This window comes from Akebia trifoliata, chromosome 10, assembly GCF_017979445.1.
Source record: "Akebia trifoliata isolate Shusen 1 chromosome 10, ASM1797944v1, whole genome shotgun sequence".
Lineage (NCBI taxonomy): Eukaryota > Viridiplantae > Streptophyta > Magnoliopsida > Ranunculales > Lardizabalaceae > Akebia > Akebia trifoliata.
In genome coordinates this window covers 18892593-19036771 of record NC_141384.1, presented here as the reverse complement: position 1 = coordinate 19036771, position 144179 = coordinate 18892593, and the positions used below count along the sequence as shown (strand labels likewise).

Here is a 144179-nt window from a genome sequence, read left to right as displayed (position 1 = left end):
TAACTCAGCTTTAGGCTAAGCTAGCCTATTTTAGCCAATTTCATAGGGAGGCTAGAGAGGAGAGGAGGCTAATATAGCCCAAATTTCCAAAGCCAACCTAGACTTGGAGGCCTCCAAAAGGAAGTTGACAGATCTCTAGGCTGTTCTCCAACTAGAACTATCCAGCTACAAAGAGAGAGTACAAAAGAGAAAGACAGAACTAACAGATCTTCGAGAGCAAATGCAGCAATAAGAGCTTGAGCTAGGCTCCATGAGAGTAAGTGTTGAATCAACTAGGGTAGCTTAGGCTAAAGGGGATGAGGCTCAGACCAAGAGATTGTTGGGGCAACTGTAGGCCCTATACTCTCGATTGGAAAAGGAAGCTTCTACTAAAGCCTACCACAAAAGCTTTATGGCTGCTCGGCTTCAGTATGAAGAAGAGGAGGAAGAGGGAGATGATGGGGACGATATGTATGATGCTCCTCTTGTTTCTCTTGTCAGGAACATGTCTTGGACTAGACATTTTGGGCGACCCCCACCTTTTCAACTAGATAAGGAGGGAAACCCTACTACTATCCTAGAGCGAGTCCTCGATTAGCTAATAGAGGCTAGTCTTACCTTAGAATTGGATCCTGTCCAGATGATTGATCTGCCTGCTCAAGCTAGTGATCTGTCCCCTACTCTACCTTCTGATCTAGCTTCCGTCCTTATTATTGATGTGAATCAAGATGAAGAGATTGACCTTCCAAACCTTCTTGTTGAGGCTGATCCTCCTATTCCTGTTACTCAGATTTTACCTTCTGCCAACTAGCTTTCCGCCCCTGAATGAAGATCTGCTATTTTTTTTTGTTTACTGCTTCTTATACTATCCTATCTTTGGGATCTATCTCTTGTACTTTATCCTTTTATTATTAATGAAAAGACATTTTGCTTTTGCACAACTGTTGCTTTGGTTGAATTTTTACCTCTTCTTATTGTTTACACTGCCTACACAATCTACTAGCTTGCTTTCTAACTTAGCATAAATTTCAACATTACGTTTTGCTCAAGAAATCTAGCAAGTCTGCTCTTTCGCGTCATTTGCCTTTCTTAAGCTAGCTTAAGCCAACTACTCATCTGCCTTTAATGCGAACTCTATCTGTATTATTTGTACTTGCGCAATCCACAGCTGACCTATTGCACTGCTCATTCTGTTTATTTTTACTACCTTAGCTCAACTATTGGGCTGCACTGCTAATTCTGCTCATACTTATTACTTCTGCTCAACTGTTGCGCAACTCATTTTACTTATATTTACTACCTTTTCCCCCCAGGTTCTACCTTAAGTAAGTTTTACTTTGGTGGAACCTTCTAGTGGAGGACTGGACCAAGCTTTTGGGGTGGGGGAGTATCATTGAGTTATTGTCCTTGAAGAAGGCTCTAACTTTGCTTTATCTCTCTGCTCCCACAACGATTACTCGTGCCAAAGTAGGGCTCCAACTAGCTTCTTCTCCACCCATTAAGGTAGAAAAGACCAACGTAGGCCCGGATCCAGGTGGGATCCATCTTCAATACTCCTTAACTCTTGATACAGTAGGGCCCCGACCAACTTTTTACTCTACCAATTAAAGTAGAGAAGACACACGAAGTTCCGGATCTAGGCGGGAGCCACATTATTACTATTGTTACTCTTATCAAAGTTGGGCCTTGAGCAGCTTCTTACTGTACTAATTAAGGCAGAGAAGATCCACGTAGGCCCAAATATAGGTGGGATTCAATTTAAGTGTTTGTCAAACTCGTGACTGAGTAGGACCCCGACCAGCTTCTAAGTTTGCCAATTAAGGCAGAGAAGACCCACGTAGATCTAGATCCATGTGGGATCCATATCAGTGCTACTGTTACTTAGGGCTGTCAACGGATAGCTATCCGATCGGATACTGCTATATCCGAATTCGAATCCGAAAAAAAAAATACTATCCGAATTCGAATTCGAATCCGATCGGATATCCCTAACAAACATTCGAATTCGAATTCGAAAACTATATCGGATATCCGATAATATCCGATCCGATCCGATCGGAGTTTGCACAGTCGAAATCCATAGATTTCATCTGAAAACTCCGGCGGGTTCAGATCATAGAGAGAGAGAGAGAGAATATATATACCTGGATGCTCGTCGGCCGGATTAGACATGTCGGAGTTCGCATATTTGAAGTGAAACCCATATATTTCCTTCAAAAAATCACTTCGATTGATTAGATCGGAGGAGAGAGAGAGAGAGAGAGAGAGAGAGAATACCTGAGGCTCGCCGGCCGGAGAAAACCGTAGTCACGGAGTTCGATCGAAATGGAAACCCACTGTTAACGTCCTCTGTTATTTGGGTTGAAGGTGGGTTCGTTTGAGAAGATAAAGATTTGAAAATAGGTTTTGTTGTATGACACGAATATTTAACACCATATATTTGCATATATAATGTTTTGTTGTACAACAGAAATACATAATATATGTATTATTTTCGGAGCGGATATTATCGAATCGGATATCGCAATATCCGAATTCGTATCCGAAACTCATTCGAATGTAAAAATGGCATCCGAATCCGAATCCGATATCCGAAAATTTCGGATAATATCCGATTTTTCGAATTCGAATTCGAATTCGAATTCGGATTTCGGCTATCCATTGACACCCTTACTGTTACTCGTATCAGAGTTGGGCCTCGACCAACTTCTTACTCTGTTAGTTAAGGTAGAGATGACCCAAGTAGGCCCAGATCCAGGTGGGATCCCTCTCTAATGCTAATTCCTACGCATAAGTTAATAGTGATAAAAAATTATTATTTATTGATAATACCTTTTCAGGTTACATGCATTCCACAATCCAGGTGACTCTTGACCGAACATCGTTATCAAGTAATAAACTCCCTTCTGGCCTGTCCTTGCTACTCTATATGACCCTTCCCAATTAGCGCCCAACGTGCCACTATTTTGCTCTTTTGTACTCTGGAATACCCTATCGAGTACTAAATCTCCTTCACTAAACTGCCTATGGCAAACTTTCTTGTTGAAGTATCTTTGCAACTTCTTTTGATAATGTTCTAGCCTTACTAACGCTACCTCTCGCTTTTTTTTTCCAGCAAATCTAGTTCCGCGATCATTTGCTAGTTGTTCTGGTCAATCTGCACTATTCTAGATCTTACTATAGGAAAACTATTTTGTATAGGGATTACTACTCCATACTATAGCCATAGTGAACGATGACATCCTTGTAGAGGTTCTAACAGTCGTCCTGTAGGCCCATAACACGCCATGTAAAACTATTGTCCACCTTTCCTTTGCTTCTTCCAACCTCTTCTTTAGAGTATCTATTAGCACCTTATTGGTAGCTTTAGCTTGTCCGTTACCCTGCGGGTATTGCGACGTAGAAAATAAATTTATTACTCCATGCTCATTGTAAAAATCTCTGACTTCCTCTCCTGTAAACTACCTTCCATTGTTTGAGACTATAATGCATGGCAGATCAAATTTATAGATTATGTTCTCTCATAGGAACTTATAGACCTCTTACTGTCGTATTCTGGCTAAAGGGGGTGCATCTGTCCACTTGGGGAAGTAATCTGTTGTTACTAGTAGGAAAGTCAAATTTCCTAGTGCCCTAGGCAACGGACCTACTAGATAGATCCTCCATTATGCAAATGGCTACGGGCTAACAAGGAAATTCAGCTGCACTGTTGGTTGCCAAATTATCTTTTCGTGTGTTTGGCAACTATCGTAGTGTTTGACTTGTAGTGCTGCATCTTTCTGCAAATAGGGCCAGAAATACCCTTAATAAAGTACTTTGTGGGTCAATGACCTCGTTCCAGAGTGATTTCCACAGTCCCCCTCATGGATTTCGCTCAACACATCCTTTGCCTCCCTTGGTGCTAAGCATCGCAAAAGTGACCCACCAACTGATTTCTTGTACAATATCCCATCTAGGACAGTATACTTCTTTGCTCTGTTCCTGACTTGTCTGGCCTCCTTGGGATTACTGGGCAGTTGCCCTTGCAGTAGGAAGGTTAGGATCGGGCCCATCCATCCTTGATCCCCTATTGTTGCTACCATGCTGACCAGTTATGGCTCGTCTATTACCAGGTTTTCTTTGTAGCCTAATGGTAGTTCTCTCTTATATTGCCCTGTCAGTATCGAGGCTATGTAGGCTAGGGCATCCGCATACCTGTTGTCTGTCCGCGGTATATGCTCTATTTTGATATCTCTAGCTCGAAGCATGGTAGACTTGATTTTCGTCAGATAGAGCTACATTTTGAGATCTCGTGCTTCAAACGTCCCGTTGACGTGATTGATTACTAACTGTGAGTCACTATAGATTGTAGCTTTAATTACCCCCAGCCCTGCCAAAGTATTAAGGCTTAGCAATATCGCCTCATATTCTGCTTCATTGTTTAACGCCTTGATCCATCTTCTCCTGGATCCATCTAGAGTAATCACACCACTTATATTCTCGACCCTTCCAATTTCGATGATCCATTTACATAAACCTTCCACCCTAGATGGTTGTGTGTTCCCTGCCCTTTTTAGCATGCTCCAACTCTTATATTGATAGATCTGCCTTTTCTTCTATCGAGAAATCTTCTAAGATATCTATTATTGCTTGGCCTTGTAATGAGACTCTAGGCTTTAACTCGAGCCCAAACTCTACGAGTTGTACATCCCACTTTGCCATTTTACTCGATCCTTCCATCTTCCCTAGTACAGAATTCAAGGGATACTCTGTAATGACATGTACTCGGTGTGCCTAGACATATGGTCTTAGCCGTAATGTTGTGGAGACTAGAACTAACCCATATTCTCGAGTCTGGAGTAACGTGTCTCTACATCAGTGAAAGTCTTGCTCAAAAAGTAAATGGGATGCTCTACTGTTGCTCCAGTCCTAACCAGGACTGAACTAAGTGCGTGTTCTAGAATGGCTAAGTACAACCCTAATTCCTTTCCTCCCTCTAGCTTGGAGAGGACAAGTGGTCTACCCAGGTATTCCTTCAGTTTTGCGAAGGTTTGCTCACACTCCTCTGTCCTCTCGAACTGGGTATTTTTTTCGTAGTAATTGGTACAACCATCTGCATTTATCCAAGGACTTGAAGATGAACCAATTAAGGGCTACTACTTTCTCAACTAACTTCTGAAATTACTTCTGTATTTTTTGGAGGACATCTCTAACAACGTACTGTTCTGGTTTGGGTTGGCATCTATGCCCTTTTTCGTGACCAAGTAGCCTAAGAACTTCCCCAATGTTAACGTGAAAGTCTATTTCTCCGGATTAAGCTTCATCCCAACTTTTCTTACTTGAGAAAATACTTCTTCTAGATCAGCAACGTGATCTTCCTTCCTCTTACTCTTTACCAGCAGATCATCAATGTAGACTTCCGTAGTCTTGCCTAACAGATCCCTGAAGAGTTCTGTTACTAGCCTCTGATAAGTAGCCCTCGTGTTCTTCAATCCAAAAGGCATAAATTTATAGTAATAGAGCCCTTGCTCGGTGATGAAGGTTGTTGTAGACACCCCATTTTTGCATACACCTAATTAATCAACTTGTCAACCCGATTGCGACGGTTCCCAATGATGGATAAATATTCTAATGTTTTTATTTGTTACTAAATATATTTCAAAAATTCAGATGAGGTATCTCAAGCAAGTAAAACTTTAGAAACCACACTACGATAGGAAAATATGACCCAAAAACGTAGAAATCATCATTTTCGGACAAAAAGAAGTTTTACGAGAAAAATCATTAAAAAATGATCAAATTACCAAAATACCCCTAATATCAAAACATCCTTAGAGCCTACAGTACGCTTAGGAAAACCCTTTCAAACACATAAAACAACAAATTAAAATCAAATAAAATATTTTGCTAATTTTCACCAAATTTGATAAAATTACGAAAATGCCCCTCTTAGGGTTCACAATCATTTCATGCGAAAAAATTCATAAGTGACACAAACCGATAATCCCATCGAATTTCTTGTAAAAAATTGATTCCAAAACATAAAAAAATGACGTCTCAACACAAAAATCCTCTTTAGGGACAAAACGGTAATTTTCTAATTTTAACAATTTAAAATTTTAAAATTAATAATTTAAACATTAATTAATGTAAAGTGAAATCGTAATTAAAATTAAATTTTTTTAAACCAATCAATCAAACTCTCAAGCAAAATTGTTGATGGTTGCCCCCTGATATTTATTAAAAGAGCCTTCCATCTAGGGGCCTAAAGAATTAAAATATAATTAATGGGGGGTTCTCCAAAAATTAAAAATATATTCTTTCATTGTACGTAAGAATTAAAATCCTAATCTAAAGAAACCTAGTCAATCAAATAAGACTTAAGTCAAAACCCTAATTAAAATCCTAATCCAAAGAAACCTAACTAATCAAATAAGACTTAAGTCAAAACCCTAATTCACCTTATCTCAAAAAAACCTAATTAAACACCAACTCTTCCAAAAAATCTATAAATAAGAGCCTCCACAACCCAATCTCGCAGGGAAAAAGAAAATCCTAGGAAAAGAAGGTCAAAAAGACTCTCTAGCTTTCCCCAAACCCTAATTTTGAAGCCCTAACCCCTTACCTATCATCCAAACCCGAGTTTTTGTTGAAAAAACTCCCAGAAACCTTCCAAAAACCCTTCAGAAAATATAGAAAACACTCAAATTTAGAAAAAAGATACTTCAACTTGGAGATCAGAAACAAATCCAGTAACGGAGGATTAGTAAGGAAACTCAAACAATGACACTCTTCGCCAGTACTGAGTGAACCGTTGTAATCCGCTAGGTAATTTTTTTAATTTCTTTTTTATTAATTTTTAGGTTTATTTTGCATTGTAATGTTATTTGGAAAAAAGTAAAGTGGTGTTTGCCTGGCGAGGTTGCTGCCTAACACCTTTCACCTCTGTAACTTGATCCCCGAACTTGTTATCCGTGTAGATCAGTATCTTATCCATTTTAGAGTCATTATTTTCGATTCTTAGACCAAAATAACTAGGTGGCGACTCCAATCCATCCCAAAAAAGAGTGGATCCGTAACACGTTGATCGAGGGTGCTTTCAGTGGCGACTCCGCTAGGGACTTTTGAGGATCAAACTTGAAAAATCCCAATTTTTAGTGCATTGCCAAATAGACCTAGTTTTTATTTTATTTATTATTTATTTGTTTATTTATTATTTTTTTTAGAGTTTATTGTTTTTGTTCTTTAGGCATCATTTGATTGGATTTTGAATATGATATTATTTTCTATGGTTCAATTGAGGGTCACTTGGGATGACCTTAAATAATTCAAGAGGTTAGTTTCATTGTGGATGTAATGATGTTGAATTGATATTAAAAGTTTGGATATTCCTTTTCTTGAACGTGTTTTTTGTGGTCCCAATCAAAGGGTTGGAGACACTCCAACATAATATAACATTTTTCAAAAGAAAATAACGAGGCAAAATAAAATGATATTGTTGGGCATGCAACTAATGAGATACGGGGTAATGTTAGGTTCTTCTTTAAAAAAAAAACAAGAAAAAAAGGAGTTTTTTTAGGTGTGTTGTTGGCAATAGCAACCAATTGTGATGTTAGGTTTTTTTTTTAAAAGGCAAAAAAAAAAATTTTTAAAAGAGTGTTTTTTTAGGTTTGCTGTTGGCAACAGCAACAAATTGTGATGTTAGTTTTTTTTTTTTTTTTTAAATTGCAAAAAAAAAAATCAAAATAAAAAAAATAGAGTTTTTTTTTTAAGGCGTGTTGTTGGTAACAGCAACAAATACATTGGTTTTAGGGATGTGTGTCGTTAGTAAAAGGCTTTTTTTAATTCTCAAACCCTTATTACCTTAATCCAACCTCTTCTATCTATTCCAATAGAAACTGGGGAAATTTTGATTGGTTTGGAACCCCCAAAACTTGAAGAGAATTTTCAATTCCTTTTGATGTCAAGGTAGAGTTTGGACTCGTTTGCTCTTCCTAAAGCTTACTCAGTCTTGAATGTTTTAATGAAAATCGATTTTTTCCTTCATCTGTCGAAGAAAGTTCTAGGGTTTTTTTAAATCATTAGAAAACTCACAAATTCGAAGCAAGCTGGTGTGATCTTGTCTGAAGAGAGAGAGAGTGAGAGAAAGAGAGAATTTAAAGATGTTTCAGATTAGTTCATCTTCGCACCTTAGAGAATCTCGAGCATCATTTTTCATTGTAATCTGTTCAGCCTTTGTCTTTGTTTTATCTATTGCGTTTTCTCTATTTTGTTCGATTGAGTCATGGAAATCCCAAGGCTTTTTTATTTGAAATCCATGATCCGTGTTTCGATTTGAGTTTATTTTTCTCGATTGTTTTCCTTCGTCGATCTGAACTTGTTGGAGTTTTTCTACGTTTTCGGAACGTTTGTTGATGGTTTGGAGTTTTTAGGATCTAGGTTTCATCGATTGTGTAGTTTTGAACCTTGTAGATGCCATTTGTGAAACTTGATCCATCTGATAAAGATGTAGAGCCGTTCGTTGAGGTTGATTCGATGTAATGATACGACTATTATAAAGATCTGCTTGGTGCCGGGGCAATAAGGAAGGCTTATCGTGTTTTTGATCAAGAAGAAGGGTGAGAAGTGGTTTGGAATCAAGTTCGGTTAGGGGAATTACATGGGTGATAAAGAGAACGATAAAGATGGGGATGAAATAGAGAAAAAAATGATTTTTCTATGGCCACACCAATTTGTACTAAGCATTACATGAGTTGTGCGTTACAACAACAACATAAAAAAAAAATGTTTTTTTAGTCATGAGCATTGTCGATAGTAACATAATTTTTATGTAAATTTAAAAAAAAAAAGGAAAATCATTTGTTTAAAAAAAATTGTTTAGTTTGTTAACAATAGGTTTTTTTTAGTTTCTTTTCTTTTTATGAAAATTTTCTTTTAAAAAAAAATTTCTTTTCTTTGAAATCAATTAGTTTTAAAAAAAAAAACAGAAAAAAAAAAGAAAAAATCATCACTCCTTATCTCAACAATTATTCTCAATTCCAAATTCTTTGAGATTCTCGATTTGTTTAGGGTCACCCAAAGTGATCTTTGATTAGACCATGAAAATAAGATAAAAAATTATTTTGGTTCATGCTATGCCTGTTTCAATGTTGGATCTGATATTCTGTGATTACCCATCTACTATGCCATGATCTTAATAGATATTTGGATGTGCTTACTTTGATCTTAATGTTGATGTGATGGGATTTGTATTGTTTTGATTAATATATGTGATATCCTTGCTTGTATGGTTTGATCTGGCCTATGAGCCCCAGTTATCTGAAAATGCCCTGGGCACACTCCACCTTATTTTGCACATATTACTATCAAGTTTATTTTGCTGCATTGTACGCTTGCATGTCCCTTCTAGCCAATGTGATACTAGTGCGTGGCCTGGTCTCTTCGGAGGTGCGACATCATTCATGAAAACCACAACTCCAATCACGTACCTTAGGGTATATAAAACTAGGGCATCAGTACCATTTGATCAGGTGACTCTGAAAGGTATATCTATGTACCCATGCTAGAGCAACCTGAGCCTTTGTCTTATTGTAACTGTAAAATCACATGTCCCGATCGCCAACCTGTACCTATACGGTATATCAAAATTAATCTAAGTTCACCAACTGCACTTTTGGTTAAAATCAGTGCCTAAGCGAGATCCTAACCCGATGTACTACGGTACAAGGAGGATAGACTAAGTCTATTCTAGACGAGAGGTGACTTAAGAGTGCCACTGCTTAGCATCGTGCGCCACCTCTCAACTAGAAATTAAACTGGTTACTTTTGACTTCAGAGATTTGAGTTGGAGTCTTAGATTATCACCTATACGGTATATCAAACCAAGTCATCACGTACCGTCTGATTGAGCATGCTCGAAAGGTAAATAGGTACACTTGGGCAAGGGTTGCTAGATAAATTGCATTGCACATAGTAAACCTAGAGTCTACGAGCCTTCCTATAAGTCACGACCCGAACTAACTATAGGTGTTCCTGGGTTGCTTTATTCAATCTAATCAATAGGTAAGTGGGTGGATCGGTTTAGACCGTTCAAATTAAACCCTCAATATCGATCCGATCCAATGTATGAAATGTAAATCAATTGGCCCAATCAACAAATAGATCAAACTGATCAACACCAAACCAATTGGACCAATTGGTTTTACTTTCAAAGATTCAGACTATTTTATACCAAAAAGATTCGATCTTAGGGTCAAATTAATTTGTCTAATCGAAGGTTCTTTCTCTATTAGGGGTAGACCCATGACTAACCTTTTTTTCATCTTCTTGGTCACTATAGACTTATAGTGCATTTGGATTCGATATTTTCCACCGGACTTGGGCTAATTTATATCAAATTTTTAATCATGTGATTAATAGTCAAACCTTCAGAATCGATGGTTAATCTTAGGTGCTTTTAAACGTTCTAAACCGTCATCTGTGTTACTTCGGGACCATCAAAAGAGTTGTCTAGTCAAAGTACCAATGTCAAGTCTAAGTAGTCTACCCTTTTATCATAATATTATATCCATCCACCAAGGAGGACCTCCCCACTTTATAAATAAAGCGTCCTTGAGTTTTCATTTAGTTTCAATTCATTTTTCGTCAGTCTTTAAAGTCAATTGGTTATTTCAGTTATGTCAATCTTTCTTTAATTTTTAATTTTAGTTGAGTTTGTCAGTTTATGTTTTTTTATTTCTAAAAAATAAAGAAGCTTTTGATTATCATGCGTGCAATAATGACGTGAACTTAAAATTTGACATGAAAAATGCCTCAAAGCTCATTAATCAAATTTGATAAATATTTGAGTTAAATAGTACACTTAAAATGTGCAAGTGGGTACTACATTATCCTCAAAGGAACATGAGAGAATAATAAACTTACTTGATAAGTTCAACAACGTTCATACATGGTCTCATGATGATAGATTGCATCAAGGCATAAGGTCAACGGTGACCTACAAAGTCAAAGATTATTGGTCAAAAATGATGTAGTTGAAACCATCGACAATGGTGATAAGATACACAAGAAGGGATCCATTATGTTTTTCACTCGAGAAAGAGAGAGAGAGCGTTCTCATTCGCAAAAGAATAAGAAATTTTTGGAAGGTCTGAAAGTGTTTAACGAGTCAATGTCAAATACAAAGAACTCAATCACACTCAATTTCATATAAGAAGATTGAAGAATACTCATTCTCAAAAGAAAGTCTTATTCGACAGAGCAATCGAGACATTTAGTATTTCACCAAAGGAGATTTTTTTTGGTCGAACCATTTTCCTGTCTTACCAAGAAAAAGATTACCTTCTTTAGCCTCTCGCAGCCTCTAAAAAAATCAATAACCTCTTCTTTCTAAACCACACCAACCAACCTCGGTAGGGAAGTCTAGTATGAACTACGTTTTGACCTGATCCCAAAAGAGAAAATAAATATTTGGGGTACGTACGCAACTTGAAAAATTACTTCAGGTCCGGTCACAAAAAAAAATGTATTCTCTTAAGAAAAGTATCATCCAAAAGGAAATTTCCCAATTAAAAGGTTCGAAAGAAAAGAATGCCAAACTAGGGGCAGTGAAAGAAATAGTCAAAAAAATTGACAGAAAAGAAAAAAAATTACCAAACTAGGGGTATTAGAAAAAAAGTGAACCAAAAGAATTGATAGAAAAAAGAGAATATCAGACTAAGGGCATTTTGGGAAGTCGAACCTTATACCTTTTCTTTCTAAACCATGTCCTAAGCCCACCTATTAATTCTTCCTGAATGCTAATTGACTCGATTAAGGTGCAGGGAACTAAGAAGTTGAAAAAAGAAGCCCGCTAGGTTGAAAACCTGAAAATGCACCTAGACAAAAATTAGGGTACACAAAAAAGAAAAAATCCTACTGAGAAGAAAAAATCAAAAGGAAGTTGTCAAGTTGGTTATTCAAGATCATCGAGAAAAGTAAAGAAACCCGTTAAGTCAAAAATCCAAAAAAGGTAATTTAGATAAAAGTTAGGGCATAACCATAAAAAAAGAAGGCCTACTAGGTTGAAAATCTGAAAAGACGACCTAGGAAAAAATCAATGCATCATCAGTAAAAGAAAAACAAAGCCCACTAGATTGAAAATCTTAAGAGGCGATCTAGAAAAAAATTAGAGCATCATCAAATAGGGGAAAAGGTCTTATCAAGAAGAAAAATTCAGAATGAAGCTTGTGCAAAAACTAGGAAATGCAGAACCATTCATGCCACAACATTCGACGAAAATAATTTGAAGTCGAATAATCTCAGAAGTCATCTTCAACATTGTAAGATCTTTTAGAGTATGTTTACTTGTCCAAGTATTCGCTAAAAGGAAATGTAGAACCATCGACCACTTTGAAAAAAAGATCTTCTATTTTAATAATCATCAAGATTTTAAGTTCAGCTTAAGCATTTCTCAAAAGAAATTGATCAAATTCCTTATTGTACATATGATAATCTTAAGAGTCTTGAATTTAAAGGAATGCCGATTCTTTTGTCTGTCATATATCAGAGTCCATAGTTGTCCGTTCATATTTTTTAGGTGCAATCCATTTCATCAATTTCATAGTCAGGTTCCAGTTAGAAGCTAACCTTGAAACTAGGGACATTTTTTAGAATAACTATGATTCTGAAGTTTTCATTATTAATCATATGATCAAAAAAAAAATCTTATTCAAAAGTTTAAAATACTGGCGAAGCCCAGTGATAATTATGAATACAGATGCATAATAAGCCAATAAAGGCCCGATCTTTCAAAATTTGAGCTCAATAATACCGAGTCTTTAACTAATTTTAGCTTGAGAAGCATGGCTCCAATAAGCTTTAGCCGAGAAACGAGACTCTGACTTTTTTGAATCATAGAATGAGTAGGTTTTTTGAAGTGCCTACAAAACTTAGTCCGAGAAGCGTGACTCCAATAAGTTCGAGTTCGAGAAACGAGACTCCGACTTTTTTGAATCATAAAATGAGTAGGTTTTTTTGAAATGCCTACAAACCTTAGCTAGAGTTCGAGAAATGAGATTCCAGCTTTGTTTGAATCATAGAATGAATTAACAGGATTGTTTAAGTTCTTGTAAACCTAAGCTAAAGTCCGAGAAATGAGACTCCAGCTTTGTTTGAATCATAGAATAAATTAACAGGATTGTTTAAGTTCCTGTAAACCTTAGCCAGAGTCCAAAAAATTAGACTCCAACTTTGTTTGAATCATAGAATGAATTAACGGGATTGTTTAAGTTCCTGTAAATCTCAGTCCAAGTCCAAGAAACGATACTCCAACTTGAATAGGATTTTTTAAGTTCCTACAAACCTTAGCTTGAGAAGCGTGGCTCCAATAAGCTCGAGTCTGATAGATGAGACTCAAATTTTTTCGAACTCTAAAAAAGAATTTCGATAGGATCCTACATCACCTATCTCGTTATTCAAACTTACCATAGTTCAATATTGTGTGGTTGTCTTCATTGCGTATGTGCATTTCAATTTGAATCATCATCGTCAGCGAGAAAATATCTCTAGGACCTGACATTTGTGGTTATCGAGGAGAGTTTATTCTCAATAATCTGATATAATACTCAATAGGCATCACCCATTGCACACACGTACACTTTTGATTAGTCAGGAAGAATTTTCTAAAATTCAAGGATCTGACATTGTCAGTGAGAGTTCAGGCTCGAGGACCTGACATACCTTTAGTTCAAGGAGAGTTTTACCCTCAAAGATCTGAATGTCCCGACGAATTACTAAATCAGGCTACAAAATGAACTGTCACTAGCTTTGGCATTTAGATATCGCACTATCTATCGAAATAGATTTGCTATCTAGTTTGCTTTAACCCTCTGTCAAAGAAGGGCATCTGTAGACATCCCATTTTTGCATACACCTGATTAATCAACTCGTCAACCTGATTTGTGACAATTCCCAATAATGGATGAATATTCCAATGTTTTTATTTGTTACTAGATATGTTTCAGAAATTCAGATGAGTTATCTTATGCAAACAAAACTTTAGAAACCACGCTATGGTAGGAAAATATGACCCAAAAACGTAGAAATCATCATTTTCAGACAAAAAGAAACTTTACGAGAAAAATCACTAAAAAATGATCAAATTACTAAAATACCCCTAATATCAAAACATTCTTAGAGCTTACAGTACGCTTAGGAAAACCCTTTCAAACACATAAAATAACAAATTGAAACCAAATAAATTATTTTACCAATTTTCACTAAATTTGATAAAATTACGAAAATATCCCTCATAGGGTTCACAATAATTTCATGCGAAAAAATTCATAAGTGACACAAATCGATAATCCCATCGAATTTCTTACGAAAAATCGATTCCAAAACATTCCAAAATATCGAAAAACGACGTCTCAATACAAAAGTCCTCTTTGGGGGCAAAATGATAATTTTCTAATTTTAGCGATTTAAAATTCTAAAATCAATAATTAAAATATTAATTACTATAAAAGGAAATCCTAATTAAAATTGAAAATTTTTAAACCAATCAATCAAGCTCTCAGGCAAAATTGTTGATGGTTGCCCCTTGACATTTATTAAAAGACCCCTCCATCTAGGGGCCTAAAGAATTAAAATATAATTAAGGGGGACTCTCCAAAAATCAAAAATATATTCTTTAATTGTACGTAAAAATTAAAATCCTAATCTAAATAAACCTAGTAAATCAAAAAAGACTTAAGTCAAAATCTTAATCTAAAGAAACCTAGTCAATCAAATAAGACTTAAGTTAAAATCCTAATTCACCTTATCTAAAAGAAATCTAATAAAATACCAACTCTTTCGAAAAATCTATAAATAGGAGCCTCCAAAATCCAATCTCACGGGAAAAAAGAAAACCCTAAGAAAAGAAGGTCAAAAAGGCTTCCTAGCCTTCCCCAAACCCTGATTTTGAAGTCCTAACTCCCTACCTATCATCCAAACCCTAGTTTTTGTTCAAAAAACTCCCAGAAACCTTTCATAAATCCTTCAGAAAATATAGAAAATACTCAGATCTAGAAGAAATATACTTCAACTTGGAGATTAGAAACAGATCCAGTGACAGAGGAATAGCAAGGAAACTCATATAAGGACACTCTCCGACAGTATTGAGGGAACCGTCGTAATCCGCTAGGTAATTATTTTTATTTTTTTAATTAATTTTTAGGTTTATTTTACAATATAATGTTATTTGGGAAAAAGTAGATACCGGTGTTTGTCAGGCGGGGTTGGTGCCTAACACCTTCCAACCCTGTAACCTGAGCCCCAGACCTATTATCCGTGTAGATCAGTATCGTATCCATTTTAGAGTCAATATTTTTTATTCCTAGACCATAATAACTAGGTGGTGACTCCAATCCATCATGAAAAAGAGTGGATCCGTAACCCGCAGATCGAGGGCGCTTTCAGTTGTTTTCTCTTGATTTGCAGGGTTATGCTGGATCTGATTGTAGCCAGAATAGCCTCCATGAAGGACAACCTCTCGTGTCTTGACGTCGAATCTACCAGTTGGTCTATACTCGACATAGGAAAAATATCATTTGGGTAGGCCTTGTTCAGGTTCATAAAGTCAATACAAACTCTAACATTGTCATTCTTCTTAGGCACTACCACAATATTTTTTATCTAGTCAAGGAACTGTACTTCCCTGATGAACCCAACTTTGATCAGTTTACTCACCTCTTCATTTACTGCTTCTCTGAACCATAATGCTAATCTCCTTGGCTTCTATTCTACTAGCTTAAAAAATTGATTCCATGTTCAAGTAGTGGCAAATTACTTCTGGACTGATCCTTGGCATCTCTTCTATGGACCAGGAAAAAATATCTTGATTCCTTCTCAGGTAATCCATCAGCTCTTTCAACTTGTTTGATGCCAGTTCCACTCTTACTCCAATCTGTATTCCTTCTCCAACATCAACCATCTAGACATGGGAGTTCGCCAAGCTCATCCCTATTATAATTGTTATTTCTAGACTTTGACCTCGGAAGTTCCCTCTCTGTTTAGCACACATACTTGGGCTGCTCCTTGATCTCCTTGTATGTCCCATATCCCTTGCTGTGTTGGGAATCACAAGACCTGATAATACTTAGAAATGGGACAACTCTCATCTCATGCATCCACCATCTACTCAGGATGGCATTGTATAGAGTACTCGCTTTGACAACCATAAACCTGGTCATCAAGGTAATTAGTCCTACCTATACGGGAAAAACAATCTTTCCCAAGGCTAATTTTTCTTTCTGTCAAACCCAATCAACGATGTTCTTGCTGAGGTGAGTAGGTTTTTGCTAAGGCCCATTTTCAAAAAAGTCGAAGCATACAGGATGTCGATAGAGCTATCACCATCAATCGATACCCTCTGTAGAGTAAAGATGCCCACTTGGAGGGTTACCACAAGTGCATCGTAATAAGGTCTCACTACCACCTCCAGGTTCTTCTCTATGAAAGCCACAGTTTATTCTTTGTAAGGCTCTATCTGCTCTGTAGGCCTACTCTTTGTTGTGTAGATGTAAGCCAGATTATCTACGCTACATCTATTGATCCTCTCGTCAATCTTGTTCTGGCCTGACCTTCTACTTCCCTGTCTGAGAACAATATATATTACTACTACCCTCTCATCTTACCCTTCAACAGGTGGTTAGTTAGGCCTGTGGTTCCTATCTTGGGGTGGATTCTCCCTCTGTCTTTTGGGCAAGTCTCTTAATCTGGTATGCTCTGCCAGCCTCTATGGGAACCTTCTCAAGACCTGGTATCTATTGGTGGTATGCGCCCACACCTTGTGGTACTCGCAGTACTTTTCGTCTTGATTTATTTGGTCTCGAGGAATGGGAGTTGGCCACTCAAAATAAGGTTCATTTGCAATGAGTAGCAAAATCTTACTAGGAGGCATGGCAAAATACGTTCCTTCCCTCCTTCACTCTCTGTCTTGCTCGAACGATCTCTTTCTACTCTTTTGCTGTGGCTGATGTTGCTTATTGGGCTTTACCATAGTGTATATAACTTTCTCTTCCTGATTGAATTCCGGGGGTCATCTTCTAAGTGAATGTACTTTTTCGCTCTTTCGAACAATTCGTTCAACATTTCTGGTCTCTTCTTCACAAGATACCTATATAGTCCTAAGCCAGATGGCAAGGAGTTCCTAAATGCCACTACGGTCGTTCTCTCATCACAACTTTTTAGGGACATAGCTTCTTCCATGAATCTCCTTGTAAATTATCTAAGGCTCTCCCCAAACTGCATCCTCATACTGAGTAACGTATCAACGTTTCTGTTAATCTTCTTGTTGCCAATGTAACATGTTACAAAGACGGTGCAAAGTTCCTCAAAAGAAGCTATGCATTCAAAGTGCAACTTGTGGAACCATGTTAACGCATTCCCCTACAAGCTCAAAAGGAACAATCTATACATTAGTCCTTCCTTTCCTTCCCACAAAGCCAGCATTTTTCGGAAGTTAAAAAGGTGTTCTACCGGGTTTTTCGTTCTTACGTAAGGAGTAAAGTGTGATGGCATAAATTTCTTAAGAATTTCCTCCGCCATAAAGGGAGACTTCTGAATCTTCCTAACAGCTTGTGCCGCCACTATGCCTATATCAGCACTCTTCATCATTTTCTTCTCATTTTTGATCATCTCTCTGATCTCTTATCGAGTCAAACCCATTACAGGCTCTACTCGAGTGGTTGCAGTAGCAACTTCTATCTCACCTTCTCATGTAGGGATCAACAGCGATGCACTTTCTTCCATGTTTGAAGCGTAATCATCTTTAGTAGAAGGTTGAGAATATCTCGGTGGGGGAATCTGTTGATTGTTGGTTATCTAGATGCTTTCTTAGATTCTGATTTTGCTCAACTAAATCACCCATTCTTTTTCGTATATCTTCTTTCTACTTACTCATGGCTTCTAACATTACCAAGAGCTGAACATCTGCACCTGGTGCCACTGGTGGGGGTGTATTGACTTCGGTAGTTCTTGTGGATCTTACCATTATTTTGATTGAAATCAATATGTTACTGGTGTTCCCATGGACGGTGCCATTTCTGTGCAGTCAGAATTCGGTGGACGGCTCTTATGGACCCTCCCACATTGTTCTAAAGTTGCTCCGATCACCTCCTTCCTGGTAGTGGTGTGGTACCTGCCAAAATCACTCTGATGTTCAAGTTAGAGAAGTAGAGGAATAGTCTAAAGTACTAGTTAGACTTCCAATCCCTCCAAAAGATCATCTTCTCAGTGCTTATTGTGCTACTTATAGATCCTGGCTATGAATCAGGATTTCCCCCTTTTCGGACGACAATCCTGGGATAACCCCTGATTCTGTGGATTTACTTACCGAACGAGGATCTTCTAGATTGATCGTACTATGCTGTAGAGATCTTCTCTTAGATTTCTGGGATTGACGTGCACATATAAGGCTTATAGTTATTCTACGACCAAGTCTACCCTGCTTGGTTGATCAGGTTTCACATAACATTGTGCTTCCCTTCTAGCCAGGCTAGGGAGATCTCTGCTTTGATCTGTCATATTTAAAAGGCAGCACTCGTACGTTGACATGCACCTAGTACCACTTAATCGGTTTGGACATGTGTATGGCTTAGATAACTGTGCGATTATTTCCCTCTACAGTTCTATTTTAATTTTTAGTTCCTCTTTTAAAAGAAAATTGAATCGAGTCGTTGAGTTAATGTGATAATAAAAAAAGATTTTTCGAACCAACTTAACGATTTTTAGAGAGAAGAGATATTTAAAGTTTTTTTTAGTTGATTCAATGATTTCATGTGTATGGTATACTTAAATTGAATGTTGTTTTCCACTACAAAAACGACGTGCTTTTATGGCGGAACGTTAACGGCATTTCTTGAAATTCCTTGTTAATTATAGATAAACAACGACGTTTAATATTAAACTGTCAGTAATCCTTCCATTAATTTTTTTTTAAATTTATTAATTATTAAAATGCACCTAACGACGGTTTGTAAATGCTAGTAACATCATAAAAATAATGAGTTTTTTAAAAGTCGTCGTTAATCGACTAGACTAATTTTTAAATAAAAGAAGAGATTTAATGGTAGTTTGGTTGTGTCTATAATACCCATGAAACAACGGCATTTTACGTTAAACCGTCAGTTATACATTCCATGGATAATACCATAAAAATAATGGCATTTTTTAAAAATCATTGTTAATGGACTAAACTAATTTTTAAATAAATAAAAGATATTTAATGGCGGTTTTATAGGGCCAATAATACCTATGAAACAATGGCATTTTACGTTAAACCATCGATAATAATTCTGTCAATAATTTTTAAATTTATTAATTATTAAAATGCAACTAATAGCGATTTGTAAATGCTGGTAATACCATAAAAATAATGGTATTTTTTAAAAATTGCCGTTAATAGACTAGACTAATTTTAAAATACATAAAAGAGATTTAACGGCGGTTTTATTATGCCAATAATACCCATGAAACAATGAAATTTTACGTTAAACCGACGGTAATACTTCTGTCAATAATTTTTAAATTTATTAATTATTAAAATGCAACTAACAACGATTTGTAAATGCTGGTAATACCATAAAAATAGCAATTTTTTTTAATAATCATCGTTAATGGACTAGACTAATTTTTAAATACATAAAAGAGATTTAACGATGATTTCATTGTGTTGATAATACCCATGAAACAACGAAATTTTCTCAATTACTACCGATAATGTAATTCGTCATTTTTTAAACGGCAAAATTTTCCCTCTCATTATTTTCCTCTCTTTCACGTACTTTGTCTTGTTTCCAAACCTTTCTCTCCCTCTACATGATCTCATCTCCACTTCTTTCCTTTTTCATCTCTTATCTCTTTCACTCTTTCCTTTTTTATTTCAGAAAAAAAAAACCCAAATACCTATTTGGTCTTTAGATAGTTATCCAATGAAAGCTAAGTAGCACCATTGAAGGAAGATGTCAACTGTAACTTAAAAACAGTATGTATGCCTATGGTAATTCCTCAAAAATATATCTCATTTTTTAGTATCTCAGTTCTTATAATCTTGATTTTGATAATGATTTATTTGATTTGATTATTTTCTTGTGATTATGCATATGGGTTGTTGAATATGTAGTATATTTATAAATAATATGTGGATTGATTTGAAATTGGGTTTCTTAGGTATTTGTTTTGATTGATTGAATGAATTCGGTCCATTTTTCTTTTAGGTGTTTATTAAGGGTTTGTTTATTTTTTTCCTTAAATCCTTTTTGGGTATCTTTGATTGAATTCCTACTTTTTGCCTTCTTATGAAGTTTGATCATCTCTTATTTGAAAGAAACCCTAGAAAATGTGAATTCTGAGTTGTTACCGAAGAAGAAATTATCATTTAAGAACAAATCCGTAAAGAAAGATGAGAAAAATGTAGTTAATGAACCTAAGATTAAGCCTTGTAATGAAATCTTAGTTGAAAAATCTAGTGTTCTAGTAAGGGATTCTCCCAGGTTTAGGAACAAGGAGGGAGTTATTTTGTTTAAGCATTTTAACGATTCAAAAGAGGGAGATTTCACTCTTTCAGATCTCGACTTTTGCGAAGTGCGTCTAATGGGTAGCTCAAGAGCGGTTTTTATCTGTTGGTTGAGGAATTGTTGAGTTTTTGTGGGATATTTTGGGTTCGATTCTTACAATAAAAACCTTATGTATTAAAGGCGTATGATACCAAATAGAGAAATTATTGGAAGGATAATGATATGACTTAGGTTGTCATTAGATAGGTGCACAAATCTAATTTTACTTGTATCTATCCTTGTAATCCTTCTCACTAGTTTTAGAAACTCCCTTCACAGACATAACAGTACACAAAGGCGTGCTTGGCATACATGAGGTCAAACAAATGGTGGGTCTCATTTGGGATATCTATAAGAGGTTTGAAGTTGCATAAGTAATCTTAAGTATTCATGAGGTACTAAAAGAATGCTTCAAGTCACATATTCATTCCATAATCAAAAGTTCATTTATCTATCTTAAGTTCAAAGTACAAATCTCAATCATCAATTAATTATAATAACGTAAACATATTTTTTACCATGATCAAAATTAGGTATTTTTAGTCATTATGCTGAAAATATGTAAGCCTTGATAAACGAAAAGTATGTATGCTGTTGAGTTTGGATTTTCAAATATATCACCTATATATGCCTAACTTTTGTTCATAGTTAAATTATAAAATTGGTTACTTAGTCACCTAAAGTTTGTACTTGTTGTGGAATTGAAAAACAATATGTAAGGTACCCTCTTATTCCTTATTCTCATTTGGAGTTTGAGCTTCCATGTTGAAGTAATAAAGACTTCCAACATGAGTTATTTTGTTAGCACTCAAAAGTTCTTTTTGTTTTTTAGCAAGTCTTCTTTTAAAGTTCCTTTGTTTAATTTTATTATTATAGCTAAAAGGTTGCAAAGTAGTTTGATTCTTACCAGTGTTCTCTTATTTGAATGCTCATATGTAAAAATCATTTTGAAGTAAATACTCCTGAAAAAAGGAAGCTACTTCAAGGTAAAAGATCTGCTCGGGTCCTATTATATGAAGATTTTCTGAATTTCTTTTGGTTTCTTAGATGGCTTTCGGGAAAAACCATGAACTATTAATCACTAATTTCTCTGTTTCTTTTGGGTATCTATGCTCATTACTAGGCTTAAAGATCATTGATCTCGGTTATTCAAAATCTTATCTTGATATATGGGTTCTTGTTATGTTGCCTTGAAACCAAGTACCACATATATAGTTTTCAGTGTATAAAATGCCATTACCTCCAAGCAAATGAAATACAATTTATTGAAGACTTGATTGCCGATAAAAAACAATAATTTCTACTAATAATTCACCATATAAGTACCATCAGAATTTCAATCAATATATTTAAAAGTATGTCACAGATGTACACAACATGGTGTTATAAACTAGATTTTTTTGTGGGGGTGGGGGTGTGAGTATGGGTGTGTATTTGTGTATGTGTGTGTGTGTGTGTGTGTGTGTGTGTGTGTGTGTGTGTGTGTGTGTGTGTCTTGGGGGCCAAACAAGTAAGAAGGCAATAATAGTTACTAGATGAAGACACATTTTGAACTCAGATTGCAGTATCAACACATACCCCCACCCCCCCTTACTTGTAGCAAGTTGACACCTTATAGGAACACATCTGTTTGTGATGCACATAAATCATAATTTTCTTACCTAAGATTGCATCCAAGTAAAAAAATGTAACAAATCAAATCAATACTGAAGTATAGATGTGGAAACCAAATAATAATTATGATCTTGGTATACATGAATTTAGTTGCCACAATGTAGGGTGCATGACAGAACTTGATTCCCAACTTCTTTTTGTGGTAAATAAAATGCTTTATTAAGAAAGAGAGAACCAGAACTTGACTCCCAACTCATATAAAAGCTAATGGATCCAAATCACATTAGTTGCAATGCCAACATATAATGATACTTGGCTTCATCACTTTGGTAAGTAAGCATTCTTTCTATTTCCTATTTCATTTTCTTTAGTGGGTATCCTCCTCAACCCCTGCCTTGTTTGTTTACCTTGTAATGCTGACGCTTATTTCACATATAACGGCGGTTGGAAAATGCCAGTGAAGACCCTTTATTTTCTAGTGTTCATAAAAATGGCTAACAAGTCGACACTTGAATTTTGCGTGTTATACAACCTGATTTCTAACAATATATTCTATGAATAAATTCATCAATTTGGTGTATTTATTCACGAATCAATCCATTAATTTTTTTTCGCCACGCAGAATTTATGATGTAGGTATAAAATATTTTATGTGCAAATTAGAAGAATTTATGTGATGAAATTCTAATTCGGGAAATTGCAGTTAAGACTTTTTTGGTCTATTTAGCATAAAATAATGATGACCGTTGTCCAATTCGACATAAAATGATGATAAGGGTTGACCATTGACCTTAGTTTCTTTTAGTTAACTTTGAACCTAGATTGACTTTAATCTTCACCTATTGACCTTAGGATATCTTGGATTGCAGTAGAGACCGATTGCCTCGGTAGGGCGGGTTCGATGCCTAACATCTTACAAAACCCGTAATTCAACACCTTGACCTATTTTCTTAATTGTGAACATGACCAATTCAATATCAGAGTTATTTTATGGTTCCTAGACCTAAACTAGGTTGTGACTCTCTATTCCTAGAAAATCCTCCCAATTCCCAATCATATTTTGTATGAAAAAGGTTGTCGAGGCACTTTCAGTGGCAACTCCACTAGGGATTTTAGGGTCAAACTTAATCTGGTCCAAGATTTTCCTAGGTTGACCGTTGAGTCACACTAATTGACTCAAGTAGACTTTTAGACTAGACTAGATTTTGTCCTTTCTTTTGTGGGTTTGTGATTGGATATTTGATGTTTGAGCATATGTGAATATAATTGAATTATGTGGATGTGGTTGATTATTCTCGAAAAACGTCCCGGGCACACCCGGTCCTTTTCACACACTCACAAATATGCATATTTAAGTTTGCATCATTACATATCTCCATAAACCTCATAGCTGGATCTAAGTCAACCTGATCCTACAAGACATGGGGGACGCACATGAACACTACAACTTTAGTCCAGTACTTTCGGATATATCAAATTAGAGAATCACATACTATTTGAATAGGTACAATTAGGAGGTATATCGGTATTTCAGGCTGAAGTGAAATAAATTTTCCTAACCTAGTCTTAATCATGTAGTGAGCCTAGAAACTTGGACGTAGGTGTGGTTCCATTAAGTCACAACCCGAATTGACTATGGGTGCTTTTAAGTTGTTCTATTCATTCCAACCAAAAGGTAGGTGGGTGGATCGGTCCACATTGCTTAAACTGAACCCATAATATAGGTCCAATCCAATAGACCTAATTGATGAGACATACTGGTCAACACAACTTAAGCCAGTTAGCCCAATTGGTAAATAGATCTTATGGATCAACATATAGACTAAACAGACTAATTTGCTTAAAAGTATGAAGTGATGTTGTAGACATCTCATTTTGCATTCGCCTAATCTGACAACTTGTCACCTAGTTGTTGTGGATTCCTAGTGACAAGCATTGAATATACAGAGAACTTGAAAGTTTATAAGACCATCTCCTTAGTTTCTCCAATCTTTTCTCAATTCTCATGATTTCTCTCTCTTCTTTCCTTGGAACGCTTGACATAAAAGTACACACGCTTAGGATTACTGCACCTTACATCTGATTTAGCAAGGACATATGCTTAGATTCGTTATGCATTTCAATAACTTAAAGACCTCACAATGCTAAGAAAACATGACCTCAAGACTTGGAAATAATCACATTGGGACTGAAAGAAATCACTCACCCAAATTCGTAAAAATTGACAAAATCACCAAAATACCCCTTGATGATAAATTCATACTTAAAAATGTCGCGTGGCTAAAAAAATACCCATAGAATTTGGAACATATCGAGAAATCCCCATGCTTAAGAAAATTAAAATCTTCACATGAAATGATGAATTTTTATATAAATGACAAATTTCGCCACATGGGATAATACTCTTAATCACATGAAATGACATCCCTCGATTAAATTTTAAACAAATCTCCTAATCAGACCCATTACAATTAATTCAATCATCCAATTTTAAACTTATATTAAAAATTTTACAATTCAACTTAAACAATTGTGAACCAATCAAAATAATAATCAATTATTAATCCTTAATCGATCACTAATTGAATCACTCTTGTCCAACCCCATTCAAACAATTTCACCTTCAATCCATTTTGAAATTCCCTAATCAAGCCAATCGACCAATGAATACACAGCAATACCCTTTAATCAACCATAAATTTTAACCAATCCCAAGTTGATCAATTAACAACCCTCCATGAAATTCAAACATCAACCAATAATACCAAACATGGAAATTGAGATATTCATTCATGCATTGAGACCTTAATAAAATTTAAAATCAATAGTCAATGTATTCAACTGAATTTAAACCGATTAATGATTTCACCAATCAAAGGGATTTTATAAAATATGCAAAACTCGTAGGATCATTACCCAAAAGAGTTGGATCAATGAACGAGATGCATAAGATCATTGCTTACATGGTTCGGTCAAAAGAGAAAAAATAGAAAGACACTCACCTTGTCCCTCCTCTTCCTCTTTTTCATGCATAGCCAACCTCCTATTCTTCTCTTCTTTTCACGTTCAGCCAAACCTCTTCTTCTTCTCCTTTTCACGAATCAGCAACACCCCGACTTTTTTTTTTCTTATCTTTTCGCCACATAGAAAACCCATTAACAACTACCATCTTTTCCTACCTCTCTACCTTATCCTCATGCACCTCCATTAATAGTATATTTTCTCTCACCCTTTATATCCCTCCTACTCACATTTTGGATAGTAATCCATCCTCATTTCCCTCTTTTTCTCTTTCTCGGCCTCCCTTTCCCTCTTAACGACAAGCTTTCCGATTCTCTCCCACATTCGTTTTCTTGGTCACTCACATTTTGAATAACAAGCCCAATCCCTCAATCTTACTTTTTTTCCTTTTGGTTCAATCCATCTCAACTCTCTATCAATCCATTTTCTCAATTTCAACCACTTTTACATGGCCTCACGCCCTTACATAACACACCTACATCCCTTTTCTCTTACTCCATTGTTGTAGCAGCCTCGATTCTAACAACTATGAGAACGTATCTCTTCAACCCTCCATCTCAGTTTGTTTTCACTCGGACTTTTCTCAAAAGAAATCGAATATTTCTAAAGGTATCTGCATCAATCACCAAGCTCGTCATATGTTCAAGTATGCATTTTTATTTTTTTTAACACTAAGGTTTTTAGATAGATTATGAGTTTTATTTTTTTATCTATCGTTGGGGATCCATGAATTTTAAGCTCTCAATAGGAATTCAATATCATTTTAATCCTGTGAAGGTGAAAGCGCCCTCGATCCGTGGGGTGGGCAGATCCACTTTTGACCTTGAAGGTTTGGGAGTCGCCACCTAGTTATTACGGTCTAGGAACCGAATACTGACTTTAAAAAGGCAACATACTACTAATCTACAAAAAAAAATGGATCTAGGGATCACGTTACGGGGTTGGAAGGTGTTAGGCACCAATCCCGCCCGACAAACGCCGGTCTCTACTAATTCCCAAATAAACTACATTGCTAAAAGACCTAAGTAATAAAAAAAATAAGAAATAGATACCTTTTTTAAGACAACGGTCTTGTTCTCTCAGATCTGATAGAGTAACTCCTGGTATAATACTCCTCGCTTCGTTCTGTCTTCGGATCGGATTTCTGATCTCTAAGGCAAGGTATATTTTTCTTAGATCTGGATTCTTCAGATTTTTTTATGAATTTCTGGGTGTTTTTGAAGGGCTTCTAGGTATTTTTCAAGCTGAAGTTGAGGTATGGGTTTTAGGTAAGGAGTTAGGGCTTCAAAATTATGGTTTATGGGAGGCTAGGGAAGTTTTTTGACCTACTTTTTCTAGAATTTATTTTTTCATACGAAAATAGGTTGTAGGGACCCCTATTTATAAATTTTTTAAGTGCTTATTTCGATAGAGTTAATGTTTAATTATAATTCTTTTAGACAGAGTTATTGTTTAATTAGAATTCTTTTAGGTAGAGTTAATTTTAATTAGAATTATTTTAAATAGAATTATTGTTTAATTAGGATTGTTTTAAATAGAGTTATTATTTAATTAGGATTATTTTAAATAGAGTTATTATTTAATTAGAATTCTATTAGGGTTTTGACTTTTAGTCTCACTTGATTGACTTTCAGATTTTGTGACTTTAATCTTACTTGATTGACTTTAGATTGACTTTAGTCTTACTTGATGGACTTTAGATCTTGAATTACTCTTACTTGATTGACTTAAGATTGACTCTTTAGTCTACTTGATTGACTTTAAGATTTTGATTTTAGTCTTACTTGATTGACTTTAAGATTAATTAGGATTTCACTTTACATTAATTAATATTTTAACTATTAATTTTTGAATTTTTAATTATTAAAATTGTAAAATTATCATTTTGCCCTCGGAGAGGATTTTTTGCGTTTTAAGTCATTTTTCAATGTTATAGGATGTTTTGAAATCGATTTTTTGTAAAGAATACAATGAGAATATTAGTTTGTGTCATTTATGAAATTTTTTGTGCGAAATGGTCTCGAACTTTATGAGGGGCATTTTCGTAATTTTGTCAAATTTTGTGAAAATTGCGAAATGGTCTATTTGACTTTGATTATTATTTTATGTGTTTTTGAAAGGACTTTTTTCTAAGAGTAATGTAGGCTCTAGGGATGTTTTGAGGTTAGGGGTATTTGGGTAATTTGGTCATTTTTTAGTGATTTTTATCGTAAAGCTTCTTTTTATCTGCAAGATGATAATTTCTATGTTTTTGGAGTTATATTTTCCTAGCGTAACGTGGTTTCTACAGTTTTGTTAGTTTGAGATACCTAATTTGAATTTCTGAAATATATCTAGTAACAAATAAAGCATTGAAATCATCCATCATTGGGAACCGTTACGATCGGGTTAAAGAGTTGATTAATCAAGCGAATGCAAAAATGGGGTATCTACAGATGCCCTTCTTTGGCAGAGGGTTGAAGCAAACTAGATAGCAAATCTATTTCGGTAGATAGTGTGATATCCGAATGGAAAAGCTAGTAACAGTTCATTTTGCAGCTTGATTTAACAATTCATCGGGATGTTCAGATCCTTGAGGGTAAAACTCTCTTCGAACTAAAAGCTATCAGGTAGTCGAGCACGAGCTCTCACTGGCAGTGTCAGATCTTTGAACTTTAAAAAATTCTCCTTGACTAATGAAACAAATGTACAAGTGTGTGCACTTAAAATCTCAGATAAATCTCAGAGGGTCTAAGTAAAAACTAAGTAAAATTTGAATAAAATCTAAGTAAAATCTGAGCATAAACTGAGCATAAAACTGAGCATAATTCCTAGAAAGTCTTGGGCAGCATCTGAGCATACTTCCGAGAAAGCCCTCGGCGGCATCTGAGCAAAATCTAAGATAACTCTGGGTAGCAATTGAGCAAAATCCAAGATAACCCTTAACGGCAAGTGAGCAAAATCCAAGATAACCCTTGGCAGCATCTAAGCAAAATTCAAGTTAACCTTTGGCGGCATCTAAGCAAAATCCAAGATAACCCTTGGCGGCAACTGAGCGAAATCCAAAATAACCCTTGGCAGCAACTGAGCAAAATCCAAGATAACGCTTGGCGACATCTGAGCAAAATCCAAGATAACCCTTGGCGGTAACTGAGCAAAATCCAAGATAACTGGCGGCAACTGAGTAAAATCCAAGTTAATCCCTGGCAGCATCTGAGCAAAATCCAAGATAACCCTTGGCGGCAACTGAGCAAAATCCAAGTTAACCCTTGGCAACAACTGAGTAAAATCCAAGATAACCCTTAGCGGCATCTGAGCAAAATTCAAGATAACCCTTGACGACATTTGAGCAAAATCCAAGATAACCTTTGACGAAAACTAAGTAAAATCCAAGATAATCCTTGTCGGCAATTGAGCAAAATCCAAGATAACCCTTGGCGGCATCTGAGCAAAATCCAAGTTAACCCTTGGCGACAACTGAGCAAAATCAACAAATGAATGAATAAATTTTGGGAAAGAATGAATAAACCTGGAGAAGAATAATTAAAATGAATCTGGAGAATAATGATTAAATCGGGGAATGAATGAATAAATCTGAAAGATAATGAATCTGGAAGAGAATGATCGAATCCAAGAATGTATGGATCTGGAAAAGAATCTAGGAACGAAATAATACCTTATCTCCTACTCTAGGTAAATGAGTTATTAGTTAATCTCTGGGCATAATTAAATGTGAGATCCGAAGTACTTTTGTTTGAACCTCAAGGTTTTATCTAAAAGTTTTATGAATTTAGAACCTGAGTTTTTATTTCTTTTGAACCTTAAGGGTTTTTCGAAAAACTATTACCAAGAGGGTAATCTTAAGTTTGGGGTTTCCATTATCTTTTAGGATTAACATTGCTCAAAAACGAAAAGCCCCTAGTTTGACAATAAACATGGCAATGGAGATAATTGAATACATCATGCAAAAAATAAAAAAATGCCCTTAGTATAAGAGGAAAACTACATATTTAGAGGAAAAAGAAAATGCCCCTTGTATAAAAATTTAAAATATTGATTACTACAAGCGCAATAAAGATCCAACTTTTAATTTTGATTAATTTTATAGAAGATTTTGAGTCAGGCTCAAGAAAATAAAATATTTCCTTTTGAGACTCATCATAGAATTCATCCTTCTCTCCTTTGGTTCACTTGGGGAAGTAAAAATTTTCAGATCGATCGTAGACAAGATATTTGTGACTTCTGAGTTTGTGTCTGGTTTAAGCTAAGTATTGAACTTGATTATTCGGACTTCTAATGTTTCAGCTCGGACCGCTCTTAGCTTTTCTTCTATTTTGCTTTGTTGCTCTAACTTTTGCCTAGATCGCCTTTTCAGGTTTTCAATCTAGCGAGTTTGTTCTAACTTTTGCCTAGATTACCTTTTCAGATTTTCAATCCAGCGGGCTTTCTTTTTTCTTTGCTCTAATTGTTGCCAAAGTCGTCTTTTGAAATTTTCAACCTTGCTAGCTTGCCTTAATTTTTGTCTAAGTTACCTTTCGGGTTTTCAACTTAGCAGGCTTTTTTTTCTTTTTTTTTTTCTTTCTGAAGTTGTGGAGTTACTGTCTGATCATGATTTGTTATCTTCCTTGACTTTTTCGCACAGTACTTAGGAGGATTTTTATGGGTAGGCTTAGGACTGGGCATAAAAAGAAAGGAATTTTGAGGCTCAAAAACCCAAATGCCCCTTGTGTGTCATTTCCCTTTAAATTATTTTCTTTTTCCTTGAATTTTCTTTTTTATTTGACAATATATTTATTTTATTTTACTTTATTTTTTTTTCATGTAGGGAAATATATATATTTTTTATTTTGATGTGATCGGGCTGGAAGTAACTTCTCAGGTTGCCTACGTACCCCAGACTTTTGGGATCAGACCAAAAACATAGTTCAAATTCTTCCCTCCCTTAGGTTGGGTAATCAGGCTGAGAAATAAAAGGCATAATTTTTTTTTTCTTTTTGAAAATACTGCAAAGGGGTTGAGAAAGGATATATTGAACTGGGTAATAGGATAATTGATTCGGCTAAAGATGACCTCCTTAAATGTAGTACCGTTTGATTTGGTCAAGGTTGATTGGTTCTAGTAATTCGATTCCATCATGATCTTGAAGCCTGACAGCTTTTCCTGGTAATATTTCCTTGATGATGAACTGACGTCCCCAATTTGGTTTGAACTTCCCTCTAGGGTCAAAGATAAGTGCTCGATTCTCTTTGAGTACTAAATCCCCGACTTGTAAGTGACGGGCCTTAATCTTTTTGTTAAACGCACGGGCGACTCTTCTTTGATAAGCTTGTACGTGATACAAAACTCTTAGTCATTTTTCTTCGATCAAATTTAATTCTTCATACCGTTGACGAACCCAATCTGCTTCTGACAACTGACTTTCCAACAAGACCCTGAGAGACAGAATTTCCATTTCAACTGGCAAGACTGCTTCTATGCCATACACTAAGGAGTAGGGAGTAGCTCCAGTAGAGGATCGAATTGAAGTTCGATATGCCCATAGTACAAATGACAGTTTTTCTGACTAATCTCAATGTGATTGACACATTTTCCTGATGATAGTCTTAAGATTCTTATTAGCTTCTTCGACTGCTTCATGGGTGTGAGGGCGGTAAAGAGATGATTTGTGGTGTGAGATTTTAAATTTTGGACACAATGTAATAATCCCAGCTTTGAAGTGTAACCCGTTATCAGAAATCAGTTCCAAGGGTACCCCGTATCGATTGATGATGTTTGTTTAGATAAACTTTGCAACTCGAGATGTAATGGGGATAACACTAATATATTTTCTAACATCTTCTTTGATTTATCGACATAGACGAGTATCTATTCCGTGTTGAACAACAGCCAAACTTGTACCTAACATACCCTTATATGATCATACGAATAGGTCTTTTGAAATTTCTGAGTAAATTCATTATCCCTTTGTGTTCCTCTAAAGATAGGATAGTTTCTATCTGAATTTCTTGGAAATTATTTTTTGTTCTAAGGTTCAATGACCTTTGCTTTCTGATTGAAAGTTGTTGAGCCCGACCCTTATCTTCTTATTTAGGGAAAAAATATATCCTTGAAGTCAGATTATTAGTTAATTCGTTTATGTGCTCGAGGTATTCAAAAATTTCTTTTATCTAATCAAAATGGGGTGACAAACACCTCTATAAACTTGACAAATTAACTTGACTCAATAGAAAAAGAATAGACTCGATCTAAAGAAAATATGACATTGAAAAATTGGACTCGAGCTAACTCAAATAACTCATGAAAACTCAAAACAACTAACCACAATGGGCTTGATTAGGACTGAGGACTGGGAGATTGCCTACAACCAACAGAATTGAGGCACGGTGATCTTTAGGGAACAACTGGGCAATATTGAGAAATTCTGAGGCTATTTCTAACTGTTAACTTGGTATTGACATTTGTTTTAACTGATCGGACTTACAACCCTAGCTAGACGATGAAAGATTGAGCTTAGGTACTGAAATCGTCTCGACCCGTTTTCCACCAAATTGGCGAATAGGGGTCCGATTGGTAAATTGGGGACTTTTAGGGAATAAGGAGTCGCCACCTAATTTAGGTCTAGGAACCATAAATGACTCCGAAATGGATCGGGTCGGTCTACGGATTAGAGAAATGGGTAAGGGGTCAGATTACGGGTTTCGAAAGGTGTTAGGCACCGAACCCGCCCGATCGAGATGATCGGTCTTTACTACAATCCAAACTATCCTACGGTCAACAGATAGAGACTAATGCCAAGATTATGGTCCAATCATCACCACCAACATCATCAAATTATATCGAATGTATTAAACGAATCTCAAGGCCAATATTCCCCAAATATCATATGATTCTCGAATTCCGCATCAAAGTGAAAATATTTGAAAAAGCCTAAATTCTAGATCATGTTTCAAAACTCACGTGGCAAGATATTCCGATTACAAATCCAAATGTGTGAAGATCTTGTGAATTAACTAAAGTAGGAATTTATGAAAATTCTATAAATTAGAAAATCGTGAATCATGAAATTTCTAATTTGGTAACTCATAGAATATCTAGATTAAAAACTTGAAAGTTCCTAAATTGAGAATTTATGAAAACATGAGAATTTCCCAAATTAGAAATAAATTTCCCAAACTAGGAATTTCCAAATAATGAGTTTCCAATTAGAAATTTATAAAAAGGTTTCCAAATTATAGAGATATCGATACTGGATTTCCCAAATTAGCAAGTAATGATTTTTTTTAAGAACCTATTTTTTTTTCCACGTGAATTCCTCGAATTTCGCAAGTGAAATCCCACATTTGGTAATGGCACAAAAAAGAAAACGAATTCATTCGGTGGCACTTTAGAGAAAAAAACAAAATCCATTTTAATGCCATGTGCACACAAATTAACGAGTCGACTCATCGGCAACATTTTGAAAAGTAAAACAAGTTTTCACACTCCAATACCAAAATCAGTGAGTCAACTCATATGTCCATTTTATTAAAAAAAATGATTTTGAAATTCCAATGCACATAGAAATCAGTGAGTTAACTCATGTGGCAACTAAACTAAAATTAATTTTGAAATTCCAATACCTATGCAAATCAGTGGGTTGACTCACGTGGCAACTTTATAAAAAAATCAAAACTTGAAATTCCAATGTACATGGAAAAAATAGCGAGTCAACTCGTGTTAATTTCATTAAAAACGATTTTGAACCTTCTAATGCATATGAAAAAAACAGCGAGTCGATTCGTGTTAATTTATTAAGAAAACGATTTTTGAAACTTCTAATGCACACAACAAAAAAATCGAGTCAACTCATGTCAATTTAATTAGAAAAGTGATTTCGAACCTTCTAATGTATGCAAATTAGCGAGTTAACTCGATACCCATTTTATCAAAACAAGTCAATTTTAGACTTCTAACGCACACAAATCAGTGAGTCCATTTATGCAAAGGCTCGTGTTAACACTCATCAAGAACATCCACGCATGCGATAACGATCAAAGGAGAATAAGAAAAGAAGGAAAAAAATAAAAATAAAAATAAAAAAATAAAAACTAAAAACTAGATAAAAAAATGCAGATGAACTTACTTTCGTGTTCGTATGGTTGATGTGTACGATATCTTCAGATTCAAACCTCAATAGCTTATGAGTATTCGTTGAGGAATATGAAGTCAGTGAAAGGGAACGCAATAGACCTCGTGCCAGCAGTGAACTGAAGAATGCAGCTGTTGGAAGTGACGAAGGTAACAAGGTTGGGGCTGAGAGAAGTGGCTGGAGAAGAGCTTGGGCAGCAACGAATTGAAGAGTAGGGCTGGACAGCAAAGGGCTGTGTATTAAGGATGTGAATATAGCAGGGGGTGTTGTAGGGATAAGGAGATGAGGAGGGACTTGCGCAGTAGGACTGGGATGTTATTGAAGATGGAGACCGAGAAAGATGTTGCAGGTGGGGGCGTGTTTGAAGATGAAAAATGAAAAAGATGGGTGGCAGCAAGGCGTGGTGGTGTTGGGATATTGTTGGATAGGTGGATTGAGAGAGTCAGGCTGTGTGGGGATGTTGTTGAAGAGGATTGGCTGGTGTAGAGAAGGTGATGATGGGGCCGTTTTGAATGGTAGTTGGGGTTGCTGGAGAAGGTGAGGATGGGGGTGTTTTTAATGGTGGTTGGGGCTGCTGGAGAAGGTGATGATGGGGGTGATGAAGATGGTGGTTGGGGCTGCTAGAGAAGGTGATGATGGAGGTGATGAAGATGGTGGTTGGGGCTACTGGGAAAGGTGATGATGGGGGTGATGAAGATGATGACGACGGAGGACCTGCTGTGCGTGTTGGAGACAAGCAATGAAGGAGACAGTGACGAAGAAGAGATCAATTCTTTTTTTTTTCTTTTGTTTTTTTTTTTCTTTTCTATTTTTTTTTATTTGTTTCCTCTATTACCTCTTCCAAGAACGTCAGTCTTTTGCTTTGATGGGTTCCAAAACGTCAGTCCTCCTCCCCTTTGGGTTCAAAAATGTCTCTCCCTTTTATAGCAATCTTTTGCTGTTTTCTTAGGTGCTGTTTGTTAAACTGAAAAAAATAAGGCTGAATAGCATTAAGCGCTGAAACTTATAAGCGCTGAATTTAAGTGCTGAAAAAGTTGTTTGTTTAGATGCTGAATCATATTTGTTACACATTACTGAAATTGATAAATTGTCTTTGTTACCCTTACAATCATATTATACATTGTTTACATGTTTCAAATGCTTATTTATTATCAAACACAATAAAATATATTATTTCTTATAAAATTAAAATACAATTTATTTTTAAATAATAAATAATACTCAAATCTTCAATTTATAAATAATAATTTTTATTTATAAAAACCCACAAATTTCAAATTAAAAATAATAATGTCATACAAGTCACCAAAATTTGAAATCAACTTTAAAAGAACTTAATTTTGGATGAATAATTTTCAATGGAAATGAAGGATATGTAATTATAAAAGCACCCTATGAATTAATAAGGGCAACCCACACTATAGCCATTTTTTATTTTGTTTTATAATGGGTTAAAGTTTTTGGAATGAGCAAATTTTTAGTGAGGATAATCTATATGGTCTAGAGATCATCCTCACCAAAAATCAGTCTATTTTGAAACTTCTAACTCATTAAAAATAGTTTTCAAAAAAAAAAAAAAAAATGGAGAATTTACGGTTCTTGAACTTGTTTTGATAGGGTTAGAAGTTTCAAGATGTGCTGATTTTTTGTGAGGATGATCTCCTCATTGTAGAGATCATCCTCACCAAAAATCAACTCATTCCAAAACTTTTAACCCATATAAGATAAAATAATTTAGCTATGGTGTGGGTTTATTAATTTGTGGGGTTTATATACTTATCCATGAGATATAAGAGGTAATATCATTTTAAGAATAAGGGCATACTTGTCCGTGTTGAAAAAAGCGAAGTGCTTACCGCTTCAGCACTTTTTTTCAGCATCAAAATAGTGCTGAATTTTTTTCACTTATTTTCAGCAATAAGCACGAGTAAACAAACGCGCTATTTTGACAAAAGTGCTAAATTTAATTTTTTTCAGCAATAAGCACTGAAAAATAGCGCAAACAAACACCGCCTTATTCTATATCTTTCTCTCTTTTATTTATTTCTTTCTCTTTTTGTTTGTTCTACTTTATTTGTTTTTATTTTTATTTTTTTTTTGTGTTTTTATTCTTTTTTTTATTTGCTTATTCTTTGACCGAACCAATAGAGAGAATCTCTCTCTATTTGAGTTTAGAAGGAATGGGACCATGATCTCACGCTTGCAACTCGTGACACGTTGGTGGTGAATTTTTGATTTTAATGTTGGTTGATGGATTAAGTTACAATTTTTAATTTCGGAATGTTTTTAATTTAATGGGTTAATTATGTTTCACTTTTCAATCTTGATTGGTTGATTAAATTAAGATTTTAATTCAATTGGTTGCTTGTGTTTTAATTTCAAGTTGATTGGTTGATTAAGTTTTAAATTAAATTTGATTGATCGATTGGGTTTTAATTCGATGTTAATTGGTTGATCGGATTTTAATTTCAATCGAATTTTAATTTAAGTATTGATGGGTTGATTAAATTTTAGATTGAATGTTGATTTAAATTTTAATTGTTAATTTTAATTGTTTGATTTTTAATTTGAGTTTTATTTTTAATTGTTTGAATTTGGATTGTTTCATTTTTAATTCGAATTTTATTTTTAGTTAGATTGGATTTTTAACCGGGTTTCGATTTTTATTACTTTTTCCTAAGGATCGGGATCTCTAAGTCGGATTTGGATGTTTAAGGGGCATTTCGGTCATTTTTCGATTTTTTCATAAATTTATCTGATTTCATCGATTTGGGTCTCATTAGACTCGAAATCTTATTCTGAGTACAATGAAAGTACTTTCGAGACTTTTCGGAGGTCCGAAATTCATAAGGGGTATTTTCATCATTTTTTCAATTTTTGTCCATTTGGGTGAATTTTGGCGTGAAGTTTCTTTCAATTGCAATGTGATTATTTCTAAGTCTCGTGATTATGTTTTCCTAGCATAGCGAGGTCTCTAAGTTATCCAAACGTGTAGCGAACCTAAGCGTACGTGCTTGCTAAGTCGAGTTATACGGTGTAGCGATCTTAAGCGTGCATAATTCTATGTCGCGTGGCAAAGAGAAAGAAAGGAATAGAATTAGAAGACAGAAGGAAATTGGAAGGAGGCTTCTCTCAAACTTTTGAGTTCTTTGCGTTCATTATTAGGAATCCACAACAACCGGGTAACGGATCGCCAAGTCAGGCGGATGCAAAAATGGGGTGTCTACAGGTACAATGATAACCCCTAAACCTTATTGAAGGTGAATTTAACCAGTTTCAGTGTTACCCCTTTGATAACATTTTAATGAATCTTGAGATTTTATTGAATACTATGCACCAATCCATTAAACAATTCATTTATGCAATGATCATTTCAAAAGGAAAAATAATTTTATTAAATTATTGAAAATCATTGACAAATAATATTTTCATTAAATAACAACAAATCCGATTTAAATCACTTTTTTTCTTGCTACTCATTTTTTCTTTAGAAAATATTTTTATTTTGGAAAACATTTCTCTTCTTTTAAAATGGGTTGAAACCCGACTTAAAAAAGTGTTTGAATTCCATTTTGATTCAAATAATCCGGCCCATCATGATTGTTGGATCGAGATGGACTGGGTCATTATGAACCATTGCCAAATTTTTAAAATGAATTATTTATTGAGTCGGTGCACCCATTTTTATTAGGTAAAACAAAAAATTTTAATCCTTGAAAACAACCATACATTTTGATCTCATCATTCACAAGGTCATATTCAATAAACAACCCGGGAGCACCCACGATAAGTTCGAATCGTAACCTACAAGGGAGGTTTCTAGACTCTAAGCTTACTATGTGAAATGTATTTTTTATCTGGCCACCCTTGCCCAAGTACACCCATATACTTCTCAAGCGTACTAAATCAGATGGTACGTGATGGCTTGGTTTGATATACTGTATAGGTGATAATCTAAAACTTCAACTCACTTTTCTGAAGTCAAAAGCAGCCAGTTTAATCCCCAGATCAGAGGTGGCGCGCGATGCTTGAGCAAAAATACTCTTAAATCTCCTATTTTCTAGAATAGACGTAGTCTATCCTCCTAGTACTGTAGTACATCGGAGCAGGATCTCTCTTAGGCACTGATTTTGACCAAGAAGTGCAACTGATGTACTTGGATCATCTTTGATATACCTATGGGTACGAGTCAAGAGTTATAGCTTTCATAAATGGTTCGGCATCCCACGAAGGGACAGACCACGTATTAATACTACATTGGCAAACGGGATATGTGACTGTGCGGCTTACAATAGGTCAAAGGCTCAGGTCGTTCCAGCCTGGGTGCATCGATATACCATTCAGAGTCACCTGATCAGACGGTACTGATGCCCCAGTTTAATATACCTTAAGGTACGTGATTAGAGTTGTGATTTTCATGAATGACGTCGCATCTCCGAAGAGACCGGGCCACGCACTAGTATCATGTTAGTTATTAGGGACATGCAAGCATGCAAAGCAATAAACAAGCTAATGGTGTGTGCAAAACAGGGTGGGGTGTGCCCGTGGCCTTTTTCAAACAAATGGGCCCATGGGCCTGATCAAACTATCACAATATGGATTTCAAATATTGAACCAAATATAAACAACATCCATTCAATTCGATATCAAAGCATGCACATCATCAGATTATGGTGTATTAGATGAGTAATCATAGAATATTCAATCATATCTAACATTCAAATCAATATAGAATTAATCAAAACAAAACAAAAGTTTTATTTTATGGTCCAATCATTGATCTCTTTTGGATGATCTAAAATTTCCCACGAATATTGAATTGAGGACATAACGGTATTAGTAGAGATAAGGAGTGATGAAACTTTTTTTTTTTTTTTTTGGAAAAAAGAAATAAAGAAAAATTGAATTCAATTTTAAAAAAAATGTTCCCTTTATTTTTTTAAGAAAAAAACCGAATATTGTTTAAAATAAAAAATTTTTAAACATAGAAAAAAAAATTTAAAACTTTTTTAAAATTTTTTTAAACACTTTTTTTAACGTTTTTTTTTATTTTGTTTATTTTTAAACATTTTATTATTATTTTTTCAACGTTTTTTTTAATTTTTTAAATTTTTTTAAGCGTTTTTTTTTTTATTTTTTTAAAAATGTTTTTTTTCTTTTTTTTTTTTAATATTTTTTTTAACGTTATTTATTTTATTTTTTAAACGTTCTTTTTTAAAACATTTTTTTAAAACATTTTTTTTAACGTTTTTGTTTTTTTTGTTTTTTTTTTTTGTTTTTTTTTTTTTAAGTTTTTTTTTTTTTTTTTTTTTGAAAAACGTTTTTTTTTTTAACATTTTTTTAATTTTTTTTAAGTTTTTTTTTTTTTTTTTTTTTAAAACAATTTTTTTTTTTTATGATTTTTTTTTAAAACATTTTTTTAAATAAAAAAACTAACATCACCCCATATCTCATCAATCGTATGCCTAATAACATCAATCTATTTTGCCTCATTATTTTCTTTTGAAAAATCTTAGATTATTTTAGAGTCTCCAACCCTTTGATTGGGGCCACAAAAACTAGGAATCCAAGAATATGATATCCAAACTTTTACTACTAACATCATCCCATCTTTAATTCATATGTCAATTTGAATCTTTCATTATTTATGGATCATCAAAAAGTGACCCTTAATTGGATAAAAAATAAAAATAAATAAATAAAATAATACCCAAAATTCATATAAACGATCCACAATCAAGCCACAATAAAAATAAAAATAAACAAATAAATAAACAAATAAACAAATAAAATAAACTAAATAAAAAAACTAGGTCGTTTTTGCAATGCTCCCATACTTAGGGCTTTTCAAGTTTGATCCTCAATAATCCCCAGTGGAGTCACTATTGAAAGTGCCCTCGATCCGTGGTGTGCGCAGATCCGCTTTTGACCTTTACTGTTTGGGAGTCGCCACCTAGTTATTACGGTTTAGGAACCGAATACTGACTCTAAAACGGTAAATACTACTAATCTATGGAAAAAAAAAAAACGGGTCTAGGGATCACGTTATGGGGTTGGAAGGTGTTAGGCACCAACCCCGCCCCACAAACGCCGATCTCTACTAATTCTCAAATAAACTACATTGCTAAAAAACCTAAGTAATAAAAAGAAATAGATACCTTTCTGAAGACAACGGTCTTGTTCCCTCAGATCTGATAGAATAACTCCTGGTACAGTACTCCTCGCTTCGTTCTATCTTCGGATCTGGTTTTTGATCTCCGAGACAAGGTATCTCTTTCTTAGATCTAAATTCTTCAGATTTGTTTATGGATTTCTAGGTATTTTTTAAGGGCTTCTAGGTATTTTTCAAACTAAAGTTGAGGTATGGGTGTTAGGTAAGGAGTTAGGACTTCAAAATTAGGGTTTATGGGAGGCTAGTGATGAGACTATCGTTGTTCTTCTCACCGGAGTTAATAATAATCTTAGTTTTACCTTACTTGTGGGGCAAGTAGGGGATCGAACCCAAGAGAAGGAGGAATAGAGCTAAGCTAAGAAGATAAAATTCAAATTAACTAAAAGGAATTAAAACTGTTTTTCTTTGTATTTTTAAACTTATAAGAAGATGTAAAATTGCTAGAAAATAAACTAAAGTAAATGAAATTAAAAGCAAGTAAACTTATGAATTAAAACACCATTGGAGGTGGATCTACCTAAAACATGTTAATGAGCAATTTCTAGTCTCTAGCCTTTTTATAACTCAATCATAAGGGCTTGGTGTTAGCTCCTTAGATCGGAAAGTTTTGCAATTAAAATGAAATAAAGAACAAAAATAAAGTAGAATTTCTTGAGAACTTCTTACTACAAATTATCTAATTAAGCATACTTTATCTTGATCTAATCTAAGCATAAAGTATCTATATTAAGAATAAAATGTGCAAGAAACTTAAAGAGAATTCATAAGCATTTTAAATAAAAGAAAGGCATAAAATTAGAAATAACACAAGAACTTGCTCTAGGCTTTTCCACTCTCCAATGGAGGGGAACTTAGCCTAATGTCATTGCAAGAGAGGGAAGACAAGAGATGAAAGAACTTTTCTTCATTTCATGGAGAAAATTACAACTTCTTCTTCTTCTACTTTTTACAAGACTAGTTAACCAAAAGAAAATAACTAGAAAATGAAAATACAAAAAATAAGAGAATAGGCAAAGAGCCTTAGATTAAAGGAGTCTTGGATAAGAGAACCAAGATGGGACCCTTTCTCTAGAAATGAAGGCTCTATTTATAGAGAAAAATGTGTGTAGAAGAGTCTAAAAGTAGCCTCCACTTTTCTTTGCACAAAAAGACAAAAGAGGAGAATATGAGTTAAGGATTAGGGCATTCCAAAGGATTAGGGCATTCCAAAGTGTTAGGGCATTCCAAAGTGGGCCCAAATACTTTTGCCTTGAGATTTTGATTCCAAATTGTTGATTTTCTGCACAAGAAACACACGTAATTAGATTTATCTAGTAAATGAATTTATTCATATATAATTAAGCCTAATTAACATGCAACGTGGTGGTTTGAGGCTTATCATGATTATTATCTTAATATAGAGAAATAGGTACAAAAATCAAGATAAATATCCAGAAAATGTGCGTATAATTGAGTGTTGGAGACACTCATCAGCTAGGGAAGTTTTTTGACCTACTTGTCTTAGGATTTTCTGTTTGATGCAAAAATAGGTTGTAGGGACCCCCTATTTATAGATTTTTTTAAGTGTCTTTTTAGATAGAGTTAATGTTTAATTATAATTGTTTTAGGTAGAATTATATTTTAATTAGAATTGTTTTAACTAGAGTTATTATTTAATTAGGATTGTTTTAAATAGAGTTATTATTAATTAAAACTCTATTAGGGTTTTGACTTTTAGTCTCACTTGATTGACTTTAAGATTTTGACTTTAATATCTTGACTTTAGTCTTACTTGATTGACTTTAATATCTTGACTTTAGTCTTACTTGATTGACCTTAAGATTTTGACTTTAGTCTTACTTGATTGACTTTAATTTCGTGAATTTAGTCTTACTTGAATGACTTTAATTTTTTGGAGAACCCCCCTTTATTATATCTTTAATTTTTGGACCCCCAAATGGAGGGGTCCTTTAATAAATATCTGGGCAACCATCAACAATTTTGCCTGATAGCCTGATTGATCGATTTTATTGATTCAAAATTTTAAATTAATTTTATTAATGTTTCACTTTGCATTATTTAATGTTTTATTTGTTAAATTTAGAATTAAAATTTTTTTTTTTAATTGAAAAATTATCGTTTTGCCCCTTGAAGAGAAATTTTGTCTTTCAAGTCGGTTTTTGATATTCCTGAATGTTTTAGAATCGATTTTTTGTAAGGAATTCAATGGAAAAATTGGTTTGTGTCATTTATGAAATTTTTTGTGTGAAATGGTAGTGAACTTTATGAGGGGTATTTTTGTAATTTTATCAAATTTTGTGAAAATTGGCGAAATAATTTATTTGATTTTGATTTGTTGTTTTATGTGTTTGAAAGGGTTTTCCTAAGCGTAATGTACGCTTTAGGATTTTTTTGAGGTTAGGGGTATTTTGGTAATTTGGTCATTTTTTAATGATTTTTATCGTAAAGCTTCTTTTTGTCTGCAAGATAATAATTTCTAGGCTTTTGGGGTTATATTTTCCTATTGTAGCGCGGTTTCTACAGTTTTGTTAGATTGAGATACCTCATCCGGATTTCTGAAACATATGTAGTAACAAATAAAGCATTGGAATAATCATCCATCATTGAGAACCGTTGCAATCGGGTTGACGAGTTGATTAATCAGGCGAATGCAAAAAAGGGGTGTCTACAGAAGGTTGATTCGTTATTTAGTATAGGTCGGAAGTTTAACTTGACGATTATTTAAGCATGTTATGATTTCAATCAATTTGATAATTTTATACACGGTAGGAGCTTCAACCAATTTGGTAATTTTATGCATAAGATATTCTTAACAACTTAGTAATTTATGTACACATGATGATTGTAGACATGAGATGTTCATCTTTGAATCTCAATGCTACATTGTTTGGAGTCGCCACCATTCTTTTTTGGAAATGGATATGAATGGACATCCGAATCAATTTTTTAGAAAAATCATTTTCATGGCATTTTAGTGACTCGTTCCTGAAAAAGATATGGTCTACCTAAGATTTAGGTAAGTTACCTTTTTATAATTGGTCATTTTGAATAGTTAATAAAACAACAAAAATGCATGTAATGCATGAAGTAGGCATGTGCACATGGTGGGTATGTATTTCTTTGAAAGAAGGTTTAATGTTAGTGTTGATATGGGAAATATTTTATGAAAGAAGATATCCTATAGAGTCATCACATTTTACATGAGTTGAAATGTTGATTTAGGATTTTAGAGAAATTCCATGGATAGAGTTCCCTTAGATCCATAACCTTGATGCATGTATGTTTGAATAGAAACTTAGTATTTTAACCCTATCAAGAGAGTTGCACATTTCTTCATCATGGCCAGGCAAGTGTGATGTGTGTGCATAGTGTGGACAACCCAATTTGAACAGCCCCCCTCTTGAAAGCACTAAAAAAATTAGATTTTTCAATAAAATTCGTCGACGGGCCTAAAAAGCTCAAATCATCGAAACGCAACATTTTGATCAATTTGAAGATTCCTAAGACCCCTAAAGGTCTAATGGATCCACCAAAAAGACTTGGTATACCCATACCTTCCCCACCTTTCACCATTCCACTCTCGAAACCGTAGATATCCCAAACCCAATTAAAGCCTACTAACTTTCAACTCTCTAAAAATTATTTATCGTTTCACCCAACTTAACCTAATCCTAACTCCATACAACCCAAACCCTAGAATTTGCTCACCTTCAAAATCCCAATCTAAAATAAACGCTAATCGAATCCCCATAACCTAAAAACCCAAGTCCAACATGTTTAAGCCCATATAAATTCAAATCCACATCCATAATTTACAAACCATTTCCCACAAATCATTATCCATATCAACCAATCAATTTTTGATCATCAAATGGACACTTGTCCATACCACAATTCACTTCTTAAAAAATCATTCTACTCAACCTAGCCTTTCACATTCCTCTAACACAACTCCCAACCCACATCACAACCCATACCCACCACACTCCATGTCATAAACCTAGTCCATCATTTTTCTCTAACACAACCACCAACTTACATCACAACCTACACTTCTCTTCGTCATTCACCCTCAAACCATTCTTGCAAGCCATTCCCATACCCTTTCCCTCCAATCAACTCACTCAAATACCCCATCACCGCACTTTTTGGGATATTTTTCACCATCCCCTGCACCCTCCCAAAATCTAATCACCTAACTCCTTATACAACTCATTCTTTAAAATCAAGCACCACACCTTTTCATCCCAACTAAATTCCCTTCTTTCAACCAAGTACCACATCATTTCACCCCACCAAACACTCAACCCAAATGGGTTGGGGAAGATCCAAATCATTTGGATAAAAAACTATTCATTTTCCCCCCATTCCACAAATACCTACATCTCTACTCTAATTTCACACCTCAAAACCCATATTATTTTCTACTCTTTTATCATTTCACCCCATCCTACCCTCAAAAGTAACCTTTCAACCTTATAAATACCTCCTCTCACCTCTTAAAAATGGTATCAAGTCTAAGACTAAAAAATATTCTCCCAATTTTACTAAGGACTCAAGAAAGCATAGAAGAAGAAGAAGAAAAGAAAGAAGGATCAAGTAAAGTTCTTAAGGTGGGTCAATGGAAGCATTAAACCCTCTCTCTGCCTTCTCCATTTTTTCTTCTACCTCCCCCTCCTACTTCTTTAACTTTTTTTTAGAAAAAACCCTAAGATGTAATGTTTCCCATCCCCTATCTTCGGTAGATTGAACCTTGGTTTGGTTGAAAGTATAGGGGTTGTAACCACCTTTAAAATAAAACCATTTTAATCCTTCAACTCGTTTTGAGGCAATCAGTATTCGGGTCCTTTTCAACCCATGAGAATGGACCCACAACTATTAGCCAACACTTTTAAGAAAACCTTGTTGTTCCAAGGTTAAATTTCTATAAAGATCATCTCCTTTAATGAGATAATCCCTATAATCTGAGCCGATAACAAAATTCTTCTTTGGGTACAAGTCGTTAAACACGTGACACTTTTATTTTATTTGCGTTTTCATCTAAATATGATCGAGTTATTTTGAGGTTACCATCATTTGATGGAGAAAGAGGGGTGCCTAACACCTTTCCTTTTTTTTAATAGGACTGCTTACTTCGATATTAATTTGATCGGTACCTTATCCATATGAGAGTCACTAAATGCCAAAAATGACAAATTTTTCTAAAAATGTACCCTGGGTAACCATTTACATCCTTTTACAAATATAAATGGTGGCGAGTCCAAACCTTCGTAGAAGTGATCTTTGGAAATAAAAAATTACACATCTAAAATTGGCGACTCTGCTGGGGAAGCTAGGTTCAATCATCATGTCAACTCGATCATTTTGAAAAGAAAAGAAAAAAATATTTTTATTTGTTTGCTAACTTTGATTCTTGTTTGTTGATTATGTTCCTTTTGTATTCAAGATAACATGTTGTAATGTTTATTTACTTTTTTTTTCTTTGATTACATACTTGTAAAGGGGTCAATGAAAAAAAATGATAAACGGCACAAGCACTTGCGAGCATAGCCTATTGCACAAATTACCCCACCTTCAAAATATCTAGCCCCAATGCTTAGTAGCTCTACGACTTGAGATCATTATTTCAAGTATCGAGGATGAAGACATTGAGTCCGATCACCAACTAACGACGTGTGTATTCCGATATGCATTGAGGTTTGAATATCGGATAACCATAAACCCACCCATTAGCCGTATGCATGTGCTCGATTAGATGAGCTAGGACACAAGTTCTCAAGTATGTATCGACTCCAAAACAAAGTTGTATATGTTTAAGATGCATTCGGGCTTTGAAACCCAAGATGTAAGCCCACGAAGGCAACCTTGTATAGATTAGGATTGCATTTCCTTTAATTGCTTTGCTTTCCCCCTTAGGTAAAAGGGGAAGATGTGCTTGCTACGTCATATTCAAAATTGAAAAAAAAAACAGTGAAGGATATTCAAAATAGGGACCAAGGAACCAGTTTTTATGAATTCCAGAAATTGGATTTTTTTCTGGTCCGTGCTCATAACACGAATAGCCAAAAGTTTGTTTCATCCGTGCTTGAAACACGAACAAAACAATACATGCCTCATCCGTGCTTAAAGAATGGATAAGGCAATGTTACTCCTATCCGTATTTCAAGCACGAACCAGTATGAATCTGGAACGTGGAATGAGCATAGACCCGATTCGTGGAACTCCTAATTGCTATTTAACATTAATGCCACCTTCGAAAACAAAAGGGAGAATCTTTAATTTTGGAAAACTAAATAAAATGGATTTTTCTAACCAATGACTTCAAAAACAAACAAAAATACCAAATCATCTGTCAATGAGCCAAATTGGAACATTTTAAGACTTTGGACCTCAAGCGGGCCCATTGCGCTTCATACAACTATGATAGGTTATTTGACCAACCAAACAGACCTCGAGTTCCGAAGACAAGTGGGATCTAGTACCTTCAAGCCTCCCACCGACCATTTTCAAAGAAAAAAACAAATAAAAAAATGGGGATTTTATCCAATCGAATTGATCTCATGGTCTGACCCGAGTAGGATCCACCACCCATGTCAACCCTGGATTGGGTCCACGACCCATATCCATTCTAAACTGGGTTCCACGACTCGTATCCAATCCAAACTGGGTCAACAACTCGTATCTATTTCAAATCGGATCCACGACCAGTATTCATTTCAGACCAAGTTCCACAACCGTATCTATTCCAAACTAGGTCCACGACCCGTATCTAATTTGAATCGGGTTCACGATTTGTATCTATTTCGAATTGGGTCTACCATCCACAATTGACCCAAATAGGATCCACAACTCACATCTGACCCAAATCGGGTCTACAATCCAAATTTGACCCAAGCTGGGTCCATCTTCCAATTCAACCTGAACCGAGTCCATGATCTAACGAGGTCAACAACCAATCGATTAACCCAAATGAATTCAATCTTTTTCTTATAAAATATATTTTCAAAAAAAAAAGATTTGAAGACGCCAATTGCATATCTTGATCAAAGTCGGTGCCTAAGAATGATCTTGCCCCATTGATAAGAGGGGAACAGACTGTGTCTATTCAAGGAAATGAGGTGATTTAAGAGTACCCTTGCGAAAGCATTGTGTGTCACCTCTTCCTTGGGGATCTCACTGGCTGACTTTGATTTTAGAGAGTTGGATTGGAGGCTAACAAAAATGTGTGTTCTTCCAACTCGATTTGCTCACAAAAATTTGATTTTACAAAATGTTTTCGAACTCCGTGTTGATGCCAGCCATATGCTGATGTAATCCATTATTGTCAAATTCTACCAACTCCGTGTCAAAGTCGATGCCTAAGAATGATCTTGCCCCATTATTACGAGGAGAACAGACTACGTCTATTCAAGGAAATGAGGTGATTTAAAAGTGCCCTTGCGAAAGCATTGTGTGTCACCTCTTCCTTGGGGATCTCAATGGTTGACCTTGATTTTAAAGAGTTGGATTGGAGGCTAACAAAAATGTGTGTTCTTCCAACTTGATTTGTTCACAAAAATTTGATTTTACAAAATGTTTTCCAACTTCGTGTTGATGCCAGCCATATGCTGATGTAATCCGTTATTGTCAAATTCTACCAACTCTGTGTTGAAGCCAGCCACATACTGATATAATCTATTATTTTCAAATTATACCAACTCTATGTAGATGCCAACTCCATGCTGATGTAACCATCCTCACAAAAATATGTTGTCCAATTTCGCCCTGATGTTGGCTCCCCGTTGATGCCAACCCTGCGTTGACATAACCCGCTTTTTTCTAAAGTATGCAACCCAACTTCATACTGAAGCCAACTTCATGCTGATGTAATTATTTTAAAAAATACGCAACCCAGCTCCGTGCTAATGCCAACTCTGTGTTGATGCCAGCTTTGTGTTGATGTAATCATTTTCAAAAATGCGTAATCCAGCTCCATGATGATGCCAACCCCGTGTTGATGCCGGCTCCACGTCGAATAACCATTCTCTTTAAAACTCATTTACTTTATAATAAATAACTTGACCCGACCTAATAAAATGTCATGCATCTTCCCTTTTGTAAACAAGATAGTAACACTTGGTCTTCTGTACTCATAGATGGCTAAATGAAAGAAGTATAAACAACCAGAGAAGCCTCCATAGTTCCTCCGTTCTTCAACTACCATAAGTACCATTGAAGCACCACAACTTACAGCAACTGAAACATTGAACATCAACGCAAGGATCACATCACTATTGAAAGCCATTATGTGGCAAGAGAAAATGTTAAGCATCGTATTAGCCAATACCAGTTTCATATAGGCCCAGATAACAGGTTACCACGCATCGAGATCAAATCAAGATCTTCCCAAATAACCTTCACAAGGGCCATAGACCACCCTGCCACCCATAGTTCTAGGATACTAGGGGCCCCCACTCTATATTCTCGATGATGAGTATGAGTATAAGGCCATAGAGGCCAAAAGTATGACAAACGAAATGATGGCCCAACAAATTGAGTCTTTCTACGAGGAAATGAAGAGAATCAAAGGCCTCAACACCATGAACGAATTTCAATTTAAGGACCTCTATTTTTATCCCAACGCGCAGCTGTCGGCCAAATTCAAGTATCCAGAATTTAAGAAATACAATGGGGTAGGGTTTCCTTTGTCACATCTGAAGTTATACTACGGGTCAATGTGCCAATATGGCGAGGATGAGAGATTACTGGTACAGTTGTTCCAAAGGAGCTTGACTGGGCGAACCTTCAAATGGTTCTCGGAACTGGACCATACTCATAAAAAATTGACAAGACCTAGCCGAGATGTTCTGGTACAATTACAGGTTCAATACAGACGTGGGTTTTGATCAGAATGACATGGCTAAGATGACACGAAAACAAAGGGAAATAGTGAAAGAGTACGTACAGAGGTAGCGAGAGTCAACTTCACAAGTGAGGCCGGAGATGACTAAAAAAGAGATGAACACCATATTTATCTCAACATTAGGGTACATTTTTTATACTTATTTGGTGGGACACACTACAGGTACCTTCTCAAACTTAGTAAAAGTAGCAGATCGGGTCGAGGAAGAAATTCGAACCAGTCTAATATTTGATTTCACGAGTCTCAGAGCAGCAATAGGGATCCTCTTTCAAAGAAAGCCAATACATTTGGGAAAGAAGAAAGAAGAAACACAGATAAATAATGTGTAACTAAGTCAACCGCTCTTCATCCCTACACCAGCACAAAGTCCACAAGTTCCATCAACCTTATGGGCTCTAACACCTCCATCAACCTGGGCCCCTATACCTCAGAACCCATTCCAATCAAACCCTCCACCAGTCACACCACAGGTACCACAGTATGGGCAAAATCAACAAGTACGGCCTGATAAAGTAAACAGAGTGTTCATTAGGTTGCCAATGGCACTATCAAAGTTATTCTTAATATTGCTAAGAGGAGAATATCTCACAAAATGGCCACCAAACCTTGAAGCTGTAAAAGGACTAGGATACAACTCCAGCCTATTTTGTGAATTCCATATGGGTACACCAGGGTACTTCACATACTAGTACTGGCAACTCAAAGCATCAGGTACAAAAGTTGATAGACAAGAATGCTATCATATTGCATGGGCCCGCAAACCCAACTCAACAATAAAATATCCATTAGAACCCCCTACCTACCCATAATGGAGGAGGAAGTGGTCGTGCCATACATGCCATTTTATGAGAAGAGCCGAAATTTAGTCCATGAACTTTAATACCTTCTATTGGATCAAAGATCAGGATCCACCTAACAAAGGAACCGGAGATACCAACAGTCAATGCTTTCCTCCAATATAAGACAAACCCACCTTGGAATTCACAATTACCAAACAAAATAGCTAATCTCACCATTTATCCTCATTATCAAGCTACCAATGCTACCACTCGACCACTTCTCATCATACCCTATGCATCACCAAACCCTTAAAGTTCAACCCGGCCAGCTCTTTACATACCTTTCACTTCATCCCCACAACCACCACTCATCATTCCCTATACTCTATCAACCCCTCAAGCAGCTCCTACCACCACCTCAGCATCCAAACCAAAGCCACCACCCCTCATCCTCCATGTAAAATCCGATCAACCCTTAATAACCATATTTTCATCAAAACCATTCATGTATAACTCCAATCAAGCAGTCCCATGGAGCTATGAGACAAGAATCATCACGTCGACAGGTGTCAAAATGATGAAAAAAGGCAATGGTGGCTAACATTGGCCACATGACAAAAACAGGGAGGTGCAAAAAAGTGCCAATAAATAGAGTAAGAATCGGGGAAAAGGAAAAAGAAACAACAAAGGAAACGGTAGATGAAGAGAAAATGAAAGAAAAAAGGAAAGACAAGATAGGCAAAGATAACAGGGAAGGAAAAGAGGTAAAAGTATCGGATAAAAAGACAGCGGACTTCATTAAGCTTATTCTCAAGAGTGAGCATAATATGGTAGACCAATTGAACAAATAGCCAGTTCAGGTCAGCATTCTAGGTCTTCTAAAAAATTTGAAGGAACACCAAGAAGTATGACTAAAAGTTCTGAGAAAATCGCATGTACCTATGACCACTTCGCTAGCACAGTTGGAACAAACAGTTGGTCAAATCATGGCTCCCAATCCCATTGTTTTCACAGAGATCAAATTTGTGCCAGAAGGACATGGACACGGCGAGCTGTTAAATATCATGGTCATGTGCAAGGGCATGGTGGTTGTTAGAGTGTTAATCAATAATGGCTCAACTCTCAATATCTGTACCCTCGAAACCTTTTCCAGACTCAACGTTGACTAGTTGCATGTCAAACTTGATAATAAGGTCATCCGAGGTTTCGATAGTTCAAGGAGGGACTCTCTAGGAGAGGTGGACCTACCGATCACTATAGGCCCTTACACATTCGAGGTAACATTCGAGGTCATGCACTTTTCGACAACATTCAACCTGCTGCTAGGAAGACCATTGTAGACACCCAATTTTTGCATTCGCCTGATTAATCAACTCGTCAACCTGATCGCAATGGTTCCCAATGATGGATGTTTATTTCAATGCTTTGTTTTGTTACCAGATATGTTTCAGAAATCCGGATGAGGTATCTCGAACTGACAAAACTTTAGAAACCACGCTACGCCAGGAAAATACGACCCCAGAAACATAGAAATCATCATCTTACAAACCAAAAAGAAGCTTCACGATAAAACTCACTAAAAATGATCAAATTACCAAAATACCCCTAACATCAAAACAACCCTAGAGCCTACGTTACGCTTAGAAAGACCCATTCAAACACATAAAACAACAAATCGAAACCAAATAAACCACTTCGCCAATTTTCACAAAATTTGACAAAATTACGAAAATACCCCTCATAAAATTTACGAACATTTCACACAAAATTTTCATAAATGATAAAAACCAACATTCCCATTGAATTTCTTATGAAAAACTAATTCCAAAACATCCTGAAACATTGAAAAACGACTTTAAATGTAAAAACTCCTTTCCGAGGGCAAAATGATAATTTTACAATTTTAATAATTAAATTTTTTGAAATTAATAAATAAACCATTAAATAATGTAAAATGAAACATTAAAGTCAATCAAGTAAGGCTAAAGTCAAGATATTAAAAGCCAACTAAGAAAGACTAAAGTCCAAGTATTAAAGTCAATCTCATAAGACTTAAGTCAAAACCCTAAATCAAAACACTAATCTAATAAAGTCAATCTCATAAGACTAAAAGTCAGAACCCTAAATCAAAACCCTAATCTAAACTAATCAAGTCAATCTCATAAGACTAAAAGTCAAAATCCTAAATTAAAACCCTAAAGACTAAGTCCATCTCATGAGACCAAAGTCTAAACCCTAATTGAAACCCTAAAAGAAACCCTAATCAAACCCTAATTCTCCTAAAAAACTTTATAAATAAGAGCCTCCACACCCTATTTTCGTATCAAAGAAAAATCCCTAGGAAAAGTAGGTGAAGAAGCCTCTACAACCTCTCCAAAACCTTAATTTTGGAGCCCCAACTCTTTACCTAATATCCCTGCTTCGATTTTGGCCTAGAAAACACCTAGAAACCTTTCAGAAACACCCCAAAATCCACAACAAATTCAAAGCACCCAGATCCAAGAAGGAGATACCTTGCCTTGGAGATCAGAAATCAGATCTGAAGACAGAACGAAGTAAGGAGTACGGTACAAGGAGCATTTTCACCAGATCTGAGAGAATAGAACCTTTGTAAATTGAAGGTAAGATTTTTATTATTATTTTTATCTAGGTTTTGTCATTAGCGATGTAGTTATATTTGGGATAAGTAGAGACCGGCATTGGCCGGGCGGGGTTGGTACCTAACACCTTTCAACCCCGTAATATGATCCCTGGATTCAATTTTTTTTTTGTAGTAGATTAGTTTTTTATCCGTTTTAGAGTCAGTTTGGTTCATAGACCATAATAACTAGGTGGCGACTCCCAAATCTCAAGGGTCAAAAGCGGATCCGCACACCCCGCGGATCGAGGGCGCTTTTAGTGGCGACTCCACTAGGGACATTGAGGATCAAACTTGAAAAACCCCAAGTATGGGAGTATCGCTAAAATAACCTAGATTTTTTTTAATTTTCCTTTGTTTATTTGTTTATTATGTTTTTTGTTACTTTTTACCTTATTTTATTTTTCGATTATTGAGCATGTGTTTTGATTTTAAATATTTGATTTCGACATACTATTCGTGTGAATCAATCAAGGGTTATCGAACGTGATCCTAAATAATGAAGGGTTTCAGAATGATTGGTTTTATTGGAGATAGTATGATGATTGGTAGATCATGACGCTTGATTCTTTTACATGTGTAGGTTTTCTTTTTATTTTATTTTTATTTTTATTTTTATTTTTAGGGTGTAGGCAATTGATCATTGGATAGCATTTTATTTTCTTAGTTTTTGTTTAAAAAAAAGGAAAAAGAGTATGTAATTAACTTGTTTTTTAAGTAAAATAAACTTATTTTTTCTAAAGGTAGTGCTGTCCATTGACAGCAAGAAAGAAAAAAAAAGTTTCAAAAAAAAAAAAACAAAAAAAGAGTTTTTTCTAGGTTCTGTTAACAACACAAGTTGCTGGAATTTTGGGTGCCCCTAGTATTTAGTTTTTTCTATTTATTTTCACACCCACTAAGAGCATTGATGTGTTGGTGTGCGATGAGTAAAATCTAATTTTTTATATTCTCACATCGTCTTCTCCAAAAGAACACGGTTGTTCATAGAAAGACCGATTCAGTCTCTCTGTTCAGCCGTTTGAAACCAACAAAAATAAAAAAAAATTCGATTTTTTTAAACCCACATCATCTTAAACGACTGGGGTTCACCGAACCAAATAAAAAATCGATCTATGTTCCATCGTTTTCAACAAAATCAAATAAAAAATCGATCTATGTTCCATCGTTTTCAACCAAATCAAATCAGAAATCGAACTTGTGTTCATTGTTTTCAACCGAACCAAATCAGAAATTGAATGTGTGTCCATCGTTTTCAACCGAACCAAATCAAAATCTGATCTTGGGTTCATCTTTTTCAACCGAACCAAATCAAAAACTGATCTTGGGTTCATCGTTTTCAACCGAACTAACTAGTTCATCGTTTTTAACCGAACTAGATCAGAGAACAACCAGTTTCGTTCTCTCAAACTAATCGGCGTGGTTTGTTCGATGGTTGATCTGATTATGACTTAGGAAAACCATCAATTTCTTTCAAGGATCAAGCATGGAGCTTTAACAAACTATTAATGGCAGCGTTTTATCGAACTTAATACGGGTTTGAATCACAGGAGATCATTGATAAGAGTTCTAAACCGATTAAATTGACTTCAATCGATCGGGTTGAGAGTTTAAATCAGTTTTTTTTTTAAATGTGAACATGGCTGATGGAGAAGATGGTGTGAGGGTAAATAAGATCTTCAATTTACTAAGGGCACCCCCTTTTATTGAATATGATGGTTCCTAACAAATGGACTTTTGTTTTAATTTTTTTTTAATTTAAAAAAATAGTTTTTTTTGCTATTTTTGCTTGCTGTCCATTTAATAATTTTTTTTTTTTTAAAAGAAGGAAAAAATTTGATTTCACGTGTTATGGGTAGATGAAATCTCGCACATATGTTTTATGTGATTTAAACATACCAACGATTCTAATGTCACCTCAATTATAATGATTGTTTATTTACATGGAAATTGGGGTGACACTAGTAAAAAGTGATATGTCAATCCATTTATGGATCAAATTTTTAGGACTTTGTTTTTTTTTTTTTTTTTTAAAAAAAAGGGGTTACTGGATTTCAAAGTCTCCATGATAGCGATTATCCATTTATCTTCGATCCAATGTGCCTTAAAATTCGGAATTATTTTGGACCGTCCAAAATGACCCTTGATTGAAATACATGAATAAATATTTCGGATTAAATGTTTGCTTTTAACATGGATATATGCTTGATATATTTATTTTCAATCATGTGATTCGAATGCTGATGATCTTGATTAAATATCTATGTGATTAGAATGGTGTTGATTAAATATTCATATGATTCACGTTGTAATGATTGATTTGATTGGACCCATGGGCCCATGTGTTTGGAAAAGGCCCCGGGCACACCCCACCCTGCTTTGCACATACCACATGCATGTTTACTATTTTATCCACTTACACGTCCCATATAGCCAACGTGGATCTAATGCGTAGCCCGGTCTCTTTAAAGATGCGACGTCATTCATGAAAACCACAACTCCAGTCACATGCCTCAGGGTATATCAAACTGGAGCATCAATATCGTCGGATCAGGTGATTCTGAGATATATATTGATGCACCCAGGCTGGAGCGACCTGAGCCTTTGACCTATTGTAAGCCACACAGTCACATGTCCCAATTGCCAACGTAGTACTAGTACGTGGTCGATCCCCTCGTGGAATGCCAAACCATTTACGAAAGCTGCAACTCTTGACTCGTACCCATAGGTATGTAAAAGATAATCTAAGTATATCAATTGCACTTCTTGGTCAAAACCGGTGCCTAAGTAAGATCTTGCCCTGTTGTACCCTACTGTACGAGGGGGATAGACTACGTCTATTCTAGACAAGAGGTATTTAAGTGGGCCCTTACTCAGCATTGTGCGCCACCTCTCAACTGGAGATCAAACTGGTTGTTTTTGGCTTCAGAGAAGTGAGTTGATGTTTTAGATTATCACCTATACGGTATATCAAACCAAGTCACCACGTATCGAGAGGTATATAGGTGTGCTTGGGTAAGGGTGGCCAGATAAAAATGCATTGCACGTAGTAAGCTTAGAGTCTAGAAACCTTCCCTGTAGGTCACGACTCGAACTTATCATGGGTGTTCCCGGGTTATTCATTGAATGGAATCTTATGAGACTTTGTGATTAATGTGAATGATGTGGATGATGAGATCAGAGTGTATGATTGTCCTCAAGATTCAGAAATTTTGTTTTTTTTGAAAATTAAAATGGGTGCATCGACCCAATAAAAAATCCATTCTTTTACAATAATGACCCAATCTATCCCGATCCAACAATCATGGTGGGCCGGGCCATTTAAATTGAAAATGGAAATCAAATTTTCAAAAGAAGACAAATAGTTTACAGAAAGAAAATATTTTCCAGAAAAGAATGTTTTCCAAGAGAAATGTTCTCTAGAAGAAATGTTTTCCAGAAAAAAATATTTTCCAAAAAAGAACAAGATTTCCTAAACGAAAAATATTGATATTTTACATGGACCTTGGAAGAGTACTAAAATACCCTTTTGTGTCAAACCAGGATGCTAGTCGTAGGAGATAACCCAATCGAACAGTTAGTCAAAACAACCGTCGTAGGGATGCACCCTGTAGAGAAGATCAATTTTGGGAGATTCATGTTGAGGAGTGCTCTTTACTTTCAAGAATTTGAGATAGACTGGAACCTCTTACATGCTATGGCTAAACGGTGGAACCCCTATCTTCACATATTCCATATGGGGTATATGCATTTGTGCCCTACTCACGAGGATTTTTGTGGCATCATGGGGATATCCACTTCAAGACCTCTAGTCAGGCCCTCATTGAAGACCGAATATTCTGGTGACCTTGCCACAGGACTGAATATTTCCAAGGAAGAAGCCAAGGCCTTAGTCTATGACGGGAAATTGGACTTAGTACCTTTATTGGGCCCGTATCGCTCCCGCAGTCATCCTATCAATGTAAAACCCGAAGCCTGGCGAGCCACTAGAGATTACCGATTATGCTTAGGAATCCTAGCCCAATACATACTGACCTCTAATAGTGATGGCCAAACTATCCCTGAGCCCTTCATAGATATAACTTCTCAACTCTCAAGGAAAGCCAACTCAATACCTCTCATCCTAGCTCAAACTTTCTCAGGTTTAGATGCCATAAAAAATGGTGTGCGGGAAAGCTTCAAAGGAAGCCCCTACTTACTATATATGTGGCTTTGTGATCGTCTCAAAATTGTAGATGTTCCCTCAAACCTCGAATATGGACCAGAACACTGTTCCGAGATAAACCTATTAGTGCGTCACAACTCTGTCAAAGCTTGGAGCAAATGGTTAGACTCTCGCCTTGCCTGTCATATCGATTTTAGGTGCCCTTGGTGGATGACTGACCCTCTTGTTCTAGGAACCAAAGGATCCTATTATGTCCGTTTGATCGTTTAGAAGAAACATCTTTTTACCATCCTAATCTGATCCCAGAACAATACGACGTACCTACAGAGTTATCTTTACCTCAGCACAAAGCCTTCTTTCCCCCCAAGCCTTTGACTGAAAAGTTAGTACACCTCATTGAGAAAGCTTGGAAAGGGCGCACCTTAAGGTATCCAGACGGACCAGCAGAATTCAAAGAGCCAGTTGTTAGAGCCAAGAGGGTCAAGCCTGACAGCAATCCTAATGATCATCAAGACAAAGCAAAACGTCTATGTAAAAATAGTTCAAGTCAAATTTGTTGAAAAATGTTTTTAATAAGAACATTTATTTGTCAATCATTTTCAATAAAGCTATTTTTCTTTCAAATAAATATTGATTTCTTCCTTGAATGTTCATTATGTGAATGGATTAATTAATGGGTTGGTGAACAAACCTCAATGAAATGATTCCTTAAAATGTTATCAAGAGGGTAATACTGAAATTGACTGAATTTACCTTTGATGGGGTTATATAGGATTATCATTACGCCCAAACTCAAGCTTCCACCTCCTAGTTGGAGTCGTAGGGCCAGTCGGTTAAAACGTGCTACTGTACCAAGTCAACAAGCAGAGATGACTTCAGAATCTGAACTTACAGAGATCCGTAAGATCTTGGCAGCCTTTGCCAACGATATCAACAGTATAAAAGGCAAAGTAGAAGTGTTAGAATAGACCTCGGAATCAACGGGCAATCCCCTAAATGATCCAAAAGGAAAGAAAGTAGAAGAGAGACATCCTCGTGAAGTCTTCGAACTCGACAGAGACGAAGAATATGTTGATGAGAACCCAATGTTAGCTAACAGAATGTCTCAGTTAGAATCAGCTATGAAGAGTATAAAGGGTATCGATGAAATTGCAGTAGGCATTGAAGCTTTGAACCGCATCCCCAGAATCCATTTGCCAGAGAAGTTTGTAATGCCGGAAATGGATAAGTCTAGTGGTATAGGGTGTGCAAAAACACATCTTAAGGTGTATGTTACTAACATGCGCACTATGGGGCTCAGCGACGAACATATGACGTTGTTATTTCAGAGAACTTTATCAGGATCAGCACTATGTTGGTTAATGTCTCAAGATCCAGTTACTGTGGGTACATGGGAGAGCATGTCAAAGGCTTTTTGGCATCAGTATAAGTACAGTACCGGGATTGAGACCTCAAGAAGGGATTTGGAAGCAACTAAGCAGAGAAATGGGGAGACATTTACTAATTTCATTGGTCGTTGGAGGGCCAAGGCTGCCCAAATGTGAGATAGACCTTCGAAAAAGGAACAAGTAGCGATCATCTTAAAAAACCTCTCACAAGGATATGCTCAGCACTTAGTGGCCTAATATCTCCTACTTTTGAGTCTTTGTTATAAGCCGGAAGCTAACTTGAGGACACTTTTGCCTCTGGGATCCTCTCTAACCCTTCGGATAACAAGCTTAAGAAACCCTATGTTTTTAAACCTAGCACCAACCATTTCTACATAGCCAATACGTCAGCTATCCCAGCTCAACCCCCAGTCCGAACTAATAACCAGGCTCACCCAAGTCAACCTCGAACTCCATGTCAATTTACCAATCTAGGGATGACTCTCACTGTAGCTTTTCACAAATTGGTGAAAAAAGGGCTTCTTACCCTTATCCAACCCCGACCTCTACCTAATCCCTTGCCAGCTGGACACAATTCTAACTTGTTCTGCGAGTTCCATCAAAACCCTGGCCATCACACGGATCGATGTATTACCTTACGCCATGCCATTCAAAATCTGATCGACAACAAAAAGGTCACAATCCCTAGCCCACCGAATGTCACCACTAATCCACTACCTACCTATCAACCTCTACCAACTTTGAACATGGTTTCTCACACACCATTACCATTCGACCCTGTCTCTCTTATCCATCCCATCCAAGGCAAACCGCCTAGTTACCCCCTTGCCGGGATAGCCTTCACTGATGAGGTTTTCACCACAAATTGTGAACCATTTGATTTAACCTCAGATGATACGTATTGTTTATCCCCGCCTCGATACAGTAGTCCTGCATTCACCAGTTACTTGTTGGCTCAAATGAACTTGAAAAGTCCTGTATCTTTGACAGATGAAGATCCATACTTGTTGACTGAAGAAGATGAGCCCTACTCTCTCTCCTGTGATGAAGTTAGACATATGACTCGAGGGGGAAGAGTTTTTAAGCCACAAGAACTTTGTGTTGATAATCCGGCAGCCCTGGCAAGAAAAGAAAGAGAAGATCTTATCACAAAAAATATTATAGAAGATAATTTCGAAATCAAACAATTGAAGAAATCAGGAGCCAACATCTCAGTCTGGGGTTTACTTATGGCTTCCACTGCCCATAGGGAGGCTATTCTCAAAGCATTAAGTACAGCCCAAGTCTCTCTTGATACTTCTCCAGATCAGCTGGCCAACATAGTAGGGGCGACCTATGTGGAGAATATCTTATCCTTCTCAGACTCCAATCTCCCAAAGGAAGGAGCAAACTACACTAAGCCATTGCACATCACAGTTAACTCTAATGGGATGAGGGTACCTCTGGTATTGATCGATAATGAGAGTGCATTGAATGTTTGCCCTTTGAAGACCGCCACTTGCCTTGGGTTTAAAACTGAAGATCTCAAGCCTACTAATCAAGGAGTTAGGGCCTATGATAACACCAACTGCACCTTCGATTGTCTACGGGTATAGCTAAATTTCTGGTAGAATTTCAGGTCATAGACATCCAGTCCTCCTTTAATCTATTATTAGGAAGACCGTGGCTACACCAAATCAAAGCCATACCTTCCACGCTGCATCAGAAGGTCAAGTTTATCAAGGATGGGCTAGTGATTACTCTCCATGGAGATGCTGAAATTACAGGGATTATAAACAGTACTGAAGTTAAGGATGAGCCGTCGCTTGAGATCCAGCCAGAACAACAGGGAGTAAAGCTCAGTGGATTCGAGTTTGAAAAGATATGTTCAGTCCAATGGGATCAAGCCATGAAAGAATATTTTCCAATGAAAAATACTTCTAACTGCAACATGGCCAATATATTCAAGAACATGAGATTTTTCCCTGGTATGGGCTTAGGTCGAAAGCAGCAAGGTATTAAAGAGGCACCAGTGATTAAAGAGGTCATCAGCACATTCGAACTAGGATATAAGCCTACTAATGAAGATTGGATCTAATACTGGAAGACAAAGCGGGATAAGGCAATTGCGAAAAGGCAAAGACGTACCACGGATCTCATCAAAATGAAGCCCTATCGTAAGATCCTTAATGGTTATTTTGTAAAGGAAGGAGAAGATTTCCGTTATTGTGGGTTCCCCGGGCCATTCATTGATCATATTACAGGTACTCGTCTGCCGGGGTTTGAGATCTTCTTTGGTATGGATTGGCCTGAAAAGGAAGCAAGCACAGAAGTTAAAGAAAAGAAAATTGAAGACTGGCAGCTCGATCTGGACTCCCTCAACATTGATCAACTATTCATTGAAGATCACAGTGTCCTGGTGTTGTCAACTGAGAAGGGGATACCAAATCCTTAGTCTACAATCAAACCCGTTGTAGGGTGTCTCTCTAGCTATCATGTAATTAGTCCTGTATTGCATGTCAAGACTGGGTTTGTCAGTTCCCTTAGTCCTGTTCAGTCTGACGTGCCAAATGAGTCATTTGTTTCTGCTGAGTCAAGTAAGTCCATTATTTCTACTGAGTTTAGTGAGTCTGTCAAGTCGGCAATGAGTCCTGTTACCCCATCTCTTTTTAATGAAATGAAAGAAATTTTCGATTACCCCGAGCGCAATAATAATTTAACTAATAATCTGACTTCGGAGGGAGAATCTTCTGATGAAGAACCTCCCCCTGAAATAATCAAATTACTTGAACAAGAAAATGAACGTCGGGCTCAACCTCCAATGGAGGAAGTAGATGTTATCAATCTCGGAACAAAAGAAAGTCCTCAAGAGATTCGGATTGGGATCACATTATCCCCTGATGAACGCAAAGGGATAGTAGACTTGCTCAGAAAGTTCAAAGATGTGTTCGACTGGTCTTACGAGGATATGTCGGGAATAAGCACAGACATTGTTCAACATCGGATTCCGTTATATCCGAATGCTCGACCCATTAAACAGAAACTTCGACGTATGAAGCCGGAATGAACTCTAAAAATTAAAGAAGAAGTTACGAAGCAGATTAACGCTAGATTTTTGGAAGTAGTAGAATACCCTGAGTGGATTGCCAATGTCGTCCCGGTGCCAAAAAAGGATGGAAAAGTCAGAATGTGTGTGGACTTTAGAGATCTAAACAAAGCAAGTCCAAAGGATAGTTTTCCTTTACCACACATAGACGTTCTAGTAGATAGTACAGCAGGACATGCTTTATTGTCCTTCATGGATGGTTTTTCGAGGTACAATCAGATAAAAATGGATCCTGGGGATATGCAAAAGACGTCATTCATCACACAGTGGGGAACCTTTTGCTATAAGGTTATGCCTTTTGGTTTGAAGAATGTCGGAGCCACTTATCAAAGAGCAGCCACGACTCTACTACATGACATGATACACAAGGAAGTTGAAGTCTATGTAGATGATATGATAGTCAAATCCAAAGAACGACTGGGGCACGTTGCGGTGTTAGAGAAATTTCTCACAAGGATTCAAAAGTACAAACTTCACCTCAACCCACAGAAATGTGTGTTTGGAGTAACTTCTGGAAAATTGCTGGGATTTGTGGTCAATCAAAGAGGGATTGAAGTACCTGTGAAGATTAAAGCTATCCAAGATATGCCACCGTCGGAAACTGAAAAGTAAATTCAAGGTTTTTTAGGCAGAATCCAGTATGTCAGCAGATTCATCGCTCAACTCACCAACGTCTGCGAACCTATTTTCAAGCTTCTCAAGAAGAATGAACCTATAGTTTGGAATGAGCAATGTCAAAAGGCCTTCGACCAAGTCAAGGAATATCTCTTGAACCCACCTATTTTGGTTCCACCCACACCGGGTGAACCACTTCTTCTTTATCTGTCGGTCACAGAAGAAGCTATGGGATGCATGCTTGCACAGTATGACAAAGATACTTGCAAAGAAAGGGCTATCTACTACATCAGTAAGAAGATGTTAAAGTATGAACAAAAATATTCAGCCCTGGAAAAAACTTGCTTGGCACTAATATGGGCTACTCAGAGACTTCGACACTATATGCTATCTCACTCAATTGTCTTGTTATCTTGGATGGATCCTCTTAAGTATCTTTTTGAGAAATCGACACTGACAGGGAGAAACGCACGATGGTTTTGTTGTTATCAGAGTTTGACATCACGCACGTTACACAGAAATCCATCAAGGGGAGAGTTGTGGCAGAATACTTAGCAAATCACCCAGTAGTAGAAGGAACAAGGCCTATTGATCAGTTCTCAGATGAGAACATCTTGCATGTTGAAGAAGAGCCTCAGAACCAAACATGGCAGTTGTATTTTGATGGAGCCGTCAATAAGAATGGGTATGGAATAGGGGCAGTCCTGTTTTCTCCAGAAGGATGCCACATTCCGATTGCTATTAAGTTAGCTTTCTCTAACACCAATAACACAGCCGAATATGAGGCATGCATCGCTGGACTTGAAGCTGCTTTGAATCTGGGCATTACAGAAATCAAAGTTTTTTGGGGATTCAGCCTTGGTCATACACCAGTCCTTGGAATAATGGAAGACTAGGGATGTGTAAACATCCCATTTTTGCATCCGCCTGATTAATCAAGTCGTCAACCCGATCGCAAAGGTTCCCAATGATGGATGTCTATTCCAATGCTTTATTTTGTTACCAGATATGTTTCAGAAATCCGGATGAGGTATCTCGAACTGACAAAACTTAGAAACCACGCTACGCTAGGAAAATACTACCCTAGAAACATAGAAATCATCATCCTGCAAACCAAAAAGAAGTTTCACGATAAAAATCACTAAAAATGACCAAATTACCAAAATACCCCTAACATCAAAACAACCTTAGAGCCTACATTACACTTAGGAAAACCCATTCAAACACATAAAACAACAAATCGAAACCAAATAAATTATTTCACCAATTTTCACAAAATTTGACAAAATTACGAAAATACCCTCATAAAGTTCACGACCATTTCATACAAAAAAACTTCATAAATGACAAAATCCAACATTCCCATTGAACTCCTTACGAAAAACTGATTCCAAAACATCTTGGAACATGGAAAAACGACTTAAAATGTAAAAAATCCTCTCCGAGGGCAAAATGGTAATTTCACAATTTTAAAAATTAAATATTTCGAAATTAATAAATAAATCATTAAATAATGTAAAGTGAAACATTAATAAAATTAATTTTAAAATGTGAACAAAAAAATCGATCAATCAGACTTTCAGGCAAAATTGTTGAGGGTTCGCAAGATATTTCTTTAAGGACCCCTCTATTTGGGGGTCCAAAGAATTAAAGATATAATAGAGAGGGGTTCTCCAAAAATTTTAAGTCAATCAAGCAAGACTAAAGTCAAGATATTGAAGTCAATCAAATAAAACTAAAGTCAAAATTAAAGTCAATTAAGTAAGACTAAAGTCAAGTATTAAAGTCAATCTCATAAGACTAAAGCAAAATCCTAAATCAAAACCCTAATCTAAACTAATCAAGTCAATCTCCTAAGACTAAAGTCAAAACCCTAAGTCAAAACCCTAAAGACTAAGTCCATCTCATGAGACCAAAGTCTAAACCCTAATTGAAACCCTAAAAAGAAACCCTAATCAAACCCTAATGCTTCTAAAAATTTTATAAATAGGAGCCTCCACACTCTATTTTCGTATCAAAGAAAAAACCCTAGAAAAAGTAGGTGAAGAAGCCTCCACAACCTCCCCAAAACCCTAATTTTGGAGTCCCAACTCCTTCACTAACACCCCTACTCCGATTTTAGCCTAAAAAACACCCAAAAACCTCTCAATAACATCCCAAAAATCCACAACAAATTCAAATCACCCAGATCCAAGAAGGAGATACCTTACCTCGGAGATCAGAAATCAGATCCGGAGATAGAACGAAGTGAGGAATACGGTACAAGGAGCCGTTTTCACCAGATCTAAGGGAATAACACTTTTGCAGATCGAAGGTAAGTTTTTTTATTATTATTTTTTAATCTAGGTTTTTCATTAGCGATGTAGATTTATTTGGGATAAGTAGAGACCGGCAATGGTCGGGCGGGGTTGGTGCCTAACACCTTCCAACCCCGTAACATGATCCCCAGATTCAGATTTTCTATAGTAGATTAGTTCATTATCCGTTTTAGAGTCAGTTTGGTTCCTAGACCATAATAATTAGGTGGCGACTCCCAAACCTCAAGGGTCAAAAGCGGATCAGCGCACCCCGCGGATCGAGGGCGCTTTCAGTGGCGACTCCACTGGAGACTATTGAGGATCAAACTTGAAAAACCCCAAGTATGGGAGCATTGCCAAGATGACCTAGTTTTTTTTTATTATTTAGTTGGATTTATTTTATTTATTTTTTCTATTTATTTATTTATTTTTCTTGATTGTTGATGATTTTGGGTATTGCATTTTTTTTTTCCAATTAAGGATCACTTTTTGATGACCCCTAAATAATGAAAGATTCAAATTGACATATGAAAATGATGGAATGATGAAGGTTGGGACAGTAATGTTCAAACGTTTTTACAAAATATTCTAGTGAGAATTAAGTCTGGGAACCTATTAATAAAACGTAGATCTCATCGAGTAGATTAATTTAGAACTTGAGTTCACTCAATTTCGTTATCGGAAGCCTTAGATATCATCGATACAAGTTCAATCTGTAAATCTGGAATTGTTGTTGAATGAAAGTTGGGACAGCAATGTTAAAACTTTTTTACAAAACATTCTAGTAAGAATTAAGTCTTGGAACCTATTAATAAAACGTAGATCTCATCGAGTAGATTAATTTAGAATCTGAGTTCACTCAATTTCATTATCGGAAGTCTTAGATATCATCGATGCAAGTTCAATCTGTAAATCTGAAATTGTTACTGAATGAAGGTTGGGACAGCAATGTTAAAACGTTTTCACAGAACATTCTAGTGAGAATTAAGTCTGGGAACCTTTAATAAAACTTAGATCTCATCGAGTAGATTAATTTAGAACTTGAGTTCACTCAATTTCGTTATCAGAAGCCTTAGATATCATCGATGCAAGTTCAATCTGTAAATCTGGAATTGTTTCTAAATGAAGGTTGGGACAGCAACGTTAAAACGTTTTTACAGAACATTCTGGTGAGAACTAAGTCTGGACACCTATTAATAAAATGTAGATCTCATCGATTAAATTAATTTAGAACTTGCGTTCACTCGATTTCGTTATCAGGAGCCTTAAATATCATCGATGCAAGTTCAGATTGTATTTTCCTAATTCACAGAAAATCTGAATTTATCTAATCTTGGCACAATTAATGTTCTTGAGAGTGAGCTCATCTCAACCATTGTCATTCTATCATCAATGTAACACCTATTGGAATCTCGATTTATTTTGGATCACCCAAAAGTGATCATTGATTGGACCTTAAAAATTATAAAAATTATGCCTATTGCAATGTTTGTTTGATCAATTATTATATGCCATGCTCATTAATTGATTTGCCATGATCTTGACAGATATATTTGTGATGGGTTTGATTTCATCTTAATTTCGATGTGATGGGTTTTGGATTATTTTCTTGATCAATATTCATTTGATATCCATATGTGATGACATAATCTGGCCCATGGGCCCACGTGTTTGAAAAAGGCCCCGGGCACACCCCACCCTATTTTGCACACACCACAAGCACGTTTACTGTTTTAAACCCACTTACACGTCCCATATAGCCAACGTGGCACTAGTGCGTGGCCCGGTCTCTTCGGAGATGCGACGTCATTCATGAAAACCACAACTCCAGTCACGTACCTTAGGGTATATCAAACTGGGGGCATCAATACCGTCTGATCAGGTGATTCTGAGAGGTATATTGATGCACCCGGGCTGGAGCAACCTGAGCCTTTGACCTATTGTGAGCCACATAGTCACATGTCCCGATTGCCAACGTAGTACTAGTACGTGGTCGATCCCCTCGTGGGATGCCAAACCATTTATGAAAGCTACAACCCTTGACTCGTACCCGTAGGTATAAAAGATAATCAAAGTGTATCAATTGCACTTCTTGGTCAAAATCGGTGCCTAAGCAGATCTTGCCCCGCTGTACCCTACTGTATGAGGGGGATAGACTACGTCTATTCTAGACGAGAGGTATTTAAGTGGGCCCTTGCTCAGTATTGTGAGCCACCTCTCAACTGGAGATCAAACTGGCTGTTTTTGGCTTCAGAGAAGTGAATTGAGGTTTTAGATTATCACCTATAAGGTATATCAAACCAAGTCACCACGTATCGAAAGGTATATTGGTGTGCTTGGGCAAGGGTGGCTAGATAAAAATGCATTGCACGTAGTAAGCTTAGAGTCTAGAAACCTTCCCAGTAGGTCACAACTCGAACTTATCGTGGGTGTTCCCGGGTTGTTTATTGAATGGAGTCCGTTGATTGATGAATGTATGTGAGTGATGTGAATGGTGAGATCAGAGTGTATGATTGTCCTCAAGGATCAAAAATATTGTTTTTGAAAATCAAAATGGGTGCACCGACCCAATAAAGAATCCATTCTTTTATAATAATGACCCAGTTCATCCCGATCCAACTGTCCTGATGGACCGGGCCATTTAAATCGAAATAGAAATCAAATTTTCAAAGAAGAAAAATAGTTTACAAAGGCAAAATATTTCCCAGAAAAAAAAATGTTTTCCAAAAGAAGTGTTTTCCAGAAAAAAAGTGTATTCTCTAGAAAAAATATTCTAAGAAAAATGTTTTCCAAAAAAAATTTTTCATAAGAACAAGATTTTCCAAGAGAAAATGATTTCCAAATTAAAAAACTATTTTTCAGAAGAAAATATTTTCTAAAAGAAAAGAAAATGATTTACAAAAGATCTATGTTGCATGAAATTTTTTTGAAATATGTTTTTTACCAAAAATCTATTTTTTGCATGAACCTTATAAAATTATCAAAATATGTTTTTCTAAAAAGAAAATGATTGCAAAAAATAATCAGTATTGTGAAAATTGTTATTCAATAAAAACATTATTTTCAAGAGTGTAATAAAATTATTTTTTCTGAATAATCATTGAATAATGAATTGTTTAACGGATTGGTGTACAAAATTCTATAAAATCTCAGGGTTCATTTAAAATGTTATCAAGGGGGTGACACTGAAATTGGTAAAATTCACCTTCAAAGAGGTTTTAAGGGTTATCATTGTATCTAAGCTCAATCGTCTATCGTCTAGCTAGGGTTGTAAATCCGGTCAGTTAGAGTAAACGTCAATATCAAGTCAACAGTTAGAAATGACCTCAAAATTTCTCAACATCATCGTTCAGTTATTCTTTGAAGATATAGTGCTTCAATCCTACCGGTTGTAAGTAATATCTCAGTCCTCAGTCCTAATCACACTCATGTGGGTACTTGTCTTGAGTTTTCATGAGTCATTTGGGTTAGCTCGAGTCCTTTTTCCAACAAGGTCATGTCTTCCTTAGATTGAGTCTACTCTTTCCTATTGAGTCAAGTTAGTTCATCGAGTCTATAGAGGTGTCTGTTGCCCCATCTGAAATTAATCGGATAAAGGAAATTTTTGAATACCTCGAGCGCATTAACGAATTAGCTAATAATTTGATAGATTTCGTTTCTGAACAAGAAGATAAGAGTCGGGCTCAACCTTTAATCGAGAAAGGAAAAGTCTTTGACCTTGAAACAAAAAATAATTTCTAAAGAGATTCAAATAGAAACCATCTTATCCCTAAAGGAACACGAGGAGATAATGAATTTACTCAAAAATTTCAAAAGACTTGTTCGTGTGATCATATGAGGGTATGTTAGGTACAAGCTTGGGTGTTGTTCAACGCGGAATAGATACTCGTCTATATCGATGGAATCAAAGAAGATGTTATAAAATGTATCAGCACTACATCTTGAGTTTCAAATCACATATTATTAGTCGATATAAGGGTATCTTTTGAACTGATCTCTGATAATGGGTCGTACTTCAAAGCATAAATCATTACTCTATGTTTAAAGTTGAATATCCGGAAGCACAAATCATCCCCCTACCATCCTCAGATCAATGGAATGGTTGAAGCAGTTATTAAGAGTCTCAAGACTATCATCAGGAAAATATGTCAATCACATCGAGATTGGTCAGAAAAATTATCATTCACGCTATGGACATATCGAACTTCAATTCGATCCTTTACTGGAGCTACTCCCTACTCCTTAGTGTATGGCATGGAAGTAATCTTGTCAGTTGAAATGAAAATTTCGTCTCTCAGGGTCTTGTTGGAAAATCATTTGTTAGAAACAGATTGGGTTCGTCAGCAGTATGAAGAAATTAAACTTGATCGAAGAAAACGAGTTAAAGCCCTGTACCGTGTGCAAGCTTATCTAAGAAGAGTCACCCGTGCATTTGACAAAAAGGTCAAAGCTCATCATTTACAAGTCAAAGATGTAACTATCAGACTTCAAAGAAAATTGAACACTCCTCCTCGACTATAGGAGAAAGTCTGAACCCAATTGGAGAAATTCATTCATTAAGAAAATACTATCTGGAAAAGTCGTCAGACTTCAAAAAGTAAACTACTAGAGTCAACCAACCTTGACCGAATCAAATGGTACTACATTTAAGGAGGTCATCTTTGACCGAATCAATTTTCCTGCTACCCAATTCATTATCTCCTTTCTCAGCCCTTTGCAGCCTTTTTAAAAAAAAATGATGCATTTTCTTTCTCAGCCCGATCACCTAACCTAGGGGAGGGAACATCTGAACTACGTTTTGGTCTGATCCCAAAAATTTGGGGTACGTAGGCAACCTGAGAAGTTACTTCAGGCCCGACCACATCAAAATAAAAAAATATATATAGATTCCCCGACAAAGGAAAAATCTAAAAAGAAAAAAATTCAAAAGAAAAAGAAATATCATCCAAAATGGGGAAGAAAGTTCAAGAAAAATTTTAAATGAAATGCCACACAAGGGGCATTTGGGTTTTTGAGCCTCAAAATTCCTTTCTTTTTATGCCTAGTCCCAAGCCTACCTATAAAAGTCCTCCTAAGTACCGTGTGAAAAAGTCAAGGAGGGTAGCGAAATATGATCAGACAGTAATTCTAGAACTTCAGAAGAGAAGAAAAAGACTAAAATAAAACTGATGAAGCCTGCTAAGTTAAAAATCCAAAAAAGGTGACTTAGGCAAAAATTAAGGCATGCTCGCAAAGTTGAAAATCTGAAAGGACAACTTTGGCAACAATCAGAGCCAAGAAAAAAGAAAAAGCTCGCTAGATCGAAAACCTGAAAAGGCGATCTAGGCAAAAGTTAGAGCAAGCTCGATAGATTGAAAACCTGGAAAGGCGATCTAGGCAAAAGTTAGAGCAATAAAAAAAAAACAGAAGAAAATCCCAAGCTGAGAGCAGTTCGAGCTGAAACATCATAAATCCGAATAATCAAGTTCAATACTCAGCTTAAACCAGGCATAGATTCAGAAGTTACAAGTATCTTGTCTACGATCGATCTGAAAATTCTTACTTCCTCAAGTAAACCAATGGAGAGAATGGTGAATTCTATGATAAGTCTCAAAAGGAAATATTTTGTTCTCTTGAGCCTGATTCAAAATCTTTAATAAAATTAATCAAAATTAAAAGTTGGATCTTTATTGCGCTTGTGGTAATCAAATATTTCAAACCTTCATACAAGGGGCATTTTTTCTTTTTCCTCTAGATATGTAATTTCCCCCCTTATATAAGGGGTATTTTTTAATGATGTGTTCAATTATTTTTGAGTAATGTTAATCCTAAAAAAAATAATGAGAACTTCAAATTTAAGGTTACCCTCTTGATAGCAGGTTTTCGAAAAAACTCTTGAGATTCAAACTCGGGTTTTAAATTTACAAAACTTTGTTAATAAAACCTTGAGGTTCAAACAAATGCATTCTGAATCTCACATAGGAGATAGGACATCCATTCTGTCCCAAATCTATTCATTCCCAGATTTTACCACTTTTTTCCAGATTCATTTTCAATCGTTTCTCTCCCAGATTTATTTCTTTGTTCTCAGTTTTACTCAGCCAGATGCCGCCAAGGGTTTTCTCGGAAAATGCTCAGATGCCGCCAAGGGTTTTCTTGGAATTATGCTCAGATGCCGCCGAGGGTTTTCTCGGAACTATGCTCAGATACCGCCAAGGGTTTCTTGGAATTATGCTTAGATGCCGCCGAGGGTTTTCTCTGAACTATGCTCAGATGCCGCCAAGGGTTTTCTTGGAATTATGCTCAGATGCCGCCGAGGGTTTTCTCGGAACTATGCTTAGATGCCGCCAAGGGTTTTCTTGGAATTATGCTCAGATGCCGCCGAGGGTTTTCTCGGAACTATGCTCAGATGCCGCCAAGGTTTTCTTGAATTATGCTCAGATGCGCCGAGGGTTTTCCCGGAACTATGCTCAGATGCCGCCGAGGGTTTTCTCGGAACTATGCTCAGATGTCGCCAAGGGTTTCTTGGAATTATGCTCAGATACCGCCAAGGGTTTTCTTGGAATTATGCTCAGATGCCGCCATGGGTTTTCTTGGAATTATGCTCAGATGCCGCCGAGGGTTTTCTCGGAACTATGCTCAGATGCCGCCAAGGGTTTTCTTGGAATTATGCTCAGATGCCACCGAGGGTTTTCTCGGAACTATGCTCAGATGCCGCCAAGGGTTTTCTTGGAACTATGCTCAGATGCCGCCGAGGGTTTTCTCGGAACTATGCTCAGATGCCGCCAAGTGTTTCTTGGAATTATGCTCAGATGCCGCCGAAGGTTTTCTCGGAACTATGCTCAGATGCCACCAAGGGTTTTTCTTGGAACTATGCTCAGATGCCGCCAAGGGTTTTCTCGGAACTATGCTCATTTACCGTCGAGGGTTTTCTCGAAATTATGCTCAGATGCCGCCAAGGGTTTTCTTGGATTTATGCTCAGTTTAAATTTACTTCATTTTTGACTCATTTCCAATTCAAACTCTTTGAAATCTATCTCAGATTTTGAGCCCCACACCTTGCACAGTTGTTACATCAGTCAAGGAGAATTTTCTAAAATTCAAGGATCTGACACTGCCAGTGAGGGCTCGCGCTTAAGGACCTGACATTTTTCTAGTTCGGGGAGAGTTTTACGCTCAAGGATCCGAACACCCCGATGAATTGCTAAATCAGGCTGCAAAATGAACTGTCACTAGCTTTGGCATTCGGATATCGCACTATCTACCAATATAGATTTGCTATCTCGTTTGCTTCAACCCTCTGTCAAAGAGGGGCATCTGTAAACACCCCATTTTTGCATCCGCCTGATTAATCAAGTCGTCAACCCGATCGCAAAGGTTCACAATGATGGATGTCTATTCCAATGCTTTATTTTGTTACCAGATATGTTTCAGAAATCCGGATGAGGTATCTCGAACTGACAAAACTTAGAAACCACGCTACGCTAGGAAAATACTACCCTATAAACATAGAAATCATCATCCTGCAAACCAAAAAGAAGTTTCACGATAAAAATCACTAAAAATGACCAAATTACCAAAATACCCCTAACATCAAAACAACCCTAGAGCCTACATTACGCTTAGGAAAACCCATTCAAACACATAAAATAACAAATCGAAACCAAATAAATTATTTCACCAATTTTCACAAAATTCGATAAAATTACGAAAATACCCCTCATAAAGTTCACGACCATTTCATACAAAAAAACTTCATAAATGACAAAAACCAACATTCCCATTGAATTCCTTACGAAAAACTGATTCCAAAACATCCTGGAACATGGAAAAACGACTTAAACCGTAAAAAATCCTCTCCGAGGGCAAAATGGTAATTTCACAATTTTAAAAATTAAATATTTCAAAATTAATAAATAAATCATTAAATAATGTAAAGTGAAACATTAATAAAATTAATTTTAAAATGTGAACAAAAAAATCGATCAATCAGGCTTTCAGGCAAAATTATTGAGGTTCGCAATATATTTCTTTAAGGACCCCTCCATTTGGGGGTCCAAAGAATTAAAGATATAATAGAGAGGGGTTCTCCAAAAATTTTAAGTCAATCAAGCAAGACTAAAGTCAAGATATTGAAGTCAATCAAATAAAACTAAAGTCAAAATTAAAGTCAATTAAGTAAGACTAAAGTCAAAATCCTAAATCAAAACCCTAATCTAAACTAATCAAGTCAGTCTCATAAGACTAAAGTCAAAACCCTAAATCAAAACCCTAATCTAAACTAATCAAGTCAATCTCCTAAGACTAAAGTCAAAACCCTAAGTCAAAACCCTAAAGACTAAGTCCATGTCATGAGACCAAAGTCTAAACCCTAATTGAAACCCTAAAAAGAAACCCTAATCAAACCCTAATGCTTCTAAAAACTTTATAAATAGGAGCCTCCACACTCTATTTTCGTATCAAAGAAAAAACCCTGGAAAAAGTAGGTGAAGAAGCCTCCACAACCTCCCCAAAACCCTAATTTTGGAGTCCCAACTCCTTCCCTAACACCCCTACTCCGATTTTAGCCTAAAAAATACCCAAAAACCTCTCAAAAACATCCCAAAAATCCACAACAAATTCGAATCACCCAGATCCAAGAAGGAGATACCTTACCTTGGAGATCAGAAATCAAATCCGGAGATAGAACGAAGTGAGGAATACGGTACAAGGAGCCGTTTTCACCAGATCTAAGGGAATAACACTTTTGCAGATCGAAGGTAAGTTTTTTTAGTATTATTTTTTAATCTAAGTTTGTCATTAGCGATGTAGATTTATTTGGGATAAGTAGAGACCGGCAATGGCTGGGCGGGGTTGGTGCCTAACATCTTCCAACCCCGTAACATGATCCCCGGATTCAGATTTTCTATAGTAGACTAGTTCATTATCCGTTTTAGAGTTAGTTTGGTTCCTAGACCATAATAATTAAGTGGCGACTCCCAAAACCTCAAGGGTCAAAAGCGGATCCGCGCACCCCGCGGATCGAGGGCGCTTTCAGGATGAAAAGCTGAAGCCTTATCTTAAGTATTTGTTAAACTTAATGAGTAAGTTTGAAGCTATTCTGTTCCAACACGTTTCAAGGGAAGATAATAGATTTGCTGACTCGTTAGCCACTCTACCTTCAATGATCCATTTGCCCCCTGACATGGAATTGAGGCCGATCACTGAAGTCAAAGACAAACCTGCATATTGCTGTCAGATCAATATTGCTACTTGACTACCTAATGGAAAGCCATGGTACATAGACATTAAAAAGGTGTTGGAAAAACAAGAATTCCCAGAAGAAGCATCGAGGAAGGAACGACAAGCCTTACTAAGATTAGCATCTCAATTCATCCTGTGCGCAAGAAGTTTATACAAAAGGTCTTATGATGGTATTCATTTGTCATGCATTGATGAAGATCAAGCTGAACAGATAATGGTTGAACAGCATTCAGGAGAATGCGGCCCTCACATGAGTGGGAAAATGCTAGGACTAGGGTACTATTGACCTACGATGGAAACAGATTGTCATCACATGGTCAAGACCTGCCACAAATGCCAAATACATGCAAATCTCATACATGTACCACCTTCTCGGTTAGTTGGTCTGACTTCACCATGGTCGTTCTCAGTTTGGGGAGTTGACATTATTGGTAAAATATCGCCTAAAGCATCAAACGGGCATGAATACATTTTAGTTGCTATCGATTATTTTACTAAGTGGGTCGAAGCTGCCTCTTATGCTGTCCTCACTGCGTCTCGAGTTGCAAAGTTTATCCAAACGAATATCATCAGCCGGTACGGGATACCTTCGGAATTAATTTCTGATAACGGGTCACATTTCAAGGCTGAGGTTATTACTTTGTGTTCAAAGTTCAAAATCTCATACCACAAATCATCTCCTTACCGCTCTCAGACTAATGGAGCAGTCGAAGCAGCTAATAAGAATCTTAAGACTATCATAAGGAAAATGTGTCAATCACATCGAGATTGGTCTGAAAAATTGTCATTTGTACTATGGGCATATCGAACTTCAATTCGATCCTCTACTAGAGCTACTCCCTATTCCTTAGTGTATGGCATGGAAGCAGTCTTGCCAGTTGAAATGGAAATTCCATCTCTCAGGGTCTTGTTGGAAAGTCAGTTGTCAGAAACAACGGTATGAAGAATTGAATTTGATCGAAGAAAAATGACTAAGAGCTTTGTATCACATGCAAGCTTATCAAAGAAGAGTCGCTCGTGCATTTGACAAAAAGATCAAGGTCCGTCACTTACAAGTCGGGGATTTAGTACTCAAAGAGAATCGGGCACCTATCTTTGACCCTAGAGGGAAGTTCAAACCAAATTGGGGAGGTCCGTACATCATCAAGGAGATATTACCAGGAAAAGCTGTCAAGCTTCAAGATCATGATGGAATCGAGTTACCAAAACCAACCAACCTTGATCAAATCAAACGGTACTACATTTAAGGAGGCCATTTTTGGCCGAATCAATTTTTCTACTACCCAGTTCATTGTCTCCTTTCTCAACCCCTTTGCAGCCTGTTAAAAAAAAAGAGAAAAAATAAGCCTTTTACTTATTAGCCTGATTACCTAACCCAGGGGAGGGAAAATCCGAACTAGGTTTTGGTCTGATCCCAAAAATTTGGGGTACGTAGGCAACCTGAGAAGTTACTTCAGGCCCGACCACATCAAAATAAAAATAGATTCCCCGATAAAGAAAAAAATCTAAAAAGAAAAGAAAAAGAAATATCTTCAAAATGGGGAAGAAAATTCAAAGTAAAATAATAAAAAAAATGCCACACAAGGGGCATTCGGGTTTTTGAGCCTCAAAATCCCTTTCTTTTTATTCCCAGTCCTAAGCTTACCCATGAAAGTCCTCCTAAGTACTGTGCGAAAAGTCAAGGAAGATAGCAAAGCATGATCAGACGATAACTCTAGAAGATCAAAAGAGAAAAAAAAGATTAAAAAAAAAATGATGAAGCCTGCTAAGTTGAAAACCCAAAAAGGGCGACTTAGGCAAAAATTAAGGCAAGCTCACAAGGTTGAAAGTCTGAAAAGACAAATTTGGCAACAATCAGAGCCGAGAAGAAAAGAAGAAAAATCTCGCTAGATCAAAAACCTGAAAAGGCGATCTAGGCAAAAGTTAGAGCAATAAAGAAAAATAGAAGAAAATCCTAAACTGAGAGCGGTCCGAGCTGAAACATTAGAAGTCCAAATAATCAAGGTCAATACTTAGCTTAAACCAGGCATAAACTCGGAAGCCACAAGTATCTTGTCTACGATCGATCTGAAAATTCTTACTTCCCCAAGTAAATCAAGAGGGAGAAGAATGAATTCTATGATGAGTCTCAAAAGGAAATAATTTTGTTCTCTTGAGCCTGACTCAAAACCTTCAATAAAATTAATCAAAATTAAAAGTTTGATCTTTATTGCGCTTGTGGTAATCAAATATTTTGAACCTTCATACAAGGGGCATTTTTCTTTTTCCTCTAATATGTAGTTTCCCCTTATACTAGGGGCATTTTTTTATTTTTGCATGATGTATTCAATTATCTTCAATGCTATGTTTATTGTCAAACTAGGGACATTTTATTTTTGAGCAATGTTAATCCTAAAAGATAATGAGAACCCCAAACTTAAGGTTACCCTCTTGATAACAGTTTTTTGAAAAACTCGTGAGGTTCAAACTCAGGTTTTAAATTCATAAAACTTTTGGATAAACTCTTGAGGTTCAAACAATTGCATTTTGGATCTCACATAGGAGATAGGGCATTCATTCTATCTCAGATTTATTCATTCCCAGATTCAACCCCTCTTTTTCAGATTTATTCCTTCATTCTCAGTTTTACTCAACCAGATGTCGCCAAGGTTTTTTCTTGGAATTATGCTCAGATACCGCCAAGGGTTTTCTTGGAATTATGCTCAGATGCCGCCATGGGTTTTCTTGGAAATATGCTCAGATGCCGCCAAGGATTTTCTTGGAACTATGCTTAGTTGCTGTCGATGGCTTTCTCAGAATTATGCTCAGATGCCGCCAAGTGTTTTCTTGAAATTATGCTCAGATGCCACTAAGGGTTTTCTTGGAATTATGCTCAGTTACCGTCGAGGGTTTTCTCAGAATTATGCTCAGATGCAGCCAAGGGTTTTCTTGGAATTATGCTCAGATGTCGCCAAGGGTTTTCTCGGAATTATGCTCAGATACCACCAAGGGTTTTCTTGGAATTATGCTCAGACGCCGCCAAGGGTTTTCTTGGAATTATGCTCAAATACCGCCAAGGATTTTCTTGGAATTATGCTCAGATGCAGCCGAGGGTTTTCTCTGAACTATGCTCAGTTACTGCCGAGGGTTTTCTCGGAATTATGCTCAGATGCCGCCAAGGGTTTTCTTGGAATTATGCTCAGATGCCGCCAAAGGTTTTCTTGGAATTATGCTCAGTTGCTGCCGAGGGCTTTCTCGGAATTATGCTCAGATACCGCCGAGGGTTTTCTCGGAACTATGCTTAGTTACCACCGAGGGTTTTCCCGGAATTATGCTCAGATGCCGCCAAGGGTTTTCTTGGAATTATGCTCAGATGCCACCGAAGGTTTTCTCGGAACTATGCTCAGATGCCGCCAAGGGTTTTCTTGGAATTATGCTCAGTTTATGCTCAATCTATGCTCAGATTATGCTCAGTTTATGCTCAATCTATGCTCAGATTATGCTCAGTTTATGCTCCAATTATGCTCAGTTTATGCTTAATTCATTTTTATTCTGTGCTTAGATTTGACTCATTTCCAACTCAAACTCTTTGAAATCTATCTCAGATTTTGAGTCTACACACTTGCACAGTTGTTACATCAGTCAAGTAGAACTTTTTAAAATTCAAGGATCTGACACTGCCAGTGAGAGCTCGCGCTCAATGACCTGACATTTTTCTAGTTCGAGGAGAGTGTTACCCTTAAGGATCCGAACACCCCGACGAATTGCTAAATCAGGATGTAAAATGAACTGTCACTAGCTTTGGCATTCAGATATCGCACTATCTACCAAAATATATTTGCTATCTAGTTTGCTTCAACCCTCTGCCAAAGAGGGGCATCTGTAGACACCCTATTTTTGCATTCGCCTGATTAATCAACTCGTCAAACCGATTGCAATGGTCCCCAATGATGGATGTTTATTCCAATGCTTTGTTTTGTTACCAGATATGTTTCAGAAATCCAGATGAGGTATCTCGAACTGACAAAACTTTAGAAACCACGCTACGCCAGGAAAATACGACCCTAGAAACATAGAAATCATCATCTTGCAAACTAAAAAGAAGCTTCACGATAAAAATCACTAAAAATGATCAAATTACCAAAATACCCCTAACATCAAAACAACCATAGAACCTACGTTACGCTTAGGAAGACCCATTCAAACACATAAAACAACAAATCGAAACCAAATAAACCACTTCGCCAATTTTCACAAAATTTGACAAAATTACGAAGATACCCCTCATAAAATTCACAACCATTTCACACAATTTTTTTTATAAATGATAGAAACCAACATTTTCATTGAATTCCTTACGAAAGACTGATTCCAAAACATCCTGAAACATTGAAAAACGACTTATAATGTAAAAAATCCTCTCCGAGGGCAAAATTGTAATTTTACAATTTTAAAAATTAAAACTTTTAAATTAATAAATAAATCATTAAATAATGTAAAGTGAAACATTAAAGTCAATCAAGTAAGATTAAAGTCAAGCAAGGCTAAAGTCAAGATATTAAAAGCCAACTAAGAAAGACTAAAGTCCAAGTATTAAAGTCAATCTCATAAGACTTAAGTCAAAACCCTAAATCAAAACACTAATCTAATCAAGTCAATCTCATAAGATTAAAAGTCAAAACCCTAAATGAAAACCCTAATCTAAACTAATCAAGTCAATCTCATAAGACTAAAAGTCAAAACCCTAAAGACTAAGTCCATTCATGAGACCAAAGTCTAAACCCTAATTGAAACCCTAAAAGAAATCATAATTAAACCCTAATTCTCCTAAAAAACTTTATAAATAAGAGCCTCCACACCTTATTTTCGTATCAAAGAAAAAATCCTAGGAAAAGTAAGTGAAGAAGCCTCCACAACCTCTCTAAAATCCTAATTTTGGAGCCCCAACTCTTTACCTAACATCCCTGCTTCGATTTTTGCCTAGACCCAGAAACCTTTCAAAAACATCTCAAAATCCATAACAAATTCAAAGCACCCCGATCCAAGAAGGAGATACCTTACCTCGGAGATTAGAAATCAGATCCGGAGACAGAACGAAGTAAGGAGTATGGTACAAGGAGCATTTTCACCAGATCTGAGGGAATAGAACCTTTGCAGATCGAAGGTAAGATTTTTATTATTATTTTTATCTAGGTTTTGTCATTAGCGATGTAGTTATATTTGGGATAAGTAGAGACCGACATTGGCCTGGCGGGGTTGGTGCCTAACACCTTCCAACCCCGTAATATGATCCCCGGATTTAATTTTTTTTTTGTAGTAGATTAGTTTTTTATCCGTTTTAGAGTCAGTTTGGTTCCTAGACCACAATAACTAGGTGGCGACTCCCAAACCTCAAGGGTCAAAAGCGGATCCGCGGGGTGCGTGGATCCGCTTTTGACCCTTGAGGTTTGGGAGTCGCCACCTAGTTATTGTGGTCTAGGAACCAAACTGACTCTAACATGGATAAAAATAACTAATCTACCATAAAAAATCTGAATTCGGGGATCAAGTTACGGGGTTGGAAGGTGTTAGGCACCAACCCCGCCCGGCCAAAGCCGGTCTCTACTAACTTCCCAAGTAAATTATATTGCTAAAACCTAGATAAAAATAAATAAAAATAAAAATTTACCTTTCCGATAGCAAGGACTTTGTTCCCTCAGATCTGACAAAAGAGCTCCTTGTACCGTGCTCCCTCGCTTCGTTCTGTCTCCGGATTTGACTTCAGATCTCCTAGATCAAGGTATCTCCTTGTTTCTGAATCTGAACTATTCAAGTTTTTTACGGATTTGGGGGTGTTTTTGGAGGGCTTTTAGGTGTTTTCTAGACTAAAATTGAATGAGGGATGTTAGGTAAGGAGTTGGGGCTCCAAAACTAGGGTTTATGGGGGGCTAGGAGAGCTTCTAGACCTACTTCTCCTAGGGTTTATTATTTTATATGAAAATAGGGTGTGAGCACCTCTATTTATAGATGTTTTTAGGGGTTGATTTGGATAGAGTTAGTGTTTAATTAGAGATCTTTTAATTAGAGTTGTGTTTTAGTTAGACTTATTTTAGGTAGAGTTGTGTTTTAATTAGAGTTGTTTTAGGTAGAATTGTTTTTAAGTTAGAACTCTATTAGATAGAGTTATTAATCAATTATAATTCTATTATGACTTTTGGTCTTATTTGATTGACTTTTAATGTTTTGACTTTAGTCTTTAATTGATTGACTTTTATATATTTGACTTCAGTCTTGCTTATTTGACTTTAATTTTGACTTCAGTCTCACTTGATTGACTTTAATACCTTGACTTCAGTCTTGCTTGATTTACTTTTAATTTGGAGAACTCCCTTCTAAAATATCTTTAATTCTTTGGACCCCCAAATGGAGGGGTCCTTAAAGAAATATCCCACGAACCCTCAACAATTTTGCCTGAGAGTCCGATTAATCGATTTTTTAGGTTCAAAATTTTAAATTAATTTCATTAATGTTTCACTTTAATTATTTAATGTTTTATTTATTAATTTCGAATTTTTTAATTATGAAAATTATGAAATTACCGTTTTGCCCCCGGAGAGGACTTTTCACGTTTTAAGTCGGTTTTTAATGTTCCAGGATGTTTTAGAATCGATTTTTCGTAAGGAATTCAATGGAAATATTATTTTTTGTTATTTATGAAGTTTTTTGTGTGAAATGGTTGTGAACTTTACGAGGGGCATTTTCGTAATTTTGTCAAATTCTGTTAAAATTGGTGTGAAATAATTTATTTGGTTCCGATTTGTTATTTTATGTGTTCGAGAGAGTTTTCCTAAGCGTAACGTAGGCTCTAGGGTTGTTTTGAGGTTAGGGATATTTTGGTAATTTGGTAATTTTTAGTGATTTTTATCGTGAAGCTTCTTTTTTATTTGCAAGATGATGATTTCTATGTTTGGGGTCGTATTTTCCTAGCGTAGCATGGTTTCTAAGGTTTTGTCAGTTCGAGATACCTCATCCGGATTTCTGAAACACATCTGGTAACAAAATAAAGCAATGGAATACACATCCATCATTGGGAATCATTGCGATCGGATTGACGAGTTGATTAATCAGGCGGATGCAAAAATGAGGTGTCTACACTTTCAACCATGGATCTACATTACAGGGGCAGTACCTTCTACTTTTCACCAGAGAGTCAAATTTATCATGAGACAAAAGATGATATCCATCTTAGTAGAAAACTTGGTCGTGACTGAGAGAGCTCCGAACATTCCTTTTATAGACATAAAACTGACAAAGGACAAGGCATTGTACCATTCCTACCAATTTGTTACCATTAACCACGTCGAGAAGGGAAAGGAAAAAGTAAGGACAAAATTATTAAAGGCAAATCTAATAATCGGACGGGTCTTAAATAAAGTAGGTTACCGACCCAAGCAAGGATTAAAGCTAGGTGGAAAAGGGAAAGGCTCTTTGGTTGTAGCAAAGAAACACACTCCTTATTTTGATTTGGGGTTTAGGCCTAGAAAAAATGGTATATCAGATATAAATGACAAAAAGAGAGAACTCTGATTAGCGAGAAAACAAAATCGTCACCCTAACGTATGGAATTTAAGCAAAATTCCTCACATCAGTGTCAGTTTTTCAAAATCACAACTCAGACCCAACAGCCTATCAGAACAATTGCTAACAAAGCCAGCCAGAAAATCAAGAATAGTAAGTTTCTACCCCAAATGCATTCAAGAAAACTCAATTGTTGAGTCCTACCCCCCTTATGGAAGGATTCGATGTCTTATTCAATGGGGATTCGAACGACAGTCTATACGAAACAATAAAAGAGCCTGCAAAAATGGAAGTCGTTGTAAACGAAATGAATGAATCACATCTTCCCATTAGCATCGACTGGGCATCAGTCATCATCCCACCAAGCTTGGGGAGGACTATGTCAAACTTTGGAAATAGTCAACTAGAGGTAATGGTCATCTCTAAACCACCAAGGGAACTACCTTCCTACCTCATCCGCCCCATCAAAGAAAGAGAGGTCTTGCATAATTGGGAAGAATTTCTTATAACCCTTGAGGTTGCAACAGCCTAAAAAAATGTCATTAGACAAATCTAATTTGCATGAGGATCATAACGAGCCTTCGTCTTCGACGAAAAATTATTTTTAGGGCTCTTTAATTTTACTAATGAATTTGCATGATTGTTTTTCTTATTTCAGATATCTAAAAAGTGATAAAAAAAAATAAATATTCTTCAAAAATAAAAAACATCTCAAAAAATAAAAAAAATAAAAAACCTTTCAAAATTGTAAAGAAATAGATATTTTCCAAAAATAAAAAAAAGAGTTTTTAAGAGATTTGTTTATATCAAAAGAATAACCAAATAGAAAAAGAGTTTGAAAGGGATGAGTATGATTTTGATCTTGAACTTGACTTTAACCTAATTGGGATCGAAGACGAGTCTGAGGACGAAATGGAGTACCCACCTAAAAAAAATCAAAGACTTGGTAGAACATCACGAAAAAGGTGTTCAACAAAATATTGAGGATACGGATTCAATCAATCTTGATATCGTAGTGGACCCATGAATCGTAAAGATCAAAGTCTTACTAACACAATAGCAAAATGAAGAAATGATTGAGTTTTTACAAATTATCAAGACGCTATTGCATGGTCATACTGAGACATGCCTGGGTTAGACACTGAGCTTGTCGTCCACAAATTACCAATCACTCCCGGAAGCAAGCCGATCAAGTAGAAATTGAGAAGATTGAAGCAAGAATGGACCCTCAAGGTCAAGGATGTGGTCATGAAATAATTCCAAGCAGGATTCTTTACAATTTCTATATACCCAGAATAGCTAGCTAATGTCATCACAGTACCTAAGAAAGATGGGAAAGTACGCATGTGTGTTGATTATTGGGACTTGAGCAAAGCTAGTCCTAAGGATGATTTTTCGCTACCACACATCGACACTCTAGTCCACAATGCAGCAGGGCATGGCATGTTCTCGTTCATGGACATTTTCTAAGCCTATAACCAAATAAAAATGGTAGAAGAAAACGAGGAAAAAATTGCATTCATCACATCCTAGGGTACTTTCTACTACAAAGTCATGCCATTCGGGTTAAAGAACGTAAAGACAACTTATCAACGTGCGATGATCGTATTATTCCACGATATGATCCATAAAGAAATAGAGATTTACGTAAATGACATGATCGTTGAGTTTGGCATAAAGAAAGATCATCTGATAAATCTCAAGAAATTGTTCGACAGGCTAAGGAAGTACAGTTTAAGGCTCAACCTAGCAAAATGTGTATTCAGGACACCATCGGGCAAGTTACTGGGATTTATCGTCAACTAAAGAGGCATCCAGATAGATCCAACAAAAACTAAATATATCATCGAGATGAAAACACCTATTTCAAATAAAGATGTTAAAACTTTTTTGGGGAGAATATAGTACATTAGTCGATTCATTGCTCAACTCACACAAATCTGTGACCCAGTCTTCAAGCTACTTAGAAACGATACGCCTAAGAAGTGGAATAAGGACTGTCAAGAAGCATTCGATAAGAATAAGTAATATCCGGTTAACCCACTAGTCTTGGTCTCTCCCACTCCAGGATGACCTTTGTGTATGTACATCTTAGTACAAAAGAATCAATAGGGTGTGTACTGGGGCAACACGATGAATCAGGGCGAAAGGAACAAGCCATCTACTATCTCAATAAGAAATTTATTGAGTACGAAAAAAAATATTTGACGCTTGAGAAGACGTGTTGTGCATTAGTATGGGCATCCCAACGACTGTATTACTATTTGCTTAGTTACTCAACCAAACTCATCACCAGGATGGACACTCTGAAGTACCTTTTCATGAAACCAACGCTAACAAGTCGCACTGCGAAATGATAATTATTGTTATCTGAGTTTGACATCACCTATGTCACTCAAAAAACCATCAAGGGACAAGCCATCGTTGACTACTTAGCCAGGCACCCCTTGTCTGATTATGAACCATTGAAGACAAACTTTCTCGATGAATCTATATTACTCACGGTTATTGAAGACTTTGATGAAGAATTAGGCTGGAAAATGTATTTTGACGGAGCAAAAAATTAGAAAAAAAAAATGAATAGGTGCGGTTCTGATCAAATCAAATAGGTCCCACATGTCAATTGCTATTAGATTAAAGTTCCAACGTTCCAACAACGAGACAGAATACGAAACTTTTATAGCAGGGTTGAAAGCAGCAATAGATCTCGAGGTGGATGAAATCGACGTATTCAGAGATTCAAGTCTAGCAGTCTATCAGACAACTGGAGAATAGAAGACCCGAGAATAGAGATTGATCATTTACCATGAGCACCTCAAAGAATTAAGCTCAAGTTTCAACAAGATTTCATTCACAAATATGCTAAGAGCTAATAATCAATTCGCAGATGCACTAGCTACACTTGCTTCCATGATTAATATCTCAAAAGACCTAGTTATTGACCCCATTGAGATCAGAATTCAAGATAAGCCGACTTATTATCTACCTGACGAAATAGAAGAGTCCGAAGAGAAGTCATGGTATTCTGATATCAAGGCATACCTAGAAGATTGAACCTTCCCATCAGATGCAATGCCAAATGATCGAAGGACTATTCAAAAATTAGTAGACCAATTCTTCTTGATCAACGGTATTCTGTACAAGAAGTCACATCATGAAGTCTTATTCCGATGCGTATTATAAGCAAAAGAAAAATTACTAATTGAGACTATTCATGGTGGAGTCTGTGAAACTTACATAAATGGTCACATGTTAGCCAAGAAGATCATAAGGATGGGGTATTACTGGACGACAATAGAAAGTGACTGCTATCAAGACGTCCGAAAATGCCATCTATGCCAACAAGATCAATGTTCCACCTTCAGAATTACATAATATGACCATCCCTTGGCCCTTCTCGCTCTAGGGCATGGACGTCATCGGACAGATCTCGTTGAAAGCTACAAACGGGCATTGTTTCATCCTAGTCGCTATCGATTACTTCATCAGATCAGTAAAAGTAACATCCTATGCCAATGTCACGAAAAACAACGTCTTGAAGTTTGTCAAGAACAACATCATCTGTCGATATGGACTTCCTAGCAGAATAGTAACTGACAACATAAAAAACTTCAAGAATAAGGATATGATAAAAATGTGTAAAGACTTCCAAATTACTCATCACAACTTGGTACCTTACAAACCCAAGATGAATAGAGTCGTCGAGGCAACCAACAAGAACATTACGAGAATCATCGAGAAAATGGTAATTACATATAAAGATTGGCACGACATGTTGCCATTTGCACTTTACGCCTATCGAACCTCGTTCAGAACTTCTATTGGGGCAATGCCATACTCACTAGTATACGGAATGGAAGCAGTCTTCCCGTGAAAATTGATATCCCCTTCCTTCGAATCTTGAAAGAAACATAGTTGGATGAAACCGAATGGGTTCAAGCTCGATTCGACAAGTTAAATTTGATTGAAGAAAAGCGTCTTGTAGTCATTTACCATGGACAGATTTTTCAACGACGAATATCTCATACCTACAATTAAAAAGTCAAACTTAGAGAATTCTCGCCAGAAAACCTTGTCTTGAAGAAGATTCTGCCAATTTAAGAAGATACTAGAGGAAAGTTTCGATTGAAGTACGAGGAATTGTTTATCATACAAAAAATAATGACAGGAGGAGCTCTGATCCTCAACTGATTAATGCTAACACTATTAAGAAATACTATGCCTGAAATCTGACCCTGAGATGACGAAGGCCATTTTTGTTATCCTAAAGATAACTATCTAACCTTAATCAACCCTTTTGAACCGTCACATTCATTTCTTAGCCTAAGATTGGGACAAGTCAACATTACTAAATAAAAAAAATAATAAACAAAAAAAATAGTTAAAGAAAAATCACCAAAGAGTCAACTTACTCTTGGCCCGCATGAAGATAAACTGTGAATGACTAATAATACAAAAAAAAAAACAAATAAATAAAAAACTCAGATACTTGATCTTGAGCTTGACCCAAACCTACAGCCTAAACAAGTCCGTAAGACATTGGGAGGAGACATGGATCACCTTTTCGAAATAAAAATAGACAAGCCCCACGTCTAGCCCATTTCAGATAAACCAAGACCATCACATCTTTTTGTATCCTTCCACTACTATTAGCCTAAGCCAATATTTCTTCCTACTAAAAGTCCTTTCAAATCAGGGAAGGGTTTGAGATACCATCGTGACAACGACAATATTACACGAAGACATCATCAATCTTGTAGCTCAATTCAGATCTCAAGTCTTATCAATCGTTGAAAGATTTGATAGGGGAATCTAGATCGGATATTTAGACCTCAAGTATTGTTCAAACCCCATTGAACCTTCTCATTATTAACCATACCCTCTATCCAACTATGCAAGAAGGGATTGATAATACCATACCTTTTCAAGTTAGGAAGAGTAGGAAGCACCTCCATAAAGCTTGAGAAGAAGCCTTGGGGAAAAGAGAACAAAAATCTGTACAAAATATGAAGAAGGGAAGTAAAAATCGTGAAAGATGGGTGTTAAGGAAAAACTAGTGGTGAAGAAAGCTTTGAAAAGGAAAAAAATCATACTAGTTCGTGGTTCAAACATGGACAAAGTGAAAGTTGACTTATACGTGCTCAAAGCACGGATGAAATCCAAGTTGACATATCTGTGTTTTAAGCAGGGACGAAATCCCAATTGACTTATCCGTGCTCCCAGCACAGATAAAAGTTCAACAAGGTTGTCCATGCTTGAAGCACGTACCAGAACATTTTAAAGCCTTGTGGCCATGAATTATCTGACTCCTTTTGAACCCGATGCACTATAACAATTGCCTCGCATCCCAAGGTCTCAAAAATATAGGAAGAAATAATCAGAGCTTTCTCACACTCAATACATGCAAACAAAACCCTCAAAGTCTTCGAAATGTGAAAATTATATCGGGTCGCAAAATTGGATCTTTCGAAGACTACTATGAAAATATTGCTCGAATTTAGGCTTTTGAAATCCCGGACACTCACATCGCACTATACCAAGTCTCTTGGAACAATAATCCCCTACCTATACGAGTCACTCACTATCGGGCCCCTAGGCTCACAAGCGACTCACAGCACGCCAGAACACTCTTGATGGGCCCTTCGAACACCGATAGCTCCCTTTACCCTTCTGTAAGCTCACAAACACTTAGAAGGCCTATGGAGTCCCTGATGATCGATATCACTCCTTAGAGGCCTGTTGAGACCCGAATCAATTGCATGCACAATCATAGCAATACGATAAATATTGTGAAATAACAAACATGGATGTATATATACAAAATGTGAAAATATTTATATTACATGTCTAAAGCTAATACAAAATATCTGAATGTCTATAAGGTACAACAAAAATCAGATGGAGGGGGTCTAGTGTCATCCCGGGCACTTTGAGTCTTCAGGATCGTTCTAGGAGAAGATCCAACTACTACGCCAGAGATACCCTAGAAGAAGGTAGAACATGCATCCACAATCGTCCCTCGAAATCCATGAAGAAAAACTCAACATCCAGGGCAGCATCCTACTCTGTAGTCACCACAAAATCAGCACCCGGGACAAGGTCCAATAAAGGGAGAAGCCTGAAAAGGAAAACAAAGCAAATTGAGCATAGGCAAATATATATATGCAGGATATGGAAATAAACAACTAAAATGCAAGTTCTTATCTGAGGAGGTGTCAGAAAATGGGCAGAGGTGCACGTTCCATCTCGGAGTCGATAATACCATACCTTTTCAAGTTAGGAAGAGTAGGAAGCACCTCCATAAAGCTTGAGAAGAAGCCTTGGGGAAAAAGAGAGCAAAACATCTGCACAAAATATGAATAAGGGGAGTAAAAATCATGAAAGATGGGTGTTAAGGCACAACTAGTACTGAAGAAAACTTTGGAAAGGAAAAAATCATACAGGTTCGTGGTTCAAACATGGGCAAAGTAAAAGTTGACCTATCCGTGCTCAAAGCACGGATGAAATCAGAAGTGACCTATCTGTGCTCAAAGCATGGATGAAATCCAAGTTGACTTATCCGTGTTTTAAGCAGGAATGAAATCCCAATTGACTTTCCGTGCTTCCAACACAGATAAAAGCTCAACAAGGTTGTCCATGCTTGAAGCACGGACCAGAACATTTTAAAGCCTTGGGGCCCTAAATTATCTGACTCCCTTTGAACCCAAGGCACTATAACAATCGCCTCGCATCCCAAGGTCTCAAAAATATATGAAAAAATAATCAGGGCTTTCTTACACTCAATACATGCAAACAAAACACTCAAAGTCTTCGAAATGTAAAAATTATATCGGGCCTGCGAAACTGGATCTTTTGAAAACTATTATGATTATGTTGCTCGAATTTAGGCTTTTGAAAGCCTGGATACTCACATCGCACTATACCAAGTCTCTTGGACCAATAATCCCCTACCTATACAAGTCACTCACCATCGGGCCCCTTGGCTCACGAGCGACTCACAGCACACAAGAACACTCTTGATGGGCCCTTCGAACACCGATAGCTCCCTTTACCCATCCGTAAGCTCACATACACTTATAAGGCCTATGGAGTCCCTGATGATCGATATCACTCCTTAGAGGCCTGTTGAGACCCGAATCAATTGCATGCACAATCATAACAATACGATAAATACTGAAAAATAACAGACATGGATGTATATATACAAAGTATGAAAATATTTATATTACATGTCTAAAGCTAATACAAAATATCTGAATGTCTATAAGGTACAACAAAAATCAGATGGAGGGGGTCTAGTGTCATCCCGGGCACTCTGAGTCTTCAGGATTGTTCCAGGAGAAGATCCAGCTACTACGCCAAAAATACCCTAGAAGAAGGTAGACCATGCATCCACAATCGTCCCTCGAAATCCATGAAGAAAAACTCAACATCCAGGGCAGAATTCTACTCTGTAGTCACCAAAAAATCAGCACCCGGGACAGGATCTAGTAGAGGGAGAAGCCTGAAAAGAAAAACAAAGCAAATTGAGCACAGGCAGATATATATGCAGGATATGGAAATAAACAACTAAAATGCAAGTTCTTACCTGAGGAGGTGTCAGAGGATGGGTAGAGGTGTTTGCTCCATATCGGAGTTGATCGTAATCCTGAAAAGATCACAAAAAAATTCAATTAAAATAGGAAAAAGATAAGCTATGATCTACACAAGAATGAAAAAGGAACTACATACCATCTCGGCCTGCAGATGGGACCCTCACAAGGCCATCTCTAGCTCCAACTCTTGGATGCGGAATGCCTACGCCTCTATATGAGCAGCCTACTCCTTAATAAGAGCCACTTTCTCTTCCACCTCGGCCCGAGAAGTCTTTCACAGATTTTCCATCTCTACGGTCCTCGCTGCCTACGCGTCAATAATGTCGTAATCTTCTCGGAGGTGATGAAGATTATCGGTCTGAAATCAAAATGTATGAAACCAAATGAAAATGATAAGAGGTAGAAAATCCTAAGGAAAGGAGACAGGGACAAAATTCGCACTGTAACGGCATGCTCCTAGATTAGGTCCTTTCCAATCTCTGTGATCTCAGCTCGGGCGATGATTGCAGGTGTAATACATCGGATGGATGCCTCTTTGAACCAGGCTTCGAAGTCACCGCCCCTTACCAAGCCAGCAGCATCTACAACCCTTACCTGGGCCAAATACTCATCCACCGTGATAACCCTAGAGATAAGCTCAGGTAGAGCAATAGGGATGTGAAAGCTCCTGTCATGTTGGAAAAATAGACGTTCCCCTAAATAGAATGTGTAACGCCGCTTTCCAATGAAGAAGGGGTAACACTGTTGCTGGGTGTTATGCCGATAGGCGTTCCACACCTCCTGCCTCCCATTAATTGTGCCAGGAAGATGAGTGACGGAGAAGATCTACAAAAGAAGAAATTAAACAATGGGCACAAATAACTTTAAATCAAAAACACAGGGATAAAAAGTCAGAAACACTCACGTCTCGAAGACGACATTGGTCAATGTGGGCCTGAGCACTTTGAGCGTTGCTCCTAATAGCCCTAACATCTCGGATGGCCTAGAAAGCACCCAAAGGATATCCCTCATCAGGGTGATGCCGTCTCAACAAGTAAAATGGAAAGTAGACATGGACAAAAATCTAGAGAGGAATAAAGTGTCAAGCAAGGAATATGAGATTGAAAAATAAACAAACAAAAAATAAAGCTGAAGTCTATTTACCTCAATAAACTACCAAAAGAAATGAGTAAAAATCCCAGTTCCACAATGCATAGTAATCCCCTCTGTTACCCGATCAAAGCCCGTAAAGATGGTGCCATAAATCAGACTTCCCTAGTCAAAATCCCCAATATGATCAATATCTCGCATCACTGAGAGGAAAATGGTGGAGACTGATGAGTCGTCCTTAAAAGTGCCCTCGATCCGCGGGGTGCGCGGATCTGCTTTTGACCCTTGAGGTTTGGGAGTCGCCACCTAGTTGTTAAGGTCTAGAAACAAAACTGACTCTAAAAAAGGCAAACTAATCTATGAAAGAAAAAAAAAAGGGTCCGGGGATCACGTTACGGGGTTGGAAGGTGTTAGGCACCAACCTCGCCCGGCCAAAGCCGGTCTCTACTAACTTCCCAAATAAATTACATTGCTAACAACCTAGATAATAATAAATAAATAAATAAAAAATAAAAAAAAGTTATACCTTTCCAATAGCAAATACTTTGTTCCCTCAGATTCGATAAAAATAGCTCCTTGTACCGTACTCCCTTGCTTCGTTCTATCTCCGGATTTGATTTCGGATCTCCGAGGCAAGGTATCTCCTTATTTCTGGATCTGGACTCTTCAAGTTTATTATGGATTTTGAAACATTTTTGAAGGGCTTTTGGGTGTTCTTTAAGCTAAAATCGAAGGAGGGATGTTAGGTAAGGAGTTGGGGCTCCAAAACTAGGTTTATGGGAGGCTAGGGGGGCTTTTAGACCTACTTCTCTTAGGATTTATGATTTTTTACGAAAATAGGGTGTGACCACCTCTATTTATAGATTTTTTTAGGGGTTGATTTTGATAGAGTTAGTGTTTAATTAGAGTTCTTTTAATTAGAGTTGTGTTTTAGTTATAATTGGTTTAGGTAGAATTGTGTTTTAATTAGAATTGTTTTAGGTAGAATTGTTTTTTAGTTAAAACTCTATTAGATAGAGTTATTATTTAATTAGAATTCTATTATGATTTTGACTTTTGGTCTTATTTGATTGACTTTTAATATTTTGACTTTAGTCTAAATTGATTGACTTTTAATATCTTGACTTCAGTCTTGCTTAATTGACTTTAATTTTGACTTCAGTCTTGCTTGATTGACTTTAATACCTTGACTTCAGTCTTTCTTAATTTACTTTAAATTTTTGGAGAACCCCCCTCTAAAATATCTTTAATTCTTTGGACTCCCAAATGGAGGGGTTCTTAAAGAAATATCTCACGAACCCTCAACAATTTTACTTGAAAACCCGATTGATCGATTTTTTTAATTCAAATTTTGAAATTAATTTCATTAATGTTTCACTTTAATTATTTAATATTTTATTTATTAATTTCAAAATTTTTAATTATAAAAATTATGAAATTACCGTTTTGCCCTCGAAGATGACTTTTCACGTTTTAAGTCGGTTTTTAATGTTTTAGGATGTTTTAGAATCGATTTTTTGTAAGGAATTCAATGGAAATATCATTTTGTGTTATTTATGAAATTTTTTGTGTGAAATGGTCATGAACTTTATGAGGGGCATTTTCGTAATTTTGTCAAATTTTGTGAAAATTGGCGAAATGATTTATTTGGTTAAGATTTATTGTTTTATGTGTTTGAATGGGTTTTCCTAAGCGTAACGTAGGCTCTAGGGATATTTTGATGTTAGGGGTATTTTGGTAATTTGGTAATTTTTTAGTGATTTTCATCGTGAAGCTTCTTTTTGGGTCTGCAAAATGATGATTTCTATGTTTCTAGAGTCGTATTTTCCTAGCGTAGCATGATTTCTAAGGTTTTGTCAGTTCGAGATACCTCATCTGGATTTTTGAAACATATCTGGTAACAAAATAAAGCAATGGAATACACATCCATCATTGGGAATCATTGCGATCGGGTTGACGAGTTGATTAATCAGGCGAGTGCACAAATGGGGTGTCTTCAGATACCCCTCTTTGGCAAAGGGTTGAAGCAAACTAGATAACAAATCTATTTTGGTAGATAGTGCGATATCTGAATGCCAAAGCTAGTGACAGTTCATTTTGCAGCCTAATTCATCAATTCGTCGATGTGTTTGGATCCTTGAGGGTAAAGCTCTCCCCGAATTAAAAGGTTGTCAGGTCCTTGAGCGTGAGCTCTCACTGACAGTGTCAGATCCTTGAATTTTAAAGAATTCTCCCTGACTAAAAGAACAAATGTGCAAGTGTGTGCACTGTGTGAAATTGAGTAAAATCTGAGTAAAACAAAACTCAAGAAAATTTGAATGATATTTGAGACAAATCTGAGCAAAAGTTGGGAAAAAGTTAAATATCCTACTCTACCTACTCTAAGTGAAAGAGTAATGAATTTATATTTTTTTTGAGAGTCCTACTCTACCTGCCCAGGGTGAAAGAGTAATGAACTAATTTTTTTGGGAAGTTCTACTCTACCTACTTCAGAGTGAAAGAGTAATGAACTAAGCCTTTTGAGAGTCCTACTCTACCTGCCCAGGGTGAAAGAGTAATGAACTAATTTTTTTGGGAAGTTTTACTCTACCTACTCGGAGTGAAAGAGTAATAAACTAATTTTTTGGGAGTCCTATTCTACCTGTCCAGGGTGAAAGAGTAATGAAATAATTTTTTTGGGAAGTTCTACTCTACCTACTCGGAGTGAAAGAGTAATGAACTAATTTTTTGGGAGTCCTACTCTACCTGCCTAGGGTGAAAGAGTAATGAACTAATTTTTTTTTTTTGGGAAGCTCTACTCTACCTACTCGGAGTGAATGAGTAATGAACTAATTTTTTGGGAGTCCTACTCTACCTGCCCAGGGTGAAAGAGTAATGAACTAATTTTTTTGGGAAGTTCTACTCTATCTACTCGGAGTGAAAGAGTGATAAACTAATTTTTTGGGAGTCCTACTCTACCTGTCCAGGGTGAAAGAGTAATGAACTAATTTTTTTGGGAAGTTTTACTCTACCTACTCGGAGTGAAAGAGTAATGAACTAATTTTTTGGGAGTCCTACTCTACCTGCGTAGGGTGAAAGAGTAATGAACTAATTTTTTTTTGGGAAAGTTCTACTCTACCTACTCAGAGTGAAAGAATAATGAACTAATTTTTTTGGGGAGTCCTACTCTACCTGCCTAGGGTGAAAGAGTAATGAACTAAGCTTTGAGGGAACAAACAGGGGATTAACCTCGCACTTGAATTATTATTATTTTTTTAATAAAAAGGTTGATTTTATGAATGTCCAGTAACATTTTAACTCTCTTTGAATCTGAGGAGCTTTCAAAATTGCTATCAAGAGGGTAACCTTTAATTCAAAATTAACCTTATCCTTTGGGGTTGAAATTGACCAGGCATCAGAACAAAAATGCCCCTAGTTTGACAAGGAACATTGCACTGGGGGTAATTGAATATAATTTGAAAATAAATGCCCCTAGTGTAAGAGGGAAACTGTACTCTTTAAAAAAAGGAAGTGCCCTTGTTATAAAAGTTTGAAATCCTTGATTACCGTAAGCGCAATAAAGGTTTAACTTTTAATTTTGACTTTTTATATTGAAGATTTTGAGTCAGGCTCAAAGAAATTGGAACAAAATATTTCTTTTTTGAAATTCATCATAGAATTTATTTTCTCCCTATCGGTTCGCTTAGGGACATGAAACTCTTTAGATCAATCATAGACGAGATACTTATATCCACTGAGTCTATATTTGGTTCAAACTGGGTATTGAAACTTGATCATTCGGACTTCTGATATTTCAGCCCGGGCTACCTTTTCAGCTTCTCAACTCAACGGAGATTTTCTTTTATTTTTTGATAGCTCTAAGTTTTGCCTAGATTGCCTATTCAAGTTTTCAATCTAGCGAGCATGCTCTAGCTTTTTCCTAGATCGTCTTTTTAGGTTTTCGATCTAGCGAGCTTACAATTTTTTCATTTTTTCTTGCTTTGATTGTTGCCAAGGTCATCCTTTCAGATTTTTAACCTCGCGAGCTTGCCTTAATTTTTGCCTAAGTTGCCCTTTTGGGTTTTTAACCTAGCAGGCTCTTTTTTTTTTCTTCCTGTCTGAACTTCTGGAGTTGTTGTCTTATCATGCTTAACTTTTCGCACGGTACTTAGGAGGACTTTCATGGGTAAGCTTAGGACTGAATATAAAAAGAAAGGAATCTTGAGTCTCAAAAACCTAAATGCCTCTTGTGTGGCATTTCCTTTTAAATTATTTTCTTTTTCCTTTAATTTTCTTCCCTACTTTGACAATTTTTTTCTTTTGAATTTTTTTTTTTTTAGATTTTTTTTTGTCGGGGAATCTATTTTTATTTTTTTGATGTGGTCGGGCCTGAAGTAACTTCTCAGGTTGCCTACGTACCCCATAATTTTGGGATCAGACCAAAACGTAGTTCGAATCTTCCCTCCCCTAGGTTAGGTGATCGGACTAAGAAAGAAGAAGGCATAATTTTTTTTCTTTTTGAAAAGGCTGCGAATGGGTTGAGAAAAGATATATTGAACTGGGTAACTAGGTAATATGAGGATTGATTCTGCCAAAGATGGCCTCCTTAAATGTAGTACCGTTTGACTTGGTCAAGGTTGGTTGGTTCTGGTAATTCGATTCCATCATGATCTTGAAGTCTGACAGCTTTTCCTGGTAATATTTCCTTGACGATGAACGGACCTCCCCAATTTGATTTGAACTTCCCTCTAGGGTCAAAGATAGGTGCCCGATTCTCTTTGAGTACTAAATCCCCGACTTGTAAGTGACGGGCCTTGATCTTTTTGTCAAATGTGAGAGTGACTTTTCTTTGATAGGCCTACACGTGGTACAAAGCTTTTAGTCATTTTTCTTCAATTTTAATTCTTCATACCGATAATAGACCTAGTCTATTTATAAAAGTTGACTTTCCATCAAGACTTTGAGATATGGGATTTCCATTTCAACCTGTAAGATTGTTACCATATCATATACTAGATAGCAGGGAGTGACTCCAGTGGAAGACTGTATCGAAGTACGATATGCCCAAAGTATGAATGACAGCTTTTCTGACCAATCTTGGTGTGATTGACACATTTTCACGATGATTATCTTGAGACTCTTACTAACTGCTTCAATCGCTCTATTAATCTGAGGATGATAGGGGGATGATTTGTGATGCCGGATCTTGAACTTTGAACACAGAGTAATGACCTAAGCTTCATAACCCATTATCAGCTCAAAATGTACCTCCATTTCGACTGATAACATGTGCTTAAATGAACTTTTCAACTCGAGATGTAGTGAGGATAGTGCTAATATATTTTCTAACATCTTCTTTGATTCCATCAATATAAATGAGTATGTATTCCGTGTTGAACAACACTCCAAATTTAACCGACATATCCTCATAGGACCATGTAAGCAAGTCTTTGGAATTTTCTGAATAAATTCATAATCTCTTTGTGCTCCTCTGGGGATAAGTTAGTTTCAATCTGAATTTCTTGGGAATTATTTTTGTTCCGAGGTCAATGACCTTTCCTTTCTCGATTAAAGGTTGAGTCCGACTCTTATCTTCTTGTTCAGAACAGAAATCTATCAAATTATTAGTTAATTCGTTAATGTGCTCGAGGTATTCAAAAATTTCCTTTATCCGATCAATTTCAGATGGGGCGATAGACACCTCTATAGACTCGATGAACTAACTTGACTTAATAGGAAAAAAGTAAACTCAATCTAAGGAAGACATGACCTTACTGAAAAAAAAGGACTCGAGCTAACCCAAATGACTCATGAAAACTCAAGGCAAGTACCCACATGAGTTTGATTAGGACTGAGGACTGATATATTACTTACAACCGATAGGATTGAAGCACTATGATCTTTAGGGAACAACTAGGCGATGTTGAGAAATTCTGAGGTCATTTTTGACTATTGACTTGATATTGACGTTTACTCTAACTGACCGGATTTACAACCCTAGCTAGACTATGGACGATTGAGCTTAGATACAATGATAACCTAGTAACCTCTTTGAAGGTGAATTTAACCAATTTCAGTATCACCCCCTTGAAAACATTTTAAATGAACCCTGAGATTTTATTGAATTTTGTGCACCAACCCATTAAACAATTCATCCATTCAATGATTATTCAGAAGGAAAATAATTTTATTGCACTCTTGAAAATAATGTTTTTATTGAATAACGATTTTCATAATTCTGATTATTTTTTGCAATCATTTTCTTTTTAGAAAAACATATTTTGATCATTTTACAAAGTCCATGCAAAAAATAGATTTTTGGTAAAAAAACATATTTAAAAATTTTCCATGCAAAAATATATCTTTTGTAAATCATTTTTCCTTCATTTTCTTTTCTTTTGAAAAATATTTTCTTCTGGAAAATATTTTTTCTCTGAAAAATAGTTTTTTATTTGGAAAGCGTTTTCTCTTGGAAAATCTTATTTTTATGGAAAATATTTTTTGGAAAACGTTTTTCTTAAAAAATATTTTTTCTAGAGAATAACATTTTTTTTGGAAAACACTTCTTTTGGAAAATATTTTTTCTGGAAAATACTTTCCCTTTGTAAACTATTTTTCTTCTTTGAAAATTTGATTTCTATTTCGATTTAAATGGCCCGGTCCAGCAGGATTGTTAGATTGAGTTGGGCTGGGTCATTTGCAAGAGATGGATTTTTTATTGGGTCGGTGCACGCATTTTAATTTTCAAAAACAACACTTTTGATCCTTGAGGACAATCATACACTCTGATCTCATCCTTCACATCATTCGCATACATTCACCAATCAAAAGGTTCCATTCAATAAACAACCCTGGAACACCCACGGTAAGTTCGAGTCGTGACCAATAGGGAAGGTTTCTAGACTCTAGACTTACTACGTGCAATGCATTTTTATCTGGCCACCCTTGCCCAAGCACACCTATATACCTCTCGATACGTGGTGACTTGGTTTGATATACCGTATAGGTGATGATCTAAAACCTCAACTTACTTCTCTGAAGCCAAAAACAGCCAGTTTGATCTCCAGTTGAGAGGTGGCGCACAATGCTGAGCAATGACTCACTTAAATACCTCTCGTCTAGAATAGACGTAGTTTATCCCCCTTGTACAGTAGGGTACAGCGGGGCAAGATCTCGCTTAAACACCGATTTTGACCAAGAAGTGCAATTGATATACTTAGATTATCTTTTACATACCTATGGGTACGAGTCAAGAGTTGTAGTTTTCATAAATGGTTTGGCATCCCACGAGGGTACCGACCACGTACTAGTACTACGTTGGCAATCGGGACATGTGACTATGTGGCTCACAATAGGTCAAAGGCTCAGGTCGCTCCAACCTGGGTGCATCAATATACCTCTCAGAATCACCTGATCAGACGGTATTGATGCCCCAATTTAATATACCCTAAGGTACATGACTGGAGTTGTGGTTTTCATGAATGACGTCGCATCTCCGAAGAGACTGGGCCACGCACTAGTGCCACGTTGGCTATATAGGACGTGTAAGTGTGCAAAACAGTAAACGTGCATGTGGTGTGTGCAAAGCAGGGTGGGGTGTGCCCGGGGCTTTTTTTTTTTTTAATCAAATGGGCCCATGGGCCTGATCATACTATCACAATATGAAGATTAGAAAAAATACGATCATAAAGCATAAATATCCATAACATCAAGATCAAAAATAAGGCATGCACATCAAAATATATATCAATCAAGGTCATGATATATCAGATAGGTAATCAATCAAGGCAGTGCAAAAGAGAATAAAGATGATCAATCAATCAGGATTGCACCAAAAAGAATATTAATTATCGAAAGCATCAAGTTCAAGATTTAGGCAAGCACATCAAAATATATATCAATCAGGATCATGACATATCACAAGAAAAATCTTTTTTTTTTTTTAAATTGAAAAATAATTTAATTTGGCCAACACAAAGAGATTTCAAAATTTACTAAGGATCACTAGGCCAACGTGGTCATTTCATCGGTAATCCAATACCATAGCTTTCTAGACTTTAATGGAAAAACTTGGATCCAAAAGTGAAATTCACACATTTTTTATTTTTTTTGATCCAATGTTTTGAGAATGAGTGGCTATGAAACCAAATTTAAAATCAAAATTCAAAATAAAAATTAACTTTTAAAAATTTAAAAAAAAAAAAAAAAAAGTTTTAGAATTTCATCCGCCACAAGCACATGGCATTGGATCACTTTTGGATTCCACGTGGCGAAGTCAATGACCCTTAGTAAGAAGGAAATCTTACTAAGCTAGTAAGATTTGCTCATAAAAAAATTTAAAATTTGCTTTTCATGTTGCTGCCAACCACACGCAAACCCCAACTAGCATGTTTTTAATATGTTGCTATCATTACACAACAAAAAGAAATGTATACATTGCTGGCAGCACAACAAGAAAAATGAAAGTGACACCAGGTGACACAATTTTTCTTTGCTGCTAGCACACCATGTACCTCAATTTGCAGCACACAGCGAACATACTATTCTATTTTAGATCGTCATGTTGGAGCCCCACACATATTGCGAACACAGCAATACTTAAGAAAAATATAAATAAAAAAAATTCACAACTCAAAAATGCTGCTGCCAGCACTTCACTCACACGTCCACGCATCACTTCCTCTCTTTCTATGGGCATCTCTCTCTACCAAAAAAAAGAAATCCACTTCTAACCCCTTTCTTCTCTTCTTTTAAAAAAAAAAAAAATATTTATAAGAACACGCAAACAGTGGGTCAACCCATTAAATCTCTTTAAGTGGCTGCCAAAACACTCAAACTTTTTTTTTTATTTAAACGATAGGGAATATTTTGCAACTCCAGCTAGGATTCTTAGAGTGTAGCTCCAAGAACCAGAGAGCATGCCGATATAAAGTGCTCAAATGGGCAGCTTCCACCCATGTCTGATGTTCAACCCTCTGTTAAGTCGATCATCTCTTTTGCGATGATGATCCTTCATTTTTCAATAATTTCCACTTTTCATCCATGTAGAATTGATGGAAAAGAAGCTACAGCTATGAGAGAGAGAGAGAGAGAGAGACAAAGAGAGAGACGTTTCTCTCTAGGTTGATGAGCATCTCAAGGCAAAAAAAAAAAAAAATCAAGGGTTGGCCATGTGAGGGAAGAGAAAGGAATTTTCATTAGTTTGCACTGATTGTGTCAAATTTTTTTCAATTTTAATTTACGGATTCCCATCAGGTTAGCTTCTCACACACAATGTTGCAACAACTTCATGCCTTTCCTTCGTATTTTTACTATTTCGACCTTAAAACACAGGAATAAAACAAATAAAACTTATGATTCCAAAATCACGTCGGGCCAACTGAGACCCAACAGAAACCTGTCCATAAACCATGTAAACACAGGGTTCCAAACACCAACAAGTGTTGTCGTTGTCATGGTGCTCTGTTCCTTGGGTAATCGGCAGTGCCCCTAGAATTATCCCTTGAACCACAGATTTTAGAGCTATTCCAACCGTTGATCCAATACAAATCAAGAACCCAAATAGACGAAATAAGGGTTCATTATTTCTTGCTAAAACAATCCAAAACAACTGGAATTAAAACCAAATAAACCTATCCAGATTCTTTCTTACAAATAATCAATAAAGTGAAAATTGCTGTAAAAAAAAAGTTGTTGCTCCAATTGTTAGACTGAACGATACAGGAAGATATCGAAGAGACGTGTTTCCACAAACAATAGATAAACAGAAAATAACGGTTAGGATTAAGGTCTTGAAGAACTGAGTTTGAGAAATGAGTTGTTGAAATGGGACGAGTTGTAACCAATGGATTGAGATGAAACTGGAGAGGGCAAAATACCATGTGAAGCATGGTTAGAATATGGGGTTTGATGGGGAATGGGATTCGTAAGTTTCGGCAGCGCTGAATGGAGAAGAAGATGGATTCCTTTAAAAAAAAAAATATTTAAGAGGGTGAAAAAGAAATAAGTAAAAGGCTTTTCTACTAACAGCACCCCAAAATCATTAGTTGATTTATACTAAGCACACACCACCAAAAGTTTCTGCCGGCAGAAATTCAAAAAAAAAAAAAAAATTGTTTTTATTTTTTTGAAACTCTATATGCTGTCAATGGACAGCATGTCTTGCCTACTAAAAAAAAAAGAATTGAATACCTACGCGATAAGTGAAAAACAAACAATTAATCAAAATGAAAAAAAAATCTCTCTTTTTTTATAAAAAAAAAAAACGTTATCAAACAACGTATCCACCATGTTTCTTTAAAAAAAAAATCTTTCGTTAACCAAAAATGGATCGACATACCCCAAAAGGAAGAATAACCAAAACAAAATCCCTTTCGTTTGATTATTCCATCCTCAATGATCATTATTCCACCCTGAACAAAATTATCCATATTGAAATATCGCATTATTTAGGATCATTCCAAATGGCCCTTGATTAAATCATAAAAATTAACATGTTAGATCAAAGTGCTCCGAGTAGAATCAGATAATTAATGATGTACTAACAAAAATAAAAACAATAAACAAATAATAAAAAGAAACTAACTAAGAATTAAATAAAATAAACTAAAACAAAAAATTAGGTCGTTGGCAATGCTCCCATACTTGGGATTTTTCAAGTCTGATCCTCAATGTCCCCAGTGGAGTCGCCATTGAAAGCGCCCTCGATCCGCGGAGTGCGCGGATCTGCTTTTGACCCTTGAGGTTTGGGAGTCGCCACTTAGTTGTCCGGGGATCATGTTACGGGGTTGGAAGGTGTTAGGCACCAACCCCGCCCGGCCAAAGCCGGTCTCTATTAACTTCCCAAATAAATTACATTGCTAACAACCTAGATAATAATAAATAAAAAAAATAAAAAATAAAAAAAAGTTATACCTTTCCAATAGCAAATACTTTGTTCCCTCAGATTCGACAAAAATAGCTCATTATACCGTACTCCCTTGCTTCGTTCTGTCTCTGAATTTGATTTCGAATCTCCGAGGCAAGGTATCTCTTTATTTTTGGATTTGGACTCTTCAAGTTTATTATGGATTTTGAAGCGTTTTTTAAGGGCTTTTGGGTGTTCTTTAGGCTAAAATCGAAGGAGGGATGTTAGGTAAGGAGTTGGGGCTCCAAAACTAGGGTTTATGGGAGGCTAGGGGGCTTTTAGACCTACTTCTCTTAGGGTTTATGATTTTTTACGAAAATAGGGTGTGAGCACCTCTATTTATGGATTTTTTTAGGGGTTGATTTTGATAGAGTTAGTGTTTAATTAGAGTTCTTTTAATTAGAGTTGTGTTTTAGTTAGAATTGTTTTAGGTAGAATTGTGTTTTAATTAGAATTTTTTTAGGTAGAATTGTTTTTTAGTTAGAACTCTATTAGATAGAGTTATTATTTAATTAGAATTCTATTATTATTTTGACTTTTGGTCTTATTTGATTGACTTTTAATATTTTGACTTTAGTCTTAATTGATTGACTTTTAATATCTTGACTTCAGTCTTGCTTAATTGACTTTAATTTTGACTTCAGTCTTGCTTGATTGACTTTAATACATTGACTTCAGTCTTTCTTGATTTACTTTAAATTTTTGGAGAACCCCCCTCTAAATATATTTAATTCTTTGGACCTCCAAATGGAGGGGTTCTTAAAAAAATATCTCACGAACCCTCAACAATTTTACTTGGAAGCCCGATTGATCGATTTTTTTAATTCAAATTTTGAAATTAATTTCATTAATGTTTCACTTTAATTATTTAATTTTTAATTTATTAATTTCAAAATTTTTAATTATGAAAATTGTGAAATTATCGTTTTGCCCTCAGAGATGACTTTTCACGTTTTAAGTCGGTTTTTAATGTTTTAGGATGTTTTAGAATCGATTTTTCGTAAGGAATTCAATGGAAATATTATTTTGTGTTATTTATGAAATTTTTTGTGTGAAATGGTCGTGAACTTTATGAGGGGCATTTTCGTAATTTTGTCAAATTTTGTGAAAATTGGCGAAATGATTTATTTGGTTAAGATTTGTTGTTTTATGTGTTTGAATGGATTTTCCTAAGCCTAACGTAAGCTCTAGGGATATTTTGATGTTAAGGGTATTTTGGTAATTTGATCATTTTTTAGTGGTTTTTATCGTGAAACTTCTTTTTGGGTCTGCAAGATGATGATATTTATGTTTCTGGAGTCGTATTTTCCTAGCGTAGCGTGGTTTCTAAGGTTTTGTCAGTTCGAGATACCTCATCCGGATTTTTGAAACATATCTGGTAACAAAATAAAGCAATGGAATACACATCCATCATTGGGAATCATTGCGATCGGGTTGACGAGTTGATTAATCAGGCGAGTGCAAAAACTACAAACCCCATGTTCCATTTATCCAAGCTCATTTCACCCAACACATCCTAGGTGCAATACTAATACTCATCATTCTTCACCTACACCTATCAAACCTAGAACCAAGACTTAATTCAACCTACCCCAAACCCATTTTGTCTCATGTGCCCCTTCGACTAGCCTATAATGATCTACTTACCCAAACCCTCGTTTCTCCCTCATAAGCCAAGTCCAAAGCCCCCATCAAACCCAATGAGGGGCCATAGTGCAAATATGGAAATAAACAACATAAAAATGAAAGCCTAAAAAAGTTTCAAATAAAAAAACATAATCAAAAGTATCGCAAAATTAAAATCGTGTTCTAAAAGGCAGGGAAAACACAAAAATAAAAAGTAAACGAATAAGCCACCCAAGACCAACCATCACAAAACTCACCCATCCACACCATTTCCTACTCGACAGAAGTTGGACTCAACTTTACCATTCCCACTAACATAACCCCTATACCAATCCTATCATGTCCATGTCATCCACCATAACCAAAAACTAATCCGTTCAAACTCAACCAAAACAATTCACCCCCAATAAAAAACTCAAATCAGTCAACCTTTTCAAACCACCCTGAATCCTCACTATAAAAACAAGCTCAAACCCACTTAACAATCCCTCAAATCCCGTTTATATCCCTTCCTCACCAAACACCCAAACTCTACTACCGACTTTGTCAATCCCACTCAAGAACCACCATCACACCATCACCCAACCTTATTAAGTCCATTATATCCCATCTCAAACTCCTAAACATCGCTACCCATGCCATGTCCACCGTCCACTTTCGCTAGCATCCAAGTCATCCCATGATCAAATCGTCCCCAAAATCTTACCCCTAAACCACCCTGAACCACTCCAAATCCCTAATCCAAGTCTCAACCCATCAATATAGTCCCACCTTACCCTATCCACCCCCTTATCAATCCAAAAACCTGCCAATCCAAAATGTCAAAGTCCACCATAATGACCCATGAGTTTCAATTCCTCGAACATCACCACTTACATCGTCATCTATACCCACAATCCCAAATTTGTCAAAAGACTGCCTACTCCTATCCACTATCACCTTTCCTAATCCACTCTCTTCATCTACCACCACTAAACACCCATGAACCCATGCCTTCATCCAACTCCAACCAAGCACAAAGGATCCAAATCCTCTAAAAAAAACCAACAACATCCAATCCAGTCCAAAACCCCTTACCACCCGTAGACAACACTGTCCAAAACCTATCATCTTATTACGAACCGATCTATATCCACCCAAAACCATCAAACCCACCACCAATTACATCATTTTTTATTCACCAACCATCGAAAAACCAAACAATTCATCCATCCCATAGTTTTACCCTCCCGACAATCCACAAATCAGCCCCACTACGCCCCTACCAGTCTCCCAAAATCTCATAACTCATTCAACAATATTTCACCATAAAAGCATCACCCTAAAGGATGGAGATAGAACAAAGTAAAAAACAAAAATAAACAAAAAAATTAATAAAAAATGTGTTGTGTCCAAAAGCAATTTGCAAAGTTTATCCTCATGTCATAACCTAAACATGCAAGAAAAAACGAAAGAAAAACAAGAGGGAAAACCAACGTAAAACTTATCTCAATGCATAAAATCGTAACCCACCCTCACAGAAAAGCTTCCCAAAGCTCTAGGTTCCACTCCACAAATGTCCAAATGCAACACACGTGTTCCAAATCCTTCCAACGACCAAGAAAAGGGCCCAAATCGATAAAATCAAAAAGAAGATTAATGGAAGAGGGAGAAATCTCAAGAGAGAAGGAAAATCAAAATAGAAGAGAGAAAATGAGAAGGCGCACTAGTTTTAATGTTTGAAATTCGTACTAGTCCGTGTTACATGTACGGATAAAAAAAATTTACTTCATTTGTGCTCCATGCATGGACAAAACAAATAGCGCGCTATCCATTCCTCAAAAATGAATGAACCTGATCCAAACACCATCCGTACTTCATCAACAGTTCAGTCAATAATAATTTTAAATAAATTAAAAGTAATAAATAAAAAAAATTTAAAAAATCAAACAAATCAAAAAATTTAAAAAATCAAAAATCAAAAGAATTTCAAAAATCCTTTCAAGATGCATTCAACTCCAATTTGTCGAAACACGATCAAAACATTCAAATTTAAAAACTTATCAAATTTTCATCAAATCCGAGATCACAAATGAGCTCTGTGCAACGAGATCAAGGAATCAATAAGAAAAAATCCTATCAGACCCTGTGCTTGGATAGTCATTTTTTATAAAAATCATCATTTCATACAATATTTAGGAATCATGTTTTAACAAAGTTTTATATACCGTATAAATAGGGGTCTATTCTTTACAGTTCTTTGCATGCAATTCTTGTAAAGAAGGGTAGTTATAGATACCCACATTTGAATGGGCCCCCACTCAAAAGGAAAAAAATAAACTTTTCAATCAAATTCGTCAACGGGCCTAAAATTCACAAATCGTCGAAACACGACATTTTGATCAATTTGAAGATTCTTAAGACCCCTAAAGGTCTAATGGATCCATAAAAAATACTTGGTATACCCCTACCTTCCCCACCTTTCATTGTTCCACTCTCAAAACCAAAGATATCCCAAGCTCGCTTAGAGCCCACCAATCTTCAATTCCTAAAAAATAATTTCTCACCTCTCCCAATTTAACCTAATCCTAATTCTATACAACCCAAACCCTAGAATTTACTCACCTTCAAAATCCCAATTTAAAATAAACCTTAATGAAATCCTCATAACCTAAAAACTCAAGCCCAACATGTTAAATCTCACATCAATTCAAATCCACAAACCATTATCCATATTAACCAATTAACTTTTGATCATCAAATGGATACTTGTCCACACCAGAACTCACCTCCCAAAAAATCATTCTACTCAACCTAACCCCTCACCTTTATCTAACACAACTACCAATGCACATCACAACCCATACCCCCCACACTCCATGTCATAAACCTAATGCATCACTTTTTTTTAACACAACTACAACCTCACATCACAACCCACACCTCCCTTCATTATTCACCCTCAACACATTCTCAAAAGCCATCCCCATACCCCTTTCCTCCAATCAACTCACCCAAATACCCTATCATCGTACCTTTTTGGATATTTGTTACCATCCCCTTCACCCAAAATCAAATCACTTAACTCCTTACAAAGCCTATTCTTTTAAATCAAAATCCACACCTTCTCATCCCAACTAGTACTCAATTCCATTCTATCAACCAAACACCACATCATTTCACACCACCAAACACTCAACCCAAATGGGTTGGGGAGGATTCAAATTATTTGGATAAAAAATTATTCATTTTCCCCCCATTCGATAAATACCCCCATCTCTACTCTAAATTTCACACCCCTCACCATAACAACCCATGCCATTCTCTACTCTTCTATCTTTTCACCCCATCCTACCCTCAAAAGTAACCTTTCAACCCTATTAATATCCCCTCTCATCTCCTACAAATGGTACTAAGTCTAAGACTAAAAACTCTTCTCTAAACTCTCTTCTACTCCATTCTCATACTCTCATATTAGTCTAAAAAATATTCTCTCAATTCTACTAAGGACTCAAAAAAGCATAGAAGAAGAAGAAGAAGGAAGAAAAGAATGATCAAGTCAAGGTCTCAATATAGGTCAAAAAAAATATTGTACCCCCTCTCTCTCCCTTCTTCATTTTCCTCTTCTACCTTCCCCTCCTACTTTTTTAATTTTCTTTTTTAGAAAAACCCCTAAGATATGATATTTCCCATCTTCTAACTCCAGTAGATTAAACATTGGTTCGGATGAAAGTAAAGGGGTTGTAACCACCTTCAAAATAAAACCATTTTAATCCTTCAACTCATTTTTAGGCAATCGATATTCGGATTCTTCCCAACCCATGATAATGGACCCATAACCATTAGTCAACATTTTTCAAAAAACATTTTGTTCCAAGGCTAAATTCCTATAAGGACCATCTCCTTCAATAAGATGATCCCTATAGTCTGAGTTAATAACAAATCCCTTCTTAGGGTACAAGTCGTCAAACACGTGATACTTTTTATTTTATTTGCATTTTCATCCAAAAATGATTGAGTTATTTTAAGGTTACTATTATTTGATGGAGAGAAAGAAGTGTCTAACACCTTCCCCTCTCTCTAATTGGATCGCTTACCTCGATCTTAGTTTGATCCGTACCTTATCTATATGAGAGTCACTAAATGCCAAAAATGACACATTTTTCTAAAAATGTACCCCAGGTGACCATTTACACCCTTTACAATTATGAATGGTGGTAACTCCAAACCTTCATAGAAACGATCTTTGGAAATCAAAAATCACACATCTACACATAGTATACATTATGATGCATGAAAAAAAATGGGTTAAAAAGGACTTCAACCTCTATCCTTTCATTCAAACTGTCTCAAGCATTCTATGGCTAAAGTTAAGTTTCAATCTACTCAAGATGAATGAGGGTTCTCCATTATACCTAGAAGATTTTAAAAAGAGAAAAAAATAGATAGAAGAAGAAGATGAAAACTTAAAAATAAACTAGATTCTAACCCTCTTGTCCCTTGATAGTATCGAATAAACTTGAGCCTTGAGAGATGAACTTGAGGTTGAGTGATTTAGTTGAAGGTGGATGATGATAGAAGATTAGAGTTATTGAGTTGAAGCTTGGGAGATGAAATATGGAATAGGAATTTTGGTAGAGTTTTAGATTGATAGAAGGGGGATTGAGAGCATGCCTTACTCATAGAAAATGAGGGTATTTATAGAGTTTTTGAATAACTTTTGGGGATAGTGTTCTAATCCTAAATATAAAAATAATAGACATAAGGTTGAGGTTATTTCTTTTTAGATTTTTCATTTTTATAAAGGTAAAGGTGGAATTTGTGTGATGAAACCCTAAAAGAATTTTTGAACTTTGGTTTTCTGATAAATAGATGTGAGAGAATAAAAGTACTCTTAGGAGGGTGAGTAGGAGAGTAACATGTGTAAAGGTGAAGTGGTAGGTAAAAAGTAGGCATTGGTTCATTTGTAAATAACTCATAAAGTAATGGTAAATATATGTTTTTGAAATGGACAAATGGGAGAGCTCCATGTATGTACTTAAAGATTCCTACCTTTTGAGGGTAGGATTAAAAGTTCTCTTAACTTTTGATTTTTTACCAAAGACCAAAGTATCTTTTTTGTTTGAACACACCTTTTGATAAGGGTATTCTTATATTTTTACGAGGAGAATTGACCCTCCAATTAGGTTGTAATATTGGGCATTAGGGGCATATGAGAGATCAACATGTGTCATCTTTAAGGGAATGGACTTGGCATGGGCTTGGGTTTGGATATTTGGGTTAGGTTTGAAAATGGGCTTGGTGTTGGGTTAGGATATGGATAATGAATTGGTTCATGGGTTGGGGGATTAGGTATATAATTGGTTGGATTTGTATGGATGGGCTAAAGATAAGGTTTGAATATGCAAAATAAGAGATGATGCATGGGTGCATGTATGCATATATGTATGAGAAAATGTGCCAAGTGATAATTTTTATGCAATGTGGGCCCATTGAAGGGTTTTAGACTTTTAATCGAAATCAACTTGAGATTTTTAGAAATTTCTAATGGGTTTGTGCAAATTGGGGTGTCTATAGTTGCCCCTTTTTGTAGGAGTTGCTTATGAAGAACTGCAAAGAATAGATTAGACCCTTTATTTTTGTGATACAAAAATGATTCATAGCAAAATAGTTGAAAACGTCGAATAGGTTGATGGGTTTTAGTGAAGTGTGGCTACCCAAGCACGAGATCTAATAAGGTTAGCCTTTTTTTTTTAAATCCTTGATTTCGCTGCACGGAGCTCGTTTGAAGTCTTGGATAAAAATTTGATGATATTTTTTGAATAGTGATTGACGTTCTAACCATGCAATGCAATTTTGAAATGTTTTTTTATTTTTCCCTTGTTGATTCTGAATTTCAAACTTCCCTCTTTCCTTCCATGGTAATTACGGGATTGTCTAGAAAAGGGTTTGACGTAGCGTGGCCATTCTTGAGAGAGGTTTACTTTTAGGATGCATGAAGATATGATATTTGAGTATTTGGTGAGTCATCCTACTTCAGATTTGGAGAGAATCCTTATTGACCAGACTACTTAGATTAAAGTCTTAGAAGATAAGTTTGACACCTACTATGCTTCCCCGTTGAGATGTTTGAGGGGGTTTTCCTCCATTGTTCTCTTTTGTATCTTACCTTCAAGAAGAATGATGTCTAATGGATGTAGTATAGACATGAGATATTCATTTTTGAACCTCAATACTACGTTGTTTGGAATCGCCACCATTCTTTTTTTTGGAAATAGGTGTGAATGGGCACTTGAATCAATTTTTTAGAAAAATTATTTTTCATAACATTTTAGTGATTCTCATTAATGGAAAATGTATGGTTCACCTAAGATCTAGGTAAGGGGATTCAGTTAGAGAATGGAAAAAGTATTAAGCACCCCATTTGCTCCACCTAAGGTGGTTATCTTTTAAATTTAGCCATTTTTTAAAATATTAACATAATAATAAAAATGCATGAGATGCATGATGTGGGTGTATGCACATGGTGGTAATATACCTATTTGAAAAAAGGTTTAGTGTTAATTTTCACATGGGAAATATCCTATGAAAGAGGATATCCCATAGAGTCATCACATTATCATGAGTTAAAATGTTAGTTTAGGATTTTAGAGAAATTTCATGAATGGAGTTCCCTTATATCCATAACCTTAATGCATGCATGTTTGGTTAGAAACTTAGTATTTCAACCCTATCGAGAGAGTTACACTTTTTTTCATCATGGCCAAGCATGTGAGATGTGTATGCCTAGTGTACATATGATGCATGAGAGACAATAGGTTTAAGAGGACTTCAATCTCCATCCTTTTGACCAAACTGCCTCAAACATTCTATACCCAAGGTTGCAGTTCAATCTACTCGGAATGAATGAGGGTTCCCCATTACATCCTAAAGACTTCTAAAAAGAAAAAGAGAGAGATAGAAGAAAAAAATGCAAGTGTTAAAATAAAATAAAACCTAATCTATACCCACCTTATCCCTTTGGTAGTCTTGAATGAACTTAAGCTTTGAAAGATGAGCTTGAGAGTTGAATAATGTAGTTGAGGGTTGAGTGAGTTGAAGGTTGGGTGATGAGAGAATGAATAGGGATTTTGATAAAATTTTAGGTTGAGATATGGGGGTTTAAGAGTATTAATTGTTCATAGAAAATGAGGGTATTTATAAAGTTTTTAAAAGACTTTTGGGGATAAAGTAGTCCAACCCTAAAAATAAAGAGAATGGACATAAGGTTTAGGTAATTTTTTGGATTTTTCATTTACATGAGGGTAAATGTGAAATTTGTGAAGAAACCTAAAAAACTTTATTTGATCTTCGATTTTATGGTAAATAGAGGTGAGAGAACAAAAAATACTTTTGGGAGGGTCAATAAGGGAGTGACATGTGTAAAAGTGAAGTAGTAAGTGAAAAATAGACCTTGATTCATTTGTAAATAACTCATAAAATAAGGGTAGATGTACATTTTTGAAATGGACTAAAGGAGAACAAAAGTACTTTTGAGAGGGTGAGTAAGGGAGTGACATGTGTAAAGATGAAGTGGTAGGTGAAAAGTGGACCTTAGTTCATTTGTAAATAACTCATAAAGTAAGGGGTGAATGTATATTTTTAAAATGGACTAATGGGAGAGCTCCATGTATGTACTTGAAGATCTCCACCTTTTGAGGATATGATTGAAAGTTCTCTCAACTTTATAGATTTTTATCAAAGACTAAAGAATCTTTTTGGTTTGACTATAGTTTTTGAGAAGGGTATTATTTGATTTTTATAAGGGGGACTTGAATCTCCAATTGGGTTGGAGCATTGGTTGTTGAGGGCTTATGAGAGATCAACATGTGTCCTCCTTTGTGGGGGTGTGAGAAAATGGACTTAGCGGATGGACTTGGGCTATGGACTTTAGGTTGGGAGATGGACATGGTTTTGGGTTAGGAGATAAACTTGGGTTATGGACTTGGTTTTGGACTTTGAGTATGAATTTAGGTTATGAACTTTGTTTTGGACTTGGGTTAGGGTATGGGTGATGGATCGGCTAATGTATAATGGATATGGATTCGGATTGGATTAGGGACAAGGTAGGGGTATGCAAAACAATATGACATGATGCATGTATGCATGAAAATGATGTCAAATGGCAATACGGGCCCGTTGAAAGCCTTAAGCTCTTAATTGAACTCAATTCTAGAAAATTTGATTTTTCCTAACGGGTTCATACAAATTGGAGTGTGTACAGCTATCTCTCTTTGCAGGAGTTCTTTGCAAAAAACTACAAAGAATATATTGGACCCTTACTTATGTGAACCCAAAATGATTCATTTCAAAAATAGTTGAAAACATCGGGCAGGTTGATAGTTTGTAAAATATGACTACCCAAACACGGGGTCTGACAAGGTTAGTCATTTTTTGAAATCTTTGACCTCGTGGCACGGAGCTCGTTTGAAATCTTACATAAAAATTTGATGATTTTTTAAAATGATTGAAGCTTTAAATCATGTAATGCAATTTTGATTTTTTTTCCCCTTGTTGATTCTAAATTTTGAACTTATTTTTTTTCCTTTCATAGAAATTACGGGATCGTCTTGAGAGGGCTTAGTGTAGCGTGGCCGACGACTTGATATTTGAGTATTTGGTGAGTCATCCTGTTTCGGATGCAAAAAGAATCATCATTGACTAGGCTGTTCAAATCAAAGCCTTAGAAAGTAAGCTTGATGCCTACTATGCTTTCCGTTGAGATGTTTGAGGGGGTCTTCCTCCATTATTCTCTTTTGTATCTTGTCTTCAAGAAAAATGATGTTTATTGGATATAGTATTTTTTTAAATGAATAAAATGAAAAATAGGTCTTTTACGTAGTGACCTCAGATATATCAATTGTTTTTGAAAACTCTTGATTTTGAGAAGTCCTAGATTCTTTGTCACAAGCCAAAATAGTCATCTTGATGATGTTTTTTCTTTTTGAGATTTTGAAAGATTGCCTTTGTTGAATAATCTATGACAGACCAATGTTTGACAACTTTGAACTTTGACGATCATGGTGCTTTTGCCAAATGCCTAGGATACAAGTATCAAGTAATCCTTAGCATCTTTAGAGTCATCCCCGAGGCTGAGAATTTTGACTGAGCTATCTTCGTTGTATTTGTTGGAAAATTGAGGACTTCAAGCTTTTTTTTTATTTATTGATAAGTTGGGGTTAAAGGGACCCCTCACTAAAAAAAGAAACACTTCTAATGAGTGTAGATACAAGATGAATCTTCTTCTACAATTCTTAGAAGATCTTGAGGAATATTGGAACTATCCTAAATAATAAACAAACCATCCGAAACAACCCCCAATTTAGCTAGATTGCTTCTCTCCATTGGAATTCAAAATCACATTCGTTAAACTCTCGGCCTTCATTTGTGATCTCCATTAGCGTTTCTACATACTTCCATGACGGACTAAACTCTCCCTTTGTGCACTTGATAGAATACATCAAATCTGATGAGATCAGAACCCGTTTGAACTTCCTCATTCGTGCAAACCGCATCGCTTCCAATATTGCTTGAAGTTCGATCTGGATGATATCCTCTTCCTCACTATTACTCCAGCCAACGAATTGGATTACCCCCTCTGTATCTCTTCCAATGAAGCCAAAACTAGCACCTTGCATTGATAACGACCCATCTGTATTAATTTTCAACACATTAGTCACTGGAGGTATCCACTTTAGACTTTGAATTGATCTTGGAATCAACGAAAAACCACATGACCAATTTTTCAACACCTGCAACGTCACCTCTGTATTAATGTTCACAACGATCATTCCATCAAACTGATGCCTCACTACCTCTTCCACTTACTTTAGAATCACTTCCTTTCGAAGAAATATTTCAGCAAATAGCCATTGATTTCTCTCTTTCCAACAAAGATATATAATTGCACAGAACATTACATACAACATCTAAGAAACCTGTTTTCCCTGAAATTGGACGCTTTTGAGTACCTGCATTTCCTTTTCAATTGTACCCATTCCAACTCTTGTAATTCCAAACTTTTGCAAACATTTATTCCAAATCCATTTCATATAAGGACATTCAAAGAAAATATGATCATTCGTCTCTTGATTATTACAGCACAGGACACACCTTGAAATCAATTTAAATCCCCTTTTGTTAATATTTTCCACAGTCGATAATTTCCTTTTCAATTGCTAACCAAGCAATAAAGGAAAACCTTGGAATGCCCTTTTTACTCCAAATGATCTTCCTCCATCCCACTGATTCCTGAACTTCTTCTAACACATCATAAGCTGATTTCGTAGAAAATAGACCATTTGATGTAAGTCTCTAGATTACTCTATCTTTTAACAACATCTTAGGAACTCATATAGATGAAATAATATTAATTATTTCTTCCATACGATCATTATATGGTCTAGGAAACACCCATTTATTCTCCACAATAAAATCTCGAATCACTGCATTGTTATGGCTATCGAATTGATTAATAATTCGATTTCCAAATCTAGAAATAATACTCCCTTCCGGTAGCCAAGGGTCTCTCTATATTTTAGTGCCCTCACTATCCCCAACCAAGAATCGAACATGCTTCCTCACAAATTCTCTTTCCTTCAAAACACCTCTCCATGCCCAAGAAGTATTATTTGGAGGTTGGCATCCCCAAACATCTGCCTCTCCTACATATCTTGCTCTCATCCATTCCACCCAAAGAGAATTATTTTCTAACAAATGCCAAAATAATTTAGCCCTGCCAATTTTATTGATATCCCTAAGTCGTTGAATGCCAATGCCTCCCTTATCAAAGGATTTACAAAATTTTCCCCAACTAATAGGATGAATAGAACGACCAAGGGAAGGACCACTCCATAAGAAATTATTAAGGATATTTTTGATTTTTTTCAAGACACTTATCGGGATATTGAAAGACGCCGACAAATGTATTTGGAAATTAGATAAAACTGATTTAATGAGCTCTAATCTCCCCGCATAAGATAACAAATTTGATTTCCACCCCTCCACCCTTTTTACAACTTTATCAATCAAAGGTTGACAAAGAGAATGAGTTAATCTTGAAGAGAATAAAGGAACATCCAAATATATAATAGGAAAATTCCCCTTCAAAAAACCAAGAATCATCAGAATATGATTTTGATTTTTATATGATTCACTGAAAAACACTTGAATCTTTGTTTCATTTACTTGAAGACCTGAGACATTGTAGAAGAGATTCAGGGCATCTCGAATAGATGACGCTGAAGAAACATCATTACTTGCAAAAATAAGAATATCATCTGCAAATACCAAATGTGACACTCCCGGAACACCTGATATAGTAGGAATACTCAATTGATGTGAAGAAATTTTTTAAGTTAGAATGCAAAAAAATGCTTCCATAACTATTGTCAACAAATAAGGAGAGAGAGGATCTCCTTGCCGCAATTCTCTTTCATTTTTTAAAAACCCATGTGATGACCCATTGATTAGAACTGAGAACTTACGCATGGAAACACATTCCATAACTCGATCAATCCAAATAATATGACATTCTAATTGAATGAGAATTGATTTCAAAAATTCCCAATTTACACAATCATAGGCTTTTCTAATATCTATTTTTGCACAAAAGGATTGCTGAGAGTTAGGCCTATTATAATTGTGCACCATTTCATGAGCAAGGAGAATATTATCCTGAATTTTTCTACCCTTAACAAAAGTCGATTGATTAGGAGAAATTATCTGGGGAAGACAAATTGCAAATCTAATAGCTAACAATTTGGAAATGATTTTATAAATGAAATTGCAAAGAGCAATGGGTTTAAATTTTTCAAGGCGATTGGCATTCTCTTCCTTAGGGATCAAACAAATTAACATTGCATTGATCTCCTTTAGCAACTTCCCTTTCTTGAAAAAATCCATCACCACCTCACATACATCTTCACCAACAACATCCCAAAAATTGATAAAGAACTCAACTCCAAAACCGTCCGGACCTGGTGATTTATTTCTCGGGGAATAAAAAATGACAGATTTTATTCCTCCTTACTAATAGGTCTTGATAAAATATGCACATGATCCTCAGAAAATTTAGAATTAAAAGGCACCGTAAAACTTACAGAATTGTTCGTATTACGGAACATTTAAGAATAATATTGTGTTGTCCAAGCACCAATTTGATCTTCATCTTTAAGCAGAACTCCTTAATATGTTTACGACTCCATTATTCCAATTCGTGTAATGTTTGTCACCACTGAAGAATAAAATAATTTGGTATTTTTGTCTCCCTCTCTAAGCCTCTGAACCCTTGACTTTTGCCTGAACAATTGTTCTTCAAGATCTAGTTCCTCATTATAAACCCTCAAAGCTTCCACCTCCTGGTTTTGCAACGAACTCTCCATTGGCTATTTCTGAATCATTTGTTGTACTTGATACAATTTCTCCTTTGCCCTATCTTTTCGACCATGAATATTATCAAAATAATTTTGATTCCATTCTCTTATCGCATATTTAACTATCCGAAGCTTCCTGGTGAGTTTAAACATAGGACTTCAAGCTTTTTGCCATTCACAGTTTATACTTTTACGGGCCAAGAGTTTTTATATTTTTATGTTTATCACTTATTTTTATTTATTTTTTTTGTTTTTTATTTTTCTTTTCCATTTTTGCCCCTGACACCAGTTACAATTTTTACAAGACCCGATTTCCACATTTTTGCTCATCGACACCCTTTTCAGATTTTCATCGTGCCAATGGTTTTGATCTTAACATAGCCTGATTTTTTTACTCACAGTGTCCTTGCGGGTTTTCACCATGCCCTTTCAATCTATGCTCACTTTATAGATTTTAACTTTGAATACCTCATCGATTTCTCTATGCCCCTAATGGCTTGGTGACTAGTGTTGAGCTGCGATATTGAACACTTTACTCTTCTAGTGGTACTTTTTCTTGAGTAACATATCTGGACTCCCCCTCGAGTTCTTCCGATTATTTTTTATGGTGTGGTAACTCAAGTTAAGCTGCGAAATCAATGACTCTATACTTCAAGTCAATTTTTTTTCAAATATTCAACCTGACCTCCCCTCTTGGGTCTTCCAACATCTTTGGCAGCTTGAAATTCGAAATTGCGTAACAAGATCAAATACACCTTTATGATATTTCTCATGACATGCTTTCACCATGATTAAGTTTCCTTAAACCATTCCCTGATCTGAGAGGACTTTAAATAGGATGAAACGTAGGCTTAGGCTAGGGTTGTAAAAGGATAAAGAAATGGTAGATCTGGATTTATTGAGGGATAGATTGAAAGTAATATTCATCCATTTTTATTTCGAAAATATGACCTATGTCTCTTCTTAGCGTCTCACTAACTTGTTTAAATGGGAGATTTGGGTCGAGTTTGAGATCAAACATTCAAGATTTTCTAACTTTTTTGATTTTTTTGTATTTTTAGCCGTTCATAGTTTATACTTATGCAGGCCAAGAGTATACCCTAGCATTTTCTTTTGACCTTGGATCCTTTTTTTATTTTCTCGAAACGGTGACTTGCTCAGGTCCTAAGTTAAGAAATTAACGTGATGGTTCAAAAGGATTAACTAAGGATGGGTAATTGTTCAGGTAGTAAAAAGATGGCTTGTTTTCATTTTAAGGGATGACTTTAGGCGTAATATTTTTTCACGGTGTCGATGTTGATTAGTTGTGGAAAAGCTTCCCCATCCATCTCTGTGAGGATTAGCATTCCTCTGGACAATACCTTTTGGATGACGAATGGCCATTCATAATTTGGACGAAACTTTCCTCTTGCGCCTTCTTGTATTGGCAGAATCTTCTTCAGATCTAGGTCTTCTGGTACAAATTCTCAAGGTCAAACCTTCTTGTTATAAGCTCTTGTTATTCTTGATTGATAAGTTTGACCATGGCAAATTGCTGAAAAATGTTTCTCTTTTATTAAGTTCAACTAATCAAATCGGGCTTAGACCCATTCTACTTCATTTAGTTCAACTTCTTTCAAGATCCGGAGGAAAAAAATCTCTACTTCAACAGGTAAAACTATTTCCATTCCATAGACCAACGAATAAGGCGTTGTCCTAGTCGAAGTTCGGATTGAAGTTTGATAAGCATGTAAAGCGAATGGTAACCTTTCGTGCCAATCCTTGTAAGTGACAACCATTTTTTCGATGATCTTCTTGATGTTTTTGTTGGCTGCTTGGACTGTTCCGTTTATCTTTGGTCTGTAAATGACTGAGTTATGATGGGTAATTTGAAAATCCTTGCACATTTTAGACATGTCTTTATTCTTGAGATTTTTGGCTTTATCAATCACTATCCCGCTTGGGAGGCCGTACCGACATATGATATTATTTTTCATAAACTTTAAGACGTTGTCCTTTGTGACATTGGAATAGGATGCGCCTTCCACCCATTTTGTAAAATACTCAATGACGACCAAGATGAAGCGATACCCATTAGAAGGTTGAGAATTGATCTGCCCGATGACGTCAATGCCCCAGAGTGAGAAGCGCCAAGGGGAAGTCATGTTGTGCAATTCTGAAGGTGGCGCATTGATCTTATTGGCGTAGATTTGACACAAATAACACTTCTGAACATGTTGGTACCCGTCACTCTCTATAATCATACAGTACTAACTCATTCTCATTATCTTCTTTACAAGCATATGTACATTCATGTGAGGTCCACATATTCCACCATGTACAGTCTCGATTAAACGTTGAGCTTCTATTTCTATTTCACACTTGAGGAGGACCTCGTGGTGTGATTTCTTGAACATGACTACGCTACTTAAGAAAAATTATCCTGCCAATCTCTGAATAGTCTTTCGATCATTTGTTGTGGCATCGGGTGGGAAAGTTAGATCCTCTAAGAATACCTTGATGTCTCCATAGCATGGTTTTTCCTTAGGTTCTCCAACTTCAATAGGCAAATAGTATGTTGGTTTGTCTTGAATACTAAACTCAAGAGAGTCGACAATGGTGTCTTCGGAGATGCTAACCATTAAAGCAAGAGTGACTAGTGCGTCTACAAGCTGGTTTTTAGCTTTCGGCATATAAGTGAATGAGATTCGAGTGAAATTTGAGCTTAGATCCTTGAGATACTCATGATAAGGAACTAGTCTCGACTCTCAGATCTTTCATTCTCCCGTTGTCTAGTAGACTACTAAACTCGAGTCTCCAAATACATCTATTTCATCTACTTTGAGGTCAATCACTGCTTTCAACCCTATAATGCATGCTTCATACTCGGCTTCATTGTTTGAACATTGGAACCTTAATTTGACTGCAATGGGGATGTGAGTTCCATCAGGTCTGATTAGTACTGTCCCAATTATGTTTCTCTTTTGATTTAGTACTCCATCAAAGTACATTTTACAACTTTTGTTTCCGTCATCGTCTTCGACTTCGAAAACAAAATGATTTCATTAGGAAAATTTGTCTTTAGTGACTCATAGTTGGGCAAAGGGTGCTCTACTAAAGTGGTCAGCAATGACTTGTCCCTTAATGACTTTTTGAGTGACATAAGTGATGTCGAACTTAAATAACAGTAGTTACCAATTTGCAGTGCATCTCGCTAATGATGGCTTCTCAAAGACATATTTCAAAGGATCCATCTTAGCAATGAGCATAGTCGAATAGCTGAGTAAGTAATGACATAATCGTTGTGATGCCCAAAAGAAGGCATAGCACGTCTTTTCGAGAGTCGAATAGTTCACCTCGTATCTTATGAACTTCTTGCTAAGGTAGTAGATGGCTTGCTCTTTTCGACCGGTTTCATCATGTTGTCTTAGTATACAACCCATGAAGTTTTCTTGCACAGAGAGATACATCAGTAGAGGTCGACTCGGTGTAGGCAGAACCAAGACTGGTGGATTAAGTATGTATTTATTGATCTTGTCGAAAGCCTCTTAACAGTCTTCATTCCACTCTTTCGGTTCATTCTTCTTTAATAGTTTAAACACAGATTCATAGATTGGCTTAAGTTGTGCAATGAATTAACTAATGTACCGAATTCTCCCTAAGAATCCCTTGATCACCTTCTCTAAGTTGGGCACCTTTATACTTGGAATGTACTTCGTCTTGGCTAAATCGACTTCGATGCCTCTTCTACTAACAATGAATCCCAACAAATTTCTTAACGTTGCCCCAAACACATATTTTGTTAGATTAAGTCTTAGACTGTACTTCCTTAATTGATCAAATAATTTCTTCAAGTTCACCAGATAGTCCTTGTCAAGATTCTATTTAGCTATCATGTCATCCACGTATACTTCTATCTTCTTGTGAATCATGTCGTGGAATAAAGTAATCATGGCTCGTTGATAAGTTGCCCCAACATTCTTGAAACCGAATGACATGACCTTATAGTGAAAGATACCCCAAGGTGTAATGAATGCAGTCTTCTCTTGGTCTTTTTCTATCAATTTTATCTAATTATAACCCGAGAATCTGTCCATGAATGAAAACATACCATGTCTTGTTATATTATCAACCAGAATGTCGATGTGTGATAATGGAAAGTCATCTTTAAGGCTGGCCCTATTCAGATCATGGTAGTCAACACACATGCGTACCTTTTCATCCTTCTTGGGTATAGGAATGACGTTAGTAAGCCACTCGGGGTATGTGGATACCGCGACAAACCCTTCTTGAAACTACTTCATTACCTCATCATTGACCTTAAGTATCCATTCTGGCTTCAATCTTTGTAATTTCTATTTGATTGGCTTATTTTTTAATGTGATAGGTAACTTGTGGACAATCAAATCTGTGTCTAAATCGGGCATATCTTGATAGAACCATACGAAGACATCTTGGTACTGTCGTAAGAACTTTATCATCTCTTCTTTCTATTCAATTGTCAATAAGACTCCGATCTTGACGATACATGGGTCATCTTCAGTGTCTAGGTTCACTGAGTTTGTATCCTCTATATTTGGTTAAGCACATTTCTCGTGATGTTACATGAGTTTTTTTATTTTTTTTGGAGGATATTCAACCTCTTCCTCTGATTCTTCTTCAATTCTCATGAGATCAAAGTCGAGTTCGAGGTCAAAGTCATATTCATCCCTTTCATACTTTATTTTGTCACAAAGCTTATTCAACTAAGAAAATTCTTTGAAAACTTTTGGTATTTTAAAGATTTCTGATTTTTTTGAATTTTTAAAAATATTTGACTTTTTTGAATTTTGTAGAGTTTTTAATTTTTTTAAATTTTGAAAGATTTTTTTTTATTTTGGATTTTCTGAATTATCTGAATTCCTGAAACATGATAAAGAAAAATCATGCGAATTCATTAGTAACCAAGGTGAGCCCCCAAAACAGTCTTGCTCCGAGGACGAGGGCTCATTATGGTCCTCAAGCAAATGAGATTCTGCTAATGGTATTTTTTTGGAGGTCATAGGGATTTTGGACCCTATCGTGGCCTCATAAGTGATTATGTATTCTTTCCAATTTTTAAGGACTTTCCCCTCCTTTACAAGGTAGATAGATTAGGATAGTGATTCCCTTGATGGTTCAGATATGACCATTACTTCCAGTTGATTGTCGTCAGATCTGGGTGTAGACACCTAAAGGGTGGGTGGAATTACAACAGATCCCAATCAATCTTGAAAGGGAATAGTGATTTCTTTTTCTTCGTATATTGCGACTTCCACCTTGGTGGGCTCTCTTTTTCTTTTTTGACTCTCTTTGGAATCCACTTCGAACATGATGTCCATGCCATCCATAAAGGAATGCGGCGACTCAACACATGAATCTTCTTGTACTTGAATAAGCTCAATACCTACAACTCCTGGCTCTCTCATGCGATTTGCTGACGGTGATTCTAGTAGATCATCTGGTCTTTTTAGTGACCGTGGGAAACTGATGTTGATGTGTGGTATTTTACCCAAGTTTCATACATTAGACTCTCGATTTTTCCTTCTCACTAGTCGAAACTCCTTATTTTTATCATTTATGTCAGAGATGTCCTTCTTTGTAGGCTTGAATCCTAGACCAAAGTAGGGAGTTTGTTTTTAAGCGTTGATCAGAATAGCCCTAATTTTTTCCTTGGGTCCCAACCCTTGTTTTTGATGATACCCTGTCTTCTTCATTACTCGTTCGATCATCAAATTTGTTTTTGATAATTCTACCTTTGTCTTCTCTTTTCCTCTTGGGATATGGTTGATGGATGTGAATTGAAAGGCTTGATACCCCTCTTTATCTCCAGTCATTTCCACATCAATGTAAGGCACATTCGAAGATCGATCAATTGGTATGAGATTTTCGATTAGGACGAAAATAACCCTTTGTCCCATGATGAATTTGACCCATATGTGTAAAGAAGAATGGACTACCCCTATGATATGGATCTAAGGTCTTTGAAGGAGGAGATTGAATGATAAGGATATGTCCAAGATCTCAAATGTCACTTCGAATGTGCATGATCTGATGGTAACAGGAAAATCTAGTTCTTTTAATGACTCAATTTTCCTACTATTAAAAGCTCTAACGGTCCTTCTAATCAGCTTGATGTGAGACAGATCTACATTTAGCTAATGCAAAGTTTGTAGAGGATAGACATTTGAAGCTGAGATATTGTCGATCAACACCCTTGCTACCATCATGCCCTTGCACATTACTATGATATGCAGTGACTCAATGTGACCACGCCGTCCACTTATTAATTTGCCTTTTATGAAGGTGATCGGATTGGGGGTCATGATCTATCCTACCATCTTATCCAACTCTTCTAGTGAGGTAGTCCCAGACACATGTGCGCCACTAAGAACTTAAAGTAGTGCTTCCCAATGTTGTTTTGAATTTAGTAGCAGGTAAAAAATATTGATCTAAATTGGCATCTTGTTTAACTGCTCTATTATGTTATACTCATTTTTTCTAATGAATCTGAAGAGATCAGTTGTTTCCTTGTCGGTTACTTTACTCTTCTTCTTCTCTGACACTTTTTGCTGTATCCGTTCCTTTTCCACAAGCTTTTATTTTTATTTTTCTTTCTTTTTTTTCTCTTCTATCTACTTTTTCATCTCATCCTTCTTTTGTTCTTTTTCTGGCATTTTGTAATACCTCCTTAATCTAGTCATATGTCCAATGTCTGTGACCATATAACCTCCTTCTATTTTTCAACTCCTGCTGATGTAACGATCATTATCTCATAACTTCATAGGATGGTTTGATTTGAACAATACGAAAAGTGTTTAGGGGATATGATAGTCATGAGTTGAGGATATAGGTTTAGATGAAGGATAAGAGGTAGTGGACTGGGCTTGATGGTTGGTGTAGTAATGTCATATGATAAGATGAGAAGTGGTTGGGAGGAGAAGCTTAAAGTTTGAGAGGTCGGTGCATGTAGGGTATGATAAGAGGTGGTCGAGATGAAAAGCTTGAAGTTGGTAAGGTACAAGGTATGATGAGGGGTGGTCAAAAGGTAAAACTCGTGATTGGTGAGGTATAGGGTATGATGAACGATAGTCGTGAAGGATTTGAAGTTTGGGCGTTGGAGTGAATAGTGAGACTGACCATTTTGATTGGAAGTTGGGACGATGATTGGTTGGTTATATCTTGAGGTAAAGCATTTATACTTCATGATGCTGGTCATTTCCTCAAATGGACTCTAACCTTTGAGCCAATAGGTGCTATTAGAACTGAAAGATCGAAGTTTGATTCATCCTTCTCTATGGCATTTATTGTAGGTCCACTGCCTTCCCCGTTATGTGTCAATAAGGGGTTCTGATTGATATTTAGTTGATGCACTTGGGCTGCTGGACCGTCCAGGATGATTGTTTTCCTATTGATCAAATTTCGAACTTGATACTTAAGTTACTTGCATTAGTTGAAGGCATGCCCCGGTGCACCCATATGAAACTCACAAAATTGATTGGGGTTGTACCCCGGTTCATTTATCGCCTCTGGGCTTGGCTGCCTCTTGGTGAGATATTTTCCCCTGAGTAGTACTGGGAATAGTTCTAATAGAGTCATAGGCAAGCGAGTGAAGACTCGAGGGATCCTGTTAGATTTGTGTTATTCGATTTGATGATTCTGGGCAAACTGTGGGTTCTGACTAAATACTAGATTTTGTTCGAACTGGAATGCTTGCAGAATAGGTGCAACTTGAGATAGGTTAACCTTGAAAGGGACCTGAAGTACTGGTGGCCTCTGATTTGGTGTTGAGATGAAGAAAGGTCGAACAGGTTGGACATTGTTCTTATTCAACACTATCGATTTTGGTTGGGTAGACCCCCTTGTCGGTACCCCTAGACTGGACAAGTCGTTGACCAAACCTGATCGAATACCATCTTCCACCCGATCCATCACTTGGACCAATAACGAGAAGCTTGTATTTATATGACCCACTAGATGCATGTAGAATGAGTGGCCTTGAGTTGAGATGCATATGGTGTTCATCTCCTGTTCAGTCATTGGTGGCTTCACTTTGAAGGCCGCTTCCCGCTACCTTTGGGCATATTCCTTCACATTTTCTTTGGGCTTCCAAGTCATTTTTGCCATATCATTCATATCCAACCCCATGTTTGTATTGAATCTATATTCCTCCAAGAAAATCATGGCCAGATCTTGTTAGTTCTTAATTCGAGAGTGATCCAACTGAAAAAAATCATGAAAGGGCCATCCCGTTAAATTTTTCTAAAAGAGCTGGACCAACAACCTATCGTCGTCACCAAATTGGCACATGGATCCACAATAGATCTTTAAGTGGGATAGAGAGTATCCGATGCCATTATACTTCTCAAAGACAAGACACTTGAATTTTGGTGGTAATGGTGCATTAGGGTATAGGCATAGATCTCTGAACCTCATTTCATTTGTGGAGTCATTTCCTTTCATTCTTTGGATCTCCTCCTCAACTACCTCAAACTTGCTGATTAGTTTTTCCTCTATAATGATTCTTACCTTGATTGCTCTAACTTCATTTTCTTCCTCTTGAACGACATCTTGTCGTTGTGGGTTGCAATGAATGTGAATTGGTGGTACTTGATTGGTCAAAGTCATAAGTGGTAAGATATTCTACATTAGTGACAGTTGTTGTTGTGATTTTCCTGGCATGACTTGATTCGAACCTGAGGTTTGATATTGAATAGCCTGAATGATGCTCGAATTTGCCACTAATAGATTTAGAATCTTATTGTACTTTTATAATGCCTTCACCATTATATATAGCTTCGAGGTGAAATCTGTTATTACTTTTGTTACTGACTATTGAGGTTGCTCTGAAGTCTCATGATTGGGGGCTTGTCAGCACTAAGCTGTAGGTTTGCCAGTACATATTTGGGTAATGGTTAGCACGGAGTTGGAGTTTGTCAGCACGAAACTGAGGTTGGTCAACACGAAGCTGGGTATTGGTCTGCACGGAACTGTAGATTTTTCGGCACAAAATAGAAGGATTATTAGTATGGAGCAAGGAGTTTATTGGCACGGAGCCATAGGTTTGTCAGTATGGAACTGGAGGTTTATCGGCATGGAGCCAGAGGTTTGTCAGTATGGAACTGGAGATTTCTCAGTATGGAGCTGAAGGTTTCTCAGCACAGAGCTGGGTATTGGTTAGCAATGAGCTAGGGTTTGTCAGCATGAAGCTGAAGGTTGTTGATTATGGGTAATAGTCCCTTTTAGGGTCCATGTAGATGATAGACCCAATTAGGGTCAACGAGAGATGGTAAACTTGATTAGGGTCAAATAATAGGTGAATAACCCAATTAGGGTCCATTTGATGGATGCAGACCCAATTAGGGTCGACTTGATAGATATGGACCCAATTAGGGTCAAGGCAAAAGTAATTGACCCAATTAAGGTCAACTTGATGGGTGTGGACCCAATTAGGGTTAAAGAAAATGAATGACTCAATTAGGGTCTATTTGATAGATATGGACCCAATTAAGGTTATAAGTGCTGAATGACCCAATTAGATTCAATTCAATGGGTGAGGACCCAATTAGGGTCGAGGAAAAATGGATGATCCAACTAAGGTCCATTTGATGGATATGAACCTAATTAGGGTCATGGAATGGTAAATAACCTAATTAGGGTCAAATCAATGGGTTTGGACCCAATTAGGGTCAAGGGAAACTGAATGACCCAATTAACGTCAACTTAATGGATGAGGCCCAATTGGGTCGAGGAGAAGATGGATAACCTGATTAGAGTCTACTCAGTAGATGTGGACCCAATCAAGTCAGAAAAAGGTGAATAGCCCAGTTAGGGTCCATTTGATGGATATGGACCCAATTAGGGTTGGCTTGAAAGATGTGGATCCAATTTGGGTTAAATTTTGATCGTTAAATGTATATAATTCGTGGACCCAATTTGGATGAGATATGGGTCGGGGACCTGGTTCGGATTGGACATGGGTCGGGGACCTAATTCGAAATGGGTACGAGTCATGGACCCGGTTAGACATAGATATGGGTCGTGGACCCAATTCGAATTGGATACGGGTCGTGGACCTAATTCATATTGGATATGGGTCATGGACCCAATTCATATTGGATATGGGTCATGGACCCCTATTCATATCATACATGACTACTTAAGATAATCGAAATCCCATTTAAAACGTGGTGAGCCTAGAACCCAATGATAAAAATGGTTTAATTAATTATTTTTAGGTCTTAAAATCCAAGATAGAAATAAAACCCAAGAGAAAAGTTATCAAGACTGATATAAAGGACGAAATGAGCAAAAAAAAAAAAAAAAATTTTGGTTTGTTTTTGATAAATGGATAAGCATAATTTATATTTATCCATTTTTTAAAAACGGATAGGTATAAATTATACCTATCCATGCTTAAAAAATGGATAGGTGTAAGTTATGCTTATCCGTTTTGCAAAAATGTACCAGAAGCAAAAAAAATTTTCAAAAATCTATCATGGGCACAATGCTCACTAGTTTTGAGTGCACTATTCACTGTTGTTGTTTTTGGGCCGAAAATTTTTCAATTTTTTTTTACCTATGCAAAATAAGATGAGTAAACTTAAAAATGAAGATGTTCCCCTTTTACCTAGGGGAGAGTAAAAGAAAGAACTCTTAAATTTTATACAATGTTGCCTTCATGGGCTTCAAAATAAATTTTACAAAGTTGTCTCCTTAGATCGGAAAAATTACAACAACGAGGGGGTTGATAAATCATTTTTCCAAAATTGTGTCTTAAACTTTTAATCGTGTTTAATGCATGTGGCTATAGGTGGCTTCACGATTACTTATTCTTCAAATATCGATAAATACTGAAGTACACACGTCATAGGTTGGAGATTGAGTTGGATGTGTTTGTTCCTGTACCAGAAATAAGTGATCTCGAGTCGTGAAACTACTAGGCCTCCGGGTTTTAAACTTTCATAGATAAAGGAGATTTGTATAAAAGGCTATGCAAGTGTAAGTATACAAATGCATTTCAAAATACAAGATATTAACCCCTTACAAGCATTCAACCCTCAAAAGAAAATAACAATATTACAACCACTCCTAAAATAAATAGCAAAGTACCAAAACAAAAACAATAAAATATTAGTAAACAAACATCGAATTTTTTTTTTTAATTTTGTAAAAATGGCCAAATAATCATGGTTTAAATCCGTAATGTCCCCAGTGGAGTCGCCAAGTTGTAAACATGAGATATTCATTTTTGAACCTCAATGCTACATTGTTTGAAGTCGTCACCATTCTTATTTTGGAAATAGGTGTGAATGGGCACTAGCATCGATTTTTAGAAAAGTCATTTTTTATGATATTTTAGTAACTCTTATTAATGAAAAATGTACGGTCTACCTAAGATCTAGGTAAGGGGATTCAGTTATAGAATAGGAAAGGGGTTAAGCACCCCATTCTTTCCACCTAAGGTATTACCTTTTAAATTTGGCCATTTTAAAAATGATTAACATAACAATAAATATGCATGAGATGCATGATGTGGGTGTACGCAAATGGTGGGTATGTACCTCTTTGAAAAAAAGATTTAGTGTTAATTTTGATATGGGGAATATCCTAGAAGAGGATATCCCATGGAGTCATCACATTTTTATGAGTTAAAATGTTGGTTTAGGATTTTAGTGAAATTACATTGATGGAGTTCCCTTAAATCCATAACCTTAATGCATATATGTTTGTCTAAAAACTTAGTGCTTCAACCCTATCAAGAGAGTTTCACTTTTCTTCATCATGGCCACGCATATAAGGGGAGTGTGTATAGTGTACATATGATGCATGAAAGACAATGGGTTTAAAAGGACTTCAACTTCCATCCTTTTGATCAAATCGCCTCAAATATTCTATACCTAAGGTTGAATTTCAATTTACTCGGGATAAAAGAGGGTTCTCCATTACATCCTAAAGGCTTCTAAAAAGAAAAAGAAAGGGATAGAAGAAGAAGATGCAAGTGTTAAAATAAAATAAAAAAAGTAAAACTTAATATATACCCACTTTGCCCCTTTGATAGTCTTGAATGAACTTGAGCTTTGAAAGATGAGCTTGAAAGTTGAATACTGTAGTTGAGGGTTGAGTGAGTTGAATGTTAGGTAATGAGAGAATGAATAGGAATTTTGATAGAGTTTTAGGTTGAGAGATGGAGTTTTGAAAGCATGTATTGTTCATAGAAAATGAGGGTATTTATAGAGTTTTTAAAGGACTTTTGAGGATAAAATAAAAAGAATGGACATGAGATTTAGGTTATTTCTTTTGGATTTTTCATTTGTATGAGGGTAAATGTGAAATTTGTGAAAAAATCTAAAAATCATTATTTGATCTTTGATTTTTTGGTAAATAGAGGTAGGAGAACAAAAAGTACTTTTTTGAGGGTGAATAAAGGAATGACATGTGTAAAGGTGAAGTGGAAGGTGAAAAGTAGACCTTAGTTCATTTGTAAATAACTCATAAAGCAATGGGTGGATGTATATTTTTGAAATAGATTAATGAGAGAATAAAAGTACTTTTGGGAGGGTGAGTAAGGGAGCGACATGTGTAAAGGTGGAGTGATTGGTGAAAAGTAGGCCTTGGTTCATTTGTAAATAACTCATAAAGCAAGGGGGTGAATGTATATTTTTGAAATGGATTAATGGGAGAGCTTCATGTATGTACTAAAAGATTCCCACCTTTTGAGGATATGATTGGAAGTTCTCTCAACTTTATGAATTTTTATCAAAAATCAAATAACCTTTTTGGTTTGACTACATTTTTTTATAAGGGTATTCTTGGATTTTACAAAGGGGACTTGAATCTCCAATTAGGTTGGAGCATTGGTTGTTGAGGGTTTATGGGAGATCAACATGTGTCATCCTTTAAGGGGGTGTGAGATAATGAACTTAGGATGGGCTTGGTATTGGGCTTAGGGGATGGACTTGGTTTTGGGTTAAAAGATAGACTTGGTTTTGGACTTGGGTTAAGGTATGGGTGATGGATCGGTTAATAGAGAATGAATATAGATTCGGATTGGATTAGGATCATGCAAAACAATATGACATGATGCATGTATGCATGAAAATGATACAAAATGGTAATGCGGGTCCGTTGAAAGGTTTAAGCTCTTAATTGAACTCAATTCTAGAAATTTTGATTTTTCCTGACAGGTTCGTACAAATTGGGGTGTCAACATGCAGTAATATTTATTTTTTTGAAATAAAAATTAGGTTTTTTACGTAATAGCCTTAGATATATCTTTTGTTGTTGAAAATTTTAGGTTTTGAGAAAGTCTTAGATTGTTCATCAGAAGCTAAAAATAGTAATTTTGATGATGCATTTTTTATTTTAGATTTTGAAAGATTACCTTTGTCGAATAATCCGTGATAGACTAGCATTTGACAATTCTAAATATTAACGATCATGGTGTTTTTGCCAAATGCTAATCATACAAGTGTCAGCTAATCCTTAGCATTTTTAGAGTCATATTCGAGACTGGGAATTTTGACTGAGTTATCTTCATCGTATTTTTTGGAATATTAAGGATTTTTTTTGTTTATTTATGTTTTTATTTTTTTTTATTTCCATTTTTGCCCCTAGTGTCTATTACAATTTTTACCAGACCCGATGTCCACATTTTTTCACATCGACGCCATTTTTGGATTTTCATTGTGTCACTGGTTTTGATTTTGCCATAGAACAATTCTTTTACTCACAACGCCCTTACGAGTTTTCACTATGCCCCTTCAGTCTTGCTCACTTTATAGATTTTTGCTTTGAATACCTTCTCGATTTCTTCATGCCCCTCGTGGCTTAGTGACTCAAGTTGAGCTGCAAGATCGAAACACTCTACTCTTCTAGTTGTGTTTTTCTTGAGTAACAAATCTGGACTCCCCTCTCGAGTTCCTCTGACAATTTTTCTTGGTGCGGTGACTCAAGTTGAGCTTCGAGATCAATAACTCTACACTTCAAGTCGTTCTTTTTTCTTCAAATATTCGACCTGACCTTCTTTCTCAGGTTCTACAACGATTTTGGCGGCTTGAAATCTGAATGGAGTAGCAAGATCAAATATACCTTGACAATATTTTCCATGACATGTTTCCACCATTACTAAGTTGTCTTAAACCATTCACAATCTGAAAGGACTTTAAATAGGACAAAATATAGGCTTAGGCTAGGGTGGCAAAAGGATATGAAAGGCTGAATCTGGATTTATTGAGGGATAGAATAGATATAGGGTTTGTCTATTTTTGTTCTGAAAATATGATTTATGTCTCTTTCCATCGTCTCACGAACTTGTTTAGACGAGAGATTTGGGTCGAGCTTAATATCAAATGTTTGAGATTTTTTTAATATTATTCATTTTTTTTGTATTTTTAGTCGTTTACAGTTTATACTCGTGCAAGTCAGAACTATACTTTCGTATTTTTTTTCACTTTATATTTTTTTATTTTGTTTTGTTTTGTTTTTTTTCTCGATAACAGTGACTTGCCCCGATACTAGGTTAAGAAATGAATGTGATGACTCAAAAAGGATTAACTAAAGGTGGATAATTATTTAGGTAGTAGAAAGATAACCTCTTATCATTTCGAGGCATAACTTTAGGCATAGTATTTCTTGATAGTGTCAGCGTTGATCGGTTATGGAAAGACTTTCTCATCCATTTCTATGAAGATTAACGTTCATCTAGCCAACACCTTTTGGATGACGAATGGCCCCTCATAATTTGGACGAAACTTTCCTCTTGTGTCTTCTTGTATTGGTAGAATCTTCTTCAGAACTAGGTTTCCTAGTACAAATTCTCAAGGCCGAATCTTCTTATTATAAACACGTGCTATTCTCCGTTGATAAGTTTGACTGTGACAAATTGCTGAAAAGCATTTATCTTCTATTAAGTTCAACTGATCAAATCAGGCTTGGACCCATTCTACTTCATCTAGTTCAACTTCTTTCAAGATTCGAAGGGAGGGAATCTTTACCTCAATCGACAAAACTGCTTTCATTCCATAGACCAATGAATAAGGTGTTGCCCCAGTCGAAGTTCGAACTAACATTCGATAAGCGTATACAGCGAAGGGTAACATCTCATGTCAATCCTTATAAGTGACAACCATTTTCTCGATGATCTTCTCGATATTTTTGTTGGTGGTTTCGACTACTCCTTTCATCTTTGGTCTATAAATAACTGAGTTGTGATGGGTGATATGAAAATCTTTGCACATTTTGGACATGCCTTTGTTCTTAAGATTCTTATCGTTATCAATTACTATCTCGCTTGGGAGACTGTACTGACATATGATGTTGTTCTTCATGAACTTCAAGATATTGCCCTTCGTGACATTGGAATAAGACGCGACTTCCACCCATTTTGTGAAATAATCAATGACAACTAGGATGAAGTGATGTCCATTAGAAGCTTGAGGACTAATCTACCCGATGACGTCCATGCCCCAGAGTGAGAAGGGCTAGTGAGAAGTCATGTTGTGTAATTTTGAGGGTGGTGCATTGATCTTGTTGGTGTAGATTTGACACAAATGATATTTCCGGACATGTTGGTACCTATGTTCAAGATTTGATTTGGCTAGCAAATCAAGATTTGATTTGGCTATCAAATCGTCCATGTATACTCCTATCTTTTTGTGAATCATGTCATGGAATAAGGCAGTCATTGCTCGCTGATAAGTTGTCCCAACATTCTTGAGGCCAAATGGCATGACCTTATAGTGAAAGGTGCCCCAAGGTGTGATTAACGCAGTCTTTTCTTGGTCTTCTTTTGTCATTTTATATAATTGTAACCCGAGAAGCCATCCATGAAAGAGAGCATACAATGCCCTGCTATATTATCGACCAAAGTGTTAATGTGCGGTAATGAAAAGTCATTTTTAGGACTAGTCCTGATCAGATCTTGGTAGTCAATACACATGCGTACTTTTCCTTCCTTATTTGGTATAGGAATGACATTAGCGAGCTACTCGAGGTAGGTGGATACCGTGAGAAATCTTGCTTAAAACTACTTCGTCTTTGACCTTAAGTGTCCATTTTGGTTTTAATCTTCGTAATTTCTGTTTGACTAGCCTACTTCTTAGTGTGATAGATAACTTGTGAATGACTAGATTTGTGTCTAAGCCGAGCATGTGTTGATAGGATCATACGAAGATATCTTGGTACTATTGTAAGAACTGTGTCATCTCTTATTGCTGTTTAGTCATCAATAGGGCTCTGTGGGTCATCTTCGATACCTAGGTTCACTGATTTTGTATCCTCTATATTTAGCTAAACACCCTTATCGTGATGCTCTATGAGTTCTTTAATTTCTTTTGGAGGATATTCAACCTCTTCTTCTAATTTTTCTTCCATCCCCATGAGATCGAAGTCGAATTCGAGGTCGAAGTTGTATTCATCGTTTTCATACTCTATTCTTTAAAAACCTTGGGTATTTTGAAGATTTCTAATTTTTTTTAAAATTTAAAAATATTTGAGTTTTTGAATTTTGTAAAGCTTTTTATTCTTTTGGATTTTGAAAAGTTTTTTATTTTTTTAGCTTTTGCAAATTTTTTTTTTTTTTTGAATTTTGGGAATTATCTAAGTTTCTGAAACAAGATAAATAAAAACTATGAAAATTTATTAGCAACAAAGGTGAGCCCCCAAAACAATCTTGCTCTGAGGACGAGGGCTCATTATGGTTCTCAAGCAAATGAGATTCTACTAATAATATTTTTTTTGGAGGTCATAGGAATTCTAGACCCCATCGCAGCCTCATAAGTGATGGAGTATTCCTCCCAATTTTTTATGACTTTTTCCTCCTCTATAGGGTAGATAGGTCAAGAGAGTGGCTCCCTTGATGGTTCAGATATGACCATCTCTTTTGGGTGACTATCATAAGAGTCGGGTACAGACATTTGAAAGGTGGGTGGAATTATAACCAACCCCCAATCGATCTTAAAAGGGAACAATGATTTTTCTTCACATATTGTGACTTCCGCCTTGGCAGGCTCTCTTTCTTCTTGATTCTATTTGAAATCCCCTTTGAATAAGATGTCCAAGCCATCCATAAGGGGAGGTTGGGACTCAATAAAAAAGTATTATTGTACTTGAAGATGCTCGATACTTACAATACTTGACTCTTGACAGGTCATCTGGTCTTTTCAATGATAATAGAAAATTGACGTTGATAGGTGGTATAGAAACCAAGGTCTTCTAAGAAGAAGATTGAATGTTGAGGTATGTTCAAGATCTCAAATGTCACGTGCATGATCCGATGGTAATAGGAAGATCTAGTTCTCCTAGCGACTCAATTTTCCTACTATCAAAAGTTCTGACGGTCCTCCTAATCGACTTGATGTGAGATAGACTTGCATTTGGCTTGTGCAAGATTTATAGAGGACATATATTTAAAATTGAGCCATTGTCAATCAACACCCTTGCTAATATGATGCCTTTGCACATTACTACGATGTGTAACGACCCAATGTGACCGCACCCTCCACTGATAAACTCGTCTTCCGTGAAGATGATTGGATTAGGGGTCATCATATGTCCCACCATTTTCTCCAACTCTGATGAGGTAGTTTTGGGTATGTGTGCACTACTAAGGACTTTAAGTAGCACTTCCAAGTGTTGTTCTGAATTTAGCAGTAGATCGAAGATGCTGATCTAAGCTGGCATTTTATTCAACTACTCTATTATATTATACTCACTTTTTTGAATGAGTTTATGAAGATCAACCGCTTTCTTGTCAGTTACTATACTATTTTTTTCTCTGGTTCTCTTTGTGGTATTCATTCCTCTTCCACAAACTTTTATTTCTCTTTTTTTTTTCTTTTTCCTCTATCTACTTCTCCTATTCTTTCTTCAGTACTTTGTAGCACCTTCCTGATCTAGTCATATGACTTATGTCAATCACCATAGCCTTTTTCAGCTTCTTAATCCCTGTTGATGTGACAATCATTACCTCATAACTCCATGGGACGGTTTGATTTGAATGGTACAGAAAGTGTTTAGGGGATATGATGGTCATGGGTTGAGGTTCTAATTTTAGATAAAGGATAAGAGGTGGTGGACTGGGTTTGGTGGTTGGCATAGCGATGTAAGGGATTTATGGGGTAGTACAGGATAAGACGAAAGGTGGTCAAAAGGAAAATTTTGATGTGTGAGAGGTTGGTATAGTGTAAGATATGATAAGGGGTGGTTGAGAGGATGAACTTGAAGTTAGTATGGTGTAAGGTATGATGAGGGGTGGTCGAGAGAAAGAACTTAAAATTGGTAAAGTGTAAGGTATGATGAGTGGTGGTCGTAAAGGATTCGAGATTTTGGAGTCGGGCTGAATAGTGAAACTCACCATTCTAATTAGGAGTTGGGATGGTGATTGGTTAGTTATATCTTGAGGTAAAACATTTATACTTAAGGATGTTGGTTCCCTCTTCAAATTGACTCTGACCTTTGAGCCAATAAGTGCTATCAAAGTTGAAGGGTCGAAAGTTGGTTCATCCCTTTCTACGGCATTCATTGTAAGTCTGTTGCCTCCCTTGATGTGCATTGGTAAGGAATTTTGATTGATGTTCTATTGAAGTACTTGGGCTGCCGGACCATCCACTATGATCGTTTTCCTATCGATCAGATTTTGAACTTGGTGCTTAAGTTGCCAACATTGGTCGATGGCATGCCCCAGTGCACCCATATGGAACTAGTGTTGGGAGTAGTTCTAATATAGTCATAGGCAAACGAGTGAAGACTCGAGGGATCCTGTTGGGTTTGCATTATTCAATTTGATGATTCTGGGTGAACTACGGATTTTAACCAAACACCAGGTTCTGACCAAATTGAAATGCTTGCGGAATAGGTGCAGTTGGAGGTGGGTTAACCTTGTAGGGGACTTAAGGTGCTGGTGGCCTCTGGTTTAGTGTTGATATGAAGAAAGTTTGAACTTTATTAATTTGTGCTTAATCCTTTTTTTAGTTCAAGACTACCATCTTTCGTTGGGTAGACCCCCCTATGATGTCCCTAAACTGAATCGATCGTAAATCAGACCCGACCGGATGCCATCCTTAACTCAATCCTCCACTTGGACCAATGATAAGAAATTTGTCATTATATGACCCACTAAATGTATATAGAATGAGTGGCCTAAAGTTGAGATAAATATGGTATTCATATCTTATTTCATCATTGGTAGCTTTACTTTGGAGGTAGATTCTCACCACCTTTGGGCATACTCCTTTACGATTTCCTTTTACTTCTGAGTCATCTTTTCCATGTCATTCATATCATATCCTATGTCGGTATTGAATCTGTACTCCTCTTAAAAAAATTGTAGCCACATCTTGCCAGCTCTTAATTCGAGAGTGATCTAATTGAGAGAATCATGAGAGCGCCACCCCAATTAAACTTTTCTGAAAGAATTGAACCAACAATTTGTCATCATCTCCAAACTAGCATATGGATCCACAATAGAGCTTCAAATGGGACAAAGAGCATCCAATGTCGTTATACTTCTCGAATCAGGCTACTTAAATTTTGGTGGTAATGGCGTATTTGGGTATTGGCAAAGATCTTCGAACTTCATTCCGTTTGCAAAATCCTTTCCTTTCATTCTTTTGATTTTCTACTTGATTGCCTCAAGCTTGTTGGCCAGTTTCTCTTTTGTGGTACTTTTTACTTCGATTGCTCTAAATTTATATTCTTCCTCTTGAATGTTCTCATGTCATTATGGGTTGCAATGAATGTGAATTGGTGGTCCCTGATTAGCGAAGGCCATGGGTGGTAAGGTATTCTGTATTGGTGGCAGTTGTTATTGTTGTAGTGTTCTGGTATAGCCTGATTTGAACCAAAAGCTTGATGTTGGATAGCCTGAATGATGCTTGGATTTGCCATCAACAGATCCAAAATCTTATCATATTTTTCTATTGCTTTCACCACCAAATTTAGCTTTGAGGTGAGATATATTACCATTTCTATCACTGACTATTGACGCTGCTCTGAGGTGCTCATAGTTAGTTGTGAGCGTAGAAAATATGGAGGATTGTCAGGTGGCAAGTATTTTTTTCTGCATCATTTGGCCACTTGTAGACATGAGGTTAAACGTTATTATATTATTTACACAATGAGGATGCATGATGGTTTATTAGGTCAAATTGGATTAATTGGTAAAGTTGAATTAAAAAAGTTCTAGATTAGGTTCGATATTGAATTTGAAGTTAGATTTTTGTCAGCATGGAATTGGAAGTTCGTCGGCACAGAGCCGAATATTGGTCAGCACGGGGCTATAAGTTCATCCGCATGGGGCTGGAGGTTTTTCAGCACAGAGCTAGGACTTGTCAGTATAGAGTTGGAAGTTTTTCGACATGGAGTTGGGGATTGTCAGCGCGAAGCTAGGGTTTGTTAGCACGAAGTTGGGGGTTAATCGGCACAAAGCCGTAGAGTTGTCAACATTGAGCTGGGTTTGTCAGCATGGAGCTGGGGTTCATTGGCGTTGAGCTGGATGTTGGTTAGCACGGAGCTGAGGGTTGATCGGTATGGAATCGTAGGTTTTGTCAACACGGAGCTGGAGATTCGTTGGCGTAGAGCCGGATGTTAGTCATCACGAAGATGGGGTTTGTCAGTACAGAACTAGGGGTTGATAGGCACGAAACCGGAGGATTGTCAACATATAGTTGTCGTTTGTCACCACGGAGCCAGAGGTTCTTGATTGTGGGTAATAGACCCGATTAGGGTCAATGAAGATGATAGACCCGATTAGGGTCAACGACAGATGGTAAACTTGATTAGGGTCAAAGAAGCGGTGAATAACCTAATTAGGGTCAAGGAAAAGTGATTGAATCAATTAGGATCAAGAAAAAGTGATTGACCCAATTAGGGTCAACTTGATGGACATGGACCCAATTAGGGTCAAATAAGGTTGGTTGACCCAATTAAGGTCAACTTGATGGATATGAACCCAATTAGGGTCAAGGGGTGATGAATAACCCAATTAGGGTCAACTTAATAAATGTGGACCCAATTAGGGTCAAAGAGTGGTGAATAACCCAATTAGGATCAACTAAATTGGGTGTGGACCTAATTAGGGTCAAGGGAAAGTAAATGGCCCGATTAGGGTCACGTTGATGTATCTGGATCCAATTAAGGTCAAATATGGTTGATGGACCCCATTAGGGTCGGGTTTGGATATCGGATTAGGGTCAAATATGGTAGATGAACCCAATTAGGGGCGAGTTTGGATAGCAAACCCAATTAGGGTCGGGTTTAGATTGGGTAGTGGACCCAATTAGGGTCAAACATGATTTATTGACCTAATTAGGGTCAGACTTGGATAGTAGACCCGATTAGGATCCATAGATTGGAATGGGACCAATTGAGATTCATTGACGAGTGATGATCAAATTCTTCATTTGGATTTCCCAATTTTTAGAAAATCGAAGATTTGAGCACAAAATTAACTCATTTTAGTGTATGACGTATCCCAAACCCAAAAGCAAAGTTGAGATTATTTCTGGTCTGTTTTAAAAAAAGGATATGTGTAAATTATCGAAATCCATTCTTAAAAAATTGATAATTGTAAGTTGTAATCATCCATTATTCAAAAATGGACTTTTGTAGATATGCCTATCTGTTTTTAAAAAACGGACTAGAAACAATTTTGTTTTTCAAAATAACTATCATAAACACAATACTTACTTTTGTTGTTCTTGGGCCAAAAAATTTCACCTTTTTTTAAATGACTTATGTAAAGTAAGATAAGTTTGAAGATGCTCCCTTTTTACCTAGGGGAGAGTAAAATAATGAAATCTTAAATTCTATACAATGTTGCCTCCTTAAATCAAACAAATTACAACAATGAGGGGGTTGATAAATCATTTTCTCAAAATTGTGTCCAAAACCTCTAATCTAGTTTAATGCATGTGGTTCTAGGTGACTTCATGGTTACCCATTTTTCTAATCTGGATGCATACCGAAGTACACACGTCTTAGGTTGATGATTGGGTTGGATATGTTTGTCCCCATACCCAAAATAAGTGATCTCGAGTCGTAAAACTACTAGGCATCCGAGTTTTAAACTTTCATAAATAAATGAGGTTTGCATAATGGGCTATACAAGTGCATTTCAAAAAAAACATCAACCCCTTACAAGCATTCAACCTACAAAAGAAAATGAGAAGATTAAAACCATTCCCATAAATAAAGAAAACAAAACACCAAACAAAAATATAAGCAATAAAGATGTTAGAGAACACTTATCCAATTTTTTTTAAAATTTTGAAAAAATGGCCAAATAGCCATGGTTCAACCCACTGATAAGTCAGTTTGTAACGACTTATTCTATGTAATTTTACTTGACATTTTGTTAATTTGAGAGTGATTTTATTTAGTAATCATTCTTTTTATTGTTTTAAGTAATAAATGGGCAAGAATATGAAAAGGAAGCAATTCGGGGTGAAATCGGAAGAAAAGATGAAGTTTCGAAGAATGGAGTACAAGAGGCAAAGGCCGCCGCGGCGGTGGATACATGTCCGTCGCGGCGCTCGTGTTTCAATCAACAAAGGCCCCAAGACAGGAGCTAGCCGCCGCAGCGGTGGGTACATGCCCGCCGCGGCGCGATCCATTTTCTGCACTTTGTCTCATGTTGTTATCATATCTTTTAGATCCGATTTAAAGGGGATTTAACCCCAATTGTATTCAGAATGTATAGAGGCTATAAGTAATTTATTTTTTAGGGTTTAAGGAGAGGGAAGACACTAAAGAAGAAGGGGGAGAGGAGATCAAGTGATTGCTACTGCAATCTCAAATTTTATTGGTTTATTCTTTCTTTCTTCTATGTTTAATTTCAAGATATTTGTTTCATATTTTGTTATGAACTAAATTTTGTTTCTAGGGTTGAGATGTAACTCAAATACAATTTCGTAGTTGTTTTATTCAAATTCAATTCCTTGTTTTGCAATTACTTATTTGTGTGTCTATTTTGAGTTTAATGCTGTCAAATCTTAAGGCCAAAGTTTTGATTGATTTATTGATCTAGGTTTATAATGAGAATTAGAATCTAGGTTAGATCAATAAAATAGATCACGTTAGAATGAATGAACGGTAGAGGTACTTTAGCATGTTCTAAGAGGTTAGTAGTTCAATTTACGATAATTCCATAGATTTTATGACCCTTTAGTATTTAAATTCACATAGAGATGTGCTGAGTTAATATTTAAAGGAGTAATCTAGCGTATTTCGAGAGAAAACACTAGTTGGTATAGGGAATTAAACTTTCAAATAAGGCAAAGCAGGAATTACTTTGAATAATCAATTACGTAGGAGTATCTGTAGTGAAGTCGAAAGTCCTAGGTTTTTAATCCAAAAGAATCCATTCTTTCTTGTTTCATTGTTATTACAATTTGTAATTCTACAATTCTCGATTCATCAAATAGTAATTTAAGTGATTATTTTTGGTAGTTAGTAACTTAATCCTCATGGGAATGATACCTTATATGATTACTTGAAACGATTAGTGCACTTGCTAGCATAAATTATACGCATCAAATTTTTGGCGTCGCTGCCGGGGATTAAAGATTACTAATATTAATACCAATTGCTTTTATTGCTATTTTGATTTTTATTTATTCTTACTTTATTTGTTTTTCTCTTTTAAGGTTTTTCTTAGTGTATGAGACGGACAAGGAGGTTGGATTTAGTGCCAATTGACCTTGATATCAATAAGACACTTAGAAGGCTAAATAGGGAGCGCAAGCAAAGAGCTGAACAAGGAGTTTTAGCAATGACGGAAAAGGAGAATAATGGTGGTGGTGGAGATGCAATCCCGAATATAGCACTAAAGGATTACTCTATTCCTAATGTGGGTGTCTCTAGCATTCGAAGGCCACCTATTCAAGCAAAAAATTTTGAGATCAAGCCTGTCATCATTCAGATAATACAATCTTTGATTCAGTTTGGGGGGTTGGCTAATGATGATCCAAATCTGCATATTGCAAATTTTTTGGAAATTTGTGATACATTCAAGCACAATGGGGTGACTGATGATGCCATAAGACTGCGTTTGTTTCCGTTCTCATTGAACAGCAAGGCTAAGGCATGGTTGACCTCGCTACCTTCAGGAACCATTACTACATGGGATGGGCTGGTTAATGCCTTTCTGACTAAGTACTTTCCACCAGCGAAATCTGTAAAGATGAGGAACGATATAACCAATTTTCTGCAGCAAGATCAAGAATCTCTCTATGAAGCTTGGGAGAGGTTTAAAGATCTCTTAAGGAAGTGCCCGCACCATGGACTACAGTTATGGATGCAAGTGCAAATATTTTATAACGGTTTGCTCTCAAATACTCAAACCATAGTGGATGCAGCAAGTGGGGGAGCATTCTTCAACAAGACACCGGAGGAAGGATATGAACTTAATGAAGTCATGGTTAGTAAAAATTTCCTGAAATCTGATAGGAATGCACAGAAAAGGACAGCCAAAGTTCATGACATTGATGATTTTACTAATTTGGCTACTCAAGTTGCTATTTTAAATAATAATTTTAAGAAAATGAATGTTGCTGCAGTTTCTAATGTAGTTTGTGATAATTGTACAGGGAATCATCCTACTTTGGAGTGTCAAGGCCCATATGAAGCAAATTCTTCTGAACAAGTGAATTATGTGGCCAACAATCAAAGACAATACAATCTAACTCCAATTACTACAATCAAAGGTGGAGGAATCATCCTAACTTCTCAGAGCAGCAACAATGCGAATATGCAAAAACGCCCTTCTTTTCAATCTCAAGAGAAGAAACCAACCATGGAAGAGGTCTTCACCCAATTCATGCAAAAGACCAATGCATTCATTGATGATACTCAAGCCAATTTTAGAAATCAAGGTGCAAGTATTCGCAACCTTGAACATCAAATTGGGAAGATTTCCAAGCTATTGACAGAAAGAGCTCAAGGAGCACTCCCAAGTAATACTGAGAAGAATCCCAAGGAGCATGTGAAAGCTATAACTCTTAGAAGTGGGAAGGAGTTAGAACAATCAAAGAGGGGTAGCAAGCAAGCAAATGAGGATGAAACTGCTCTTCCTAAAGATCAAGATGTTACCACTCCTATTCAACAACCTATTCCACAACCATCTTCTAATCCCATTCCTTTTCCTCAAAGATTGCGAAACCAAAATTTAGATAAGTAATTTTCTAAATTTATTGATATTTTTAAAAACTTACATATTAATCTTCCTTTTGTAGATATGCTGGAGCAAATGTCGAAATATGCTAAGTTCTTGAAGGAGATTCTACCGAACAAGAGGAAATTGGTGGATAATGAGAAGGTTATCCACACGGAAGAATGTAGTGCTATTCTTCAAAGAAAGCTTTCTCAAAAGCTAAAAGATTCAAGGAGTTTCACTATTCCTTGCACTATTGGTAATTTTAATTTTGATAGAGTTTTATGTGATATTGGTGCAAGTATTAATTTGATGCCTCTCTTTATTTTCAGAAAACTCAGTTTAGGGGAAGTGAAGCCTACTACGGTATCCTTACAGCTTGCAGATAGATCTATCAAGCATCCTAGAGGCATTATTGAGGATGTTTTGGTAAAAGTGGATAAATTCATATTTCCTGCTGATTTTATCATTTTGGATATGGAAGAAGACAAGGATGTTCCACTTATATTGGGAAGACCTTTTCTCGTCAAAGGTAGAACTCTCATAGATGTTCATCAAGGTAAGTTGATTTTAAGGGTTCAAGATGAACAAGTAACTTTTAATGTGTTTGAGGCTATGAAATTTCCTTCCGATGTTGATGCATGTTTTGCAATAAGTGTTTTGGATAGGGTAGTAGCTAAATAATTTAATGAATCTTTTCCTCCCTTACCTTTGGAAAATTACATATTAAATGGTAAAACTTTAGGAACTCTAAGTGATGATGAAGATATAATTGAATGTGTGAATAATCTTGATGCTTTGCCACTTGTGAGTTTCCAAAAAGGCTTAAATTTAAAGAGTTAGGAGCTGTGCATGTTAATGAACCATCATCTAAAAAGGAACCTCCTAAACTTGAACTTAAACAATTGCCATCACATCTTAGGTATGCTTTCTTAGAAGAGTCTTGTTATTATCCTGTTATTATTAACTCTTCTTTGAATGATTTGGAGGAGGAAAGTTATTGAGGGTTTTAAGGGAGCATAGGAAAGCGATTTGATGGACTATTGATGATATCAAGGAAATTAGCCCATCTATTTGTATGCACAAGATTTTGATGGAAGAGAGCTACAAGCCATTGGTGCAACCTCAAAGAAGATTAAATCCTTCCATGCAAGAAGTGGTGAAAAAGGAGGCTGTGAAGCTTATGGATGCAGGTATAATTTATCCAATCTCGGATAGTTCATGGGTAAGTCCGGTCCAAGTGGTTCCTAAGAAAGGTGGTATGACCGTAGTGAAGAATGACAACAATGAGCTTATACCCACAAGAACGGTGACCGGATGGAGAGTTTGTATAGATTACCGGAAACTCAATGATGCCACAAGAAAGGATCACTTTCCTTTGCCCTTCATTGACCAAATGGTGAGAGAGACTTTCGGGCATGACTATTATTGTTTCTTAGATGGATATTCGGGCTATAATCAAATTCCAATAGCACCGGAGGATCAAGAGAAGACCACTTTTACATGTCCATATGGAACCTTTGCTTATAGAAGAATGCCATTCGGATTGTGCAACGCCCCTGCTACTTTTCAACGTTGCATGATGTCAATTTTTTTCGATATGGTTGAAAAATACATTGAAGTGTTCATGGATGATTTTTCTATTTTTGGTTCTTCTTTTGATAATTATCTTTCTAATCTCTCTTTGGTTTTGCAGCGATGTGTTGACACAAACTTGGTCTTGAATTGGGAAAAATGCCATTTTATGGTAAAAGAAGGAATTGTGTTGGGACATCGAATTTCTGTTAAAGGAATTGAGGTGGACCGAGCAAAAATTGATGTAATTGAGAAGCTTCCACCTCCTACCAATGTTAAGGGAGTTAGAAGTTTTCTTGGACATGCAGGATTTTACAGGAGATTTATTAAAGATTTTTCTAAAATTGCTAAACCTCTTTGTGAATTATTGGTAAAAGATGCAGTTTTTGATTTTTCCAAAGAATGTTTAGATGCTTTTGAAACTCTTAAAGTGAAATTGATATCTTCTCCTGTTATTGCTGCACCCGATTGGGAATTGCCTTTTACTTTGATGTGTGATGCTAGTGAATATGCGCAACGAAAAGATAAGGTCTTTCATGTGATTTACAATGCTAGCAAAGTTTTAAATGAGGCTCAATTGAATTATGCAACTACCGAAAAAGAGCTTTTAGCAGTTGTTTATGCTTTTGACAAATTTTGATCTTATTTAATAGGTTCTAAAGTGATTGTCTACACCGATCATTCGACTTTGAGGTATTTATTTGCTAAAAAAGATGCAAAGCCAAGGTTGCTAAGATGGATTTTACTTTTGCAGGAATTTGACTTGGAAATCAAGGACAAGAAAGGAACCGAAAATGTAGTTGCAGATCATCTTTCTAGGATGGACCATGTGCAGCCAAATGAAGAAGTTGATGGGGATATTAATGAGAAATTTCCGGATGAGCAGCTGTTTGCAGTTGGAGAAGCCCCATGGTATGCTGATATTGTCAACTATTTGGCTAGGGGGATTGTGCCTACCGAACTCACCCACCAAAGGAGGAAGAAGTTCTTTTCAGATATTAAGTATTTTATATGGGATGATCCATTCCTTTACAAGATGTGTGGTGATCGTATAACTAGAAGATGTGTGCCGGAAGAGGAGATGGAGAGTATTCTTCAACATTGTCATTCTCGCGAAGTTGGAGGACACTTTGGAGCAACCAAGACAGCAGCAAAAATTTTACAATCAGGATTTTATTGGCCTACTCTTTTTAAAGATTCATATAATTTTGTTGCCAATTGTGATAAATGTCAAAGGGTTGGGAATATATCTAGGAAAAATGAGATGCCTCTAACAAATATTTTGGAAATTGAATTGTTTGATGTTTGGGGTATTGATTTTATAGGTCCTTTTCTATCTTCTTTCTCTAATTGTTTTATTTTGGTAGATGTAGATTATGTGTCCAAGTAGGTTGAAGCTGTAGCATTGCCAACCAATGATGCTCTGGTGGTGGTGAGATTTCTGAAGAAGTATACTTTTACAAGATTTGGAACACCAAGAGCTATCATAAGTGATGGAGGATCACAATTCTATAACAAATAATTTGATTCACTTCTGAGCAAATATGGAGTGACACATAGGGTGGCTACACCTTATCATCCGCAGACAAGTGGTCAAGTTGAAGTATCCAACCGTGAGCTAAAGAGGATTCTAGAGAAGACAGTTAATTCTTCAAGGAAGGATTGGTCAAGCAAATTGGATGATACTCTATGGGCCTACCGGACAGCGTTCAAGACACCTATTGGAATGTCTCCATATCAATTGGTTTTATGGCAAATCTTGTCATCTCCCAGTTGAGTTGGAACATAGATCATATTGGGTTGTTAAGTTCTTGAATTTTAATTTACAGGCTACAGGGGAGAAGAGACAGTTACAGCTAAATGAGATGGCAGAGTTCCGGAACGATGCTTATGAGAATGCTAGGATCTTTAAGGAAAAGACGAAGAGATGGCAAGATAGGCACATTCACAAACGAGAATTCAAAGAAGGATACCAAGTTCTCCTCTTGAATTCAAGACTTAAAATTTTTTCGGGAAAATTAAGATCACGGTGGTCCGGTCCTTTCACTATCAACAAGGTCTTACCATCGGGGGCAATAGAAGTCAAGCATCCGTCGAAAGAGATTTTTACAATAAACGGGCAGCGATTGAAGCACTACTTCGGAGGGAACTTTAGTACTGAGCGGGTATCCATTTTGCTTTCAATTCCGAAGTGAAGATTCAAGAAAGTCTAGCTAAAAACTTAAATTATAGCGCTTCTTGGGAGGCAACCCAATTTATTTCAAAAATTAAAATTTCAAAGATTTAGGATTTCATTAGTTTATTTTATTTTAGTTTTAGTTGTTATTTTATTTTATTAGGTAGTTTAGGATTTGTTTTATGTTATTTGTTTTGATTTTAATTATGTTTGTTTTATTTTTCAAGTGAATAAAGAATTTCAGTGCTGCCCAGTCAATTTCGTCGCAGCGATGGGTACATGTGCGCTGCGGCGATTTCTAAAAATTAGATAAAGAGGCCAAGCCCCAAATTGAAGGAATTAGGGCAAGAGCTGCTGCGGAAATGACTTACCCGCCGTAGCGCGAGTCGCAAAGTTGGAATTTTAAGGGGTTAAACCCGTCATTTGGTTCAAACTTCTCACATTCTCTTCGCCCCTTTCTCTTCTTTTCTCCAAAAACCTCTCATTTTCCTTCACCTCTTCATCTTCCTCAACCTTATACCTCCTAACTCTATTTAAATCCACAAAATTTCTTTTATTTGTTCATATCACTCTCATTATTCACTTTTCTTCTCAGAAAAATGAAAGGTTGCTACTAAGTTTGGGGGAAGGAAGGTGATTGCATTGAAGTTCGGATTCGAGATTTGAATAAGAGGTTGAGGTTTACAAAAGTGGTAAGGGTTTTCTTCTCTCTTGATTGAAGTTCTGTGTTTAGTTGATTTCTGATTAGAAGAATTTTATTTGGTTTATAATGGCTTCATCAAGTACTTCTAAGAAAAGGAAATCTAGGGTTGTTTATGATAAAAAAAATTTGTTAGTGAAGATGCACAGAATAGGTTCTATGAATCGGTAATTGGTAGAAATCCCATAGTAGAAAGGGGATTAACTGTCACAGCTGTAGGATATCCTCGTATTAGGGGGATTATAGAAGAGAGGAAATGGGAAACGTTTTGTGCACAACCTAAGCCTGCAATAGTACCAGTTGTAAGGGAATTCTATGCCAATGCTCCTGAACATGACCATAGGAAGGTGTTTGTTAGAGGAAAACAGGTCAATTTTAGTGGGGAGGCTATCAACAAATTTTTCAAATTACCTGATATTACGAAAGATGATTATAATAGATTCATTGGGAGGCAAATAGATTATCAAGAGATATTGTAAGAGATTGTTGTACCAGGTACCCAATGGAAGCTAACAGAAGAAAAACCTGTGACATTTCCGAGCATTGGGCTCACTAAGGACTGTAAGGCTTGGTACTATTTTCTGGACGCTAAAATGATGTCAGTAAAGCATTTTAGTGATACTAATAAGGAAAGGGCAATTCTCTTGTACTGCATTGTGACTGGAAAATCTATTGATGTGGGGAAATTCATATCTTCTCATATTATACAGTGTTACAAGCACACTTCCATGTCATTATTTTATCCTTCCTTGATCACTACTTTGTGTGTTGCTGTTAGGGTCCAATTTGGGGCAGATGAAGAAACTTTGGCTCTTATAGCTGCACTTTCTGACAGTAAAGTGCAGGGTATGAAAGGGGTTGACAGAATGGCACCAGTTGTTCAAAGTCAACAGGCAAGACCACAGTCCTCCAGATCTCT

At 36.4% G+C, this 144179-nt stretch overlaps 1 protein-coding gene and 1 non-coding gene across 2 annotated transcripts; one reads left to right on the top strand and one right to left on the bottom strand.

Moving 5' to 3' along the window:
* Nucleotides 1–137837: 137837 nt before the first annotated feature.
* On the bottom strand, nucleotides 137838–137944 carry LOC147393219 (small nucleolar RNA R71). The gene has a single exon (XR_015182463.1). It is a non-coding gene; the product is annotated as a small nucleolar RNA R71 (small nucleolar RNA).
* A 961-nt stretch (nucleotides 137945–138905) lies between these two features.
* On the top strand, nucleotides 138906–142579 carry LOC147393218 (uncharacterized). The gene is made up of 8 exons (XM_086455085.1): nucleotides 138906–139368; nucleotides 139555–139616; nucleotides 139897–140208; nucleotides 140506–141000; nucleotides 141139–141501; nucleotides 141775–141833; nucleotides 141945–142128; nucleotides 142214–142579. The coding sequence occupies exons 1-8, from the start codon at nucleotides 138906–138908 to the stop codon at nucleotides 142577–142579; spliced, it is 2304 nt and encodes a 767-aa protein (XP_086311211.1).
* The last annotated feature ends 1600 nt before the right edge of the window (nucleotides 142580–144179 follow it).

What these genes read in the sequence shown, in the direction of transcription:
- LOC147393218 (XM_086455085.1), top strand. Translation starts at nt 138,906, where the DNA reads ATGTCGAAATATGCTAAGTTCTTGAAGGAGATTCTACCGAACAAGAGG. An exon ending in TCTCATAGATGTTCATCAAG is followed by an intron (nt 139,369 to 139,554) that starts GTAAGTTGATTT and finishes GTAAAACTTTAG; the next exon opens with GAACTCTAAGTGATGATGAA. An exon ending in TGCCCTTCATTGACCAAATG is followed by an intron (nt 140,209 to 140,505) that starts GTGAGAGAGACT and finishes TTGGTTTTGCAG; the next exon opens with CGATGTGTTGACACAAACTT.